The sequence below is a fragment of the Muscardinus avellanarius genome, assembly GCF_963383645.1.
Source record: "Muscardinus avellanarius genome assembly, chromosome: 13".
In the NCBI taxonomy this organism is placed as follows: Eukaryota; Metazoa; Chordata; class Mammalia; order Rodentia; family Gliridae; genus Muscardinus; species Muscardinus avellanarius.
In genome coordinates, this window is record NC_137799.1 from 14,949,558 (window position 1) to 15,061,462 (window position 111,905).

General features: G+C 42.4%; 1 protein-coding gene across 1 annotated transcript; it reads left to right on the forward strand.

The window, feature by feature from the left end:
- Positions 1-578: 578 nt before the first annotated feature.
- On the forward strand, positions 579-90,043 carry C5 (complement C5; the record flags this gene model as incomplete). The annotated part of the gene is made up of 41 exons (XM_080709364.1): positions 579-643; positions 5,420-5,612; positions 8,229-8,391; positions 11,064-11,134; positions 14,531-14,622; positions 18,691-18,773; positions 20,780-20,870; positions 22,186-22,300; positions 24,808-24,934; positions 27,495-27,610; positions 30,030-30,215; positions 31,869-32,072; positions 33,296-33,505; positions 33,629-33,778; positions 35,123-35,252; positions 36,666-36,728; positions 39,762-39,959; positions 44,373-44,463; positions 46,490-46,563; positions 47,311-47,450; positions 50,104-50,331; positions 51,940-52,000; positions 54,538-54,627; positions 55,133-55,345; positions 55,798-55,873; positions 61,091-61,250; positions 62,929-63,024; positions 64,309-64,480; positions 65,701-65,906; positions 68,900-69,052; positions 71,160-71,222; positions 72,509-72,597; positions 74,257-74,301; positions 78,423-78,525; positions 79,087-79,161; positions 79,269-79,374; positions 80,787-80,870; positions 81,891-81,980; positions 84,759-84,842; positions 88,282-88,420; positions 89,905-90,043. 41 exons carry the CDS (start codon positions 579-581, stop codon positions 90,041-90,043), a joined length of 5,034 nt encoding a protein of 1,677 aa, XP_080565490.1.
- Between the last annotated feature and the right edge of the window lie 21,862 nt (positions 90,044-111,905).

Here is a 111,905-nt window from a genome sequence, read left to right on the forward strand (position 1 = left end):
CTTCTCTAGACTGGGGAAGACAAGGAGCTGTTTCTAGGATGCCCTCTAGGGCTGGTTATCCCAAGGATGCTATCACTCAGGTCTTCTCTGTAAGCCAATCACATGGTGTGGTTGCCCCATGTAGTTCAGACGCATTCTAAAATCATCTCAATGGTGCAACTGAAACCAGGTGGGTCTCTGTCAGAATCAGAAACAGGTGGGATTGGCCAGAGGCATGCTGAAAAGTGTTGAAACTCAGAACAAATGTGCTGGTCTAGAAAGGCCAGAGGCAACGCAACATCCTGGTCTCTTTCGACAAGTTGTTCTTCCTGGTACCAAACTCCCATTTTAGTCCTTTTATTTATATTCATACAAATAAGTCCCCTGGGGGAAAATTCCTATAAAATACCTCCTATCTTTATTCCTGAGCATGAAAGGGTGTTTGAGACCTGATTTTAGTTTTCTTACCTAGAGATCCCTCTTTCTACATTAATAATTAACCAGAGAACTAATTTATCCAAATTCTTCAGGTTCAGTTCATTTAAAATGAAACTAGCTTCTTCAAGAAGGTTCTATTGGTTTTTAAACTACCTCTAGCCATGGACCTTTTGGGAATACTTTGCCTTTTAATTTTCCTGGAGAAAATTTTGGGACAAGAACAAACGTAAGTAAAAGAAGCCATCTTCATTTTACAATGTGTCTTAATTGTGATGAGTGAAAAAGTAAATTCAGCAGATTGTGTGTGAACTTAAAAATAACTGTCTTTTTTTTTCTGGAAACCTCCGAATGGAAAAGTCATAGAAGCATTTTGATTTGATGAGTGGCTAGCAACATGACAGCTTTTATGGGACTATTAATTATAAGTGATTATTCAAATTCCTCTCTAAAACAAAGCAAAAAGTAAACTCAATATCATAAACTTTTTGGTATTTATTGCTTACTTACATCTGGTGATTAGTTTTCTTTGTGTTTTTCATGAATTATATACACAATTAAGCCAGAATTACTTGGGGATCAATTCTAATACTGTGATTTGAAATGCTATTGTTGTCATTACTTCTACATGTGTGAGCTGATTCTTCCCAATATTTAGTGTTGCCAAAATCCTGGGCAGTTTCAGCTGTGTCTTAAAAATAGTGATCTCACGGATAGAAATAATGTTTGAGTACTGAAAAGCAACTGGATATTATCTAATCCAACTTACTTATTTTATGTGAGAGTAGGTACAAATAGAAGTAGTGATTGGCCAAAGGTCATGCTGCTGGGGAGAGACAGAAGCAGAACTTTAAAAATCTCCTGTTTACCTATTCAATTTTTCCCATTTTGTCATAAATTATATATATACATATATATGTGTGTGTGTATATATATATATATACACACACACACATACATACATACTTGGGATGTTATAAATGTACAGTACTCTCCTATCTCTAGTCTGAGATTTTATCACAGGGCCACCATTGCTCCACCCTTAGGTAGCTTTTACTCATTTCTTTTTGAAAGACAAGCAGCTAAAGCTCATAGAGACTGAGATTAATTGATTTCACATTAGGGGCAGAACTAGGGCTAGAAGCTAGGGTTCCAAAGTTCTTGTCCAAGGATATTCTGAATTCTTCCTACTACACTACATGGGCTTTTAATAAGAAGTATCTCCTCGTTTGCTCTGAAAAAGTGAGAATGAGCCCTTTACAAGTTGGTAGTCAATCGCTTTGGTTGGTGGATGGAACAAATATCATTTGAGCGTCTGCCCTGTGACAGGCACCAAGAGTGGAGCTGATGGGAGAAGACAATTTCTCGAGCTTGCATTATAGTGGAAGACACAAAGAATGAATGAATGAATGAATGAATGAATGAATGAACGAACCACAGATAATGAATGAATGAACTAGAGCTAGAAGAGGACAGATAATTACCAGTTTGTGAAAAAGAATAAAGAAAAGTAAGATAAAAAATGATGGGGCACTATTTAAAAGCGTGGACAGGATGGGTTTCCTAAGGAGGTGATGCTCAAAGAGGCTTGAACTGAAGGAGCAAGCCATAAATCTTATCTGGGGAACAACACAATCTAGGGAGAGTCCCAAGGAACATTCTTGCCCCTCTGCAAGCTCAGTGGCCAGATCCTCTGTGACTGATAAAAGAAAATAAAAGTCTAAAATTCTTCATATGGATAGATTATGTTACCTGATACAGCCATAAGAATCAAAATTTGTGTAAAAGTGGTTCCAGGTCATCTTCCCCTTCTCACAGCACTGCGCACTGAACCCAAGATACTCAACCACTGAGCTACATCCCTAGCCCTTCTAACTTTTTATTTTGAGGCAAGGACTCATTATAAATTACCCAGGTGGGCCTTGAATGTGCAGTCCTCCTCCCTCAGCCTCTGGGGTCACTGGGATTGCAGGCATACCCCACCACACCCAGCCAAGGTCACTTTTTAAGGGCATCTAAACCCTGCACATTTTATGTTTCACCACCACCACAGAGACAACTCAAAACAATAGAAAACTGGAAAGCATAAAGCTTTTAAGAATACTGAAATTTAAGTAGCTTTTAATCCCTAGATTTTTCTGATTGCAAAATTATTATTTTGTGTGTGTGGTACTGAAGATTGACCCCAAAGGCATCCTACCTCCAGATACACCCCAGCCCTATTTTATTTTTTTTATTTGGAAACAGAGTCTCACTAAGTTGTTAAGAGCCTCACTAAGTTGCTGAGGCTGGCCTCATACCTGCAATCCTCCTTTCTCAGCATCCCAAATACCAGAATTACAGGCAAGTGCCACCATACCTGGCTGAAAAATTCTTAATAAGTTTACTTTAGGACAGCTATCGAAGGCTTTAATTCCAGGTTCAATTCTTCTTTTTTATTATTGACTTTTTTGTGTGTGGGACTAGGGATTGAACCTAGGGCCATTCTACCTTTGAGTTACACCCCCAGCCCTATTTTTTATTCTTTACTACTGAGTTGCAAAGGGCCTCACTAAGTAGCTGAGGCTGTCTTTGAACTGTGATCCTCCTGTCTCAGCCTTCCAAATGCTGGGATTATAAGCTTGTGCTACTATGCCCAGCATTCAATTCTTAATTTTAAATTTATTACCTCTGTGACATGGGCAAGTTAGTAAGCTGTTTGATCATCTTAAAACAGGAGCAATAATAGGACCCACTTCACCAAGTAGTGGTAGCAACACAATAAGTTTTATTTTTACTTATTTTTAATTAATTAATTAATTTGTTGTGGGTCTGGAGATGGAACCCAGGGGCATTCTATCTCTGAGCTATACCCCCTGCCCTATTTTTTATTCTTTATTTTGAAACAGGGTCTCACTGAGTTGCAAAGGGCCTCACTAAGTAGCAGATGCTGTCCACGAACCGCGATCCTCCAGTCTCAGCCTCCAGAATGCTGGGATTAAAGCGTGCACCACCACGCCCGGCAATGATAAGTTTTATATATGAAGTGTTTAGGATAGCGCTTTGAAGACAGCGAGAGTACATGCATCTTATTGCCATTTCTCATTTTTGCCAGTGCCCTATTAAGCAAATGGGCTGAGATGATGGTGGCTGGAGGTCTGTAGATTCTGAGTGACTCCAAATGTGTTTTGTAGGAGACATGCCATAGGCTTTAAAGATTTACTTAACGCTAAATTAATTTCATCATGACTAAACCCTTGCCTATTTTTAAAGACTTTAAAAATGTCATAATGTAGCCAGGTTTAGTGGTACATGCCTGTAATCCCAGTAGTTGGGAGGCTGAGATAGGAGGATCACAGGTTCGCGGACAGCCTCAGCAAGTAGTAAGACTTTCATCAGCCTACCTGTTTCAAAAAAGAAAAATAAAAGCCCTGCATGGTGGTGCGCGTTTGTGATCCCAGCATTTGGGAGGCTGAGACCAGAGGATCACTGTTCAAAGACAGCCTCAGCTACTTAATGAGGCCCTCCGCAACTTAGTGAGACCTTGTTTCAAAATAAAGAATAAAAAATAGGGCAGGTGGTATAGCTGGGCGGTGGACTGCCCCTGGGTTCCATCACCAGAATCCCCCCCCAAAAAAAAAGAAAGGAAGGAAGGAAGAAAGAAAGAAAAGAAAATAGGGTCAGAGGTATAGCTCTCAGGTAGAACACACCTGGGTTCAATCCCCAATAATACACACAAAATGTCGTAATGTTTGTAGGAGCCTGCAACAATTCTGCCCAGTGGGATGTGGGTGCACCCCAAAATTGTTGGGCCACTTGAATTAGTCAATCACTATTGCCCTTTTGGATTGATACACACTTCTTATGCCGTTTTCACAATACAAATTATATGCCTTTTTGATGTTTAATTAGTAATCCAGTTTATATTTGAAAGTTTCCAGTGGAAACTTATATTGAAAAGACAATGCAAAAAGCACACATTTTCCAAGTTGAGTTTCAAAAGCTTGCGTAGGTTCAGTTCCATTCTTGTATAAATTGCATGAAAGATAACATGAAGGCAACAATTTAGGATTTGAACCATGCTTATACCTTGACCTCAATTATACACATAACTAGGAGAGACATGGAAATAAAGACGTGGCTCCTTTACTTCTAAGCACGTGACCTTGGTCAAATTTACCTCTGATCACATGTAAAAGAGGAAGAATAATATTATCTACATCATTGGCTTGTAGAGATTTTATAACTTCCATATAAGTGCCAATATTGCCTCCGGTATATGAAAACTACTTAATTACTATTGCTATATTATTTTTGTCTAAATGTTATTATTATATTATTATCTCCTCAAGGACCCTCATCTCCGCTTCCATTTCCAGACATAGCTCCCTAGCTTACCTGTATTTGACATTTGCCTTTATCTGCTCACAAGCATAACATATTTCTAAGATTACTTCTTTTCAACTAACTTGGTGAAATGGATGAATCTTTTTAATTATTGAGTACTAAGCATGCTGGGTGCTGGGTGCTGGGTGCTGGGTGTTCTTATTTAACCTTTACCACAGCCTGGTACAAAAACATACTTTCACAGATAGAGTACTTTTTGCCGCAGAAAAGCCTAGTGATTTGACGTCAGTCGCTAGGCCAGCAACAGATGGCAGAGCTGAAATTCAACAAGTGGTGGTTCCATTTCTCTTTTCTTCACTGGGGGAATCAAAAGAAGGACCGCCACTCACCGGTGTCCCCGTGACCCCATCATCCTCAGCTGCGGCTGCCCACAGAGGCGCTATTATTTTCTCTCTAAATGTAAACCAAGTCTCCCTCTCTGTTTCTCAGGTCGTAATTTCAAATTCTTTCTTTTTGGAAACGATGCTAAAATGATCATAGATCACAAAATGAAACTGGGCTTCAAAACATCAATTTAGGTGGAACTATGTCTATTTAAAATTGAATCTCTTGAGTGAGCGAAAAAAAATTTTAGAAGTATAACAGGTCATATAAAGATATTTTTTTTCTGTTTCAACAGATACGTCGTTTCGGCACCCAAAGTATTCCGTGTTGGAGCATCTGAAACTATAGTAATTCAAGTGTATGGGTACACCGAAGCATTTGATGCCACCATCTCTATTAAGAGTTATCCTGATAAAAAATTTAGTTACTCTTCAGGCTATGTTAATTTATCCCCAGATAATAAATTCCAAAACTCTGCGATCTTAACGGTATGTATTGATCCTTCCTTTTTCTTTATGTATACGGATTCTATTCGATAGAGGTATATACAAAGTTTGAATTTGGTAACAGAGACTTGGTCATTTGCAATACTCTACCACTGTTTATTAGATAAATATCAGTCACTAACGATAATAGGAATGAAACAGAAAATTCTAAACAGAAAAATTGTGTCTTTGAGCACAATTTGATTTAAACAACGGACATGGATGTTCACATTATTTTTATGTGTATTTGTGTGTGGCAATGGGGATTGCACCCGTGGGTGTTCTTCAACTGAGTTACACCCGCAACCCTTTTTATTTTGAGACAGAGTCTCTAAATTTCCCAGGTTGGCCTCAAATTTGCAATCCTCCTGTCTCAGTCTCCCAAAAACTGAGATTACAGGCATGTTCCACCGTGTCCAGCCTAAATATTCACATTATTATTGGAAAATAAAATCGTGAAAATATTTGGAGATGGTTAAAAATACTTGTCCTTCTGTGAAAAGCATAATTACAAAGAGATATAGAAATATAAATGTGAGTATGGATGTATAGTGCATAGCTCACAAAAATCCATGGATGCTATTCAACATGTGTTTGCTTAACCTTTGATATTCTAAAGTTATAACTTCCCAAATTTATTAATAAAAGTATTGACTAGTAAAGTGAATAGTTCTCACTGACAACTCGCAGTTAATAGAAAGATCAACCTTATCAACTAACTTTTTCTTCTGTTAAGATACTGAAATATAGAGACATGCTTGTGACTCATTTCTTAATAAAAATTCTGATGCCCAATAAAGAATAAGAAAAATTAAAGAATAACAAAGTTGGAAGTGGTTCTGGGATCATTCAGAGCAGTGCTGTTCCAAAGTGAGTTCTTTATAAAGAAACCCCAAATTACAAATTTATAAAGAGCTTCAAATTAGAATTATTTTAATTAAAAAAAACTAAAACTAAAAAAGAATGGTGTTAATTTTTAATATTTTGAATTCATTTTGTAAATTTCTTTTGACTTCTAATTATTTAAAAATCAGAGCTGGGCATGGTGGCACATGCTTGTAATCTCAGTACTTGGGAGACTGAGATAGGAAGATCACAGGCTCGAGGACAGCCTCAGCAAGTAGTGAGACACATTAACCTAGCGAGACCCTGCTTCAGAATAAAAGTAAAATAGGGTTGGGGGTGTAGCTCGGAGGTAGAATGCACCTGAGTTCAATCCCCAGTGCCAAATATAAAAAAGCATAAGATTATGCTTAATATTATGTTTATATGTAAACATAAAGCACATTATACTGCAGATTATTTTTATCATATTATAAATAATAAAATGCCAATGCTGAGTCTTCCCAGTTTTTATCCTTTAAAAGCAATGTATTTGATATTTAGGTTTAAAAAACATTAATGCAAATGAACTCAAGCCAAACAGAGAAATTCTTCCATTAAAAGTTTTGATGGCAAGTACTATCCTCTCTTAACAAATACTTCCACTTATTAGGTTTATTAGGAATTAAAATTTGGAGGGCGTGGTGGCACAAGCTTGTAATCCCAGCATTCAGGAGGCTGAGACCAGAGGATCACGGTTCACAGACAGCCTCAGCTACTTAGTAAGGTCCTTTGCAACTCAGTGAGACCCTGTTTCAAAAATAAAAAGACTGAAAAATAGGGCTGGGAATGTAGCTTGGAGGTACAATGCCCCTGGCTTCCATCCTCAGTAACACACACACACACACACACACACACACACACACACACACACACGAATTAAAATTTATTTCCCAGAGGTATAATTTCAGTAGACACTCTGTTCTAAGATGCAAGGTAACCATTAGCTCTGTGTGGCTGTTTACTGTTAAATCAATCAATGGTATATTGAATAGCCTATAGATGGCCAGTTAAAAAAAGTAGATGAAGGGAAAGTAATCATAAACATTTTATAGATTTTTATTATGTTTTCCAAGCTTATACAATAATCTCACGTTTCTCATTCCATAGCCGTTGGTTTTAGTGATTAATATTCACATCCTATTTTAAATCCTAAATTTACTTAGGAACTCTTTGCCTTTTATTACATATTTTTATGTATTAAATTCACATATCACTGAATGAAAAGGGGACAATTACAATCACAAACACAAGCTGTAAGCATGCCTGTCACCCCGTGGGAGCAGAAGTGTGTGACATAACACAGTGTCCGGCGCATCATGAGGATGTTGTCTCAAGGGTGTGAAAACAGGGATTAATCTAGTGGGCTGATGAAGTAAAGGTTTTCTAGGAGCTTCTAGAGCAATCACTTTATTAAATGAGTATAAAATGAAGGACATATGGAAACCCAAAATACTTTCAGTTCTCAAAGTTAAATGTTGATGAGGCTAGACACTCAAGGGCTGTGGATAAAATTAATCTGCTCCTCTGGCCCCTGGACCACATCATACGTGGTGAGGGACACACTCATTTTTTTTTTTTTTGGTTTTGATGAGATGATGGTTTTTGATAAAAATCAAGATATAATGTAAAATATAAAATTATAAAAATACAATTTTGAATAGGCTTTGATAAAGTCAGCAGGTTTTATAAGCTTAGACTTCTTGTTTTCTTTCCCATCAACATTTTCTTTTACAGATACAACCCAAACAACTGTCTGGAAGACAGAATTCAATTTCCCATGTGTACTTGGAGGTTGTCTCGAAGCATTTCTCAAGATCAAAACAAATGCCAGTAACCTATGACAATGGATTTCTCTTCCTCCATACAGACAAACCTATTTACACTCCCGAGCAGTCAGGTAGAAGACGAGTTGCTTCTTTCTTTGGGGGGACGATGGACACTCAACTGTAGAGCTTTATAACATCAGAAATTGAGTCGAGAGAGGTTTCCAGCTTGCTCAGAAGAGACTCAATTTGTACTGTCTTTATACTTTTAGGTATCATTTTGGTGTTCAATGTACAGATGAATTGCTGAATGAATTGCAAAATTACCTGCTACATTATCTGCTCTATCAGTTCTAAGTAGAAAAACTTTTTCTTTTTTCTTTTTGGTGCAGTACTAGGTATTGAACTCAGGGGCATTCGACCTCTTTCACCTGAGTTACCCCATAGCAATATTGTTTTGTGTGTGTGTGTGCGCGGTACTGGGGATGGAACCCAGGGGCATTTTACCCTTGAGCTACACCCCCAGCCCTATTTTTTATTCTTTATTTTGAAACAGGGTCTCACTGAGTTGCAAAGGTCCTCACTGAGTGGCTGAGGCTGTCCACAAACTATGATCCTCTGTCTCAGCCTCCCAAATGCTGGGATTACAAACATGCACCATCTCTTCCTGCAACAAAGCAATTTTTTTATTTTGAAACAAGGTCTCACTAAGTTTCAGAGGACCTCACTGAGTAGCTGAGGCTGGCTGTGAACTTGCAATCCTCCTGTCTCAACCTCTCAAGTACTGGGATTACAAGCATGTGCCACCACACCTAGCAGAAAAGCTTATTTATTTATATTATTATTATTATTATTATTATTATTATTATTATTATTATTATTACTGGTACTGGGGTTCCTGGAAGCCCTTCTTCCTCTGGGCTACACTCCCAGACCTATTTTTACATTTTTATTTTTGGAAACAGGGACTTCTAAGCCAGCGCGCGCGGCTGGCTTCGAACCTACGCGATCCTCCTGTCTCTGCCTCCCAAGCGCGGGGATTACAAGCGTGTGCCACCACACCCGGCTAAAGCTTTTTTTTTTTTGTAATATTCTAAATTGTTGTGTTTGAACTTATTAAACAAATATAAGACTTAATTGCAAGTACAATGTTGCCAATGGGAAAATAATGTATTATAGAATCATGTTTCTGAAAAATTTCCATTTACTCTGGAGCTAACCCCCATACTGGGAAAACAAATTCAAATTGAGGCCGTTAGCTATTTTAGCAGAGAATAAATTAAATCACAGAAAGGGATAAAACTTCATTGACAAAGAGATTTCACCTGAGAAAATTTCTGTTAAAACACTCTAGGCCCAGATTCTTTTAGATTGAGAAAGACCAGAGTAGCCCTTTTAAAGTCTGTGATGGCAGAAAGTCTGAATTTCTCTCCCAGGAAACCAAAAATAAAACACAGAAAAGTATGGATGCCTCCCAGGACAGCCAGTGCCCTTTCCCCAGGGATGCTCAGCCCTGGACTAGGTGTGTCTGTAAGGCAGGAGGAAAGCTTCAAGGTGGCAGACAGGTGGGGGGAGGAGGCAGAATGGGGGACATTAATTGAGCATCTTCTGTGTATTTTGTGATGTTAGTAAAAGCCATCTTAATGTGGCTTCCTTACAGAGCTTTGCATACTGACCCTGTAAAAGTCATCCGGCTTATGGGACTGGTTTTGTTTTATTATGTAGGCAATTTTTTGGCTATGGAATGATTTGAGCACCAACAAGAGAACTTATATCCCTGGGAGGAACTATATCGCTGTGTATCAAACAGCTATGAGTGAAAGCTAAGCGAGGCTTTTGTTTAAAAAGTAAAGGTTAGCCAGGTGCAGGTGGTGCATGTTCGTAATCCCAGTACTTGGGAGGATGAGACAGGAGGATCACAGGTTAGAGGCCAGCCTTGGCTATTTAGTGAGGCCCTCCAAAACTTAGTGAGATTCTGTTTCAAAATAAAGAATAAAATAATAAAACTGGGGGTGTAGCTTGGAGGTAGAATGCCCACGGTTTCCATCTCCAGTACCATTAAAAAAAATAATAAACCACATAAAACCACAGAATTAGAAGCTGCCTTTTGCATAAGAGCTACTTTGAGGCCTTGTTGGATTTTTTGTGTGTGTGTGGAGGAATATATAATGTATGAATCAAATTCTCAATTTTTTATTAAAACATTTTATCCTAATATAAGACAATATTTTATGCCCCCACATAAGCTTAAGGTAGATGTCACTATTTTACTACTATGAGATACCTGATAAATAATGGTCTAATTGCAGACATACCTAATTGTGTACTATGAATATATCCCCAAACAGCTACATATAAGTTTATTTTAATAAATTGAACCAGACTTCAAACTTACTGGGAGAAATAGTTCTTTAAAGAAATACCAGTAGCTGGGCGCTTGTAATCCCCGTGCTTGGGAGGCGGAAACAGGAGGATGGCGCAGGTTGGAAGACAGCCGAGCTGGCTTAAGAGACCCTGTTTCCAAATAAAAATATAAAAAATAGGTGTCTGGGAGTGTAGCCCGGAGGTAGAAGGGCTTCCAGGAACCCCAGTACTACCAAAAAAAAAAAAAAAAAGAAATACCAGTAGATTCCCTTTAAAATAAAAAATATTTAGTAATCTGTATGTTTGCAGAGTAACCTTTCTTTTAAATATTTGTGTATTGAGCTTTTTCAATGAAATGTATGTCTTCTAAGGATGACTGGTTTTAAAAATCAAAATATCCTTCTATTTAATGGAGTTGTTATTATATTAATTATTTTTACAGTAAAGGTCAGAGTCTATTCACTGAATGATGAATTGAAGCCAGCCAAAAGAGAAACCGTTTTAACTTTCATAGTAAGTACATTTTTTATTTAACGATGCTTTAATGTTTTTAGGACAAAACTTTCATTTCATAACCCTGTTCTGATACCACAGTGCCCCATAATGGTTATATACACCTATGTGGGAAAAGCATTATAGATGACGTATACCTCCACAAAAGGCATATGTGGAAAGCCATAAAAATTAAATCTTAACAAGTTGAAGGATTTTGAACTGAGCCATTTAAGTGATTTTTATTAAAGAGCAACCATTAATCACTAAGAATTAATTGAATATGTATTATTCTATTACATATTTAAAATGTTCTATTATTAAACTATGTATTAAAATCTTGAATGTAATACAAGATTTTTATTTATATAATTTAAGATAAAGAATTAAAATCAATGATGCTTACTTTGAAGGAACTTAGAGTTCAATAATGAGTATATTAATACCTGTGGAAATTTTTGCTAAACCCATGCGGTCAGCAGTTACCAGCCATTTCCGAGACATTCTATACATAACAGATGATATGAAATAAACGGATATGGTCTTACCCAGTTTGTAATAAACTCCCAGAGTTTTGTCCAGTTTTTATACCTGAGACATTTTTTGTGAGGAAATAAAATACAACAATTAGTCATTACTGCCCACCCATTAATGGAAGGTGTGCTAGAAAGGGTCCCTTCCTATAAGCTATGGTGCCTTTTCTGCTACTCAAAACACAACATAAACTTACCAGAATGCCAGTACAAAAGGCTAGATACTAGAGAACAAAATTATACTAGAATATGGACCAGAGAGATTGGGCAGTAGGACAAATGATATAGGAGACAGGAGCTCAAGGGGAAGACAAAATAGGGTGAGAGCAAGGGCTGATGTAGTTCTCTTCTGGAACGCAATGGGTAAAGGAAACCTTGAACTGGGTCTTAATGAAAGAAATGGAATGCTCTCTGCGACTATGCGCGTGCAGGTGAATATAACACTGTTAACCTGGACACTCGGGATGGGAAGGAGGGAAAAGGGGAGGCAGGGGGGCACCAAGTACTGTGTGAGTAGATGCCATTGTCAATATGATGTGCATTATGATGTGAGACTGTAGTGCACCAATACATAAATAAAAATATATAGGGAAAAAAACTGATGGAATTTTGTTTAAAATAATGAAAACCAGCCGGACGTGGTGGCGCACACTTGTAATCCCCGCGCTTGGGAGGCTGAGACAAGAGGATTTCGCTGGTTTGAAGACAGCCTCTGCTGGCTTAAGAGACCCTGTTTCTGGGAGTGTAGCCCGGAGGTAGAAGGCCCCTGGGTTCCATCCCCAGTAGCACCTAAAAAATAAAAACATTCCCATATTAAATAATAGCATGATTTAATCAATGGGAGCACAAAGAATTTAAAAACTGAGATAGCAAATAAACTGGCGGACTGGTAGAAAGCCTGGAACAGAACCGAGCAGAGGCAATATCTTGAAACTTCTCTCTGTCAGAGGATTCCAGGGTGCAGACATAAGGTCTTTACCCTAAGTCTTCACAATGTGTGTGAAGCAGAACCCTGGTACCTGTGCTGAATGGATTTGACAGCCTACATCACAGCTCCCCTAGGGGAGAGTTAGAGCATCAGGCCCCGGGGCCACGGGGAGTCAGTATGTAGGCAGGTGGGAATAAGATAGATACTGAGCTGCTATAAGTGTCCTTCGTCTTTACGATACGCTTTTTTACAATTTTTTTACAATTTATATTTCAAGAGAAAAACTTTCTAGTTGGGCATGGTGGAGCACGCTTGTAATCTCAGCATTCGGGAGGCTGAGACTGGAGGATCACGGTTTGCAAACAGCCTCAGCTACTTAGCGAGGCCCTTCGCAACTCAGTGAGACTCTGTTTCAAAAATAAAAAGACTAGCTGGGCGTGGTGGTGCACGCTTGTAATCCCCGCGCTTGGGAGGCGGAGACAGGAGGATGGCACAGGTTCGAAGCCAGCCTCGCTGGTTTAAGAGACCCTGTTTCCAAATAAAAAATATAAAATAGGTCTGGGAGTGTAGCCTGGAGGTAGAAGGGTTCCATCCCTAGTACAATAAATAAATAAATAAATAAATAAATAAATAAATAAATAAATACACTAAAACATAGATCTAGGAGTGTACCTTGGAGGTAAAGTGCCCCTGGGTTCCATCCCCAATACCGCAAAAAAAAAAAAAAAAAAAAGAAGGAAAGAAAGAGAGAAAGAAAGAATAAAAGTGGTGCTAAGCTAAATTCTTTAAGGCACAACCAGGACCTCCAAGTATAAAGGTCAAAATTTCACCTTAAATTTTTGCTAACCCAAACTCAAATGAAGCATGCAGAGAAACTATGAGAATGTTCAAGCTTATTTAGCCATTTTTAGGGATATATTAGGCTCAGAACTACCTATACTGTACATTTATCAAATGTCTACCTAAAAAATACCATTTTAAGACTGTTTCTGCTTGGCATGGTGACACATGCGTATGATCCCAACATTTGGGAGACTGACACAGGAGGATCACTGTTCACAGCCAGCCTCAGCTACTTAGTGAGGCCCTTTGCAATTCATCAAGACCCTGTTTCAAAATAAAGAATAAAAAATAGGGCGGGGGTGTACCTTAGAGGTAAATGCCCCTGGGTTCCATCCCCAATACTGCAATAAAAATAAAAATAAAAAGGATATTTCCTTGGAAAAGTCAATAAACGTATATAAAAATTATTCTGGTATGTATAAATCCTGCTAAGTTGACATTTGGTTATTTTTGTCATTGTTATTTAGATATTGGTACCCTTCTTAACTGTACTATAGAGAGGGGAGCCTCTTCCAGACGATGAGGATAGATGGGAGAGGACCCAGGAAGAGGCTGGAAATGAACTCTATCTTGCTGTTCATCCTGTGTCATTAAATATTGTCTTTCATATTTAAGCCCCCCAAAGTGATTATTTGTTGGTGAATAGTTCTGTAGGTGAATGATCATAAGATCAGGTATAACTTTTTTTTTTAACGTGTGGTTTCTATGCTCAAAGGGCTACTGTGTTTTGGATATGACCTGGACAGTTCAGGTGTTGACACCTTAATTCCCAATATGGCAGTGTTAGGGGTGGAGTCCAGTAGGTAGTGTTTAGGTCACGAAGGCTCCAGCCTTATGAGGGAATGAAGGCCTTTCTCAAGAGAATAAGTTAATTCTCATGGAATCCCTTTGTCATAAAAGGGAGCTCTCACATGTCTTGCCTGGCCTTCCATTTCTACCTTAAGATGAAATAAGACCTGGTCCCTGGCTGATGCCAACCCCCTCCTTTTTCCCAATCTCCAGAAGTCTGAACCCAAATAAAACTCTATTCTTTTTAAATTACTCAGTCTCAGATATTCTCCTAGAGTAACAGAAAAGTAAAATAAGACATGGTGTTTTTGTTTTTATTCAAAGGATCCCGAAGGATCAGAAGTTGACATCGTAGAAGAAAATGATTATACTGGAATTATCTCTTTTCCTGCCTTCAAGATTCCATCTAATCCTAAGTATATAAAAATATTTGTTAATAAAGTTTTCTCTACAAAGTACACAGAACTTTTGGGTTTGAAACAGATAGTCAGTGAAATGGAGCCCCCTAGTGTTCAGAAAGGGTGTCACAAACGTGGACATGCAAAGTCATTTTTTTAGTTGTCTGAGAAGTTAGTCAGTTCTTAGAGAAAAGAAAGAAAAAAATCCAGTACTAGAGCGGATCCTGGCAAGTTGGTAGTCCGAGCTACTGGAGAGGTGAATCAGAAGGATCACTTAAGCTCAGGAGTTTGGGGTCAGGCCGGGATATACAGTGAAATTCTCCATCTCAAAAAGAAAGGGGAAAAAGTATCCAAGCTAAGATGCACACCTGTAGTCCCAGTACTTGAGAGGCTGAGGCTGGAGGATCACAGGTCCCTCAGCAACTTAGTAAAACCTGTTTCAAAATAAAAAGAAGGTAGGAAAAGACTGGGGATATGGTTTGGAGGTAGAATGCCCCTGGGTTCAATCCTCCCCAGTACTGAAAAAAAGAAGAAAGATGGAAGGAAGGAAAGAAGGAAGGAAGGAAGGAAGGGAGAGAGGAAGGAAGGAAGGAATCTCCATTGTCTTTACATGCAAAAATAAAAATTGGAAGAGGCAAAAATAGTCCCTGGGCTTTTTCATCAGTAATATCACCTCCTGCCTCTGAAGGAATCTAACAGGTTGTCTGTCTAGAAGGCTGGTATGATGCCATTCCTTGTCCTGGGTGCTTCAAAATAGGATCCTCTATGGTTTTTGTTTGTAGGACATTCGAAGGCAGAGTCCATGGCATGATAACTTAGAACCAGGTCTTTCATTTGGCCTCACATGAAAGGATTTTGAAACATGATTAAATAGTATCTGATGTAATACGTACTTAGTGAATATATTTCTGGCATATGTGATTCACAATAGGAATGAGAAGTGCAAAATAGAAGTGAATAATCCACAGTTCCTTCTTTCAAGGAATTTATAACAGAGGAGGATGTATAAGACAAGGGAACATGAAATGGCCATAGTGTAGCTGGGCGTGGTGGCACATGCCTGCAATCCCACCACTTGGGAGGCGGAGACAGGAGGGTTGTAGGTTCAAGGACAGCCTCAGAAACTTAGTGAGGCTGTCAATAACCTAGCAAGACCCTATTTCCAAATAAAAATAGGGCTAGGGGTGTAACTCAGAGGTAGATGCCCCTGGTTCAATCCCCAGTCTCTGTCTGTGTGTCTGTGTGTCTGTGTGTGTATGTGTGTGTGTGTGTGTGTGACACACACACACACACACATACACACACACACACACACTGTGCCTCATTTTACCATTCACATTCCTAGCTACTTCTTATCTTTAGGATGCAGGGAAAATGCTCTTTACAAAGAGGCCATTCATGGACATGGGATTTTTTTATATTAGAAATTTCATAAATGATTATCTTCATATTTACTTGCAAAATACAAACACAAATAGGCCGTACTGATAATTACTGCTCTATCTCAGAATGATCATTAGTTTTAACAGTCAAGGACAAAACTATTTATCGAGTGTCCACTATGTACCAGATGCTTGACCCTTGCTGTCTTTTTTTTTAATCGGTGCACTGTTACTATACATCACAACAAAACTCAGAGTACTAGAGACAGGCATGCACATACCAGCGGTGACCCCCAGCCCCACTCCCTCACCCGCCTGGTGCATAATGTTGACACTGACATCGATGGATTTGTGTATGTACATCATGTCAATGGAAAGGCTTCCTTCATCGAGTCTCTCTCCCCACTCCGCCTCCCCGACTTGGGCTCCCTCTCTCACTCCACTAGGGTTTCTCCTCCTTTGTCTAGACTCCCTCTTATATACCAATGTCTCCCTAGCTTCTGCATCTGAGGGGAAACATCTGGCCTATCACGTTTTATGACAAATCTCACCTAGCATAATATTCTCTGGTTCCAATATATTAAAAAAAAATGTTCAGCCAGGCGTGGTGCCGCACGCTTGTAATCCCCGCGCTTGGGAGGCGGAGACAGGAGGATCACACAGGTTCGAAGCCAGCCTCAGCTACTTAGTGAGGCTCTCAGCAACCTAGTGAGACCCTGTTTCCAAATAAAATATAAAATAGGTCTGGGAGTATAGCCCAGAGGTAGAAAGCCTCTGGGTTCCACCTCCAGTACCACAAAAAATAAATAAATAAATAAATAAATAAATAAATAAAATGTTCAACACCATTAGCAATCAGAGAGATGCAAATCAAAGCTAAACTGAGTTTTCACCTAACCCCAGTTAGAATGGCAATCATTAAAAACACAAATAATAATAAAAGCTGGAGAGGATGTGGGGAAGTAGGACCTCTGATACATTGCTGTGGGATTGCAAATTAGTGCAGCCACTTTGGAGATCAGTGTGTAGGGCCCTGAGGAGAATGGGAATGGACCTACCAGATGACCCAGCTATACCACTCCTGGGTAAAGGAATCAAAATTGGAATGCCAGAGTAATGTAGGCATATCGATGGGTAGACCAGCACAATTTGCAATAGCCAAAATTCTGGAACCAGCCTATGTGTCCATCAACAGATGAAAGGAAGACAAAATTATGGGATATATACACAATGGAATTCTATGTATCCATAAAACAAGAACACAATTAGGTCATTTGTAGGAAAATGTGTGGACATGGTTTAAAGTAGCCCCTCACTTTCTTTTACTCTCTGTCTCTGCATCATGTGAATTTTCTTTGTGAGACTTATCTCAATGTTGTCATTATTTATTTATTAATTCACTGCCATTTAGTCCCTCGCTAGATTATAAATTCCTTGAGAGCAGGAGCCTTGTTGTTATTGTTCATTTTTGGGTCTCAGCACTTAAATATAATAGGTACTTGGAGCCGGGCGTGGTGGCGCACGCTTGTAATCCCTGCGCTTGGGAGGTGGAGACAGGAGGATCGAGCAGGTTCAAAGCCAGCCTCACTGGCTTAAGAGACCCTGTTTCAAAAAAAAAAAAAAAAAAAAAAAATATATATATATATATATATATATATATATATATATATATATATATTGGTGGTACTGGGGTTCCTGGAAGCCCTTCTACCTCTGGACTACACTCCCAGACCTGTTTTTACATTTTTTTTATCTGGAAACAGGGTCTCCTAAGCCAGCGCGCGTGTCTGGCTTTGAACCTGTGCGATCCTCCTGTCTCAAATAAAAATATTTTTAAAAATAGGTCTGGGAGTGTATCCCGGAGGTAGAAGGGCTTCCAGGAACCCCAGCACCACCTAAAAAAAAAAAACCAAAAAACCTATATATATATAATAATAGGTACTTGGTGAACATGTCATTGAATTAATGATAATGATCATGATAAGCATAATAATACTATCATATACCAACTATGTAACTGATCTACAAGTAGGTCCTTTTTTATTTCACAAAGATTAAATAAATTGCTCAAGTCAAACCTTCTAGTAAATGGAAAAGTGAGAATTTGAATTCACATATGGACTATTGACTCTGACGACCAAGAATCTTCTAGCTAGTTCTTTTTTTTATCTCTGTGCTTAATATAACGTTCAGTAAATATTTCTGAATGAAAGTCATCAATAAACGGGTCCCTTTCCTCTTTAAACAAACCGTACCATACTCTCTCCCACCAAGATTTCATTTATGTGAGGTGCAAATTTTGCCATGCAAGTAGGGTTGACCTATTTTATATGTTTCTAGAGAAATTGTGGCTTTTCTACTACATTCTGGATGTTAGAATTATGTTCGCACATTTAAGTTTTAGAATTAAGTAAATCCTCAAGTTGTAATTAGCTCTTGAAAGCTAATGAATCTATATGAGTTTAAAAGACTGGAAAAAATAAAAACATATGAAAGAGCAATTTCTAAAAAAAATTTCATAGTCCTGAAAATTTTCAATTATTTCTGTACGTTGCTTGAGAATCTCTCACAAATAAAACACTTACTTGAACTATGTACATCTAAATGTCTTCCAACTTCTTTAAAATAATTATTGGTTGATTTCCCATGGAAGAATTAAAAACATGTCATAACATCTATAATCTTAAATATTTTGCTTTCACAGATATGGCGTGTGGACAATTCAAGCTAAATATAAAGAGGACTTTTCAACAACTGGAACCACATACTTTGAAGTTAAGGAATACGGTAATGTCTGCCAATTAAAAGTTTACTGATAAAGCATTAGTGTTTTCACAATAACTCTTCATTAATGTGCCTAACACAAAACCATTCTGGGGTGCAGGTGGAGGACCTGCTGGAATGGTTGGAATCTGGTGGGGCGGGGCTGGGGAGCTGCTGCTGGTGGTTTGACTGCCTCAGTTCTAGATCCAGCTGCGCTTGTTACTCTAGAGCCGACCGACTTCTCTGGACTTGTCTTCATTCTAGAGCTGGAAGAGGTCTAGGCCCCTAAAGAGCTTGACTTGTTAAGCTCCTTTCTAGAATCATGACTTTAGGAGAAAGAAATAAGCAATCAGAGATGAGATGAGTGGAACTCAGAAGGACAAATAAATGACTCACTCAGGTCTCATGATGAGCTAGTGACAACAGAAATAGATGAGTTTCGTTAAACCTAGTCCAATGCTGCCATTTTCCTTCTGGCTACCAAATCCTTACCCTGTTATTTTGGAAATTTAAGGTATTCATTCTTATTTGAAATCAATATTGTAGTGGGCTGATAACACATTGAACAGCGTAACCTCTCTATTTCTTAGAGTAGTTTACTAAAATATCTGGGTGCTCTGCTCTGAAAGGTAACTTTCTTCTGCATGAAACCATTTTTTTACTCCCTCCACAGATTCCCATCGATAAGGGAGAAGAATAAACACACAAATTAGAGTAACAAGGAAAAATGACAAAAATGTGTAATAATGAAATGCAACCTTACAGCTTCCAGGCTCCCAGGGACATGTTATTCTGACTGATCTCCATTCTCCCAGGGGTCTTCGTTGCTTCTACGTATATCTAGCATTCATCCTCCACCTGCTGTCTGTAGCCGTCCCAATCAGCTCTTCGCTAGGCTCTCCCCTGACAGCTGCAAAGGCCTTTGCCTCTACCTTAAGCAGCCCTTACCTGCTGTCTCTGCTTCCAAGCTCTCCCCGCCCACCCCAGTATTAACCAAAACATCTTGAGATGCAAACCTCACTATTAAAAAGTCCCCCAAAGCCTGCAAGTAAAATAAAACTTCTTCTAATCATCCAGCTTTCTACTAACGACAGTGCAAGCTATCAGAATTAGAATCCAGGTGGGCACGGTGGTGCACGCTTATAGTCCCAGCATTTGGGAGGCTGAGACAGGAGGGCAGTTTACAGACAGCCTCAGCTACTTAGAGAGGCCCTTTGCAACCTAGTGAGACTCTGTTTCAAAATAAAGAATAAAAAATAGGGCTGGTGGTGTAGCTCGGAAATAGAATGCCCCATGGGTTCCATTCCTAGTACCGCAAAAAAAAAAAAAAAAAAAAAATAGAATCTATAAGTGCTGGCACATAGTCAGAGTTAGTATAAAGAGAAGATAGTGCCATTTCAACAGATTAAATTGTTTTGTTTTGTCTTAGATAATCAAGATACCAAAGAAAAAGGAAAAAAACCTCAGAGCTTTCTTCTTGCACTGTTTTTTTTTTTTTTTTTAATTTGGCATTGACATTCATTCTTACATCCAATTTTAAGTGCTCTCCTTTTTACAACACCATGCTGGTACTTGAAAACTGAATACATTTAATCTAGAGAAAAAAAAGAAAATGCTAAATAAAGCAGAATTTTCTTTGTTTATTTTCAATTTTATAAACACTCATTGAACCTCTACTATTTTTAAGAATCACAAGAAAAGTGAGAGGGAAAATGGAGAATGCTTTTTTGTTTTGTTTTTAAGGAGACCTTACTCTAATGCAAAAAAAAAAAAATAAGCCTATAATAAGTGCTATAATGAAAATTTGATCCTTGTTCTTCCTGCGCATATAGGCTGGGCAGCCTCTGCTGGAGTAGGAAGCTCCCCAGAGGTGGTGGCGGCGTCGATGATGTTGATGATGATGATGATAAGGTGGATGCTGTGTTGCTGATACAGCTTGCCCAACTATCCCAGAAAGCATAGCTGTTTGCTATGCTTTACAGGCCACTCTAACTTAAATTGTAATATTCTCTCTTTGTTTCAATTTCCAGTCTTGCCACATTTTTCTGTTTCAATAGAACCAGAAGGGAATTTCATTGGTTACGAGAACTTTAAGAATTTTGAAATTACTATAAAAGCAAGGTAAGGAGGTTTTGAATTTTTGTTTATTTTTCAGACCAGTCAGCTAAATTGCCAACTCTGGCTGCCGATAGTTATCCAAAGTGAGGTCTGTGACTTATTAGCAAAGTCAGCCATGACTTTGGGCAGGCTGAGTGATGAAACATACTAATAGTTTATTTGCTTATTATGGTTTTAACTGATTCTGATGTTAGTTTCTGATGAAGCCAAACACTACCTTCTACTGCCTAAGTATAAGACTCATTTAGTCCACACCAGTTAAAAGGTTCACTTGAGAGAAACTTATAGAAACTAACCTCTTGTAGTGGAGACAAGGTGTTCAATCCATTATTAAGAAAAGTTAGCTTTTACTGTGGTATTTGCTGTGGAGAAAGTTTACCTTATTCTTACTTTAATTCTATTCTTAAAAGGGAATATGTAGTTCATATTTTCCCCCAAAGAACTAATCTCACCTAACAGTGAGATTGGGTGTGCTCCTTTTAAAGACATAAAAGGTAATCAGGAGCGGCTCCCACTATTGTCAAGAACATCCAGGAAGCAGTAAGGGCTGCGGAGCTAAGTCTTTGGATCTTCCCAAGATCAGCTCTTTCATCTCCCATATAGTAATAAAAATACATACTCTAGCTGTGTGTGTGTATGTGTGTGTGTGTGTGTGTGTGTGTGTGTGTGTGTGTGTTACTGGGAATGGAACCCAGGGGCCTTCTACCTCTGAGCTACGCCCCCTGCCCTACTCTATTTTTTATTTTGAGACCCCTGGCTCAAAACTCATTAAGTTGCTGAGGCTGTTCACAAACCTGCATCCTCCTGTCTCAGCCTCCCAAGTACTGGGATTACAATCACGGGCCACCAGGCCCGACTTTCTTTTGGTGGCTTAATGAAATGCAATAGTGGATGGAAGTATATCAGGTGCTTTATGTGTGTTGGGGAAAATGGAGTCAAAGAGAGCACAGCTTGACAGCAGAAACAGATTTTATTCTGGAATAAAACCTGGGAGGAGGCGACTGATCGGGAGAGAGAGAGTGTCAGGAGCCCCTTCCTTACAGACTAGGGGATTTTTATGGGGGAGCAACACAGTTGTGTATTCCTCTGATTGGTGGGCTTGACCCCAGGCCAAAGAGGTAAATTTATGGGGCTGAGGCCAGGGGCACGGTTAGAGGTGCTTGGTTTCCTGCCATTCCTGGAGTCCTTTGTTCTCAGCCCCTCTGGCCAGGCCTCACAGTCAGACCCCACAGTTCCCACAATGTGATTCCAAACTGTTATCTGACTCATATGATCTTCACCATTATTGCCGATACAATTTTGTGGTATCCTTTGACAGGTATTTTTACAATAAAGTAGTCACTGAAGCTGAAGTGTATGTCTTTTTTGGACTAAAAGATGATATAAAAGACAATCAGAAAGAAATGATGCAAAAAGCAACACAGAGCACCATGGTAAGAGGCTAAGATGTGTTTGCCCACACCTAAAGATGCTGCGAGGGCAGGTGGAGGCTGCAGAACCCTCTTGGTCCTGTCCCTCATCTTACACAGGCATGGAGGTTGAAGCTTAAAGTCCTCCATTGGCTTCGCACTGCCCTTGGGGTAACGGCCGCTTTTCTGGGCATCTGCCTCCCTCGCTGCTGACCTGGAGTCATTTCTTCCCTCCTTCCCCACTTCTAATCGCTCCGAGTCTCAAACTCACCACAGTGCCTCTTGCCCAAAAGTCTTTGCTCTTTTCCTTCACCCCTCCCCCACTTCGTCTTCTTTGCTAACTCCTTCTCATCCTTTCAGTTTTAACTTGACGCCCTTTCTCTGGGAACCGCCCTGGCTCCTCTGAACTAGGTCAGCTGTCCCGGCCTCGCTCTCCCGCAGGCCCCCAGCCTCTTATTAGAGCATGTTTCCCGGTTTCTTACTGTGGCTCCCAACCAGGGATGATTTTTACATGCAGGGTACAATCAGCAATGCCCAGAGTCATTTGTGGCAGTCACAACTGGGGAAGAGGGTGCTGGTGGCGTTTCGAGGGTAGAGGGAGGGACGCTGCTTAATGGCTCCAATGCACAGATCGCCCCCTGCACGCAACAGCGAACGATCCTGTCCAAAATGTCAATAATGCTGAGGCTGAGAATCCCTTTCTTGTTGGAATAGCTTACTTACTTATAGATCATGTTTAACATTAAGCTTTTCTCAAGCCTAAATCGTTCTCCTTATATTCTCAGGGACAGCACATCTTCTGGCAATGAATAGGTGCTCTGTACATATTTGTGACGTTATTTGCTCGTGGTAAAGGGCTGGGACTGAGCTTAGAGTCCTGGTCCCCATTTCCCCTACGCAGTGTTCTTTACCTTATACCACAGAGGATATGGGTTCGTGTCAGTTTTACATTATCAACTATTCAGCCTCTGCTTCTTTAAACAAGAGCCTTATTATTCAAGACAAAAATAAAATGTCTTTTTTTTTTTAAGCGCAAGATTCTGTCCTAGACACTGAGACTGAGATGTGAGCTAAGCAGGGCTGGGGTGACAGTCAGTGCTAGAGCAAGTGCCTAGGATGCGTGAGGTCCTGAGTCAGTCCCCAGAAACGACCACTGAAAATACATCACAAAAAGTAAATGAGCCTAAGCCAGACAAAAATGTCTGGCCTTATGTCAAGCAATTTTAGAATAACAAATTAAGATCTACTTTTTGTGTGTGTGGTACTGGGGTTCCTGGAAACCCTTCTACTTCCAGGCTACACTCCCAGACCTACTTTTTATATTTTTATTTGGAAACAGGCAGGGTCTCTTAAGCCAGCACGGCTGGCTTTGAAACTGCGCTATCCTCCTGTCTCTGCCTCCTAAGCGCGGGGGTTACAAGCGTGCGCCACCATGCCAGGCTAAGATCTATTTTTAATTAAGTAATATGATGAACCTTCTATTCCCGTACTCATAGTATTTAAATTACTGTTTGAGCCAGGTGTGGTGGCGCACACCTGTAATCCCAGTACTTGGGAGGCTGAGATAGGAGGATCACAGGTTTGCCGCCAGCCTCAGCTACTTAGTGAGATCTTGTTTCAAAATAAAGAATAAAAAATCAGGTTGGGGGTGTAGCTCAGAGGTAGGATGCCCTGGGTTCAATCCCCAGTACTGCAAAAAAAAAAAAAAATAGTTTTTAAACTTGGCAAGAGGGAAGTACACATTAACTATAAAACCCAACACACTCTCACGTAAAAGCAGGAACAACACAAGAGTGGCATCTGAAGGCTTTTTGTTTTGTTTTGTTTTGTTTTTTTGGCGGTACTAGGGGTGGAACCCAGGGGCCTTCTACCTCCGGGCTATACTCCCAGACCTTTTTTCTATTTTATTTGGAAACAGGGTCTCACTAAGTTGCTGAGAGCCTCACTAAGTAGCTGAGGCTGGCTTCGAACCCGTGCGATCCTCCTGTCTCAGCCTCCCAAGCGCGGGGATTACAAGGGTGCGCCACCACACCCGGCTGGAAGAAGGCGTTTTTGTCACCTAGAACCCAAAAGACCCTGTGATGGTCAAGACTGGTCCACAACTAATATTCTCTACAAATAAATTAGAAAGCAGCATTCTAGAGCCTGGAGTGGTGGCACATGGCTGTAACCCCAGGGCTTGGGAGGAGGATCACAGGTTGGTTCAAGGATAGACTTAACAAGTAATGAGAGTCAACAAGACCCTGTCTCAAAATAAAATAATAAATAAATAAATAAATAAATAAATAGGGCTAGAGGTGTACCCTTAGGTAAAATGCCCTTGAGTTCAATCCCCAATACCACACACCAAAAAAATAAAAAAGAAATAAAATAGTATATATTTTTTTCAAGTGGACTCAGTCCATCCACTTGACTGGTGACATTAAAACATTTCTATAACTTTTGCCTTCAGTGAGTTAAAGCAGATTTTGTTAAATTTTCCTTGTAAGTTCTGCTCTAAAATAACTTCCCCATTTTCTCCTCTTAAAAAGTTGATCAATGGAATGGCCCGTGTCACATTTGATTCTGAAACAGCAACAAAAGAACTGTCATATAACAGTCTAGACGACTTAAACAACAAGTACCTTCACATTGCTGTAACAGTCATAGAATCCACAGGTAAGTGTGTGTGTGTGTGTGTGTGTGTGTGTGTGTGTGTGTGTGTGTAACTTTCTCTTGGGAAATACGTAGATAGTATAAGAATGATGTAAATGTTTCCTATGGTTTCACTACATTTTATTCTCTTCCAGAGTTAGATTTTACTTTGATACCATTGAAGGTAGGGATTAGAGAAGAGCTCTGCCACTCTGGAGTCACTGCAAAATGGGAAACTGCCGGGCGTGGTGGCGCACGCTTGTAATCCCAGCACTTGGGAGGCTGAGACAGGAGGATGGCACAGGTTCGAAGCCAGCCTCAGCTACTTAGTGAGGCTCTCAGCAACTTAGTGAGACCCTGTTTCCAAATAAAGTATTTTATTTTATTTTATTTTTTATTTATTTATTTTTTTTGGTGGTGCTGGGGTTCCTGGAAGCCCTTCTACCTCAGGGCTACACTCCCAGACCTATTTTATTTTTTGGAAACAGGGTCTCCTAAGCCAGTGAAGCTGGCTTCGAACCTGCGCGATCCTCCTGTCTCCGCCTCCCAAGCACGGGGATTACAAGCGTGCGCCACCACGCCCGGCTAAAGTATTTTAAAAAACAGGTCTGGGAGTATAGCCCGGAGGTAGGAAAGCCCCTGGGTTCCGCCCCCAGGACCACCACAACAACAACAAAAAAAGGGAAACACTGCCCAGTTGGTACCTGAAGTGGCTCTGGGGCTACGTGGCTGGAACCACCCACTAAGATGGTGTCAGGTGTTCTCTCCTGCAGAGAGCAAAATCAAAATGAAGCAATGTATGTAAATACGTTTGCTGAAATAGGGTGTACGTGAAAGTTACTACGATCACCATGTTCTCATCTCCTTCTCTGTGCAATGACAAAGTTGAACTAAATGCTCCCAAAAGCCCTTTCTAGGCATAAAGCTCAGTGATTCTACCCAAAACTAGAGGCAATGGTATGTATGTAAATAGATAGTGATAGTATATACCTCGTAGGGTTATGGTAAGGATCAGAGAGTCAATATGTGCAAAGCACCTAAACAGTACCTGTCAGTAGTGAGGCCACGTGTTAGCCTGCCCCTCCTCCCCTTCCTCGGCCTTCATCCTCCTCTCCCCTGACTTCTCCTCTTTCACAAGAGTGCAGTACTACTTCCTTAACACGTTTAGCACTTTGTCAGTGCTCTCAGCCCCTCCGATGGCTTTTAGTTATGTTACTGCTCCACGTTGACTCAGGTGATTTTGCTTCTAGTATGTATTGATGACTGTTATTCATATCTTCAGGTTTATAATCGAACCACCCACCGTTGATTAGATTATATGCACTTGATTAGATTAAGCATATTACCAAGCTCCAGCAAGTCATTTAACCACACTGAACCCAATTTATTTTTTCTGTAAAATAAATATTAGACCAGGTGATTCCCAAGGCCCTTTCAGCCCTTTAAATGTGTCCTCGTGTGATGGCAGAAATGATGGATTAAGATAATTGTTCACTTATTAAGCACCTCAAATATACCAGGAAGCCAAAAGATGGCAGCAGCGAGCGGTGGTGACTTTAGACTCTCGCTCTGGCCTTCAATATTGCTTTAATGTCTCTTTCCTTTTTGTTCCTCACTTTGTTTTAAACAAGTTCAGCTTAGTAATATCTATGTGATATTGAGAAATGTTGCCAGGCACACAGGTTCACGAATACGAGGGATGTATAATCCCAGCACTCGAGTGGTATACAAACTGACATAGGACAGTAAGCCAAGGATCCTACTGCAAGAGAGAATTCCGTATGTGTTCTAAGCAAAGCACCTGACGCTATTGGTCTTCAGAGGAAGGTGAGCTTCTAAGTGTGTCCAGTAACCAGGAGCAGTGCTGTGAAGATGATCAGTCTTCAAGGAGAAGTAGGGCTTGGTGGACGGGGTGGCACATTCTCCCTCCATTGAGAAGGCGGAATGAGAAGGGTAGAAAGCAAAGTTAAGAGACTGAGAATAGCTGAATATCCAGTCCGGCTCGAATGTCACATATATGCGGGGATTTTAGGGACGGAATCCTGGAACACAGCTTGAGGATACCGGAGCTTCGTAGGTTATCACAGTCTTCAACTCAGAATTTAGCTGGAGAGTAACACAACTGTGTTCTTTCCAGGGGACACTCGGGGTTTTCCCTACATCTCTCTTTCTGTTCTTGTCCATTTCTCTCCATTCCCTGTGCTCTCTGAACACCTGCAAGGCTCAGTCTCTGGCCCGGGCTTTCCCTCTTCCCTCTCCCTTGGATGCATCCATCCGAAACTCGGGCCACTGCTACCACTGGTAAACAACAGTGTCCTCCCTCATCCCCCTCAGTCCAGCGCTCTAGCTTGGCCTCTGCAAGGGCCTCTCATGGGTGAGTCTTCTACATGGGGTGGGGGGTTTTGGAACCTCCTGAGATCTAAATTCTTTTCTGCACTGCCTCTCTGAACCGAGAACCAGTGTTCCTCACTGCTGGGGAAGGAAATGAGTGAGCCAGTCTGCGGAGCCAGAGGCAGCGAGGAGGCTGTCCAGACAGGCCACGAGACTGGTCTAAATGTCAACATGATGCTGGCTGTTTCCTTAGGTGGATTTTATGAAGAGGCAGAAGTCCCCGGCATCAAATACGTCCTCTCTCCCTACACACTGAATTTGGTTGCTACTCCTCTTTTCCTGAAGCCTGGCATTCCGTATTCAGTCAAGGTAGGAGGGGACGGGAACCCTGCCGAATGTGCTTGTCTTTTGTGTATCTGGAAAAGACGGAGGTGGTGAACAGAAGAGAGGGGCTGGGGAGGCAGATCAGACCGAGCTCCTTGGGGGAGGCCGCCCCTCCTGTGGATACACCAGGCGTGGCACACTGCGGCCCGGCTGTGGCAGACGTCACACTGCCGGGGCAAGAGGGCCTTCTGTTAGACTTTCTGAATATGCATTATGTGTAAATACCACCCCATAATTCTGAAATTCAAAAAGTGCTAACATTTCAAACTGGTGGCAGGCTCTTTATGAGACTTGAACTGGAGAGAGCATTCCTGGAAAATAGACCCCTTTCTCTCAGCAGCGTTTGTTTCTGGTGTATCTTCGAGTGCACATTTCTGTGGTTCCCTCTGCCTCTGTCTAGTCTGGGCGCACACCTCTGCCTGGTCTCTTGTCTTTCTCTGCCGCTCTCTGTCCTTTCGTTTCTGACTCTCTGTGTCTGACTTTTCATCTCTTTTGCTTCCTTCCTTCTTCCTCTTTAACTTTTCTCTTCTTCCTCTACTTTTCCATTTTTAAATGCTGAGAATATGGATCGGGAGCATCTATAAGTTTTAGTACACTTATTACTACACTAAAAGTTTTAGTATAAGTGATATTACATATTACATTTCACTATACTTATTACACGTAAATAGCTAGTCTTTGTCCTTAATTTACAAAGCCTAGAGCATAATGTTTTGGGTTTTGTTCTTTGAAAACATATTACTTTTAAGAGTCAACTTGGGTATACAATCAGCCCTCTACATCCATGGTTTCTGTATCTGTAGATTCAATCACCAGCAGTTTATTCTTTTTATTTATTTATTTATTTATTTATTTATTTATTTGGTGGTACTGGGGTTCACGGAAGCCCTTCTACCTCCGGGCTACACTCCCAGACCTATTTTTACATTTTTTATTTGGAAACAGGGTCTCCTAAGCCAGCGCGCGCGGCGTGCTTCGAACCTGCACGATCCTCCTGTCTCCGCCTCCCAAGCGCGGGGTTTACAATCGTGCACCACCACGCCTGGCTACCCGCAGTTTAAACATGCACAGATTTCTTTCTCTTGTCATTATTTTCTAGACAATGCAACATAACAGCCATTCGCATAAGATTTACATCATATGAGGCATTGTGAGTGATCTAGACATTATTTAAAGTACAGGAGAGAATTGTACAGGCTGTGGGCATGATGACATTTTATATTTGAGACTTGAGCATCCTTGGATTTTCATATTTGTAGGGTATCTTGGAACTAATCTCCATAAGATAGTGAGGAGCAATTGTAATTAAAAAGTTTTGTTTATTACGTAAGTGCCACTCCCAAAGCAGGCCTTGAACATATTGTTGCTTCTTATCTACATACCTATATTATATTATTGTATAATATATAATAGAATACATGGACTATAGTTTTACATGATAATAAACTATAATATATTTTATATCACTGATTAAAGGAATACCAAAGTTATATTTGTAAAAACTATGTTCTATATAACTATGTATATATATATATATGTGTGTGTGTGTGTGTGTGTATATATATATATATATATATATATATATATATATATATATACACACACATACATATGCATGGTGGTGGGAAGTAGAAATTAAGGGGAAAATGTCTCCATTTATTGTTCCTCGAATCCATAGAATCATTCCCAGAAGCCATTGTTTTGCTTCTGTCCAGTCCTGAAACAATAAAAAAATACAGAAGTTGAGTCTCAGAGATCTTGTCATATCTTCCCGTCTGATATAATAAAATGAATGATATTTATGTTCTGAGTCTGGTTGAAATATGGGTGGATCCCATCAAGAAGGATTAAACTATAGAGAACTTAAACTGTGTGTGTGTGTGTGTGTGTGTGTGTGTGTGTGTGTGTGTGTGTTACTGGGCATTAAGCCCGGCGGCTTTCTATCTCTGAGCTGCACCCCCAGCCCTTGGGTCCCACTAGATTGCTAAGAGTCTTACTGAGTTGCTGAGTCTGGTCTTAAACTTGTGATCCTCCTGTCTCAGTCTCCAAAATCTACAGGCAAGCAACAGGAAGTGTGCTGATTCTTGTTTTGGAGCATCTTTCTCTCTTCCTTTCACCGGACTTTTCTACCATAGCACATAATCCCGTCATTACTTTTCATAATCTTCGTGAAGCTACTTGCTACCGCAGCTGTATAAACACTGGGATAATTGAGTGTTTTTCTTTAGTATCTGGTATGCCCGATGAATTTCAACTCCTACAAGCTGAGAACACACTTCTCACACTGAGTTAAACATAATTAATTTCTACATTGGTGGGGAGGCAGAAAGGTGACTTAAGAGTTGTTATGCTTTAAATGGCACGATGAGCCGTTGACATAGATTTGAATTGTTCTGACAAACAGGTGCAGGTGAAGGATTCCTTGGACCAGTTGGTGGGCGGGGTCCCCGTAACCCTGACTGCACAAACAATTGATGCAAACCAAGAGACAACTGACTTGGAACCAAAGAAAAGCATGACACATCTCAGTGATGGAGTGGCTTCTTTTGTGGTTAATCTCCCATCTGGAGTGACGACGCTGAAGTTTAACGTGAGCTGAATTCTCCTGCTATATTTTCTAGGGTGTTGTGTACTTTTGACTGTATGTTTTGGCTAGTGTGAAGAACAGATGTGGCAGATTTTACACATGAGTCCAGTGAATGGTTCTACAATTTTTCAAACAAAACAAATCTGCGAATTCACTGAATGGTCTTTGAGGAAGATGCATCAATCAATATTTTGTTTGAGAAAATATATTCTGTTTGTTTTTTCTTACATCAGACTATTAGAACCCAGAAGCTTCAGAAATAAGTATAGCGGTGAACATCAGTGGTAGGCAGACCTTCCTCCTACCCTCCATTGTTGAGCTCTTTTTCAGGGACACAAAAGGGTCAAATATAGAAGCCTCTCATTTTCCAATGCACGAACCACTCTACTTTCAAACTCTATTTGTTTTTTCTCCTATCCAATAATGTGCTTTGTTCCCAATCTCGAATCAGCTCTGAGCAAGTTGCCACAGGCCAACTACTGCAACATGCTAATACTGTCATCTACGCATCTCTTTCTAAGGACTTAGATATTGATCTAAGAGCTTTATCAGAAACACATTTTATACCCATTCAATCAGCATTTAGGATTAGGAGTTAGAGAGGAAGCTGGAGCTTCTAATCACTCATTTTTTGTGGGATTGAACCCACAGGCATTCTACCTCCAAGTTATACCCCTAGTCCTATATTTTCAAATTTGAAACAGAGTCTCACTGAATTGCTGAGAGCCTCACTAAGTTGCTAAGGCTGACCTCTAACCCGACCCTCCTGTCTCAGCCTCCCAAGAACTGGGGTTACAGGTGTGTGTCACGACACCCAGCCTGACATCTCTTTCGATTAAATAACGTATTGAGAATTAATAAATGACAACACAGAGATGTAAACTGAGACATGCCTCACACCAGAACAGGAGCCAGTAGCCTCCTGCTGCCGAAGTCAACTATTCCTGCCATGATATTCCTGCCACCCATGTGTTTTGTTTTGTTTTGTTTTGTTTTTTGTTTTTTGTTTTTTTTTGGTGGTACTGGGGTTCCTGGAAGCCCGTCTATCTCCGGACTACACTCCCAGACCTATTTTATTTTTGGAAACAGGGTCTCCTAAGCCAGCACGGCTGGCTTCGAACCTGCGCGATCCTCCTGTCTCTGCCTCCCAAGCGCAGGGATTACAAGCATGCGCCACCACGCCCGGCCAGCCACCCATGTTTATAAGCACTCATCTGTGTCACTATTTCACAATGAAACTGGGCCAGACATTGTGAGCAGTATTCATTCATAACTCCTGTCTCCCAGTCCTCACCCCCATTCCCTTTGCCTTCCTCTCTATCCTACCATCCCACCCTTTAAGAAGACTAGGCCCCATCTTACCATGAAATTTCAGGAGGGGTGCTAATACTAATACTTGTTTTAGAGCACCTTTCTTTCTTCCTTTTGCTGGACTTTTCTACCTTTGCACATATCCCATCATTATTTTCCATAATCTTTGTGAAGTTACTTGATAATCACAGCTGTATAAACACTGGGATAGCTGAGTGTTTTTTTTTTTCTTTAGTATTGGGTATTGTGACATTTAGAAATTTGTAAAGCAGATGATTTAAGGGTTATGTTTCACAGAGAGTGTGACTTCCAATCCACATGTCTTTCTGAAATTTTTCCTTTCAGGTCAAAACGGATACCCCAAATCTTCCAGAAGAAAACCAGGCCAGCAAAGACTATGAAGCAATAGCATACTCATCCCTCAGTCACAGTTATCTTTATATTGATTGGACTGGAAATTTTAAGCCTTTGCTTGTGGGAGAATATCTAGATATTATTGTTACTCCCCAAAGTCCGTATATTGACAAAATAGCTCACTATAATTACTTGGTAAGTACAAGAGTGACAGATTCGTCTTATTCCCCAGCCTAGAACATTTTCTTTACTTATATGTAGAGCAGCTTTAGAATGATCACTCATACTTTTGTTACAAAGCACTTTTAAGAACATCAGCTAATTTGAATATCATTTTTTCAAAAGCCTTTGAGACAGAGCATGGTTTCCATGACCGTGTCACAGATGGGGAAACTGAGAGGCAGAGAGGTTGCATGACTCTGCCTGATCATTTAGAGGCAAGGATTTTTATTTGAACCAAGGACCTCTGGCTCCTGAGCTGAACCCTCTTTTCACCAAAAAGATTCCTGATGAAATCGCACCATCTCTGCTCTATTTCATGGCCAAACATTATATGCCTACACTGTGTTCAAAAATGCGCATATCACTGGCATAAAAACGAGCGAGCCAAGTCCTGCTCTGGAGCGTTGAGTCAGTCGTACCTGTTCTAGTTCTGCAGCCAGCAACTTTGTTCTTGCATCACCTACATTAAGCAGGAGGCGGATCAATCCAGCCTGGTGGTAAAACTTGTGAAAGGACAAGCCAAACTGCCAAAGTCTGTAGGCGGGGCCAAAGGAGCAGAATGGTTTTCTCCAGTGGCGGGACCAAACCAGCAGTGATGGGATTTTCAACATTTTTGAAGGAACAGGAAAAAAAAAAAAAATAATGAGTACCATAAAAAAATAGTGACTGATGAAGAATTAGGAAAAATGATCACAGACTACATGCCAAAACTATGTATTTGGCCACGCTCTAGACAATTTAAGGGAATTTTGAAGACATTTTAGGTTCATGTAACATTTTTTAACCTTAGTCTCCAATTTAGAATAAAATCCATGGATTTGAAACCTATCCCCAAAATAAGATGCATTTGATCTACTTCCTATTTTTTTAATCAACAAAACAGGGGAGGGTTTTGTGACTGTGGGTTTCTTAAATCTGCATCAAATTTTGGCTCTAATTTTCTAATTATGTCAGTATGACTTTAGTTAGTTCCTGAGCCTCAGTTTCTACAATGTGGTAAATATTCCTATACCCAAGGTATATTGTAAGAATTCAAAGAATTAAATAAATGTGGATGTTCCTGGCACATAGGTGGGAATATACATAGACGTTAGTTTTATTTTTCTTTAGCGTACTTTTCACTCTGGCTCCAAGCTCCATCCTGAAGCACAGGTTTTGTCTTTGTACTTATTGTTTCCGCTGCTATTTATTTTTAGATTTTATCCCGGGGCAAAATTGTACACTTTGGCACAAGGGAGAAAGTTCTAGGTTCGTCATTCCAAAGTATAAACATCCCAGTGACACAGAACATGGTTCCTTCAGCCTGGCTCCTGGTCTATTACATCGTCACGGGGGAGCAGACAGCAGAATTAGTGTCTGACTCCGTCTGGCTAAATATTGAAGAGAAGTGTGGCAACCAGCTCCAGGTGAGACTCGCTTACATATCACCACTGAATTTTCTTCCGAGCAAAAGGGGCGTGAGAGCAGCCGCCTCTGGACAGTTCTGTCCCATACAAAAACAATCTTGTCTTTTCCAAATGACCTTGTAGGTTCAGCTATCTCCAGATGCTGATGCGTATTCTCCAGGCCAAACCGTGTCTCTTAATATGGCAGCTGAGTCTGATTCGTGGGTGGCTTTAACAGCAGTGGACAGCGCTGTGTACGGGGTCCAAGGAGGAGCCAAAAAGCCTGTGGAGCGGGTGAAGTGGTGCAGTCCCGTGGCTACCAGGGGGTGGGGTGGGTGGCTCAGAGCAGCGCTTCGCCACGTGTGGTTACCAGGAAGGCTGTGGGGAGGAGGTAAGGGAACACTGGCTGCTCTCCTACAGCCCACTCCGCACGGTGGCTCTCAAGTTTGCTACTGAGAACCGTAATGGTGACCGGAGAACGGTAACGGTCCTATAGTGCTTACCACTGAGCTTCTCAGGTAAGCTACGCCCATGTTGGTTTCCCAAGCCCAGGACAATTATTTTTTCTTGTTGTTCTAAATGTAGATCTAAGCACTTTAAAATAATAGGATCAATGTGGCAATTATATTTCTGAGGCCAAAGTGCCATCATTTAGGAGAGTTTGAGGATTAGGGCAGGGCGATGGTGGTGATGCTAGAAGCAGCACAGAGAAGCTTGGGCAGAAAGTTTGTTTGTTTGTTTGATTGTTTGTTTGAGTGATTACTCAAATCTGTGATGCAGAAGAATTTGAAGACTACTTAATTCTCCAGTTCCTGTTTATTTATTTAGTTTACTACATTCAGCTATTATTTTAGAGGTTTAGGTTTCTGTGAACAAGGAAGAAAGACTTGGAAAAGTCGTAAAGTGGAAAACATTCAGAGAGGAAGGAACATTTGGGATCAATTCTGCCCACACAACTATTCCCCCCATTTAGAGCCTGGAGCCCTCCCCTACAAACAGAAGAGATTATACTCCTTATTTATTTATTTACTTATTTATTTTTGTGGTACTAGGGCATTCTCCCCAGGGGCATTCTACCTCTGAGCTACCTCCCCCCCAGCCCTATCTTATTTTTTATTTTGAAACAGAGTCTTACTGAGTTAAGGAGGGCCTCACTAAGTTGTTGAGGCTGATCTCGAACCTGCGATCCTCCTATCTCAGCCTCCCAAGTGTTGGGATGACATGTGTGCTCCATTACGCCTGGATTCCTTTTTTATTTAATGATTTAAATATTACTTGGTTAATTCACTCCATCACATTTTCATCTATTTGTTTATTTATCCACTTATTTTAAACTTTTTATCAATTGCAAGTTGTATTCCGTATATAAGATACCATAAGTCAGTTTCTAAAAATCTTCTCAGCGAGGGTATTTTCTTAAGACTTAAGTCTTTAGTTTCATGTTGGATATGTATACGTTTATAAATACAAAAGGACCAGCTAAAGGAATAAATTTGGAAAGTCTGGTCTTTGGTCAATGAATACAGGAGTGCGCTGTGTACATCACAGGACTGATGTTACCACGTAATGACTAGTATCTTTAACTCTTGGTGGAGTGGTTTACACATCTGAAGAAGCTCTACACTGTCCTCTGCACAGGTGTTTCAGGCTGTAGAGAAGAGTGACCTGGGCTGTGGGGCAGGTGGTGGCCGTAACAACGCAGATGTGTTCCATCTAGCCGGACTCACTTTTCTTACCAATGCAAATGCAGATGACTCCCCAGAAAATGGTAAAACACTCAGCATTTTTACTACTGAAATTTACTTTGATCATTTGCCTCCTCCTTTACTTATGGAGGGGCCTACTTCCCCCGTTAGTAGCCTGGAAAAGGTACTTTAAAAACCATCTCCTCTGCAAGGCCTCTTCCCCATCCTATTTTAATAGGGAGGATGTAGGACCAGATCTCTTCATAAGCCATGTTATAGCAGCGTGTCATTGCACATTCTGACGATTATAGATCTTGTGTGATCCCTGGAACTAAGAGCTCTTCAAGGGCAGGGATCACCTCACAATCGCTTTCTTTTCTGTGATTTTAATATTTTTTTGTAATTATACTTGATACCATAGTATTCATGTTTATATTTGTATTAACACAGCTCAAAGAGCAAATAAGAAAAATAGATTACCCAACAAAAGCTTTGCTCACTCTCAATGCTTAAGTATTTCTCTGTAATCAATGGATCAAGAAGGGTCCAGGATTCTAAACCAAATTCAAGTGAAACTAAGTATATGACCATGTTTGTAGCAGCACAAGTCACAAGAGCCAAATTATGGAATCAACCTGGGTGTCTGTCAACAGCTGAATAGATAAGGAAAATATATGTTCACATATATATTATATATTTAATACATATATATGCAATGTAATTTTATTCAGCCATAAAAAAGAACAAAATGTCATTTTCAAGAAAATGGGTGCAACTAAAGAATATTATTATAAGAGATCAATCAGTCTCAGAAGGTTAAGGAGAATGTTTTCTCTCAAATGTGGAAGTTAGAAAGAAAATAGAAATGAGAAGAGATTGTGAATAATCGAGAAAGAAACCAGTAGAATAGTGAAAGGGGTTGGGGGAGGAGGCAAGGAGGGGAAAGGAAAGCTGATGAATTAAACAGTTCAAATTATGGCCAGGCATGGTGGCGCACACTTGTAATCCCAGCATTCAGGAGGCAGAGACCAGAGGATCGCGGTTCACGGACAGCTACCTGTTTCAAAAATAAAAAAAAAGACCAAAAAAAATAGGGCTGGAGATGTATCTTGGAGGTAGAATGCCCCTGGGTTCCATCCCTGGTACAAAAAAAAAAAAAAATTGCTGTGGCCATGTATAAAGATATCATTTCGATCTTACTGTGGTGTACTAGGAGGGGTCAATATAGGGGCAGGACCCATGTACAGGTTTGTTCATGAAACTCTGAACCTTACTATGATGTCTAATTAAATGCACCAATAAAAGTATAAAAACCCTGAGGTGTATGACACTGTATCATGCTCCCCACTATGATAAAAACAAGTCATACTATGATGTGTGGTACACAATGCTTAATTCAAAGCAAGCTCTCTTTCAAATGAGCTTAATTTCATGGGGTGTGTGTGTGTGTGTGTGTGTGTGTGTGTGTGTGTGTCTTTTTTTTTCTGTCCTAACAGATGAACCTTGTAAAGAAATTCTTCGGCCAAGAAGAAATCTGGATCAGATAATAAGAGAACAAGGTACTATAAAATCTTCACCTGACTATAAAGAGGTTATGATCATATCATTCAAAAGCTGGAGACAGCTGGGTGTGGTGGCACACGTTTGTAATCCCAATATTTGGGAGGCTTAGACAGGGGAATCTGGATTCATGGACAGCCTCAGCTACTTAGTGAGGCCCTTTGCAACTCAGTGAGACCCTGTTTCAAAAGAAAAAAAAATAGGGCTGGAGATGTAACGTGGAGGTAGAATGCCCCTGGGTTCCAATTCCAGTACTGAAAAAAATCTGGACACAGTAATCCTAGTATTTAGAGGCTGAGATAGAAGGATTGCCAGTTCAAGGCCTCAGCAACTTAGTGAGACCCTCAACAATCTAGTGAGACGCTGTTTCCTAAAAAGGAAGGGGGCTGGACGTGGAGTTTGGAGATAGAATGCCTCTGGTTTCAATTCCTAAAAAAAAAGCTGGAGACAATGAAACATTATATAATTTTCCCTAGTTCAGACGGAATGAGTGAAAAGAAAAACATACACTGAGGTCTAGCTTACCTCCCTCAGAGTGATTAATCCAAATAAACCCAGTAATTCATTTGACAAAGCCTTAATCTGAGCTCTTTATCATTTCCATCTCTAAAATATATGATATTAACTTTCATCTGTCTGTAAATATCATCTAACAATTAAAATCGTATTCTTCCACTTTACTCAAACAAAAATAACATGATTTGGTTAACTCTGTGGCATACCTATAAGTCTATTTCCACTGTTTCCCATATTTAATAGCTAATCACATTTTGGATTATTCTTTGGAAAGTAAGTCTAATGGGAATTATTTAAATGGCAATATAAAATTGTCCATCTTATGGTAGAAAGAACATTGGTCTGGGAGTCCATAACCAGAGTTCAGCTGATAATTCTGTGTATAGTAATGAAATAACTTCTTCCTTTGCATATGAGTTATTATAACTGTCCTTCATTTTCTGTTCTTATGATATGAAAAGGGAGAGTTTGAATAATATGAGCTCTGACAGTGTAGAATGATGTCTCTAGTGAATGTCTGCACATCATATGACATAATGTTTTTTAGAACCAATTAAAAATTCAGCAAAGTGTCTGGATACGAAGTTAATCTGAAGAATCAGAATCTTTTCTATATGCCAACCATAAATCCACTGCAAAAGAAATCCAGAAAACATTTTCATTCACAATAACCTTAAAAACAATAAAATACTTAGGAATAAATCTAACGAAGGGCTGGGCATGGTGGCACACGCTTGCAATCCCAGCATTTGGGAGGCTGAGACCGGAGGATCACGGTTCTCAGACAGCCTCAGCTACTTAGTGAGGCCTTTGCAACTCAGTGAGACCCTGTTTCAAAATAAGGAATAAAAAATAGGGCTGGGGTGTCACTTGGAGGTAGAATTTCCCAGTACCAAAAAAAAAAAAAAAAAAAAGGAATCTAATGGAGGTAAAAGACCTCTACAATGAAAATTATAAAACACTAAAGAACGAAATTGAAGATCTTAGAAGACTGAAAGATTTTCCATGTTCATGGACAGGCAGAATACATATCATCAAAATGGCCATCTTTCCAAAAGTGGTCTACAGATTCAATGCAATCCCTATTAAAATACTATGACCATTCTTCACAGATAGAGAAAAATCAGTCCTTAAATTCATTTAAAACAAAAAAAAAAAGACTCATAATAGCCAAAATAGTTCTCAGCAATAAGAACCATTCAGGGAGCAGCACAATACTTGGTTCCAAACTATACTATAGAGCTATAGTATAAAAGCAGCATGGTATTGGCACAAAAGCAGACACATAGACCAATGGAGCAGAATAGAAGACTCAGAAACAAATCCACACCCAGCCAATTGATTTTTGATAAAAGGGCCAAAAGCATACATGGAAAAAAAGATAACCTTTTCAACAAATGGTGTTGGCAGAAAAAAATGGAAATAAATCCAACTTTCTCATCCTGCTCAAGAATCAATTCAAGATGGATCAAAGACCTGAAAATTACACCAGAGACTTTGCAGTTACCTGAATGGGGAATAGGACCAACACTCCACATGTAGGCATGGGTAAAAACTTTCTCAACAAGACCCCAAAGGCACAAGAATCAAGGGTCAACATGTGAGACTGCATTAAACTGAAGAGCTTCTGTGCAGCAAAGGAAACTATCAAGAACCTCAGGAGAGAGCCAACAGAATGGGAGAATATCTTTGCCAGCTACTCCATCAATAGAGGACTAATATCTAGAATATACAAAGAACTCTAGAAACAAATAACCCAACTTTAAAAATGGGCAAGTGAGCCGGGCGTGGTGGCGCACACTTGTAATCCCCGCACTTAGGAGACTGAGGCAAGAGGATCGCTCAGGTTCGAAGCCAGCCTCAGCTACTTAATGAGGCTCTCAGCAACTTAGTGAGACCGTTTCCAAAGAAAATATAAAAATAGACCTGGGAGTATATCCTGGAGGTAGAAAGCCTCTGGGTTCCACCCTCAATACCACCACCAAAAAAAAAGGGGGGGGCAAGTGAACTAAATAGACCCTTTACAAAAGAAGAAACAAAAAATGGCCAGTAAATATAGGGAAAAAATGTTCAACATCATTAGCAGAGAGATGAAAATCAAAATTAGCCTGAGATTTCACCTCACCCCAGCTGGAATGTTGGAAATAGTGAGATATGTAGCTTACAGAAGGAAATTCCTGTGCAGTAATGAGAGTTATCTTTAAATATGTAAAGGCTGATACTTAACATTTCAAAGAAGGCTGAACCCAAAGTGCCAGTTTCAGAAGTTTGTATTTAAGTTGGTTGCAGGAAGCCCTACAACCATTTATTGGAATTGGATTGGACGACCTGCTAGGGTCACATTCTCCCCATCCCTAGGGTAGTTCCAAGGACAGGCTAGGTAGTCAACAAACTATGGCTATGGTGGGTAAGAGGGTCATTTGATAGTAGAAACCAAGTATCTCTTGCGATTCCTTCTAAGCCTGAGATGTTCTGACTCTATATAACCAAGGGCAAATGTATTATTAACTTTTCAGCTGCTAAGTATCAACATCAAAGGCCAAAGAAATGTTGTTACGCTGGAGCCCATCATAATCCCGATGAAACCTGCGCACAGCGAGTTGCACGAATCACTTTAGGCCCACATTGCATCAGAGCTTTCAATGAATGTTGTATCATCGCAAACAAGTTCCGAGCTGAAAGCCCTCATAAACATATCCAGTTGGGAAGAGTCCGTAAGTAGGATATTTGCTCTCACAATTCTGCCCGAGATGGGACAGTTTGTACAATTTGCTGCTACAAAAGGCAGTTTGCTTGCTCCAGTTAAAACTGATAATTAGAAAAGATAACTTGTAAATTCCCAAAAGAAAAAAAAATCTATTATTTTGAAGAGGTATAGTACAGAGCAAAGTACACTAGTCCCAGTAGAAACCCAAAGCCAACTCATTCTGTAAACATTAATGATGATTTATCCTCTCTGACCTTCAAACTTGAACCAGAGATGTCTACTACACTTTTGAGTTCTAACACTCTGTGGTTCTATTATTACAACCATTAAAATTATTTTTATACATATACCAACCAAGCATAGCAAAAAGTTTCTAGATCTAGCATAAAAGATTAAGGGTAGTTACTATAAAAGTTGAATATAACTATTATATTATATATATATTATATATTTATATAAAAGTTGAATAACTATTCTAGTTATTCAGACAATATATGTTCTGCAAATTTATAGAAATCTCATTAACATGTTTTCAGAACTTTTAGGACTTTTCTTTCACTTACATATCATCGTTAAGAAAGCAAACAGAAGTAGACAGTCTTTAAGAAAACATAAACTGAGACAGGAGGACCGCAGGTTTGAGACCAGCCTCAGCAACTTGGCGAGGCCCTCAACAACTTAGTGAGAACATGTTTCAAAATTAAAAAAAATAATCGGATTGGGAGTGTAGCTCAAAAATAGAATGCCCTGTTCAATCAGAAAGAAAGAAAGAAAGAAAGAAAGAAAGAAAGAAAGAAAGAAAGAAAGAAGAAAGAAACCTTTGATTTTTATTATGATTGTTTAAGTGATTGTGTTTCTTAATAATTAATTTTTTATTGGTGCATTGTAGTCATACATCTTAATGAGATAAAAGATGGTGGAGACATACATGCACACATCACCCATTTAGCCCTTAACCAATCCCCACCCTTTCCCTCCCCTCCCTCCTTCCCATGCTTGGCTTAGTGATTGACTTTGATACATTTAAGTACATCATATGCTTTAGTTTCCCTCTTCCCCTCTCCCATCCCCTCAGTTAGGTCGCCTTATTTGCTCCTCTATAGAATCTCCTTCTTCACCTAGAGTTCCCCCTGTTACCCATTTCTCCCTAGCTTTCACATATTAGGGAAAGCATCCGATTTCTTATTTTTTGTGACTGACTAATCTCACTTAGCATAATGTCCTCCAGTTCTATCCATTTCCCTGTAAATGATATAATTGTGTTTTTTTTATGGCTGAGTTAAATTCCATTGTGTACATATCCCACAGTTTTGTAATCCATTCATCTGTTGATGGACATCTTGGCTGGTTCCATAGTTCGGCTATGGTGAATTGTGCAGCTATGAACATAGATACACATGCATTAGTTTGGTAGTTTGGTTTCCTATCTTTTGGATAGATACCCAGAAGTGGCATTGCTGGATCAAATGGTAGATTTGTTCCCATTCTTCTGAGGATTCTCCATACTGTTTTCCAAAGTGGTTTCCCTAATTTGCAATCTCACCAACAATGTCTTAGAGTTCCCACTCCTCCACATCCTCACCAGCATCTGTTGTTGTTTGTGTTTTGAATAATTGCATTCTAGTTGGAGTTAGGTGGAATTTCAGGGTAGTTTTGATTTGCATCTTCCTGAATGCTAATGATGTTGAGCATTTTTTCATGCATTTAGTGGTCATTTGAATTTCTTCTTTCATGAAGTGTCTATTTAATTCACTTGCCTATTTTTTGATTGGGTTATTTCTTTTCTTAGTGCTGAGTTTCTTGAGTTCTCTGTATATTCTAGATATTAGTACTCTATTGAAGGTGTAGGTGGCAAAAATCTTCTCCCATTCTGTTGGCTCCCGTTTGAGGTTCTTAACAGTTTACTTTGCTGTACAGAGCTCTTCAGTTTCATGCAATCCCACATATTGATTCACCTTTTAATTTCTTGTGCCTTTGGGGTCTTGTTGAGAAAGTTTTTATCTGTGCCTATGTGTTGCAGTGGTGGACTTATTCCTCTTAAAGGAGCCTCAAGGTCTCTGGTCCAATTTCCAAGGCTTTGATCCATCTTGAATTGACTCTTGTGAAGGGTGAGAAAGTGGGATTTATTTACATTTTTCTGCAAATGGTTAACCAGTTTTGCCAACACCATTTGTTGAACAGGCTATCTTTTTTTCAGTGTATGTTTTTGGCCCCTTTGTCAAAAATCAATTGGCGGTAAGTGTGGATTTGTTTCTGAGTCTTCTATTTTGCTCCATTGGTCTATGTATCTGTTTTTGTGCCAGTAGCGTGCTGTTTTTTTTATTACAGTGGCTTTGTGGTATAGTTTAAAATCAGGTATTGTGATTCCTCCTAATGTTTTTTGTTGCTGAGAACTACTTTGGCTATTCTGGATATTTTGTTGTTCTAATTACTTTAAGGACTGATTTTTCTATGTCTGTAAGGAATGATCTTGGTAATTTAATGGGTATTACATTGAATCTGTAGATCACTCTTGGAAGTATGGCCATTTTGATGGTATTTATTCTGCCTATCCATGAACATGGAAGATCTTTCCATCTTCTAAGATGTTCGATTTCTTTTTTCAGTGTTTTATAATTTTCTTTGTAAAAGTCTTTTACCTCCTTGGTTAAGATTATTCCTAAGCATTTTTTTTGTAGGAAATCCTGAGTGGAAGTGTATCCTAGATTTCTTTTTCAGTGGATTTATGGTTGGTATACAGAAAAGCTTCTGATTTTTTAAAATTGATTTTGTATCCAGACACTTTTGCTGAATTTGTTGATTAGTTCTATAAGCATTTTGGTTGAGTTGGGTCTTCTAAGTATAGTATCATGTCATCTGCAAATAGTGAAATTTTGAGTTCTTCTTTTTCTATTTGTACTCCTTTGATTTTTTTTTTCTTGTCTTGTTGCTCTGGCTAGAGTCTCAAGTACTATATTGAAGAGAAGAGGTGATAATGGACACCCTTGTCTTGTTCCTGTTTTTAGGGAGAATTCTTGAAGTTTTTCCCCATTTTATATGATGTTGGCTGTGGGCTTATTGTAGATTGCTACTTCTATTCCGATTCTCTGCAGTGCTTTTATTATAAATGGATGTTGGATTTTATCAAATGCTTTTTCAGCATCTATCGAAATGATCATGTGATTTTTGTCTTTGGTTCTGTTTATATGATGAATTACATGGATTGATTTTCATATATTGAATTGTGTTTCTTAAATACTGTCCATGTCAATAAATGGACACATTTCTACAAATAAAAATGTAATGGCCATTTTCAAAACCATATCATTATAAATATTTCACATTTTCACATTTTTACATTTTTGTTTACTACAGGAATCATATTAATGGATAATCTAGTGCTTATATGTCTATATATACATATACAGTTGTTTTTTTTTTTTTGCAGCACTGGGGATAGAAGCCAGGGGCATTCTACCTTCAAAATACACCCTTAGCCCTATTTTTTATTCTTTATTTTGAAACAGAGTCTCACTAAGTTGCAGAGGGCCTCATTTAGTAGCAGAGGCTGGCCTCGAACCATGATCCATGATCCTCCTTTTTCAGCCTCCCAAGTACTGGGATTACAAGTGTGCACCACCACGCCTGGCTATGCTTACATTTTTTCACTGCCCATTTTTTGCCTCTAATGTGTTGGTTGGCTTCAACTGCATGGAGCGCCTCTCTGCACCTCCTCTTCACTGGCCACTCTGCCTCTCATTCTAGACAGCCTGGCCTCCCCAGCCTCCTATCTGTGCTTTCTTAAGTCAGACTCTGCATCTGTGTGGCCTCCTTTACCTGACAGAGTCTATAAACTCCCTTTAGGCTGCAACCTGGGACAATTCTAGGGCTGCAGTCTCTCAGTGATGGTAGTCCTGTGCTGTTTATTTTTATGTCTTAATGTCTGACAACTGTTGTTCTCTGCATCATGTCTAGGCTCCTAGGTTTTTAGGCTGAGGGATAACTTCAGTCCATATCAATGCATCTTAGATGAAAGCAGATGTTCTGTCCATTTTTATTAAAGTAAATATAGGTAAATCATTGCGTTAGGACATGGAATCACATAAACTTCCCTTTTTTCTAATATAAATAGAATTGTTAAAATTATAGAAGCAAAACTAACTTTATAAACTGACCAGTTTCTTGCATTATCTCAGGAAAACTAAATATTTAGCACTTTGAGAAACAAATAATTAAAGATACTTTTTATGCTTTGTTTTGTCACGGCTATTTGTGGATAAATCTTAAGACCTTAATCGTTCTGTTTTTAAATCACTAAACAAAATGTTTTATTGACTTTTTAGGAAAAAAACCTTGAGTTTAGATTAATAGCCATATTTTTAAATTTATCTATAAGTAGAATTAACGCTTCTTTATATAATTGAATACCCCCCCACCCCAGATATAAGGGCCCTGTTACCAGTAACTCAACCACAAATCCGGAGCTACTTTCCAGAAAGCTGGCTGTGGGAAGTCCATCGTGTTCCAAAAAGGTATTTATTCTACTTCTCTGATGTCCCTGGGGGTGGGGGATGTGAAAAACACAAATGTGATGGCCACAAATCAAGGCCCTGCTCAGTTTTCCAAAGTTTACTTAAGAGTTAAGATGATCCTGCTATTTGGTCAAGTTTTGTTCTGTTTTGCTTCACTGTTTAGGATGTACTTTGCTCTGGTAATTAGATCTGGGTGACGTTAATTGTTGGTAAAAAAAAAAATGATGTATTCTGTGTCATTTCATTTCTCTTTACTATGCATTCACTGCTAGGGTTATATATACTAAACAGCATACCAAGCATCCGTTTTCATCCTGAAAACATCTGTACTATAAAACAAACATCGATGAACAAGAAGAAAGGTTTTCTTTTCTTTTCTTTTCTTTTCTTTCTCTTTCTTTCTTTCTTTATTTAGTGGTACTGGGGGTGGAACCCAGGGGCTTTTTACCTCTGGGCTCTACTCCCAGACCTATTATATACTTTATTTGGAAACAGGGTCTCACTAAGTTGCTGAGAGCCTCACTGAGTAGCTGAGGCTGGCTTCGAACCTGTGCGATCCTCCTGTCTCAACCTCCCAAGCGCGGGATTACAGGCGTGTGCCACCACGCCCAGCTTTTAAAAAATTTTTTATTGGTACACTGTAGTCATACATCTTGATGGGATAAAAGAGGTGGAGACATACACACACACATCACCAATTAGCCCTTCTCCAATTCCCGCCCATTCCTTCCCCCTCCCTCCTTCCCATGCTTGGCTTAGTGATTGACTTTGATATGTTTATTTAATTACATCATGTGCTTTAGAGAGTTTCCCTCTTTCCCCCTCCCATTCTCTCAGTTAGGCCGCCTTATTGTTTTCTTGTTGGAGTCTTTTATTTGAGACATTTCAGTGAAATGCCTGCTCAGAATCAGATACTAAAAACAGTGATGTACAGTATTGAGTCTCCAAGCCTCTCTGCCTCTAGTGGGCTCAGACCACTGGCTTTCCAATGAGAATTATTAAGTCTGTTTACTTGCCCGTCTTTCTCATTAAAATACAAATACCTCAAGGGAAAAACTAAGTTCAGATTACTTCTTTATATCCAGGATCTAGCCTAAGATCTACCCATACAGTCATGAAAATAAATGTGTTGAATAAATATACGTTGCCCCCGAACTCTTTTAATGCTTTATCATTATAGGTATTACACTGAAATGTATTTTATCTATTTAGCTACTTTTGCCACAAGATTGCAAACTATATGAGAGCAGGACTCTAAGTTATCAGTGCTGTATACTCAGTACTTATCACTCTGCCTGACACAAAGATGCTGGAAAACAGCTGTGAATAAATACACAGGCTCACCAGGCATGGTGGCGCACGCTTGTAATCCCCGCGCTTGGGAGGCTGAGGTAGGAGGATCGCACCGGTTCGAAGCCAGCCTTAGCTACTTAGTGAGGCTCTCAGCAACTTAGTGAGACCCTGTTTCCAAATAAAGTATAAGATAGTAGAGCCCAGAGGTAGAAAGAATAGAGCCTGGAGGTAGAAAGCCCCTGGGTTCCACCTCCAGTACCACCAAAAATAGATAGATAGATAGATAGATAGATAGATAGATAGATAGACAAGTGTAACCATTGTCAGAAATCTTTAGTTTTATCAGTGGTTATGCGCAATTTTCAGATGCATTGTGTTGCTCCCCTATTTTAGAACATACAATGGACATAATTTTTCTTTGTTTTATAAACTTTGGCTTTGCAATGTTTCAGAGGCATCCTTCTGAACTTGAATGTGTACCGTACACATACAGTATCTAAAAACACAGAATGGGATGAATATATATATATATATATATATATATATATATATACACACACACACACACACACACATATAGGCTTAATATATTTTTGTTGATGAGTTTTTCCTTAATGCCTGACATGACTTTGTCTTTTGATCTATATCTTTCTTCTAAAGTAGTATAAAGCAAAAATTCTGTTGAGTTAATCAGAGTTTTGCTGTATTTTAATATCACCATTTTAATTTCCAGAAAACAGTTGCAGTTTGTGCTGCCTGATTCCCTAACTACCTGGGAAATTCAAGGTGTTGGCATTTCAAATAGTGGTAAGAAAGCTTAAATTAAACTCACGTAAGAAGTGATTTGACTGCCGGGCGTGGTGGCGGACCCTTGTAATCCCCGCGCTTGGGAGGCTGAGACAGGAGGATTGCACAGGTTTGAAGCCAGCATCAGCTACTTAGTGAGGCTCTCAGCAACTTAGTGTAAATAAATAAATAAATAAATAAATAAATAAATAAATAAATAAATAAATGACTTGACTAGCAAGATATAGTTATTATTACTGTGTATTTAGTTTAGCCTGGACTTAGGTAGTATATCATTTTAAAAAAATATTCTTTAAGGTTAGTGTGGTAGGACACGCCTGTAATCCCAGTACTTGAGAGGTTAAAATGGGAGGATTGCAGGTTCGAGGCCTGCCTCAACAACTTAGTGATACCCTGTTTCAAAATAAATTAATTAACTTAAAATCTTAGTTTCTACAACTGTAATTTTATACTCACTGATGAAGCTGATAACGAATATCTAAAAAGATTTGGTGCTTCAGTCGATCAGCATTTTTGTGCCGTAAGTAAAGTATCTGTTGAAAAATGAAGTTTTCTGTTACTAACAATAGTTATTAAAATAAATAAAGGAGCAGAAAAGACAAAGGCACAGGGCGATAGTACAGAGAAAAACACGACCGAATCTTCTCTCTTCCTTGAAGTACAGCAAAAGCGAGACATTTCAGTCCTAATAAAGCATAGTAGGAATTCCCTAACAGGCTCCTGCTGTGCTTTTCCTTTGGGCTGAAGGGATCTGTGTTGCTGACACTCTCAAGGCAAAGGTGTTTAAGGACGTCTTCCTGGAAATGAAAATTCCGTACTCTGTTGTCCGAGGGGAGCAAATCCAATTGAAAGGAACTGTTTACAACTACCGGACTGTAGGGATGACGGTAAGCAGGTGTTGACGATCTGTTGGAGCAAACGGGAAGGGAACACTCTGGATTTCTGAGCATGTCGCGCACGTAATTGTACAAAGGAAAATAAAAATCAGCTTAGCTCAGCCACATAAGCCAAGCGTTTGACACATGAGCGGATGCAGGAGGAGGAGCAAAGGTGCAGAAGGTGCCCCTGTGACTCCAGTCTGAAGCAGAATGAAGTGCGCACGACCACCAGTGTGCTGTGGAAGGTTCAGAGTAGGAGGAGTTCATCTTCTGTTTCTTTAACTCCTGAGAGTTCCTTGATTTCCATGACTCTGGCAACCCTTTCTTTTCCCCCGTTTTAGCTAGTCATATGCACCTTCACTTTGCAGATGTTGTCATCTTCTTTGAAATCTTGATTTCAGATATCTCCCCATCCTCCTTTTTAGCCTTGAAACTCCTTAGCCCTTCCACAGCCACAGCCCTGCAGCACCACTGAGACCTCCAATTCACCGGCTCCGTCACCTGCCTCTCATCCACTGGCCCACTCCTGTTTTGACTTTAGTCCCTGTGCAGGTTAGAATTCATGAACCCTCCTTATAACCACCCCGATTCAACTCATGTTAGCGCCCTCAAATCTCTCACGCTCCGGGGTACAATCCACGAAAAACTTCAACCATGATGGGACCCATCATTTGTCTTCTCTTTATCAGCACGCCTCTAGAGAGAATTATATGGCAGCCAGGCTGGTTTCACTTAAAAATGACAGCCGCAAAGCCAGGCATGGTGGCGCACGCCTGTAATCCCCGCGCTTGGGAGGCGGAGACAGGAGGAACGCGCGGGTTCAAAGCCAGCCGCACTGGTTTAAGAGACTCTGTTTCCAAATTAAAAAATATATATAAAATATGTCTAGGAGTGTAGCCTGGAGGCAGAAGAGTTTCCAGGAACCCCAGTAACACCAAAAATAAATAAATAAATAAATAAATAAATAAATAAATAATAGAACTGGGGGTATTGATAAGAGGTAGAATGCCCCTGGGTTTAATCCCCAGTGCTGGAAAGAAAATGACAGCCACAAAACTATATGGAAACCCAATGTGGTCCATAAATCGAACTAGTTTTAAATCTCTAATTTTATTATAAGTTTTTATAATGAAATTATGTTGGATTTGAGGCTGGGCGTGGTAGCGCACCATTGTAATCCCCGCGCTTGGGGAGGCGGAGACAGGAGGATCGAGCAGGTTCGAAGCCAGCCTTGCTGGCTTAAGAGACCCTGTTTCCAAATAAAAATATAAAAAATAGGTCTGGGACTGTAGCCTGGAGGTACAAGTGTTTCCAGAAACCCCAGTACCACCAAAGACAGAGAGAGAGAGAGAGAGAGAGAGAGAGAGAGAGAGAGAGAGAGAGAGAGAAATTATGTTGGACTTTATGATTCTTCTGTATCTATTCTTCCTACCCTAACCAAAACAGGTTGGGGAAATCATTGATCTCCAGTGACCCACACTTGTCTACTTAGCTACTGTCCCACCCACCTGGGCTGCCATGGTCCCATGAAGGTGGTCAAGAGGGAGAAGGAACTTTATATTTTTAAGACATTCTTCAAAATTAGTTGTTGACTATTGACCTTCTTTCTTGTTGAGCTGCTTGATTTATTCTGGATTTTATTAGTTCTTAATTCTATCCAACAGATTTTGGAGAAAAGATTAAAAATATTCACTATTTGAGCCAGAAGCCATTAAGTCCTATTACTATCCCTAGTAATAGATGAGCACACAGAAAATTAGAGGGGCCACGCAACCTATAATACAGTTAATAAGAGAAAAACCACGATTCAAATCTAGGTCCTTCTAGAGCCAGAGTTTAGTTGAAAAATGAGGTAAAAAATGGGGAGTTAATAAAATTGGAATGGTAAGTTGGGGATATACTGGGCAGTGCTTCAAATGGGTCAAGGTATGTAGCTTTCAGTCTTTCATCAAACTAGCATCTATTGGCCATGAGAGGCTGGGCTAAAAGATATAACATAAGTTCTAGAGCACAGGAGCCTGAGGCTCCTACTGTCTAAAAAACAAACATGGCCGGGCGTGGTGGCGCACGCTTGTAATCCCCACGCTTGGGAGGCTGAGACAGGAGGATCGCACGGGTTCGAAGCCAGCCTCAGCTACTTACTGAGGCTCTCAGCAATTTAGTGAGACCCTGTTTCCAAATAAAATATAAAATGGGTCTAGGAGTATAGCCCAGAGGTAGAAAGCCTCTGGGTTCCACCGCTAGTACCACCAAAAAAATAAATAAAAATAAAAACATGTAAAGAGGCAATGTAAGTGTTCTCACAGCCTGGACAAAGAACTCCGGTAGCTTCACACTTGATGTAGAAGGTAACAATCTGAGAAGGTAAGACATCTCTGATCTGGTGCGGAGTTTCCAGGCATCCCTTCCATTACGAAGCTTCATAGCAGTTTGTGTGTACGTGTTGGAAAATTAGAAAGTCAGGAACAAGTTTTCTTCCATTCCTTAGACGCTAAAGAGTTAACTCTGGCATTGCTAAAGTACCAGGAGAGAGTTTGTCTCTAGATCAGCAAATTCGGAGTAAACTTTCCTAGAGATAAAGTATTTTTAATTTTTTTTGTCTAAAATACATGACTCAAATGATAAAGTATTTATCATTTATCATTCTCTGGTGACGTTTTAGTTCTGTGTGAAAATGTCTACCGTGGAGGGGATCTGTACATCGGGAAGCCCCAGCACTGACCATCAAGGGACAAAGTTTTCCAGGTGTGCACGCCAGAGAGTTGAAGGTTCCTCCAGCCACATGGTGACCTTCAGCCTGCTTCCTCTGGAAATCGGCCTCCACAACATCAACTTCTCACTAGAGACTTCATTTGGAAGCGAAATCCTAGTAAAAACATTACGTGTAGTGGTAAGAAGAACATGATTTTTTTTTTATCTGAGCCAGGTACAGTGGTACACACTGGTAATCCCAGTGTTTGGGAGGCTGAGACAGGAGGATCACAGATTGGAAGACAGCCTTGGCAATTTAGTGAGACCCTGTTTCAAAATTTAAAAAATGAAATAGGGCAGGAGGCCTACCTAAGGATAGAATGTCTCTAGGTTTAATCCCCAGCACCACAAAAGGCAAAAAACTTAAGTACCTTTTTCTGAAAGAAAAAAAAAAAAGTTTACCAATATCTTATGTTTACATGATTCAGGTGGGGGAGGGAGAGAGATAAAGAGTGTAAATGTAACAAAATATTAACAATTGAGGAATCTGGATGGAGGTTATTCCAGATTTTTTTTTGTCCTCATCTTGCAACTTTTCTATAAATCTGAAATTATGCTTCAATTTTTAAATAAAACAGTAACACTTGCTTATTTAAAAGATATGAATACCGAAAAAACACAGAGGAAAAAAAAATCACAATAATCCTTATACCCAGAGATTCCCAACTTTAACAGTTTGCTATAAGGTCTTCCAGATGTCCCCCACCCCCACTTGGACAAATTCAGAAAGTGTATGTTCACCAGGCTTGGTGGCGCACACTTGTAATCCCAGTACTTGGGAAGCTGAGACAGGTGATCGCAGGTTCAAAGCCAGCCTTGGCAATCAGTGAGGCCCTCCGCATCTTAGTGAGACCCTGTTTCCAAACAAGAAATAAAATCGGACTGGGATGTAGCTCAGAGGTAGAATACCCCTGGGTTCAATCCCCGGTACCACAAAAAAGAAAAAAAAGAAAATGTATCTTGAAATATATGTGCCAGGAATCATGTTAGATGCTAAAGACAAAGCAATAAAAAAGACATGGACCTTGCATGTAAAGAACTTACAGTCTATAAATGAAAACAAAAATGTGTTAAGTCCCACTGACCCCGCAGCCTATTGATAGGTCATCAAGTTAAGATTTTTATGCAATTGTGATTTTGCAATTGAAAAATGATATTAATTTAACGCATGGTAAGATACTTTGCGAGAGTGACATGGCCGATCAGTGGTAGGGCCTTCCTAAGTCTTCCTTCCCTGAGTCCTGTTTTCAGCTATAGATTCATTTCATGCGTTGATTGACTTCGTGCAAGGCACAGTCCTGAGCGTCCTTACATCGTGACTTCATGCAGAGACTCTGGACCTAGCTGCGTGGCTTTGAATCCTGGCCCCACACTTCCTAGCTGTATGACACTGAAGACATTACTTGACCTCTGTGTGCTTTGGTTTCCTCCTCTGTCAAATGGGAATCATTATAGTACTTTCAAATTTGTTTTAGAGGTTAACGAGCTAATAGATACAAAGCTCTTGGATCAATTACCTAGCCTATAACAACTTCTATTTGAGTGTTTACTGACCAATAGGCAAATAGCCAGAAACTCTAACTATTGTGTATACGCATATAAATATTTATACATTGTTCGCCCTTTCAAGAAAAAAAAAGATTTTTTTTTTAATTGGGAAAGTGGTCCATAAAAAGTTGATCCGAGGAATTTTGGTCATAGAAATTTAATTATGTTGTTAACTGAATGTTTTCTGCCTTTGCTGTAGCCAGAAGGAGTCAAAAGGGAAAGTTATGCTGGCGTCACTCTGGACCCTAAGGGAATTTATGGTAGGAAAATGATTTTTAATTTTATATGTTGCCTTTCTGCTCTGGAAATTAAAGTGTATATGTAACTTAAAATATTATTTTTCAAGCTAATAAATATGCAGACTTAGAAGCCGGGTACGGTGGTACGCGTTTGTAATCCCAGCATTTGGGAAGCTGAGATGAGCGGATCGTGGTTCTAGGACAGACTCAGGTACTATTTAGCGAGGCCCTTTGCAACTCAGTGAAACCCTGTTTCAAAATAAAAAGAAAAAAATAGGGCTGGGGGTGTAGCTCGGAGTAGAATGCCTTGGGTCCCATCCCCAGTTCTGCAAAAAAAAAAAAAAAAGAAAAAGAAAGAAAAAGGAAAAGAAAAAATATATATACATACATATATATATATATGTGTAGACTCAGAAATATCCACTTCTTAAATCGCTGCCCTTCTTAGCATGTGCTGCACTATATTTGGATAATTGAGACCAAAGATAATTTTATTTTTTTAAATAAGTGTTTATTGGTGTATTGTAGTCATACATCTTTTTTTTTTTTTTTTTTTTTTTTTTGGTGGTCCTGGGGTTCCTGGAAACCCTTTTACCTCCGGGCTACACTCCTATTTTTATATTTTTATTTGGAAACAGGGTCTCTTAAGCCAGCGAGGCTGGCTTCGAACCTGCGCGATCTTCCTGTCTCTGCCTCCCAAGCGCGGGGATTACAAGCGTGCGCCACCACGCCCGGCTAGTCATACATCTTAATGGGATAAAAAACTTGTGGAGATATACATGCACACATCTCGCAGTTTGCTCTAACCCAATCCCCATCCCATTCCCTTCCCCTCCCTCCTTCTCATGCTTGGTTTGGTGATAGTCTTTTTTTTTTTTTTTTTGCGGGTCTGGGGATGGAACCCAGGGACATTTGACCTCCTAGCTATACCCCCTGCCCTATTTTTTATTCTTTATTTTGAAACCGGGTCTCACTGAGTTGCAGAGGGCCTCACTAAGTAGCTGAGGCTGTCCGCGAACCGCGATCCTCTGGTCTCGGGAATGCTAAGATTATAGGCGTGTGCCACCATGCCCGGCCTGGTGATTGACTTTGATATGTGTTGTAGAACCATCAGTCCAAAGAAAAAGTCATTTACATAATTATTTAACATGCATTATTTGAAAATACAATAATGCTAGTTAATTGCCTAACAAACCCATTCCTCATTGCTCCTGACCCTTTTCCTTCAGCTGAGGTACAGTAAATCTTGAAGCTAGAATATCGCAAGCATTTGAGTATTAAATCAAGGCCTAAATTCATATATTTATATATTTCTGAAATTTAGAGTGTGCTTTGTTGACAATTCTTTTATTTTCCACAAGAGAGGACAGACTATCGTAGCTCTTATTAGAAGGTTCCAACCTATCATACGGTCATATCAAGTCATTCTTATTTTCTTTCAATGAACTCGCAGTAGAGGAGGAAGTGCGTACTTACAAATGAAGACCACTCTGCTCAGAGCGCCACTTCCTCCCAGCGAGCAGAGCATTTCTACTCTTTACATTTCAACCAGCTGGGCATCACAAACTGAATCTGAAGGACGTTAGTAAGCCTGGCACGGTGACACATGCTTGTAATCCTAATACGTGGGAAGCCGAGACAGAGGATTGCAGGTTCGAAGCCAGCCTCAGCAACTTAGTGAGAGCCTGTCTCAAAATAAAAAATAAAATAAATGGGACAGGAATTATAGCTCAGAGGTAGAATGCCCTTGGGTTTAATCCTTAGTACCACTCTAGTAAACACACACACACACACACACACACACACACACACACACACACACACACTGATTTCAGTAGAGTAATAAAAAGAAAAGAAAACAGCATCCTCTGTGCATATATCCACACGCCAATTCTCTAATTTTACCTTTGCGCAGACCTCCCACAGACCACCCGTCCCGGAGGACTGTGAGGAGAAGCCCTGCGTGTTCTGAGGTTGTGGCCTCAGGCAGTTATGTTGAGTCTCAGAGTCACTGGGTCTTTGGCGTATCTTCGAGTGAGCGATCATAAGAGAAAACTTCTCTCATGCCAGTGTGCTTAAATTGTTGAGAGCAAAGAGGAAGAAAAAATAAAAAGATGTTGAAATGAGACTGGGAGAGGAAGGTGGAAAAAAATTCAAGACATGTTTTCCAACTGAGCTAGTGTCCAAATAACCTTGACTAGAAAATTACATGTTAGTTATTTTTAGATTTCAGTTCCAGGAACAATTTTCTTTCTTTCGAAAAAGTGGCATGCCATCTTTTACTGGTAGAGAAAATTGATATACCCTATTTATTTTATATCTTGGAATGACCAGGATACTTCAAGCCAAATTTAATGTTTTATTTAAAGAGATTACATTAAACCTAAGGGTTTTTTTTTTAAATCCTGGGTGATTTTTCTTTCTTTTCAAATTTCAAGTGCTATTATAAAAGTCTTTTATGTTAACAGTTGCTTGGCGGTAGACACATTATAAATAACCTGCAAATAAACCTCTTCCCCTAAGAACTCTGTGTAAATCTCATAATTCTGAAATTACAGGTGTCATTAGCAGGCGAAAGGAGTTCCCATACAGGGTACCATTAGATTTGGTGCCCAAAACAAACGTCAAAAGGATTTTGAGTGTAAAAGGTAAATTTAAAAATCCAATTTTTGTTATTTATTTTACTTTGTACCTCAAACAGAGAATCAAACACGTTCATGATTAGCGTCTATTTCTATGCTTCCCTGAATACACGGATCCACCTTTGCGGGCACCCTAACCCTTGCTACTTCTACCAACACATGCCCTTCCAGCACTCTGGGACTTTTCCAATTACCTTCTTCCGCTGTACTGATTTAAATGGACATTAACTCTCCCACAGTGGAGAGTTGGGGGGGCTCCTCTAAAATGAGGGTGTAGCTGCCTATGACATCACCAACCACAACGCTAGAGTGATATTTCCAACTTTTCTTTTCAGTTTCTTTTCAATTCATGTTTCTAATTCTATCTTTCTTCTCACCCCCCCCCTTTTTTAAAGAAACAGTTAAACTACTTAGATAAAAACTTTAGCAAAGCGTAGAGATGCTTGATCTTTTCTCTTTCGAAGACACTGTTAGAAGTTGCCAGAAAGTGGCCGATTTCTGTTCGTTTCAGGGCTGCTTATAGGGGAAGTCCTGTCCACAGTCCTGAGTCCCGATGGCGTCGACATCCTGACCCACCTCCCCAAGGGGAGCGCGGAGGCGGAGCTGATGAGCATCGTCCCGGTATTCTACATTTTCCACTACCTGGAAGCAGGCAACAATTGGAACATTTTTCATCCTAATTCATTAACAAAAAAACTGAACCTGCAGAAAAAAATAAAGGAAGGTAAAAAAAAACTATTTTACATGATAATCTGTTGGTTTTAAAACAAATGATTTAGCTAATATTCGAGTTGTTTATGATTTATATACAAGTTAAATTTTAAAAACAAACTTAGCCTCCCCCAAATCATGAGGTGGACTCTATAAATACAGAGAATTTCTGTAGCCTTTTGGCTTACCTTACCAAAGTGCCTGGAGGAGAGACAAGACACCTGCGTTCCTAATCCTGCAAGAACACTTCCTTCCTCTTTGAATGCGATCACAATGTTCTGCTTGATAATTCCCCATCCAAGCAACTCAGTCCTTCCTTTGAGAAGCACCACACTGGCCACAGAGCGTATGTTCTCTGGCCCACACCAAAGCGGGAAAGGAAGTTGACCGCCCCGGGGCTGACAGCACACTCTGGTAGAAAAGGAAGTCGGTGACGCCCTGTGTTTTTCTTCTGGTACCTCTTAGGGATGGTGAGCATCATGTCCTACAGAAACGCTGACCACTCTTACAGCATGTGGAGGGGTGGAAGTGCTAGCACTTGGTAAGTAGGCTCTGATTTCTATTTTCTATAGTCATTGATTAAATAAAGACTAACATCTGGGTGTGGTAGCACATGCCTGGAATCCCAGTACTTGGGAGGCTGTGACAGGAGGTCTGAGGCCAGCCTCAGCAATGTGGCGAGACTCTCAGAAACTTAGCAAGATTCTGTTTCAATATAAAAATAGGAGTGGATGTAGAAGGACCCTGGGTTCAATCCCCACTACTGCAAATAAGAAGGAGAAAACGTGCTAACAACCATAATGGACACTCCAGCCTTCCAGTTGCTCAGGTGAAAAACTCAGCATCTTCATTCTTCTCTTTCTCTTATAACCCATATCTGATTCAGAAAATACGATCTTCTGTACCTTCAAAATATCGCCTGAATTTGACTACTTCTTATCAGTTCTACTACACCATCCTGGTCCAACTCAGTTTCCTTCTTAGATCATTTCACTAGCTTCTCCTAGTCTTCTGAATTCAGATATATATTTTTTCTTTTTGGTAGTGAGTATTGAACCCGAGGACATTTTACCTCCAAGCTACATCTCCAGCCCTCTTTTATTTTTTTTATTTTGAAACAGGGTCTTGCTAGGTTGGTGAAAGTCTCACTACTTGGTGAAGCTGTCCTCGAACCTACGAGCCTCCTGTCACAGCCTCTCAAGCACTGCGATTACAAGCGTGCACCACCACACCCGGCTTGAATTCAGACTTTGATTCTCTTTGGTCTGTGCTCAACACAACAGCTGGTGTGACTATAAATTAAGTCACACCACTCAAAATCATCCAGAAGCTACAGTCTGATGCAGGGCAAAATCCCAACGTTTTTACTGAGATTCAGAAAGCTCTGTGACCTGGCTCCGCCTCACCTCCCTACGCTCCAGGCCCACACTTCTGGGTGTCTGTAGCCAGAGCCCTTCAAATATAATCTGTGCCAGATTCCTTTGCTTTCTCAAACATGCTTCTCCTCTGTCTTCTCCCTTAATCAGTGTACAGAAATGCCCTGCCTTTTGTTCCCCACTGACCAAGTCAGTCGTCGGCTGGCTTTGACACCTCCCAGCCCTTCTTGCCTGTCTCATTGGCCACCACGTGCCACAGATTATACCTTAAACGTGGTCTCATCATGTGTGGGTGGAGCTTTGTAAAAGACACACGGGTCCCTGGAGCATGCCCATCAGAGGGGAATCACCAGAATGCAGGGGTGGGGTCAGTGCAGACTGAAAACTGCCCCAAGAAGAACTGGGGAATCAATGCCAGAGAGCAGAAATCCCCACGGGAAGATGGTGACCTCTCTGTAAACACTCAGGGCTCTTCAAGAGCTCGGGACAAGACCAAGTAGATAGCGTTTAGCCAGAAACACAGAACACGTGAGTACTGAGTACTGCTCTTGACCCATTTCCATAAGTTCCTTCAATGAAATGATAGATACCAAAGGGAAAGTCCAGCACCTTTGTACTCTTTGGGTTTTTCTTGAGAGAAAAAAAAAGGAAGATACCAAAAAAAGTGCAACCAACATTCATATTAAGCAAATCCAAAATGAATGATTATGAGCCTTTTTTGTAATAGTTTTTTCAAAGAAAACATTTACAGATATAGATCAGATTTAACCCAAAGCCTCCATCTTATCCCTACCTAGCTTCCCCCGGGGTCATTAATCCTCGTACGTTTGTGCCTCCCGCCAGGCCATTCTGAATCTTTTGCATACATATCCATGAATGAACATGGAGTGCCTTTTTAATGCTTTTAAATGATCATAACTGGTGTCTGGCTATCAGCTATCATTCTGCAACTTACCTTCTTCCTTCAATATTTAGTTTTTTAAATCGAGCAATGTAGGGAGATCTAGTTCATTCCTTTCTGTTACCATGCAGTATTACATTTTACAAATATATCACATATCGCCGGGCGTGGTGGCGCACGCTTGTAATCCCCGTGCTTGGGAGACGGAGACAGGAGGATCGCGCAGGTTTGAAGCCAGCCTCTCTGGCTTAACAGGCCCTGTTTCCAAATAAAATATAAAATAGTTCTGGGAGTATAGCCTGGAGGTAGAAGGGGTCCATCCCCAGTACCACCAAAAAAAAAAACCCCAAAATTATATCACATATCATCTGTTCTTTATCCATTTCCATTTGACAGATCATAATTTCCAGTGGTTTTGTTAGAATCAATGCTATAAAGGAGCACCTTCATGTGTCTTCTTGAGCACATGTCTAGGGTGCCATCCTACAGATGGAGCTGCTGAAATCTAGGCAGGCACATTTTCAGTGTTATCCCATTTTGTCAGATTTGTTTTCAAGTTGACTTTTAAAATTCTTACAACAAACTTTTCATACCAGACCCTATCACAAAGCCTGAGGTGCTAAGCCAGACCACCAGAGGAACCAGTAGGGGTAGCCTAGGGTCTAGAACAAAAGCAAGTCAGTAGCCTACTCTGCCTCTTTCAATTTTGAATTTCGGGCCCATCTACAAGAGACAGGTCAGGAAGAAGAGGACACGGAAAACCTAAGCCAGCTGTATTGGCTTCAGTGCTAGAGCGGAGCTATGCAGACACCCACGCCTTGAGGGCTCTAGGGCTGAGGCACCCAGGCACCAAGCGCGGGAGAGACAAGCACGTACACACCTTGGGCACTGGAAGCCAGAACATCTTAGATGTGTTTGTATTGTTAACCTCTGTCACAAAGCGCAGGAGCGAGAGTCTTGTTTCCTTTTATTGCCTTTGCCTTTTTTAAAAATGAAACTGCAACACAAGGAGGGTACAAACTGGCCAGATAGCTGAGAAATGGAGAGGCATCCTGACAGCCCGGCTGACCCTAAGATCCCTCCAGCCTGCTAACCGAAAAGGCATCTCCAAAGGCGAAATCCCAAGACAGCCCTTGGGTAAAATAAGGACCAGTGAGTGTTCTGGAATAGGGCCAATCCATGGAAATATTCCTTCTCCTTGGGACCACACTATTAGAGGGTAGGGTCTCCCAACTCTTTCCTCTAAAAGACAACAGGATAGAAAATGAGGAAGATAAGGAAAATGAACCTTGTCGTGAAGTCCCAATTAATACCAAAAATTAATTTTTAGAAATAAGTCATTACAGCAATGATTAAGAACAACCTAAAGGTCCATAAATATTTACAAAAATATAAGAGTTTGTACATCTGTGCCAAAATACTGTGTGTGTGTGTGTGTGTGTGTGTGTGTGTGTGTGTGTGTTACTAGGGATGTAACTAAGGGACTTTCTACCACGGGGCTCCACCCCCAGCCCTTTTTAGTTTTTATTTAGAAACAAGGTCTCTCTAAGTTATTGAGGCTACCTTCATACCTGCGAGCCTCCTATCTCAGCCTCCCAAGTACTGGGATTACAGGCATGTGCCAATGTGCCCAGCTAAAATACTGTACTTTAATGTCTAAAATTATCCGTGAAAAAATGAGAAAACTTTATGTGTTAATATTGACCTACCAGGTATATTATTAAATGAAAAAAAAAAAAACAAGTACAGGACAAGGCTGCATTGGTATGGTTGAGATGAAGAGGTAGAGAGGAAGCATGCATTTCTGTATTTACTATTTGAAAGGCTCTACTAGAAACAGCAATAGCTGCCCATTGGGAGGTAGAAAGAGTCAGGCAGGAAGGAGATGTCTTCTCATTTATCTTTTTATGCTTAAACATAAAAAGGTTCTCCCTCCTAAAAAAATTTACCATATATATATATATATATATATATATATATATATATATATATCCCCAGTTCAATCCCCAGTACTGCAAATATATATATATATATATGCGGGGCATCTGGAGATGGAACCCAGGGCCATTCGACCTCCAAGCTACACCCCCTGCCCTATTTTTTTTTTCTTTATTTTGAAACAGGGTCTCACTAAGTTGCGGAGGGCCTCACTGAGTAGCTGAGGCTGTCCACAAACTGTGATCCTTTGGTCTCAGCCTCCCAAATCTTGGGATTACAAGCGTGTCCAATCACGCCCAGCACCTTAAATATATTTTAAAAAGCAAATGACAGAGGGCGTGGTGGCGCACGCTTGTAATCCCAGCATTCGGGAGGCCGAGACCAGATGATCGTGGTTTGCGGACAGCCTCAGCTACTCAGTGAGGCCCTCCACAACTTAGTGAGACCCTGCTTCAAAATAAATAATAAAAAATAGGGCAGGGGGTGTAGCTCGGAGGTCGAACGCCCCTGGGTTCCTTTTCCAGACCCTCAAAAAAAAAAAAAAAAAAGGCAAATGAAAACAAACACCCACCCCTACCTAGAATTTTAAAATGTGGGGGAGTCAAGTGATCTGAGTCTGGGACATCTAAGATGCTGAGAGTAGGGGCTCTTGGGCAGCTAGAGAGGGAAGAGGTGTTGGAGGGTCTTGAATTCCACCCTCTCTCATACCCTGTGACAGATGTTAGTAGACATGTTAGTAGTGTTGCTTTCTGCCTAAGTAATCCTGATGTTAAAGCTTCCTTAGGAGGTGGCAAGTTTTGTGGCAGTGGCCAGAGCTCAAGTGGCAGGAAGGAAATAAATACTCCCAGAGCTGGTGAGAAGGGGAATTCAGGCCCAAAATAACGATGAAGAGGCCACAGTTGGTGCACATTTTACAACCTAGAAATCAGTGATTTTACTCTTTCGTGCCTTGTGTTTAGGGATTGGTGCCTTGACTCAAAACTGTGTGCTTCACCTTTGTTACCTGTAACTTCGCAGAGATGTTTTGTTTTGGTTTTTGCTTTGTCTTGTTGTCGGGAATCACATTTTGGCCTGTGCACTCGCTAACAACACTGTCATCAAGGGAGATGGCGTCCATGTTTGTTGATCAAATGCTTTAGAGATCGTCCAAACATCTTCCCTCGTCACCTTGTAAAATAGTGACTTCCTTTATGAAATTATGTGTTTTAAAACCTCATTTTCTGCTGGGTATAGTGGTGCCTGCTTGTAATTCCAGTACTTGGGAGGCTGGAGGATCCGGGTTCGTGGCCAGCCTAGCTATTTAGTGAGATCCTCTGCAACTTAGTAAGACCCTGTTTCAAAATGAGAAGAATAAAAAAAATAGGGCTGGGGGTATATCTCAGGGGTGGACTTCCCCTGAGTTCAATCCCCAGTACTGCAAATAAATAAATAGATAAATAAATAAATAAATAAATAAATAAATAATTATCTGAATGAAACACCGTGTAAATCTAAAGCCAAAGGATTCAGTGTTCTAAGTATTTACTTGACTTTTGTCTTATAGGTTTACAGCTTTTGCCTTAAGAGTACTTGGACAAGTACATAAATATGTAGAGCAGAACCAAAACTCAATTTGTAATTCTTTATTGTGGCTGGTTGAGAAATGTCAATTGGAAAATGGCTCTTTCAAGGAAGATTCCCAGTATCAACCAATAAAATTACAGGTAAGAACGTCAGATGGACGAATTAGCAGCTCTTTTATTTACAAATTTGAGTTCCATGCTCATCCTCTTACGGGAAGATGAAGAAGAGGAAAAAGGAAAAATATATATTATCTGTCAAGAAACTCTTTTGGTGAACGGGCAAAGAATACAAAAGGCCTTCCCACAATCTCTGAAGAGGAGGAACTGCAGTTTGCTGGGATCAGATAAGGGAAATCTAAGCCATCCAGCGCAACAGGCATTTGTGGCTCAGGATGGGTGAATTCTAGAGGTCTCAGAACAAGTAAGATGTACTAATTTGTCTGCCTACCCCAGGTGTGGAATCTGTAACTGCAGTTCAACACCTTCTTACAGGTTGCGTGTTGTTTTCATGAAAAAAACGGGGCCCTATTTATATCCTGTTAGCAAGAGAGATTGGGGTCTATTTACCAAAAACTGCAATACAATCTATTTATAAACTAGGATTACAAAGTAATTATACCATCCTTCCAAGAGATTTCTGAAATATCTTGTACTCCTTCAAATGTTTAAGATTGAAGAGTTGAATACTATGATGCTTGTTTTTCTTATGATATCTACCCATCCATCTATCCATTCATCTATCCATCCATCCATCCATCTATCCATCCATCTATCCACCAACACTCATGAAAAAACCATTCCTTGAGAGCTCCTGATGCATATAAGAACCTATTCGGGGTGGGGTGGGGCAGAGGGATGATAAGGATGGACCCCAGAGAGGATCCCTGCTACAGAGGAGCTTACATCCTGGTTGAGAAGGTGGGCTGCAGATGCTAGTATAAATGGTAGCACCTCTAACCAACATGTATATGTGTATGACCACTAATTTATCTAATAAATATCTGTGGAATACATATTAAGCACTGGATGAAAGGGACGGAACATTGAACAACACAAGGATGGTCATTGAAGCCGTAGAATTTAGGCTGTAGCACAGAAGTTAGACATTAAGGAATTTAAGTGTGTGATACATGCTAAAAAAGAAAGGGAAGCCAGGTGTGGTGGTACAGGTTTATAATCCCAGTACTTGGGAGGCTGAGACAGGAGGATCATGGGTTTGCAATCAGCCTCCACAAATTGGTGAGGCCCTCTGCAACTTAGTGAGGCCCCATTTCAAAATAAAGAATAAAATAGAGTTGTATTCCTTGAAATCAAGGAATCTAATCCAGATTGGGAGAATTGAAAAAGGAGTTGAATGGCTCCTGGAAGAAGTAGAAGGGGCACAGAAAGAACCTTCCAGGGAGAGCCAATAGCAAGCTTTTTAAAAGAATTAATACATGTGTTTAACTGAATATATTTATGGTATGAAACATGATATTTTGATTTGTGTATATGTTGCAGGATGGCTCAACTGAGATAATTAGCATATGTATTACCCCACATGCATATTCCTTTGTGGACAGAATCTTAAAATCTACTCTTAGCAATTTTTCTAGTACTATGCAATATGTTGTTATTGATACTGTGTTGTACAATTGGTCTCCTGTACTTGTTTTCTCCTGGTCTAAGTGAAACTGCATATCTTTTGTCTAACATCTTCCCTACCCCCTAACTCTTGGCCCCTGGTTACTACTGCTCCCGTGTGTTTAATGGTTTAGATTCACCATTTTCTTTCACTTTCTCCATTTTACTCTCCTTTTAAATCATCGTTTATTTGTAGGGCACCTTGCCTGTTGAAGCTCAAGAGAACACCTTATATCTTACAGCCTTCACTGTGATTGGAATTAGAAAGGCTTTTGACGTATGCCCCCTGATGGTGAGTAAGAGTTCTTTCTCTACCTGGAGAGGCCACCAATCAGAAAACATTTAGTAGCAAAAGCTTCTTTTGCCATTCCTTGCAAACAACTTTAACTCCAGAATCAAAGGGTATCAGAACTATGGTAGCGATTAGAGATCACCTGGACCCACCTACTTGATAGGTAAATAAGGGGAATCTAGTTGTTGGTGTCACAGTCTACTAAGTTATAAGGGACAGTAACTGGGTCTGTGATAAGAGAATGACCCATGTTCCAGCTTCCCTGTCTCATCTCTGCTAAGTCTTACTATGTGTTTATTGTTATAGTTAGTAATTGAGGCCCTTTGTATTGTACAAGTGCTGAGGACACACACATTCCCAAGGTTGTTCCTTTGCACTGGACTACTTCATTTACTTGGAAACTGAGGGGCATAAAGCCAGGATCCACCTCAGGTGACCAGTGGAGATGATACCCTGGTGTGGGGAGAGCGAGACCTCTGAGCTGAGGCTCAGCATCCTTCCCTGCAAGGCACATTTCAAGTAGACATGTCCTTCAAACCAGGATACTGACCTGAGATGGGAAAACCCAAAGGGATTGGTAGGATCTGAACCACAAAGCAAAAACAGCATTGGTATTTACCCTTAAAAAAAAATCAATGCAAACCGTTGTAGAGGACCAGTTGGCACAAGTGGCCACGGGGATGGGAAACACGGGTGGAGCCGGGGGAGAAGCAGCCAGGCGCGACATTAGCAGCACGCTTTGGGCTTCTGCTGACGTGCTCATCCTCAGTAACTCTTCCAGAGGTCTCAGCATGAAGTGATAGGACCTCTTCTCCCAAGAATTCATGGGATCAGAAAGTACTTTGGCAGCTGGACTCTTTTTTTTCCCCCAGTTTTTTATGGCTTTATTTCATTTTTGTATAATTCGTTGTGAACATATGAGCCTGTCACAGCTAGGCCAAGAAGGAAGGATGGAAGTCGTGTCTGTTCTCGGTGCTTCTTCTCCCCAGAGGCTGGGCCTAGTGTTGGACTAAAAAACTTAAGAGAAAAAACCTCCAAAAAGAAAGAGGGAATTCAGAGGCAAAAAAGCATATCCTGATCAGGACAGCCACGTGGTTTCTTCCAAAGTTAGGCCGGGCCCCTTCTCTTAGAGGGGTTTGCCTTGCTGAGACACCATCCGGTTCCATTTGGTGGTCCTCTCTCCACCCCTCACCTCCCTCACCCCGCGACGGTGTCAAGCTGAGAGTTGTGCCCATCAGCTGACTGACAGATGCAAACGTGGGTATTTACTGCTCTTGTTTCCAGAAAATCAGCACAGCTGTAACAAAAGCTGACACCTTCCTGCTTGAAAATGCCCTCCCATCCCAGAGCACATTTACCCTGGCCATTGTGGCCTATGCCCTTTCCCTGGGAGATAAAACGCACCCACGGTTTCGCTCCATTGTTTCAGCCCTGAAGAGAGAAGCTGTGGTTAAAGGTATGGCTTATTCCACGCATTCACCCAGTAAGTGTTTACCAAGCACACGGAGTCTGCTAATTCTGAGGAAGGGATAGCCTTTAAGCCCTAGAAGTTAAGAACAACTTAACGAGACCCTGTGATCTCGTAATTTCCAAGGACGTGAACTTTTTTCCTTTCAGGGAGAAAGGTTCCCCATCTTGTAGTGTCACTAATAACCATCATCCTTTACATGTGTCTGCTGCTTTCTGGCTCACAGATACTTTTCCACTTAGTATATCATTTGAGTTTCACTGCATGGAAGAGAAGTATTATCTACCTGAAGTAGTAGGAGACGGAGTCCCACAAAACTGAAGGAACCACCCGACTTGACAGTTAGTTAGTAGCAGAGGAGAGACCAGAACTGCCCCCACTCAAGCCCAGTTTGTTGCACTTCCCATAGTGTCCCCCCTCTGCCTAGCACGTGTGGCCTTCCCATGTTGGCCTTTATGAATAAAGACAGGTAGCACTCTGCTAAGGTGTCTTGTTTTATGATGATCACCTTGAGGAAGTTCTTTATTTCTTTCATTGTGGATTCGTTGTTGGCATATAGAAAAGTCACTTATTTCTTTAGGTTGATTTTGTATCCTGCAACTTTGCTGAATTGGTTAATCAGCTCCAGTAGTCTTTTGGTTGAGTTCTTTGGGGGAACTTAGTGAGACGCTGTTTCAAAATAAAACATAAAAAGGGTTGGGAGTATAATTCAAAGGTAGAATGTCATTGGAAAAAAGGTATTCAAGATAGTCTTTGTTTTCTAGATAAAGCATCATGTCATCTCCAAATAAGGATAGTTTTAATTCCTCTCTTCTTATTTGAATTCCTTTGATTTCCTTCTCTTGTCTTATTACTGTGGCAAGAGTCTCGAGGACTATACTGAAAAGGAGTGGTGATAGTGGGCATCCTTGTCTTGTTCCTGATTTTAGAGGAAATTCTTGCAGTTTTTCCCCATTCATTATGATGTTGGATTTGGGTTTATTTTATATTGCCTTAATGATGTTGAAATATGTTCCTTCTACTCCAATTTTCTGCAGTGTTTTTAACATGAATGGGTGTTAGATTTTGTCAAATGCTTGAGGAAGTTCTTACCAAAAAAAAAAAAAAAACCTAACTTCTTGAAACCAGAAGGCCGTAAAATACCCACTAGAATTATGTCAAATTCTCATTTGAATCACATTAATGAATGTGATGTGTGTTGACCTCAGGGAATCCACCCATTTACCGTTTTTGGAAAGACAATCTCCAGCATACAGACAGTTCTGTCCCCAACACTGGTACGGCAGGGATGGTGGAAACCACGGCCTATGCTCTGCTCACCTGCCTGAGCTTGAAAGAGATGAATTATGTCAACCCCATCATCAGATGGCTGGCAGAAGAGCAGAGGTATGGAGGCGGCTTCTACTCAACCCAGGTAACATTTCTGTGGCTTGTTTTCATCCTTGTTTCGCCCATTTTTGTGGCATATTCACAGTCAGCCCTCACTCTGCTCTCTGTGCCTTTAGCCACCAAATGAGTGAATGTCTAGAATTAGAGAATCCCTCCAGCTTATCTGCACGGGTAGCCTCTTAATATCAAGGGGGGATTAAGCCCAGGGAGGTTCATTCAGGGATTAGTTAGTGGCAGAGCCAAAGTCAGGACTCACATCTCCTGACAAAGCCCAGCGCCCTTCATGATTCTTAGTGACCACAAAAGGCTGGTAAGGTTATTAGCACTATGTCACACCCTAAACCACGAATAGTGGTCACCGTGTAAACAAAGTGCTGATGTGCCCTCCACTCCAAAGTGAATAAAAAGTGAAATGCTGATCCTTAGCTGTTTACCTGCCAGTCATCTGAGCGTGTATATTGTATGTAACAACTATCATGCAGCTGTATCATATACAGTCACATGCCACATAACAGCACTGGTCAATGACAGACCGCATATATCATGATGGTCCCATAAGATTGTAATGGAGGGACACATTCCTACTGCCTAGTGACACCGTAGCAATTATAATGTCATAATGTAACGTGTTACTCACATACTTGTGGGGTCTCTCTCTCTCTCTCTCTCTCTCTCTCTCTGTGTGTGTGTGTGTGTGTGTGTGTTGAAGATTGGATCCAGGACCTCAAGCATACTAAGAACATGCTATGCTCTTACCTTTACCTCCAACCCATATTGTACTACTTTTTTTTGTGTGTGGTACTAGGGATGGAACCCAGAGGCATTCTACCCCTGAGCTACAACCCCAGCTCTATTTTTTATTTATTTATTTATTTATTTATTTATTTATTTATTTATTTGGTGGTACTGGGGTTCCTGGAAGCCCTTCTACCTCGGGGCTACACTCCCAGACCTATTTTTACATTTTCATTTTGGAAACAGGGTCTCCTAAGCCGGCGCTCGGCTGGCTTCGAACCTGCGCGACCCTCCTGTCTCCGCCTTCCAAGCGCGGGGATTACAAGCGTGCGCCACCATGCCCGGCTATTTTTTATTATTTTGAAACAGGGTCTCACTGAGTTGCAGAGGCCCTCACTAAGTAGCTGATACTGTCCACGACTAGCGATCCTCCTGTCTCAGCCTCCCAAATGCTGGGATTACAAGCGTGAGCCACCATGCCCGGCTCCATACTGTACTTTTTATTTTTACTTCAGAGTGTACAAATTCTTCTTAGGAAAAGAAAAAGTTTAGTGCAAAACAGTATACCATGTTTCACCAGCAACAGCCTCATGCGTCTCGTGTTCCTGCATCTCTTCATTGTGCCAAGAGGCCAGGCTGTGTGATTGGTTATCTAGCTTTGGGCCAGTACTTACGCTCTACATTTGTACAATGACAGAATTGCCTAACAATATATATCCATGACATATCTCTGTTGTTAAGTGGCACATGACTGTACATTTATACTCAAAGTTTAGCTCAAAAGCCAACGTTGTTCCTGTACCCTGGATGTTTAAATAATGACGGAGTATGTAGAGCTCTCTATAAATCTTAGAGGAACAGAGGTCTCTCAGGATTAACTTAGTGATCGTCTAAGGGATTTTATCTTGAAGACAATTGCAGGCTGAGGGGTGGGGGTGAGCTGTTGATTAGCAGCAGTGGCTTCCATGGGCAGAGGCAGAAGGAGCAGTGTGTCTTCCACATCTCAGATCCAGTCACATTTCCTCATTTTCTAGATGAGAAAGATGAAGTCCAAAGTAATAAAATGTGCTTGTTCCTTCAACAAATACTTTTTTAGTTACCAAATGTACTTATTAATTCAACGGACACTGTCTCCATCAGTTTGGGGGTTGTTTGTTTCTTTGGCTGCTATAACAGAATACCACAGGTTAGACAACTTATAGTGAATAGAAATGTATTAGCTCAGAGTTCTGGAGGCTGAGAAGCACAAGATCGAGGGGCCAGCATCCAGCAAGGGCCTTTCTGCTGCATCATCTGATGAAAGCAGAGGAAAGAGAAGGAGAGAAGGAGAGAGGGAAGGAGGGAGAGAGGAGAGAGAGAGAGAACCTCCCACAGGAAAGGGGGTCAAAATCATTATCCCATTATTTTATAAGGAACCTACTCCCATATTAATGGGATTAATCCATTTGTGAGGGCAGCGTCTCTGTGACCCAGACACTTCCCATTCGACTCCATCTGCCAACACCGCCACATCGGGGATTAAGTTTCCAACACATGAACTTGGAAAACAAATTCAAACCATAGCAGACAGTAAGAAAGATTTACCGTTGATTTGCGCTCTGAAGCTTTACATTACAGTGGGGAGGCTAATAATGAACTAACTATAAATAAAAGTATTCTAAATCAAGAAGGGTACTATAAAAGGAAGAAAAGGAACTTTGAAGCAGCACTACCGGAAAGCGCAAGTTTAAACCCTCACCGTGGATTTAAGCTGAGACTGAAAAATGAGGAGGCCCTAGACCAGGATGGTGGCACATGCCTACAAGCCCGGTACTTGGGAGGATGAAACATGGTGGTTGAAGACCAGCCTCGGCGACTTAGAGAGACCGTCAGTAACTTAGCAAGATGCTGTTTCAAAATAAAAAATAAAATAAGGCTGGGGTGTAGCTCAGAGATAGAGTGCCCTTGGGTTCAATACCCACTATGAAAGAGACAGACAGACAGACAGGCATAGACATAAACATGCTGAGTCAGGACATCCTGTAGAGGAACTTGCCTGAGGCTACCTGTATGGAATACGTAGAGGCCGCACTCTCTGTCCCAGCCAGCAGCAACATCCTTATGAAGGAGGGAAAGACCTTTCTTCCGCCCCTCCCCTGGGGCCCTTAGTGGTTTCGTTCAGTCCACTAGAGTTCCATCTCTAGCTGAGACAATGTCGTTTACCCTCTCATAAGAGAGGGCATTTGTAAATGAGGTGTCCAGAAAAGAGATAAACATGCTTTGTGCCTTGCTGATTGTTGACAGGATACAATTAATGCCATCGAGGGCCTCACAGAATATTCGCTCCTGGTTAAGCAACTACAATTGAATATGGATATCAATGTCTCCTACAAGCACAAAGGTGAATTCTACCATTATAAGGTGACAGAGAAGAATTTTCTTGGGAAGCCGATAGAGGTAAGTAAAGAAGTTTTCCTAATACTCCCCCACTGGAGGGGACATCAGAATCATCCCTCCACTCTTTATTTTACAAATATGTTTATTTACAATTAAATATTTTGAGTATCTGTTACATCCTAAGCAAAAGTGCCTGTTATTTATGTCTTGAGCACTGGGGATTCCGAAGTAAAACCCCACACACTGGGGAGATGGTCACTTACACAGATGGTGAAAAACAAGAGGCTTGGTAGGTCATGGAACCAGGAAGGGGAGCCCTTGGCCCACGCTGAAAGGTGGTGGGCAGGGGAAGTTAGCAAGACCCTGTTTCAAAATAAATAAAAAAATTAAAAGGATAGGAAGGGTATATAATTCAGAGATAGAATGCCCCTAGGTTCGATCTTCAGTACAAAAAAAAATAAGCCAAACAAGTAATTTCATACAGGGTTCTCTTGTTCTTTAATGCGTATGTGAGTACAAAGGTGTGGGTCAAATCTGGAAGAATCAGGGAGGTGAAGAAAAGGAATGCACATCCCAGACAGGTAGCATCGCACACGGAGGCACACTCAGAGAGCAGGAGAGAAGACACGTCTGGGCGCTCTGCTGGTGGCTTCTTTTGGCCTTGGTCATATACACAGATTAGAGACAGGTTGGAATTGGCCTTAGGATTCCCCGATGCCTTGCTACCGCTGGATTTATTAAAGCAAATACTTCAGTGGATTGTGAAAATGTCCCAAAGAAAAAGATGCTTTGGAAAAAGTAGGCTCTATCATAGGATATCAGCTGCCAGTATATAGACGCTAATATACATACCTGTGTGTTTCTAATTATCATGTCTACATTATTAAGTATAATAAAATATAAAATATATTAAGTTTATAATATAGAGCATATTAATACTTTAATATAATATATTGTTAAGTATAATATAAAGATATAAATAACTGGAACATAAGCCAGATGTGGAGGCACATGCCTGTAGTCCCAGCATGTAGGAGGCTGAAATAGAGGATCACAGGTTTGAAGATCACCTCAGCAACCTAGCAAGACTGTTTCAAAAAAAAAAAAAAAAAGTAAAAAGGACTGGGGGTATAATTCAGAGATAGAATGTCCCTGGGTTCAATCCTCAGTACCAAAAAAAAAAGAAAAGAAAAACTTAAGCCCAACAGATTATTTCATACAGGATTCTCCTGATCTTGATGTGTATGTGAGTGTGGTGACTGTAACAAGAAGAGGAATGGGGCTGGAGTACAGTGCACCGCGTTTCCCAACCTTATTTGCCTTAGAAAAATTTTCTCAGAAGCATCTCAAAGCACTCACTCCCCATTACATGAAAGAACAGAAAAAATTTTCTCTTTTCTTAGGTTTACTAACACTTGAAGGAGGGGTGGACAAGCTTTAATGCACACTGAATCCCCGTTGCAGTGGCATGCTAAGCAAGAGGAGAAGCTGCAGCTGTGTGTGGGGGGCAGCCCTTCAGGCCCGCACTCAAAGTGACCTCTCCCATCCGTTCTGCACATCTGGGAGTGCCCAGAAGAGCACGTTTCTCTGGCGAGAATTGCTTAGCATAGCTCAGGCCTTCCCTCTCCTCCTAGCAGAGTTGGAGGAAGAAGAACAGCAGTGATGCGTTTAGAAACTCGAGTGGAGTGCCAGGGGCTTGGAGTGGGGTGCCAGGGGTACCCACTGACAAACGGGGAAGATGAACCATCACGAGGTGGAAGTGGGGCACAAAGGTTTCCAAAGGTAGAAGAGGGCCAGAGGGGATTTGCACCCACTTCAGTCAAGAGTCTCCGACAGCACATTGGATGCGGATTCCCGATCAGGAGAGTAATCTATGCAGAACCAGCTTTACCGTAGCCATAACCAGAGCCAGGGTGACTTCTGGCATGTTGGTTTCGTTGGCTTACTCAGGAGATCTCAGACATCTTATTTATATGTGGAGGGAAAGGGAGAGTTCCAGCCTCTTTCAGTGCCGACTGTGGGCACAGGGGTTTCAGTGTCTTATCCATTTAATCTCACAAGAGCTCCGAGAGAGAGACCGGCAGTTCAGCCAGCTCTTTTTGTTGTTCTAGTCTCTCTCCCTATGGCATGATAAATGAAAGCCCGGCTTCTCTATCCATCTTTCCAGGTGCCTCTCAATGATGACCTGGTCATCAGTACAGGACATAGCAATGGTCTGGCTACGGTGCACGTAAGTGTTTAACTGAAAGCTAATAGGGAATTGTGTGTCTGTTTTTACTAGGAAGCTTAGGTTGAGGACTTGCTACAAAGTCACAGAAATCTGAGCTTGGTTAACCAGGACTAAAGTAAAATTTAGATGATTCTTTCTAGCTATCTTGACAGCTCTCTCCATTTATATTTGGTATTGACTATGTTAATCCTTGTGTGTATACCTTCTATATATTTGTGAAAATTATATATATACAATTGAATATATAAATATATATCAATATATAATTACATATAGTCATGCACTGCATAATAACATTGCTGTCAAAGATGGGTCAAATACAGGATAGTGGTCCCTTAAGATTATATCACCTGGTGACATAGCAGCTTCTTAGTTTTTGTAACAAGACTCTGTGATGTTCAAACAACATTGAAATTGCCTAATGACCCATGTCCCCAGGGGTATGTGGAGTGACTGCACATAGATATATAATTTTAGGTCGCGGCATGCATATGATGCCATAGGGGTGTGTGTGTGTGTGTGTGTGTGTGTGTGTGTGTGTGATGTGTGTGTGAGATGTCCGCATGTTTTCTATGGTTAGTCACATAGTCATCTAATTTACCAGCATCTCTGGCGATTGATGTATGTATGATACAGAAATGCTTAAATTTTCTTTATTTTAGCCATTTAGCAGTTTCAAGTTTTTCTGCTCTCTTTATGTATGTCGTTGCAGCCTTGAACTGTGTGTTCTGAACAGAAATTAATATTCTATTGCTGATTTTTGTTACTCTTTTCCTCTCTAGTACATTTATCCCTTCAAGGGCTATTTATGGGGGAGGAAGATTTGTCCACTTTTCTGTCATTTCCGGTTATTCTCAATATTCTTGCTTCTAGAAACACTTTCACTCTGATTTGTTCTTTGCCTTGATGGTGTGTGGGCTGGGATAAAACCACACTTCTCGCCTTTGAGCATTATATGTAAAATTAACATATACAGGCTCAGGGGAAAGAACCATGGGGAGATTCCTGTAGAATAAAGTGCTCAGATTTGACTGCAAGGGATTTGGAACAAGATTCCCCCTGGCCAGGATTCACTTTCTGCTTGCTGTAGGCTTTTCGGCTATGTTTTCAATTGAAGAGTTTGCCGAAGATTCCGTTGTTGGGAAACAAGCAGTTAAAGTATGCCATGCACGCTGGATTCTGAAGGGGATGCTTCAGACATCCCATCGCGGACACGGTACGGCCGTCAAATCTTTCTCTTTGTCCCATTTTAAATAGAATCTTCTTGTTTCCCTGTCCTCATGCAGGTCAAAACCATAGTGCACAAAACCAGTACCTCTGAGGAAGTCTGCAGTTTTTATTTGAAAATCGATACCCAGGACTTTGAAGGTAAACAGTATGGCTTACACCATCATGTTGACCAACCGTAAAGAATGTCAAAGAGAGAGAGAAGCGAGAACTTCCCTGATTAGGAAAAATGTGTTTGCTAAAAAAAAAAAAAAAATCTTAACCCAATCCTTAGGCTAGGCAGGTTGAGATTCAAGTAAACATTTATTATACCTCATGTAACTTCAACCATTGAAAACTAATATTAAATAGTTTAATAACTAATCTAAATGTATGTACTATTGATGAAGGCATTGTTTAGATTATGTTGCTTTTAAGAAATGTGACTAGTGATAAAGCTGCAGAAGGTCTAATTTCTTTGAATTTCTATTGCTTTGTGTCAGCATTCCATTCCAGAGCCTTGAATTTTCTTATAACCCTGTTGAGTTTCCATCCATAGCCTGTCTGTCCTTCAAGGGATCCAGCAAATGCACATTTCTCTACTTCTGCCTTTATCCTGGTCTCTCCAGCTCTTGTTGTGGTACTAAAGATTAAACCCAGGGCTTTCTACCACTGAACTACACCCCTAACCCCCTTTATATTTTTTTATTTTGAAACAGGATTCACTAAGTTACCACATATTGGCCTTGTACCTGCAATCCTCCTGTCTTGACCTTCCAAGAACTGAGATTAAAAGTGTGTGCAACCACAGCTGGCTTTTTTTTTTTTTTTTTTTTTTTTTTTACGGATCTGGTGATGGATCCCAGGAGCATTCGACCTCTGAGCTACACCCCCTGCCCTATTTTTTATTCTTTATTTTGAAACAGGGTCTCACTAAGTTGCAGAGGGCCTCACTAAGTAGCTGAGGCTGTCTGCAAACTGTGATCCCCTGGTCTCAGCCTCCTGAATGCTGGAATTACAAGAGAGCACCACCACGCCCGGACTTTTTCTTTTTTATGTGCTTTGAAGTATTTTTGTTTTTTTTTTTTGTTTGTTTCCTTTTGTTTTGTTTTAACTTGTGGTCTCCCCAAGCCTTTGCTGGTTGGTCTCACTATCCTGTCCAAAAGCAAGTCCCCTTGTACACTCCAGCCTCTTTCTCTGACCTTTGCCCCAGGGACAGGGTGCACACTGCTGCCTCTGGCCTGACAGCTTCCATCTGTGGCTCAGAGCCTGTTCCTGTGGGAAACTTCCAACCATCAGCAGGGCATGGTGGCGCACATCTGTGATCCCAGCATTTGGGAAGCTGAGGCAGGAGGATCGCAGTTTGTGGACAACCTCAGCTACTTAGCGAGGCCCTTTGCAACTCAGTGAGACCCTGTTTCAAAATAAAAAATAGGGCTATGGGTGTAGCTCAATGCTCCTGGGTTACATCCCCAGTACCCCCAGGGGAAAAAAAAAAAAAAACTTCCAACCATCAGCAAATCCAGAGACTCAAGCTTCCTCCCCTCAAACCCCAGTACCTAGTTTTCTTAAGTGACTTCTTTCTTAAATGAGAAGTTCTCTGAGAGCAGAGAATCATTCTAATTACTCAGAAGTTTCCTGGTATGTCAGAAGCCATGCATTTCCATTAAAATCACAAAAGTACCGACTTTCAGATTACAAGCTCGTGTTTAAGTGTGTTCAGAGAACTGCTCACCAATTCTATTCTATTCAAACAGCTGAAAAGAGCTGACCTCACCTTGGTCTATTTGTCTGCTTGTTTTTCCTGTGTGTTAGCATCCAGCTACAGCGGCTACGGGAATCTGGGACACAAGCGTATCATAGCATGTGCCAGGTGAGCCGGTTTCCAGACTGGGGTGGGGGGTGAGGTGCAGAGTTTGAGGTCTCACTTTTACCATAAAACTATTTCTTTTAAATCTTTTAAAATGTTAAGATGTCCGGAAGATACAAAATTGTTCAATTTTTTAAAAATGCAGAATATAAAATACAAAATGCAGACTTAACAGTTGTTCTTAAATAGCTATTTATTATAAAGAACAGCTTTGGTTTTGCTCGTGGTTGATTTTCTCTCTCATTTTTGTCTCGGTCTGATTCTAGCAATGTGAATGATAACTTTTTCAGTCTTTCATAAGGGCAGAGCTGTGATATAAATGTTAGGAAAAGAAAATACAAAATATTTTCCCACAAGAAGCTCCTACTCACTAGAAAAATTACATTCACTCAGCAAAATCTCTGGCTATTATCAGCCCAGGGTTCTCAGAGGAGGCTGTACATTGAAATCAAAACTTTCAGAAATGTCCAAAGCTCAGACTCCACCCCTAGAGGGTGGAGCCATAATTGAGCCATAATTGAGAGCCACTGATTCGTTGAACCATTTGCCAACTAAATACAGAGCCCTGAATTTACTTCTATATTATTTTCCTTTTGCCACCAGGTAACTTAAACAAGACAATGTAGATTTATTTTCTTACAATTTATTTTCTTACAATTCTAAAATCAGGATACTGGTAGTGCTGTGTTTCTGCTGGAGGCTCTAGAAGACAAACCATTTCTTAGCCCTTTCCAGAATCTAGAAACTGCCTGTGTTCCTTAGCTTGCGGCCTCTTCCTCTGTCTTCGGTCCCAGCACCGCAGCATTTTCCAGTCTCTCTAACAATTCTGGCCCAGCTTTCCTCGTTACATCCTCCTCTGACTCTCCTGAGCCTTTTCATTATGATAGCCGTTGGATTCCATCATTCTCTCATGCCTGCCCAGGTGATCCATGACAAGCTCCCCGACCTCGGATCCTTAGCTCAATCACATCTTTAAAGCCCCCTTTGCCAAGAAGCTAACATATTCACAGGTTCAGGGAATTAGGACATGAACATCCCTGGGGACCATTAGTCTGCTTACCCTAACCACCATCCTAAAATGTTTGTGGAAGTGAGCACTGGTTTTGAAAATATACATGTATGTTTGGCTTTAGTGACCACAGAGACGGAACCCATTGGTGGTGGGGCCAGGACTAGAGTGTCGGCTCCCCCCCCTTCTCCCCCAGCATCCTGCCCCGCTCTGTCTCCATAACTCTCTGTATTGTCAGTAACCGTGATATCTGTCCATGATCTTTTGCTGTTTTTATTTACAATCACACATGTTACAAAACACTCAGTAGAAATGACTTGGAGATCCAATCGGGTTTTGTAAAATATGAGGACTTTAGGAATGATATAAAAATCCCCTTCTTTTAGAAATAAAGAAACAGAGACCCCAAGAGGGAAAGTAGCCTGCTAAGTTCTCATAGTGGTAGAGGAGGAGCCAGGGGCCCTGGTACCAACCCAGTATCTAAACCAACTCTTCCGACGATTGTATCTGAGACCTTTGATCCCAGGAAATAGCAAATGCCCTTCACTGTTTCTCTCCCAGCTGTTTCCCAGCCTTGTTTGTGTCCCGTGCCCATCACTCTCCTAAGGATTCCTTCACTACCTAGCCCTTTCTGACGCAGACCCCTGCATTCCTCCTCACATCCCGCTTCCTGCCTGGGCAGCCTTAACTGCTCTCCCTCGCAAACAGCTTTCTTCATTCCCTAAACCCTTTTCACTAGAGTCACCTTTTCCCAAGCAGCTTCCTGCCCCCCCCCCACTGCCATTTCTATTCTTGGGTTCCTATTACCTGGGGAGAGACTTGATCATAATTATCTTTAAGTTGTCACAGAGAGGTCTGAGCTAGCATCAATGCATGGGGCCCTATAAGGGGTGGGGGATCTGGCATTGGCATGAAGAAGGGTTTTCTGGTGATGAAGTGGCACCCCTGTGGGTGTCCCTGCCAGGAACTGACCTCCAGTTAATCTCTGGCTTACTTCTCTGGACTTTTCCTCTAAAGCAAAGATATCGGACAATTTTCTCTCAACGTTTCTGCCAGGTCTAAATGTCCACCCTTCTGCTAGACATAGAAAGGCTCTTATCAAAAACTCATTCATTGGACTTCATTGACAGGAGGACTAAAAAGAAAGCAAGTAAAAATGTAATATTGAATATTATTTTGGCTTTCACAAATTGGAAACCAAGTGTGTGTGTGTGTGTGTGTGTGTGTGTGTGTGTGTGTGAGAGAGAGAGAGAGAGAGAGAGAGACAGAGAGAGAGACAGAGAGAGAGAGAGAGAAAGAGAGAGAGAGAGAGAGAGAGAGAGAGAGAGAGAGAGAGAGAGTGTCTGTGATACAGAAGTTAGATTGGGTAAATTCCAAAAGTAACTGTTCAGTCCTTATTCATGGAAGAACTTCTTTGCCTTCAAATAATCTCTCTCCTGATTAAAAAATGCCAGCACACAGTTTCTGTGTTCAGAGGGTCTCTTTCGTGCATTTAGCTTTTTACAACCTCTCTGGTGTATTCATAAGAAAAGGAGGGGGACATGGGAGGATTTCATTTCTCCCACAACAAAATAAATGCCTTGGGGAAGTTTGCTGGTTTTGGCAGCGGGCAAAGGGCTTCTTGAAAGGAGGATTTCTGCTCCGTGGCTGAAGCTGTCTCCATAGCAACCAGTCATCAAGTTTCCAGCAACCTTTTCATAGGCACTCTCCCCCCCCCCGGAGGCCCTTTTCCATCCAGTTTGTGGAGTATTTGCATGTGTGAGTGCGGGTCCTCTGCCTCTGCCCATCCAATTAGGGAGATGCTCAGCTGCCCCCAGACACTCAAAGGCCTCTTAGATTCTGTTCCAAAGGGTTCATCTGGTGGAGAACGGGGCTACATTTTTTATGAGTCAGAGATTTTCGAGTATTTTTTATTATTGGACTCCTTCATGTATGCTCTATAAAGGGTGGCTGAGGCAAAGATGTGCCCTGACATCTCACTAACTTGCGTTAGGTCTCCTATTTTGCTAAGACCCATTCCTTCAAGTGAAATCAGCTCATCCCTCCCCCCCCCCCCCTTATGAAGCTGTCTCCTCTTGGTTTCTTCGTTTTATCCTGACTGCTTTTTCAGGCTCCAGCCTCGAGCATCCCGTGGTGAGACCGGACCCTGGGAAGCTTGTGTACAACCTCGCTCCCTGCCCCTGCCCCACCTCTGCCCCAAACCAGTGCCTCTTTTCAGCCCTCTAACACTGCTTCATGGAGCGCCAAGCCTCTGCCAACCACAGCCAAAGCCTTAGGATCATAAAGATCAACTTAAGCCATGAGTTTATACTTCGGAACAGCTAACTGTATGAATAAAATGAGATCAGAAAGGGGAAGTGACTTGTGGAAATTTCTCAGAAGAATTGGAATGAAACCCAAGTTTCCCAATTTCTCCTTTTAGTATCCTTTTCTCTCTACCCAAAAGAAAATCAAGCAAAAACAAAACAAAAAACACCTCTGATTTTCCTCTGCCTTTCTTCTTCCCACTAGCATAATTCCTAGACAAGGGATGGTCCTTGAGATATTCTCTTTAAAATAATGTATCTATTGTGGAAATTTTTAAAAATAGAGAAAGGCATGGGAAAGAAAAGAGATAATTCAAGTATAAGCTCGCCATCCAGAGGAAGTAGCAGCTAACATTTAAGTGTGGTTTCTTCAGGCCTGCTCCTAGACACGTTTATTGAGTCTCTTTTTAAAATGCATCTAATTTCAACTCCAAATGTACTCCATCAGAAAAATAAATAGAGTGGAAATCAGGAACCCTAGATTTTTATGCAGCTCTGCAGGAACTAGCCATATGACCTTGACTGAGTACTTTTTCCTCATCCTCAGGTTCCCCAGCTAGTTTGCTCGGCCTGGGTGGCTTCTATGCTCTCTAAATAACAGCCCATCAAGAATACTGGTCAAGTCAAGGCAAGAGAACAGACAACTCCAAGATCTGTTGCAACTCTAAAATTCAGAGAATCTAACCCATTATTGGAAAAATTAAGTAAAATCCACATTCAAAAATAAAAAGCTTGCTAGAGAAGAGGACTTTTCTCAAAGAATCTCATCCATCTATTTATTGCATTTCCTACTCTCTTATTTGTTCTAGCTACAAGCCCAGCAGGGAGGAGTCATCCTCAGGGTCCTCCCATGCAGTGATGGATATCGCCTTGCCTACTGGAATCAGCCCCAACGAAGACGACTTACGAGCTGCAAGTGTTTTCTTTTCCACGTGGCTAAGAATGCTTGGCTTTCTTTTCTGCATTATCTTATGAACAAGTTTTTATCCTTTCATTTTAATATGTCACTTTCACGCAATCACCCAAACTATTCTTTCCAAAACAGCAATCGACCTAAGTTTTTGTTTTTTGTTTTTTGTTTTTGTTTTTGTTTTTTTGTGGTTGGGGTTCCTGGAAGCCCTTCTACCTCCGGGCTACACTCCCAGACCTATTTTTACATTTTTATTTGGAAACAGTGTCTCCTAAACCAGCGCGCGCGGCTGGCTTCGAACCTGCGCGATCCTCCTGTCTCTGCCTCCCAAGCGCGGGGATTACAAGCGTGTGCCACCACGCCCGGCTCGGCCTAAGTTTTTGGTTTACCAAAGTGAAGCTGGAGCATATGCTTGTATTGTCAAAAAAAAAATTGTGTACTGACACGTTCAGACATGCTCAAGCAGAGACCTAGCCTGTGGATTAATATCCCGCCCTCAGGTGAATGCAACTAAACACAAAGGTGACAAAGGGATGTTCATGATTTGCTCTTTCCTCCCTCAGCTTGTGGAAGAGGTAGACCAACTCTTAACTGATTACCAAATCAAAGATGGACATGTGATCGTGCAACTGAACTCGGTAAGCATCATTTCCTTTTACCGTCTCTGTTCAAAGTGTATAGACTGAAATTATTGTCAATATCTTCTCTCCCATAATTTCTTTAAATCCTTGAATTTGTCTACCAGATTCCCTCCAATGAATTCCTATGTGTCCGATTCCGGGTATTTGAACTTTTTCAAGTTGGGTTTCTGAATCCTGCTACTTTCACGGTCTATGAATATCACAGACCAGGTAATCAACTCTACTCTAAAATTCCTTCAGAAGACTATTCTATATTCTTTGCATAGCCTTTAGAGAGCTACTAGAGGTGTGTACATTTATATATTACCTCTCCTAAGCCACTTCACAAAAGTCCCAATCTGAACATACAAACCATTGCATGCAAGTTTTTTTTTTATTAAACTTCTGTATTCAAACCCCTTCATGACCCTGAGCAAGTCGTTTTACATCTCAGTCCTCAGCCTCTTCATTTTTTAAAGTAACTGTGTTATATCCCTCCCGACTCTTGGCCTCAAATTTATCTATGGTGTCCACTGGCAATATTCATGGCATCTCCCCCCTTTTGAGAGAAGCCCATACTCCTCCTTTATCTTCAGTCCTCCCAGAACGACTCCTGCCCTCTCTGCAGTCTCACTACAGTTTGCAGATGGTTCTATTGGGGCTGCTGCCACATTGCCATGAAATAGTTTGTAAATCTTTCTCACCAATCTCCAAGTGTTTTTATCTTTTGTCTCTAGTCTCTAACCAGTGTCAGGTACATAGTGTGTACTCAATAAATGTTTGTTAAGTGAATGGTCCCATGTGTGACCACTCGTTCACTTTGGGGGATGTTAAGTGGCTGGAGAGCAAACTGGTTCACAAAACAGATGATTCTACCATGGGCAGTCTTATTCATTAGGAAATTCTTAAAGTGAACCAGGCTTACAACTCATTTATTCTAGTTTTAGCTTCTGAAATTACATAGAGTATATCTAGTCCCTCTTCCCCTTGATATATATATATATATATATATATATATATATATATATGCACATATATATATTTATACATATACACATATATATGTACATGGGTATATATCTAGTCCCTCTTCCTCTTAATATATATGTACATGTGTATATTTACATATACTAGATTATATATATAATATATATATATAATTGCAATTTTACTAGATCCTCATGTAAATTAATTTACTTTCTTCTCATTTACAGGAGCACAGATGCTTTTTATTCTAAAAGATAAATAACAAACAGTAAAAATTCAAGCACAGGCCGGGCGTGATGGCACATGCATGTAATCCCAGTACTTGGGAGGCTGAGACAGTAGCATCACAGGTTCACAGCCAGTCTCAGCTATTCAGTGAGACCTTGTTTCAAAATAAAAAGAATAAAAAATAGGCCTGGGAGTGTAGCTCAGAGGTAAATTCAGGCACAGAACTAAACCTACTAGGCGAGATCTTTTTGAGGATACAGGGGGCTCTTCCCTACAAGTCAATTCATAACTTAACGTCTCTGACCTTTACCCAGAAAAAAAATGCTTTGACCTAGGCGATCTCTGCAGCCCTTGGTCAGAGACTCGATCTGTACGTGTGTTACACATCAGTCAAACCGCTGCTCATCAACACTCTTCTGTTGCCACAGATAAACAGTGCACCATGTTTTACAGCACTTCTGACACCAAGCTTCAGAAAGTCTGCGAAGGAGCCACGTGCAAATGCGTAGAAGGTAAATGTCGCTTCCCATGTCTGGGCTCAGGGCTTGTTCAGAGCAGCCATTTAGCTGAATGATTCTGGGGGAAGCTGTTCGGCAGACTACCTTTTCTCAGAAGTAAAAGTATAATCTCAGTTGATTGAAAGCTAGCGATTCCTTACATTGTAAAGCTAGGGCCGGGACGTAGCTCAGTGGCAAAGCACCTGCTTTGCAGGTGTGACACTCTGAGATTGATCCCCAGTTCCAAAAAGACAAAAAAAAAAAAACTTTAAAAAATAAACTAAAAGCACTGTAAAGCTGCTTCACAACTCCTAAATGACCCAGTGGAATACCGTGGAAGAACCGAGACTCACCATCCAGATGGTTGGTGAGTACCATAGGGGTAACGTGATGCGAATATTTCACTTTGACCTGATCTTGTTAATATAGGATCCCAACGAAAGGGAGCAGAGACTCGGGGCTAAGCCACTAGCTCCTCTCTTTATCCCGCCCAGCTCAGAAAATGCTGTTTATTATCTAGTTCTGTTCAGTCTGTTGTAGATCTGAGACAGCCTGCTTGGCCAAGGAGATCTAGAACTCGTTAGTAATCAACCACTGGCTCCACGTGGGTCTGGGTTGGTTTTGGTTTGTTTTTCTTCCCAAATCCCTAATATCTACTTTATTTCCTAGTTTTTATCACACCATCTTGTAGCTAAAAAAAAAAAGTCATCATTTTATATCCTTCTAGGGATTTTGATTATATTCAAATTCCCCCTTTCTTCAAGGGAAGCACATACATTTCTAAAGAGCTAGATGTGGAATAAACTTATTCTGAGTATGTCTCATGTTCAAAAATTTGTTTTTGTTTGTGGGGGGTTTTTTGCTTCATATAATGTTTCACTCTATGAAAGAGATGAAAATAGACAGGTGTTAGGAATCTAGCATTTGTGAGATGACATCAGATTGTCTCGGGGCTCGTGAGAAACCATGTTTGCTCCCAAAGCACACCTGCACCTTCATCTGAACTGACCTGTGACCATTTTTCACACAATCCAGCTGACTGTGGACAAATGAAGGAAGAACTGGATCTGACCATCTCGGCAGATACTAGAAAAAAAACAGCATGTAAACCAGAGATTGCCTATGGTAAGTTCAAAAGTTCTGTAGAGTATCTTTAAAGGGGATAGGGTCTTTATTTTTTATTTATTTATTTATTTATTTTATTATTTTTTTTTTTTTTTTTTTTTTGTGTGTGTGTGTGTGTGTGTGTTTGGACTGGGGATCGAACCCAGGGCGGTGCACTTGCCAGGCAGGCGCTTTACCACTGAGCTACATCCCAGCCCCCGTAGAGTATCTTTAAACATGAAATTTCATGAACTCATCATCAATGAGAAAGTTGAAAAGCTTGATACAGTGATTACATGGATACAACATTCCATCTGTTCCCCGAAAGGAAAACATCGTCAGTTTTCAGGACCGACAGAGAGAGTCGTTTATTGTTCAGCAAAGAAATTTGAGTTTCATTATAAATAATGGAAGTGACAGGCATACCCAGTTAAGACATTTTAATAGGTCCTTTGGAATGACAAGGCACTAAAACCTATTCAAAGGGAACTTTTGGGATGCCACCGAGGTGTAAGGTTTCAGTTCTGGGTTCCAGTTGATTGCACAAAGGCACAGAGGCAAGAGTAGTTTTGAAGGCTTGGTTCTTTAAATTTTCCTCCAAGGTAAAAATAAAACTCCAATAATTTTAATATGTGCAGAATTGCAATCCATGTTTCCTAGAACTCAGAGCTAAATCAACGCCCAAGTACAGCTTGTCTGTGGTTTCTGATAGAATTTTCTCCTTTGTCTTCGATTCAAACTTTCCCGTGTTTATTTCTGGCAATTTTTGCTTCTTTTTCTTTTCTGAGAACGAGATAATATGATACACTATTTCAAATCTCTCTCTTTTTTTTTTTTTTTAGGTACAGCTGCTTTGGCACTTTGTACTTACCAACTACTTCCATAAAAGGTTTCTCACTGGAGTTCAGTGAGAACCCTTTGAGAAGCCAAGCATGGAAGACACGATTGTAATCCCAGTGATTTGGGAGGCTGAGGCAGGAGGATTGCAGCCTCAGCTACTTAGCAAGACCCTTGTCAAATGAAAAAAGGAAAAGATCTGGAAATCAGTGGTGTGGCTGAGCACTTGCCTATCATGTCCACAGAGCCCTGGGTTTAATCTCCAACAGAGCAAAACACAAAAACAAGCAAAAAAAAAAAAAAACCCTTTTGAGGCAACAGAGCATTATCACTATTTTACTAATAAATTTTACTGGGGCTTAGTTAGAAGGATTAAATAATTTGCTCAAGGCCATGCAGGAAGTAAGGTGAAGAACTAGAATGCATCCAGCATTATCACCATCAGAGTTTACTGAATTCTAATGGAAGAAAATGCAGCCACCAGAATAAATTTTATAGGATTTCGGGCATTTTTTCCCTTTGAATTCATCTTAATTTTAAAAAGAAAAAAAATATATAAAGCTGTCTGACTCAACCAAGAGCGGCTGCAGTTTTTAAAGGCCTTAAGACTTGAAGATACTATTGTATGGTTTTAGCAAACAAAAATGTCATTGAATTTTTGCTTCCCTTTATTTCAGAACTATTTTAAACTGGGAGTTATCAGGGACCTATTTTAATATAGAGAATAAATGCAATCTGGATTTATTGTATTGCTTCCAAGAAAAGACCTTAGCTGGCTTTTTCTGGAAACCACAGGCAGTTACTGGAATAAGACAATGGAAACCAAATAAAATAGTCACAGTCCCCTCTTTGACCTATATATTACATGCATTGCCTGTGTCTTGCAAAAACACTTATAATTCTGAAAACTGGGATATTGCTCATACATTTGAAGCCACCAATTGATAAAGCCTTTGATTCTGCCACATGAAGCTCACTATCGATCCTTTATCTATCCCTGAGAGAGACCAATAGACCGGCAGGATCTCAAATGTAGACAAAAGTTTTAGTTGTTTTTTTTTTTCCAACCCCATCCCCATCAAAACCAAAAAATAGCAAAAAGAGGTCCTGTGTAGGTGTGTGTGGTACTGGGGATTGAGCCCAGGGGTGTTCTATCTCTGAGCTACATCCTCAACCCTGTTTTATTTTTTTATTGTGAAGCAGAATCTCACTAAGTTGTCGAGAGAAAAAAGATACACCATGAGTCAAACGTTAATGCCTACATCTTTGAAAATAGGATTAAGGTGGCTCATGTCAGATAGTCACCAACCCAAGAAAGGATGAATAAGAAATCAGAATCCTATTAAGGACCAAACATCAAAGCCAGGGGAATTCAACAAGGAAGACAGGCAAGGAAACACCAGGGCCCACACGGTAACCAGTAGAAGGAATGGAAGAAATGTTCCAAAATGTGCCCGGGGGCAAAAATCCATAGTTTTTTTTTTTTTTTTTTTTTTTTTTTTTGGTGGTACTGGGGTTCCTGGAAACCCTTCTACATCCGGGCTACACTCCCAGACCTATTTTTATATTTTTATTTGGAAACAGGGTCTCTTAAGCCAGCGCGTCTGGCTTCGAACCTGCGCGATCCTTCTGTCTCCGCCTCCCAAGAGCGGGGATTACAAGCGTGCGCCACCACGCCCGGCTAACAAATCCACAATTTTAAAGGGCTCACAACTGACTTGTACATCTAACATCAATTCATCTTTGTTTTATGTGCTTCTGTTACCAAAAAGGGTATGGCTCTTATCCTAGTTAAAAAGGGACTGGGGAAGGCTCCTTGGGAGAAGTAAGCTCTACCGTAGGGTGCCCCTCCTAGCTCGCCATCCTTCATTTTTCATTAGTTTGGCAAATTCTGGTTTATATTGGGCATGGCATATTCAGCCTGAATTATTTCATTTTCATCCTGTTCTGTTTCATTACCAGCTTATAAAGTTAGCATCAAAGCCATCACTGAAGAAAATGTTTTTATCAAGTACACTGCGACTCTTCTGGACATCTTCAAAACAGGTGAGAATTCACCTTGTCTTTCTTTCATTCAATAGACATTTAGTACATCCTGTGTGCCATGCATTCTTTTATTTTTATTTTTTATTTTTTATTTTTGCAGTACGGGGGATGGAACCTGGGGCATTCTACCTTCGAGCTATACCCCCAGCCCTATTTTTATTCTTTATTTTGAAACAGGGTCTCGCTGCGTTGCAGAGGGCCTCACTAAGTAGCTGAGGCTGTCTGCAAACCTCGATCCTCCTGTCTCAGCCTCCCAAATGCTGGAATTACAAGCATGTGCCACCATCCCCGGCTCCGTACATTCTTCTAGACACAGAGGATACAACTAGTACAAGCCAGCTAGCTTCCTGCCCTTGTAAAGTTTTACATTGTTTTTAGGGAGCTGCATTTTTTTAAAGGTGCTCATGCAAAAATCTCTCTCGGTGAATCCTTTTTTCTCCAACCTTAACACAAGAGTTTGATATGTTGTTCGGTTCTTCTAGTACTGTGAGATCAACAAAAGCCAGGCGCTATCTTTAAAGTTCCAACTTTTCATTACAAGTTACTTGAGACACATGTATGTATGTATCTGTGTATGTATATATTTATTTATTTTTGTGGTACTGGAGATTGAATTCAGGGGCATTCTACCTCTGAACTATACTCCCGGCCCTTTTTTATTTTTTGTTGTGAAACAGGGTCTCACTAGGTTGCTGAGTGTCTCACTACATTGCTGAGGCTATCCTTGAACTTGCAATCCTCTTGTCTCAGCCACCCAAATACTGGGATTTATAGGCATGCCTGGCTACTTGAAACACGTCTTAAGTGAAACAATTGCTTTATTCAGTGTGATTAAAATTTATCTTACTGCCTTATTTATATCTTCCAAAAAGCTAATCTTTTCAGTTCAGCAGCAGTAGAAGTATAAGTCTATATTACAACAACGTATTTATATCAGTTTTTCTTGTTTGAAATTCTATTAAGTCTTTTTAAGTCTGAAAACCTTTGGCTATTTTTAATCCTACTTTAGATAGGGTAAAAATTCTTATAATACTTTCCAAATACTTATTTGCTGCAATAACATTGCAAAAAAGTTTTCCTACTTTTTATTATTTTATTTAATTTTATTTATTTTGTGGTACCAGGGTTGGAACCCAGGGGCATTGTCCCTCTGAGCTACACCCCTAGCCCTATTTTTTAGTTTAGTTTTGTTTTGGGGGGGTTTTTTGTTTTGTTTTGTTTTGTTTTTTTGGTGGTACTGGGGTTCCTGGAAACCCTTCTAACTCCAGGCTACATTCCTAGACCTATTTTTTTATATTTTTTATTTGGAAACAGGGTCTCTTAAGCCAGCAAGGCTGGCTTCGAACCTGCGAGATCTTCCTGTCTCCGCCTCCGAAGTGTGGGGATTACAAGCGTGCGCAACCACGCCTGGCGTATTTTTAATTTTTTGAAACAGGATCTCACTGAGTTGTGAAGGCCCTCACTAAGTAGCTGAGGCTGTCTGCGAACCTTGATCCTCCGTCTCCGCCTCCCGAATGCTGGGATTACAAGCGTGCGTGCACCACTATACCCAGCCTTTTTATTATTTTAAACAGTTCACTGTATAAAACTGACTTGTAATGTTATTTCACTTTTTCCTCATTGGTGGTCACAGATTTTTCTAATTTGAACCTGATTGCCATTCTGATGAAATAGGTGTTCTGAACTACGATCTTTCCATCATCCAACTCCCCCTCCTCCTCCCCCTCCTCCTCCCCCTCCTCCTCCCCCTCCTCCCCCTCCTCCCCCTCCTCCTCCTCCTCCTCCTCCTTTTCTTCCTGCTCCTTCTTTGTTGTACCCTTGCCATGATTTATTTTTGTTTTGAAACAGTCTCACTGAGTTGCTGAGAATCTCAGTCCTTTCTCAGGCTGTCCTCAAACCTGCAGTCCTCCTGTTTCAGTCTCCCTAGTCCTGGGATGTATAGACGGGCCCCACCTCATCCAGCTTCACCAACCAACTTTCCAGCACCACTGGCATCCAACGTTCACATCACCAGCAATAATAAGCCATTCCTTTCAATAAGGTGCTTTTCACTTAGGAAATAAAAGTTGTTTTATTTTGTACCAATTCCTGCATGGTATCAAAAAACATTTCAGACTGTTCTGAATTTTAGCAATATCAGATTATTCCAAGTTGCAGTCCTGCATTCGTGTCATTTCTTTAGAAATTAAATTTTATGACACTTAAAGAGAAATGTTAAACAATATTGGCATAGTGTATCTCTTTGTTCTGGGTGTTTCTTTTTTGTTTACCTGTTATACTTTTTTTTTTTTTTTTGGTGGTACTGGGGTTCCTGGAAACCCTTCTACCTCCGGGCTACACTCCCAGACCTATTTTATACTTTTTATTTGTGCCGACTCCGGGTTTGTTTTCCAGAGGTACTCTGGGCGAAGGACAGTCAGCTGAGTCCGAGATATTAATGTAGGGGAAAGCCTTAATGGCTCCCCACAACCTACGAAAACCAGCTGGAACTAAGGCATGTACGCTACAATTTATGTTACTAAGGAAAGCTTATCATCAGGTACACAGCTGCTAAATACTACATGCAGACAGGTTCAAAAATGTTTCAGGATTGAACCATTAGAATGACTCTGGCGGAGTTTAATGGTTGAATATCAGCCCTGAGTTCAACACACTCCCTGCCTCAAGAAGTATAGTCTAGCTGAAGAGACAGACTTGTGGGGCTAGAAGTCCAGGTATCAAAGAAGTAGGGGAGGGCTGGGTGTCGCTCAGCAGGCCCTGGGTTTGATCCCCGCTACTCTTAGGACAAAGAGAAAACAGAGAAGGTTTATTGGATACCGTGAGGATTGAAGATGAGTTTAAATATGGGTAAAATTCAACAGACGAACATGGGAATACATTCCAGAGAGGGGACCAGCTTCTAGGCTGGTCTGAGTCCTTGGGGAATCCTGTAGATACTCTCCTCAAAATCTCCCAAGTTTTCATGTCTTATACTTTCCACAAAGCTGGCCGTTACCAACTACCAAATACTTTTTTTTTTTTTTTTTTGCTATGAAACATGCGGAGATTATCGTTCAGCCACAGAATAATCATTCTGGGTCTACAAGAACAGTATTAATAAATGCTTATGTGAGTCTTGCTACGTTCTAAGCGTTTCTCCTGTATTAACCTACTTAATCCCACAACTGATCTGCAAAGTAGGCCGTATGATCATGCCCATTTTTCAGATGAGAGGACTGAGCCCTAATATAGAAAGCACAAATTATTTGCCCGGAGCCACACAGCCAGGAAATGGCACACTTGGGGTTTAACGCACATAGTCTGGCTCGGGAATCTGAAGTCTTGCCGGTCTCCAGTACCCTCACCCTCTTGGTAGCCGTGAGGACCTGGACAACTCCAGAGAATTTGCAGCTGTGATAATAAAACACGAATGTGGTCATCTCCCTTGTGCATCTCTCAGGAGAAGCTGCTGCTGAGAAAGACTCTGAAATCACCTTCATCAGAAAGACCACGTGTGCCAACGCTGACCTGGTCAAAGGACGGCAGTATTTAATCATGGGTAAAGAAGCCCTGCAGATAAAACACAACTTCAGCTTCAAGTAAGTCACGTCGTGTGGGGCCTCCAATCTTCCCCCCAAAACTAAATGCAATTTATTCTTAACTACACTACATCTTTCTTTCTTTCCTTTTATTTTTTTTTTGGGGGGGGGTTGAAACTAAGGGCATTCTACATCTGAGCTACACCGCTAGCCCTATTTTTTTTTGGTGGTGGTGGTACTGGGGTTCTGGAAACCCTTCTACCTCTGGGATATACTCCCAGACCTATTTTTATATTTTTATTTGGAAACAGGGTCTCTTAAGCCAGCACAGCTGGCTTCGAACCAGTGCGATCCTCCTGTCTCCGCCTCCCAAGCGCAGGGATTACAAGCGTGCGCCACCACACCAGGCGTGTACTAGCCCTATTTTTAATTCTTTATTTTTGAAACAGCATCTCACTAAGTTGCAGAGGGCCTCACCAAGTAGCTGAGGCGGTTGCAAACCTGCGATCCTCCTAACACAGCCTCCCAAGTACTAGGATCACAAGCGTGCGCTACCATGCCCAGTTTACACGACATATTTCTTACATAGCCTGCTGTTAACCAACAAACCATTACAAACATAAACAAAATCATGAGCTTCCAAGGAAGAGCTGTTGAAACCCATCATGGCAGCTGAGAACTTGGCTGTGTGAGAAGCCACCTGTATGACTGAACCTCATGATGAATCTGAGAGCTGATCCAGCCTCCACTCAATATGTCCTCAGACCATCCTGTTTGCAAAGAGGCTCATGTTTAAAAATATGCACCAACACACACTTATAATCCCAGGCTGAGACCGGAGGATCATGGTTTGCGGACAACCTCAGGTACTTAGTGAGGCCCTCTGCAACTCAGTGAGACCTGGTTTCAAAAATAAAGGATAAAAAATAGGGCAGTGGGTATAGCTCAGAGGTTGAATGCCCTTGGGTTCCATCCCCAGACCCACAATAAATAAATAAATAAATAAATAAATAAATAAACAAACAAACAAACACACCAAGCCAACATGGGGCACACAGTTGTGATCCTAGTACTTGGGAGGATGAGAAAAGAGGATCACAGGTTGGAGACCAGCCTCAGCAACTTAGAAAGACCCTGTGTCCAAATAAAAAAATAAAATAAGGCCAGGGGTATGGCTTGAAGGTAGAAAACCCCTAGGGTCAATTCCCAGTACCTCAATATATATATTACATATGCACCTTAATCCCCAGTACCTCAACACACACACACACACACACACACACACACACACACATATAATTCATATGCACCTTATTGTCTGTTTATAAAGAACAGAACTTGACATGTCATTCCCACCTTTGTCCATGGGAGCCCCAAGCAGCTCCACATCCTTCAAGGATTTGTGACTCTTCCCCAGGCTGATCCAGAAGAGTCTGGCTGACAGCCTGGGCCCTGGGGACCTGTCCACAGCTGGGCTCTTGCCAAGGAAATCAATAGGCCCTTTCCTCTCTGTGTGGGCATCACCGTGAACTCTTTGTTCGCAGGTACATCTACCCATTGGACTCCTCCACCTGGATTGAATCCTGGCCTACAAGCCCAGCATGCCCATCGTGTCAAGAATTCCTAGCTAATTTAGATGAGTTTGCTGAAGACATCTTTTTAAATGGCTGCGCAAATGTCTGAAGAAGCCTGCGGGTCGTTTTCACTTATGGACTCCTGCTGTCAAAGTTCCTCTTTTTCTCCTTTTTTTTTTTTTAACTGTCACAGCTGGTCTTATTTGGAAAGCTCACTTTCTTTAGAATCAGTGGCACTTGCTTTTATCAGAGAACAACTGTAAGAGCTGTAACTTTCTGAAATTACATGGCCGTAAGGAGGGGGCACGAAGACAGATCCTCCCAGTTTCCTGAACACCAGATACCATGAACGGACATCTCCTAAAACCTACCTCTCAGGAATGTTTCCTGGGGCCAAAAGGATACCCCTACTGAAATGGAATATCTTACAAAAACATGGCCCTCGCGTGAAATAAAATACCGAGGAACAGAAAACCGTTTGTGGAAGCTCCATTTTGCTTTCAAGATGTACTCAAAAGCATGTTGTTTCATGTGTCCACCACACGGAGATGGGCAGTTTGAGAGAGGGAAAGAAAGGTAAGACTAGAGAGACCCCTGACCCAGAGAAGGCCTCAGCTCAGAGCCCTGGCAGCGGCCCACCCAGAAGGTAGAGTTTGGCTGTGCCCCCTCCCCGTCAGCCCTCTCCACACCCCTGGCTGGCGGGCCATCTACCCTCCTCTCTTTCTTCCCCTCCCAGCACATATTCATTTCCCCAGGAACTTGCTCTTGCCAATAATTGCTCTAGCAGAAGGCAGGCCCCCAGCACAGTGACCTGAAAAGAAAGAGCGGGAAGCAGGAGACCTTTGTTCTAGCTCCAACCAGGTCCGCCTGCCTCTCTCCCTCCCTCTCCCTCTCTCTCTGTATGAGCTTTACAAAGAGGATTTATAAGGAGGTTAATTAATTAATTAATTTATTTATTTTGCGGGTCTGGGGATGGAACCCAGAGGCATTCGATCTCCAAGCTACACCCCCTGCCCTATTTTTTATTCTTTATTTTGAAACCGGGTCTCACTGAGTTGCAGAGGACCTCACTAAGTAGCTGAGGCTGTCCACGAACCACGATCCTCCAGGTCTCAGCCTCCAGAATGCTGGGATTACAAGTGTGCGCCACCACGCCCGGCTTCTAATTTTTATTTTTAAAGAGCGATAATATGCCACTTTTATTTAGTACTCTCAACATTCCAGACACAGCGTATCACGTTTTAATTTTAAACATTTAATAACTATAAATAAAGTATATAATATTATGGCTATTTTACACAGTAGAAAACCAAGGTAAAGAAGAGAACATAACTTCCAGATTCATGCAACTAATACTTGCAAATAAAGCTTTATACCTAGTCTAACTATAGAGTCAATCAACCAAATTGCTCAAAATTTGTTATGGCCTTGAAAGTAATCAACTAATGTGAAGAGAAATTTTTAAAAAAATAAAATCCTTTACTCAGAAATTAAAGTAGAAGCACTTTAGATCTCATCAAAGGGTTCTCACACATATTCACACTTAATATCTTGAGAATTTCACCAGATCCAGGAATTATTACCATCCCCCATGGTAGAGATACAGACATCGAGGCTCAGAAACGCCAGACAGTTTTCCCAGCCAAGTAAGAGGCAAAACTCGGAGATCACACCCCAGGAGATCACACCCCAGGAGATCACACCCCAGGAGATCACACCCCAGGAGGTCACACCCCAGGAGGTCACACCCAAGGAGGTCACACCCCAGGAGATCACACCCAAGGAGGTCACACCCAAGGAGGTCACACCCCAGGAGATCACACCCAAGGAGGTCACACCCCAGGAGATCACACCCAAGGAGATCACACCCCAGGAGATCACACCCAAGGAGGTCACACCCAAGGAGATCACACCCAAGGAGATCACACCCAAGGAGGTCACACCCCAGGAGATCACACCCAAGGAGGTCACACCCCAGGAGATCACACCCCAGGAGATCACACCCCAGGAGGTCACACCCCAGGAGATCACACCCCAGGAGGTCACACCCCAGGAGGTCACACCAAAGGAGGTCACACCCCAGGAGATCACACCCAAGGAGGTCACACCCCAGGAGATCACACCCAAGGAGATCACACCCCAGGAGATCACACCCAAGGAGGTCACACCCCAGGAGATCACACCCAAGGAGGTCACACCCCAGGAGGTCACACCCAAGGAGGTCACACCCAAGGAGATCACACCCCAGGAGATCACACCCAAGGAGGTCACACCCCAGGAGATCACACCCAAGGCGTCTCTCAGTCTAAACACAATCCCTGTGCCATATCACCACACATCACACTGCTTGGCAGGTTTCATTTTCTAGGAGGAAGGCAGGATGTGCTTGGAGTTTCTTTGACAGAGGTGAAACAGTCCTACTAAACTATCACAAGGAAATGCACAGATAAGCTCCAGATACCGTGGTCACAGACGAAAACGCAACCCTTGCTGAAGAACCTGCATTTTACCAGTTAAGCAAAATTGCCCGAGGATTTGCGGTGTGACGTGGTGTAAAAGTGTTCCACTTCCAAGAAGTAAAGACTTTGTGTGTGTGGTGCTGGAGATCGAACCCAAGGGCGTTCTGCCTCCGAGCTGCAACCCCAGCCCCGATTTTTTATTCTTTATTTTTTATTTATTTTATATGCCATTTTATTTAATTTTGGTGGTACTGGGGGTGGATCCCAGGGGATTTTCTACCTCCGGGCTATACTCCCAGACCTATTTTATAATTTACTTGGAAACAGGGTCTCACTAAGTTGCTGAGAGCCTCACTCAGTAGCTGAGGCTGGCTTCGAACCTGTGCGATCCTCCTGTCTCAGCCTCCCAAGCGCAGGGATTACAAGTGTGCACCACCACGCCCAGCCTTATTCTTTATTTTTGATACAGGGTCTCACTAAGTTGCAGAGGGCCTAAGTCGCGGAGGCCAGCCTCAGCAATTTAGCAAGGCTCTCAGCAATTTTAGGGAGACGCTGTTTCAAAATTTAAAAAATAAATAAATAAAAGGACCGGGAATGTAGCTTGGAGGTAGAATGATACTAGGTACAACAGAAGAAGAAAAAAAGAAGTTTCCCACAAAAGGAAGCAAAGAAATAAGTTGGGGACGTAGAGTGAAGAGGAAAAGGATAGGAAGGAAAAAATAACACATTTGTGCGTGAAGGGAATGATTCAGAAAAGAGTAAACAGGAGGGAGAAGGGAACCTGCTAGAAGTTTCCTCAGAGAGATTAGAACCTGGAGCCCAAGAGGAGCGCTGACTTTAAGAAAGTGCATTCCCCGCTAGCTCTTCCGGGCCAGGGGTCAGTAAACTTCTTCCATAATGGGCCCTGCTTTAAATGTCCTAAGCATGTTAGGCTCAGCTCTCTCATTGTAACACAAATGCAGCTGCAGATGCTGCACTGAGCAGGTGCGGCAGGTGCGAGCTGGTCGGCTCGGGCCGCAGTGTGCCCATCCCTGCAGCAATAGGCAGGGAGCAAGGGAGAGGGCGGGGCAGACCCTGGCAGGTGGGTGGGAGCACTGAAGAGCCTGTGGAAGCTCCTTCTGCAGGGGGGTGAGATGTGCAAGGGAGGAGGAGCAATCGGATAAGGAGACTGAATGGACAAAGGACTTGTGATGCCATCGCCTCTCAGGTGTGGGGGTCTGCTTGAGGTTGCTAGATAAGAATCTCAAGTGGGCCTGGGCAGCGTGGGTTGTGGGGTTTTCCTCCGGTCCCATGCAGATCTTTTCCAGAATCTAATGCAAGTTCTAGACTTATCAGATCCCCGCAGCCAAGAAAACCCGGAACAAGGCTACATTTATTAATGGCAGCAAAGGAGAACCAGAAGGGGTCTCGACTGCAGGGTGTTAGAAAAGACTGCTTGTAGGATTTGGTGGTAGATCATTTGGGAGAAGCTTCAAGGACGTGAGCTTTGCCCTGGCTGTCAGGACATGGGGCAAGCCTGTTAGGAAGCATCCCTGATTCTTCACTAGCTGAGGGAGGGAAGTGGCGTTCACACTGACTGGGAAAGGGAGTCGCGTGATCATTTTTGTGGTTTGGACAACGCTGTTTTTTTTTTTCCTCTGCTCACACATGATGATGATGGAGCGCATACCTCCTGATGCTCTCGCTCTGTGACAGGAGGAACAGAGAACACCACAGCCCCGCTGAGGGCCAGGCCAGCTCCCAAGACACCGGGCTGCCTCCCTGCCCAGGGCTGCTCTTCTCTCCCTCAAAACCCCCCTCCCGGAAAAATGCACGTTCAAATGCAAAACACACCTGTGCATGCTGTTTCCAAGACCCCCAGAAGTCCACACGGGGACTCATGACTGCAAAGCCCAGTCTCCAGAGCCAGGAATTTGGCAGCCAAATCTGTAAGTTCTCAGAGACACAGAACAACTCTGGATTGTGCTTCTGCGGGTTTCTCCCAACTCCCAAAAAGAGATTGGTTCTATGTTTAATGTGATAAGAGAAATGCAGATCTTTAACCTCAACTGGGAGATTTAAATGTTTCTTTATGCCTCTGAATCAGAAACAAAAAAGGGAGGGAGGGAGGGAGGGAGGGAGAAAGGAAAGAATGAGTGAGAGGAGGAGAAAGGAGGGGAAAGAAGAGGGAGAACAGGGAGGGATTTGGTGTTAAGAGGAGAGCTCCGTTTCTAAGAACCTTCTGGATTCTTCTCAGCTGGCAAGCTCGTCACCCTCACAGACATGTTGGCAGACACGGATTCGTTCCTTGGAACGTGGTGTTCACTCCGTCACTGTTTCCATCATTATAATCACATGTGTGCATGCTGCCTACACAGTCCTGAGTCACATAATCCAGACCGGAAGGACATGTGCTCATGTCATCCACACCCTTCATTTCACCTGGGGAAACTGAGGCCCAAAGGAGCCACTAGCCTGCGGTTGTGGTCCTGCTGAGCAGAAGGGCTGGGACACAGGCTCAAGCCTCTCTCAGCCCAGCAGCCTTCCTACTGCCACAGATAAGCAGAAGTAGAGAAAAGGATTTGGGCAACCAATGAAGAAGCATTTTCTTATTGTCAGAACTGTTCAAAGATAGAGTAGGGCGCAGGAGGAGGACCAAGTTCCCCAGCGGAACTGGGGGACAGCCAAGCAGAATCCAGATGTCCTCTTCCGGAAACATGGTAGGAGCGACTCAAGCGCGGAACTGACCCTGGTAGCGGTCTATGTGAGAGTACATAACATTTGAAAAACACCTCCTTTACTTCTTTAAGCCTCAGATATCACATCTGAAAACTGGAAGTACTAAGAAGTCCCAAGTCAGAGGATTTCTCTAAGACATAAGGGATGGCACAGATAAAGCGGTAAGAACATGACCCCCGCATGTAGGGGATGAATTCCCGAGGATTGCAGGTTCGCGGCCAGCCTCGGCAACTTAGTGAGATGCTGTTTGAAAATAAAGAAATAAAATAAAATAGGCCTGAGGGGTGTAGCTCACAGGTAGAATAACCCTTGGTTCAATTCCCAGTACCCCCCCCCCCAAAAAAAATCAGGTCCTTGAGTTCCTAGAGGCTTATATACAGGGGCACCTTAATGTTAATGTTCACCTAGAATGATGAACATCCTGGGTAAAGACACCTAGAGCTCTCACCACACAGTCTTCTGATGGCTCATTCGTGTCCCCTCATCCCTCTGTGAGCCCCTCCAGGACAGGGACTGTATCTTATTCCTTTCTGTATCCTAATGAATATTAAGTGTCATTTAATGTTCAGACTCTATGTCCTAGGCAGGGTAGCTCCAATCGAGAAGAGCCTCTGCAAATGGGGCCTCAATTTGCACCTTCTCCTGTCTTCCTTAGTGGTATAAATCTGCAGTAACTTGAGCTATGGATCCATGTATAATCCTTGACTTCTGCTTTCAGAACCCCCAGGCCAGTTTCTTCAGCAAATCCTGCAGCCCCAGCTCCAAAGTTATCCTCAGCCCATCCATTTCTCTTCATCTCCAGAATGCTGAGCAGATAAATCTTTCTTCCTCTAAGTTGTGGTGGTCAGGTGTTTTGGGTCATAGCAGTGAGGCTGCTGACTGAAATAATAAAGTAATACACTGTACTTTAAGTGATGTTTTAAAATATGACATATAAAGTGATATTCTACAAGGAAGAAATAAATAAGTGATGGAACAAAGATCCCAAGAAATATGCCACCTCTTAAAAAAAAAAAACCTTTACAAAGACAGTAGTTGTGACTATATAATCACTGTATGATGAATGAGAAGCAATTATCAAATTGTTTGGGTTCCAATCACAATTCCAACTCTTCTGCCTTCTAAGAATTATGTGTCAGCATCCTGCAGGTTATATTTGTTCCATAGATTTGCAGCAGGCAGGTAAATGGGCAGAAGGCTGAGATGCAAAGTGCTGAGATTGGCAGAATCAAGAAGCTGTCAGAGCAGAAACAGAGTTAAGCAAGGAAGACTTTATGAAATTGCTGAGCTTTACAAAAGAAGTGCATGGCCTGAGGTAGGTCCACCAGACTCTGTGGTGGACTCTGAGAAGAGACTCAGTAAAGGCTCAGAAAAGCATTCTAGGTGAACACACCTAGAGCTCTCGCCACACAGTCTTCTGATGGCGTATTTGTGTCCCCTCATCCCTCTGTGAGCCTCTCCAAGACAGGGATTGTATCTTATTCCTTTCTGTATCCTAAGCACAAAGCAAGGTACAGGTATAAACTACAGACAGTGACATTTACATGGACATCAAAATCAGAATGTGATTGTCATATAAGAGCTTATCACAAAGGCACATTGATACCCAGTTCCTCACCCTGAGGACATGAGGATCTACAGAAGGCAGGAATTGGAAGCCTGAGGTACCAATGAACTTTCTGGTGGTGGTTCAGTGGCCTTATCTGAGGTGAGCACAATGCCCTAATTACATGGGAGAAGTGATAGAAACAATCCGTACTGAAAAAATATAAGGAAAAATAAGATCCCATTTTACAATAGCAAATATAATTTTACATCAAGTAAATAAGACTCACTGTGTGTACTCATAAATGAACTTTATTTTCTTCTCTAACTCCCTACAAAAATTTTTTCAGAGGAAAGGGAAAGAAATCATGTTTCTGGCCTTTACTAAAAACTCATCCATCATATAGCCGTTCTAATCTCCCTTACGAAGCAAAATGTCCTAGGATCACGTGAGTCACCAAACAACTCTATTCATAAATTAAATTTTCAGTCCCATTCAAAAGTAAAATCCCAACCCTGGTTTAGAATTCAGTCCTCTCACCTTTCCCAACCAGGGTTTGCTGCAGGCAGGACTCCTGTAGCTGAGAAAGGGACCAGCTACTCCTCTCCCTAGACCTCTTTCCTTTCTTTTCTAACTGTACCTTCTTCTTTATTTTTTTTAATTGTGGAAATCAATGAAAACAAATAACATAAAATTTACCATCTTAGCCACTTCCAAGTGTACCGGTCAGTAGTGTTAAGTACATTCACATTATTGTGCAAGCTAACAGTGACTTCTGTCCTGTCGAGGGAGAGAGGGACGGGGTAGGGGAAGATGTGAAGCAATCGGAACAGGAGAGCTCTTACTTGACCAAAACTATTATAGGATGGCTACAAAAGACTTCTTAAAGTTTTCTTATACTTTTATTGGTACTTGATAGTGCCTTGCATCATAATGTAAATCAGAGTGACAGTGGCATGCATGCACACTGCACTTGCCGGACTCTCCCCGGCTCCCTCTGCACTCCCTCGTCCCCACACAGGAGACTGAGGTTGACATTGGCATTCTCACATGGGTACCTAACGTCAATGGACGTGATTCCTTCATTGATCCTCCTTCCCCAGGCCACCTCCCTGGCTCCACTGAGGTTTCTCCTCCATTATCTGAAGTCTTCTGGTATCTCAATTATGTCCTAGCTTCCGCATATGAGAGGAAGCAAATGACCCTTCATTGCTGTGACTGGCTGATCTCCCTTACCATGATGTCCTCCGGGCCCACCCACTTTCTGGCAAATGACATCATTTCGTTCTTCTCTCTTGCTGTGCTAAGTAGAATTGTATTGTATGTCTATCCCATAATTTTAGAATCCATTTATCTGTTGGTGGACACCTAGGTTGGTTCCATAATTTGGCTATTGTGAATTGTGCTGCTACAAACATGGATGCTTCTATTACTATAGTATTCTGATTTCAGTCAGAGAACTTTAAAACTGATTCCTGTTGGACATGTCGGTAGCTTTTTAGGCATCCCTTGCCCATTACTAAAGATCTCTCATCTTGATGTGAGCATCACACTCCCATATATCCCACTGCTCATTTCTTCAGAATCCCTAGGAGTCCACTGGTGCCTTCAGTTTATCCCCCATTGAAGAGGCCTAAGAGGCCCTCTCCTTGGCTCTCCTTGTGCAGGACTGCTTCCAGTTCTCAGGATCAGCATTCTTTGCCCAAACCAAGTTTGGAAGTCCAGGCTGATCGCATCAGAACCCGCGTTCCCCTATCTTGTTTGTCTGTGATGGTGCCTATCTCCCATCCTTTAGATTTCTCAAGCGGCATCAGATGCTACTGCGAAACAGAATCCACCCTGTCTCTGCTCCTTAAGCTCCATTGGCATGTATTAAGTAAGCTCCATGAAGCCCCTCTTCTTAATTCAAGAAGGAAGAGAGAAACACGCCTTATCACCAGCCCTCTCCACCAAAATCTTCATTCAGCTCTAGTCTTATAATGACAGAGCGAAGGATCTCCAGGATTTTTTTCTTCCTTTGGTGGTACTGGGGTTCCTGGAAACCCTTCTACCTCCGGGCTACACTCCCAGACATCTACTTTTATATATTTTTATTTGGAAACAGAGTCTCTTAAGCCAGTGTGGCTGGCTTCGAACCTACGCGATCCTCCTGTCTCAGGCTCCCAAGCGCGGGGATTACAAGCGTGCGCCACCACGCCCGGCTCCAGGCTCTTTAAACACCCTGTATATAGGAGGTCAAAGATGAATCCAGCAATTTCTCAAGAGATTCAATCTATCAGTATAACTAGAACACGCACTGGTGAGATGAATGCACGGCAGAATAGTTCCTCCTAGGAGCGAGGGAGAAAGCTTCACGGAGAAAATAACCCCTGAGGTGGGTCTTAAAGAATGGCCAAGCCAGGCGCAGTGTCACACGCCTATAATCCCAGTACTTGGGAGGCTGAGATAGGAGGATCACAGGTCTGAAGACAGCCTTGGCAATCCAGCGAGACTCTCAACAACCTAGCAAGACCCTGTTTCAAAACAAAGTAAATAAATAAATAAATAAATAAATAAAAGAGGGCTACGGGTGTAGCTTGGAGGTAGCACATCCCTGGTTTTAATCTCTGGTATCACTAAAGAAAAAAAGTAGATTCTAAGATTCGGATACACTGAAATGAAACCATTTCAGAGAGAGGAAATTGATAAGTAAAATAAAAAATTAAATGCGAGTAAAATAAAAATAAGTGAGTACGGCGGAGTGTGAAAAACACGAGAGAGGTCCGGTACACATGGCATGTAAAGTTTTAATGGCACGGCTCTCCCGGGGATCAGGGCGAGGCACCGTGGGGCCCGCGCGCCTGTCCGAATCTAGAGGACGCGGGCTCTCCTTTTCAAGGCATGCGTCTCGCGAGATGGGGGTTTACTCGTGGGAATGCCCAATTCTCGCGGGGGTTTCAGCCCCTCCCTTGCCCTGCAGAGGTCATGTGACACAAAGTCACATGAGTGCAGGACCCAACTTAACAGAAATGACATGAGCAAAGCCCAGGGATGGGAATGAAGTTAGGTATGGACAGTCTTTAGGATATTTGTTTAAATGTGACAAGTGGAAGAGGAGGCCAAGCAGGACCAATAACAAGAGGTGTGGGTCCCTCCTCCTCCTCCTCCTCCTCCTCCTCCTCCTCCTCCTCCTCCTCCTCCTCCTCCTCCTCAGTGAGAAGTTCTGAGCATTTTCAAAAAGGAGCAGGATGGAGATAGGATAGGAGAGGCAGGGATTAACTCTTAGTGAAACCTGTTCATTTCCTCCAGTCATTAACTGGGGTTCTATTAAGAAGGAAAACACAACAAAAGCCTACCCACACCTGCTTTCTTTCCCAGAAAAACTCCTGCCCCGCAGAGCCTCTCGGTTTATACGGCTTCGGTTTATAAAGACCTGCGATCCTCCTGTCCCTGTGCTGAGGGGCCTTGGCGCCCAGAGCCCAGGGATGAGCTCCCAGCTCGGAGGCCCCTCGCTCCAGAGCCATATGGGGCTGCGGCTCCAGGGTGTGAACAGGGTCCCTGGAGAGTCCGCAGGGAGGGGCTTCTCTTTCTGAGCAGCGGGACAGGGAAGCCCAGGGTCTCCTGCCACGGACTCTGTCCTGGGTCATGCTGAATTCAGACCTGAAGCCAAGGGCCAAAAGTCCAGGAGGCGGCAAAGCCAAGAAAACAGGAGGATTAAATTCAAATCCCAACTCTTCTCCCTTCCCTTTCTGCCTTAATCTGTGAGACAAAAGCAAAAGCGCCCCCCCCCCAAGAAGGTTGCTTTTCAAGATAAAGACGTGCAGCTGTCGCTAGAAAAGATAAAGATGTGCGCGCATAGCTAGCGTGCAGCAGATACTCAGTAAAGATTCCTCCTGCCCCTTCCCCCAATATCTGTCTGCTACAAGGTGTGGAATCAAGGATAAAACCGAATCAGGTGCTGTCTCCAAATCGCTGTCATCGGCCCTGCGCAGGGACCCTGGGAACTATTTCTTCAATTATTTTCAATAATGAAAAAAAATCACAAAACACCACATACATTGTCACACACTCGGAATGAACCTATATCCCCTAGGATCCCCGTACTCTCAACCTCCCTCTGACTCGGTTTCCCCATCCCTAAAGCAGCCCGAAGGAGGTCTTCCCCTCTGCAAATGCCCGAGAGGTTGGGAGGATGGCGCCCAGCAGAGGGCGCTCCAAGTGCAACTTCCTGGCCAAGGCCCCGGGGGGAAAGGCGATGGGCCAAGGAAAATTCTAGTGGAAAAAATGAAGAAAGGATTCCAGGTTCATGAGGCCCAGGCTTTGAAAAACAAAACTGCTGAGTTGTCTCTTGAGTTAGGGGAAAAGAACACCACAGCTGCCTGGAGATTTCCAGGAAACTATTTTGAAGGCTTTGAGCAAGGTTGGCAGGGCGCTGGGGCTGGGAGGAGGGGAACTGGGGGCGGCGGTGGCGATGGCGAGGCCGCGGGCCTGCAGGAGCGTGGGTGTGCGCAGGTGCTCCGGCACTGTGCGGTTACATACGCATCATGCCTGTGCCTGTGTTTGTGCGCACCCGAGGGGACAATCCACCACTTTATTCAACAGTTTCTATTTTCTACAGGGCACAGTGGATTAATGATGGAGCCCCAATAACAAATAAGACATAGTTTTCCGACTTAGCTAGTGAGGAATGCAGAATAGCAGGCAGTTTTCATTCAGAGCGGGGCGGGGGTGCCTCTGTGTCCTGTGTCTTCTGGAGACCTGTGTCCTGGTTTAGAACTTTGGCTTCGTGTTACAGCAACCTGGGAGTCTGGTCCAACCACCCCCTAGCTACATGACCTGGGAGATCTGTCTGACATTCAGTCCCTGTCAGTGGGTAATGCAAACACCATATCCTACCTGGGCATCGGTTTTGCCCACATCTGGATGAACGCACGTGGGACGTGTGCAGTCGGGTTCCACGCGGGCACATTCACACGTCTGCTTGTGGTGTGCTATGGAACACCAAGTTCTACCAGAGATCGCGAATCCTGGCCCACAGACGTGGTTTGTGGAGAACATCTCATGTGGTTTGGGTTTCTTTTTTCGGCTCGGGGAATGCTCTAAAAATCAAAAGACTTCACGTAAGAATCCAGATTTCCACTTTCTCTTGAAACCTTCGAAGATCCAGCCACCCTGCCAATGTGCATGTGAATGCCTGCCTGCCACCATCCCTGCTTCCTGAGAGATGCGCCCTTCCCGGCCACCCTCCCTCCTGGCCAGTCTCCAGAGCTATACTTGGAGGGCTTCCAAGGCGGCTCAGAAGAGCTTGTGTGCAGACATGTTCTGTATGAAAGAAAAAGCAGGACGGGGCAGGAGCTGGTGCCAGGCCTCCCCCCACCAAAGCAGCTCTGGTTTCAGCCATCAGAGGGGCCAGAGGGAGCCGCAGGCCCCACCCAAGGTTCTCTGGCTCTCAGCAGCTGGACACTGGTTACAGATGGGGATGACTGAGGATGGCAATTAGAACAAATATAGATATAGATATATTACTGCTAAGATACTGTTCTAATACTGATACTCAAAAAATAATACCAATACTGATAAAATACTGTTCTAATACTGATAAAAGTATATATAGTTTTATCAGTATAATGTAATCATACAGACTAGTGAGATTCAGAGTTTTACAATCATACATTCATACATCATCTAATGCACTTTCCTCTGTACACCAGCCCTCAATTCATCCTCCTCCTCCGCCGCCCATACCTGTGAGTGAGATTGGTAGTGAGACCTTCGTGTATGGACATTACAGTACTTGAATCATTCCTTTCCTCAGCCTCGGCTTTCCCCTCCCACCTCCCTTCTCCAGTCCCCTTCCCCTAACTCTGCTGGTTTCTCTTTTCATTTGACTGAATTCTCTTTCACTTCCTATTTTGAGAAATATTCCAGCTTCCACATATGAGGAAAATATTCCACTCCTGACTCTGAGACTGGCTGATCTCACTTAACATCACATTCTCTATTTCCATCCATTTCCTGCAAATGACATGTTTTTTTCTTTTTGTTCTTCTTTATGGCTGAATAAAACTCTATCAGGTGCATATTACACATTTTCTTTTTTTTATGGTGGTACTGATTACATATATATATATATATATATATATATATATTTTTTTTTTTTTTTTTAAACAGGGTCTCTTAAGCCAGAGAAGCTGGTTTCAAACCAGTGCGATCCTCCTGTCTTCGCCTCCCAAGCGCGGGGATTACAAGCGTGCGCCACCACGCCCGGCCATGTTACACATTTTCATTCACCATCCTTCATGGATACCTAGGTTGGTTCCATAATTTGGCTATCACTTTTTTTTTTTTTTTTTTTTTTTTTGCTGTACTGGGCATTCAGCCTCTGAGCTACACCCCCAGCCCTATTTTTTTTTTTATCCTTTATTTTGAAACGGGGTTTCACTGAGTTGCAAAGGGCCTCACTAAGTAGCTGAAGCTGTCTGCAAATCCAGATCTCCCTGTCTCAGCCTCTCAAATGCTAGTGAATTCTTGTCTACTCGATTTTACATTTAAAAGATGTTTTAAATATAGATCTGACGTGAATAAGACAATGATCTCCCCCAGAAAGTGTTGCTATAGGTTTATGCAAGGGTTCCTTTAAAAATGAGCAAAAGGGCTTATGGCAGAAGCTAAAAATATTTTTGTCAAATCTATTTTGGGAACTCACAAGTATGAAAGGTTAGACTGGCATTCTCCTAGTATCACTGGGTCCTCTTAGGATAGCAGGTCTATCCTCTTCATAAATATTGACTGGGCCTCCCTGTGTGCAGGACGTAGACTGGGCCTCGCGGGGGCTGGGGGGTCCTGCAAAGACCTACGTGCCTGCTCCTTGGCCCTCAGGAAGCTCAGCGAGGTGGGGGATACTCAAGGGGATATTAACAGCAACCAAAGGACAGGGTATTGCTGAGACATTTGGGGACAGAGGGCAGCAGGATAGAGAGGAAGGCGCTTCTGGCCCTCTGTGAAGGCTGGTTTTCCTCTCTGGGTTCCTATTTCCCTGTCTTGTAGAATAAGGAGGTTGGAGGGATGAGCAACAGTGAGCCCACTTTCACAACCCTGGCCCCAGCTCGGGAGGTCTTTGAGGATCAAGAGCTGCAGTCCTGGTTCTTAGCATCTCTTTCCCACCCCGCATTCCTGCTCCCAAGTCTTGGCTTGTACTGGTAATTTCTCTGGCTTGAACTCTGAAAGAAATCTGTCAGAGGCAGTTTTTCACACAGCTCCCTTTAAAAAGAAGTCTGGAGTCCAAACAGACCAGGAAGCCTCCGGCATCTCTAACTGGGGTTCCTGGTGCTACCCCAAATCCAGATGAGAAAAGCAGACGGAAGAGTATAAGACCCTTCCCCACCACCAGAGTTTGAATGATCAAAGTTTAAAGGACGAGAGGATTTATGATCCAAGATTCCTCTAAGGTCATTCTCCCACTTGGCAGGTGAGAAAAATACAGCCCAAGGAGGGAAGAGACTTTTCCCCACAGCCCCATAGCTGACACCGAAACAGAGCCTCTGATTTCTGAGTCAGAGCTCTCCTGCTTCCTTGGTTTTTTCCTTTCTTAGGCTGGGTCCTCGAGATGGAGTGGCATGAGGATCACCAGGCTGCATCGCTCTTCAACCAGATGTTGACTGCTGTTGATTTCGAGCACATGTGTTCTCATTCCGCACTAGTCAACAGCCAGGGAAATCGAGCCTCACAAAGGTAAACGTAAAGGAGGAGCAGGAATTCCCAGCCCAGGAGAAGGCCCTGGTCCGGCATGCTCACCCTCGGAACAGCCTCTGCTTCCACTTTCCATGAAAGAGGAAACTGACGCAGTGGCAAACCAGACGCTTAGAACAGGACGCATGGAGGCCAGAGATGGTCAGACGTGAGCTAGTCCTAAAGCCTTCTGCATCATGGTCATCTTGGAGCTTGGCCTTATCGAAGGGTCCATCTGCCAAGCCTTCCCTCTGGACCACATCCTTTAGGCCTGAGTGTCAGTGGCTTCCCCTCTGTGAGCTGAAACCCCTGCTGCCTCATTAAAAGTAGCCTGTCCCACAGGCTATTGGGAAAACCCCAGGGACAACTTAGCACCTATAAGTCAAAGAACTTCAGAGATTTTTTTCCCCCCTTAAAATCTGTTGAGATAGGGAAACTTAGCACGCATAGAAACTCCCTTCAACAAATAATCCCAGATTTCTCTTCAAAAGTTCACTAGAATGGTGTGTGTGTGTGTGTGTGTGTGTGTGTGTGTGTGTGTGTGTTACTAGAGACTGAACTCAGGAACATTCTACCTCCAAGCTATACCGCCCCAGCCCTATTTTATTCTTTATTTTGCAACAGAGTCTCACTAAGTTGTGGAGGGCCTCAGAAGTTGCTGAGGCTGGCCACAAACCTGCAATCCTCCTGTCTCAGCCTCCCAGGTACTGGGATTATAAACTTTGACCACCACGCCTGGCTTAGAATGCTATTTCTAATTTCACAACATCCAGAAAAGAGAACAAGTCGAAGAGATACTTAATAAATATTTCCTGATATTGGTAAAATCATCCTTGGTTATTATTACCTGAAGCAAAAAATTTTTATGAATATTAGCCATTCATGGAACACATGTTTATTTAATGTCTCCTAGGCGCTAAGCCAAGGGACAGCTTTACCTCAGCCCAGCCCCTCGCCCCTCATGGACCAGTCTCTTGATAAATGTTGAGCATCAGGAGGCTGGGGGGCTGCTGTGCCGGACTGGGGTAGGGAATCGGGTGGCCCCAGTGCTCCTAGCCGGACCATGCTCCCCACACACCTCCCCAGGATTTTGTATATACAATGTGTATTTTTATTTATGCAATAAAAGCAGATATATACTTTTATTGGTGTGTTGTAATTATACATCATAATGAGGTTCAGAGAAGTAGAAACATCCCATGAACACAGCCCTGACCACATTACTTAACTCTGAATTCAAGCCTTAGTTTTCCCACCTGGTAAAGAAAAATTGTTTCCTCACCATTTCTTGGTGGTGTTATTAAAGACTAAATAAAGCGATGTGTGTCGTGTACTGGAACAGCGTGTGACATTTCATTTCTTTTCTACAGCCGGGTATGGTGGCGCATGCCTGTGATCTCAGTACTTGGGAGGCTGAGACAGAAGGATCACAGGTTGGAGGACCGCCTTGGCAACTTTGTGAGACCCTGTTTTAAATTAAAAAAAAAAATAGGGTTGGGGGTAAAGCTCAAGGATAGAATGCCTCTGAGTTCAATCCTCAGTAACACACACACACACACACACACACACACACACACACACACACAACAGTAGTCACTGTTGTTATTGTTGTTGCTATTATTTTCACAACCAGAGACCCTGATTGTCCAGATGACTGGGTTCAGGTGGAGGGCTGATGACCCGGGCCAGTGTCATGTCTCCCTTCTCTCATGACTTTGGCTACCAGAGTTCTGAGCTGTGAGACAAGCGTGCCATGGAGACGGTCCCAGTTTCTACACGTGAGACCTGAGAACATAAAACGTGGATGCGAAATGTTTGCATCATGTGGTTCTGTGGGGACCTAGGACCCAGAGAGGAGGGAAGCCAGCGCACAGGTGCCCCACCCCCTGTGGGCTCATCAGAGCCTCCCTGCTTCTGTCTGGCCTGTGTCTTCCAGGTCCATGGGAGACAGTGGTTGAAGACGAGGTCTTGCACATCACACAGAGTTTGGAAAATCCAGTGCAAACCAGGCATGGTGGTACATGCCTGCAGTCCCTGCAAGTTGGGCAGCTAAGTCAGAAGGATTGTAAGATGGAGACCAGCCAGGCAACTTAGTGAGACCCATAAAAGGGGCTGGGGATGCAGCTCAGTGGTAGAGAACCTTGGAGTTCAATCCCCAGTATCTAAAGAACCCCATTAAAAAAAAATTCTATGAAGCCAGGCGTGGTAGCGCACTCTTGTAATCCCCGCACTTGGGAGGCAGAGACAGGAGGATCGCGCAGGTTCGAAGCCAGCCTCACTGGCTTAAGAGACCCTGTTTCCAAATAAAATATAAAATAGGTCTGGGAGTGTAGGCCAGAGATAGAAGGGTTCCATCCCCAGTACCACCAAAATAAATAAATAAATAATAATTCTATGATCTTTAAGGTCACCTTCTCCTAAATAAATACAATCTATGGACTATTACATTTTTATTTATTTATTTTTATTGGTACACCCCCCAGACTTTTTATTTTATATTTTGTAACAGGGTCTCGCTAAGTTGCTGAGGCTGACCTCTAACCTATGATCCTCTTGTCTCAGCCTCCCTAGTACTGGGATTACATGCATGTGCCCCAAGGTACTGTCTTTGCTGTACTATTTCTACATCATGGCCCCATGTTCAGACCACCAGTTCGGAGGCCTTAGCCAGAGGGACTATTTCTCTTTTTAAACTTATTTTTAGAAAAAAAAAATTCTACTGGGTAGAGATGAGTGGTCTCCAAAAAGTTTTATTTCCTTTCTGAATCAGGCTCTGCCTCCTGGGGTTCCTGCAGCCTCACTGCTCCAAGGGCTGAGTACCCCGATGTCCTCCGGTGGCGCCCCCTCTATATCAAGAGCCCCCAAATGAAGCCGAGTGGCTACAAATAAGTTTTTGGTACTTTCCAAAATTAAACTATTTCCCTTGGTAAATTTCCAGCGAATGAGCTCACTCATCTGAAAACAGGATGTGGCACCTGAAGGCCGGCCGGCCGGCTGCCCCCTCCACGCACAGTGGCTGGCTCAGGGCAGAGGGGAACAGCGGGGAGAGGCAGGACCGGGGCTTGGTCCTTATACACACCAGGTCCCTGAGAAACTTTGCTTTATGCATTAGACTAAGACTTAATAATTTTGTGAGCCGGGCGCAGTGGGCACGCTTGTAATCCCAGCATTCGGGAGGCTGAGACCTGGAGGATCGCGGTTCGCGGACAGCCTCAGCTACTTAGTGAGGCCCCCTGCAACTCAGTGAGACCCGGTTTCAAAATAAAGAAAAAGATAGGGCAGGGGGTGTAGCTCGGAGGTCAAATGCCCCTGGATTCCATCCCCAGACCCGCAAAAAAAAAAAAAAAAAAAAAAAATAATGTGTACTGGGGATTGAATCCAGCGACATTCTACCTCTGAGCTACACATCCTGCCCTGTTCTTTTTTCTTTTCTTTTTTTTTTTTTTTAAACAGGGACTTACTAAATTGAACCTGTTGGCCTTGAACCTGTAATCCTCCTGTCTAAGCTTCCTGAGTACTGGGATTACAGGTGTGTGGCTCCACACCCTGCTGAATCAATGAATTTTTAAATCAGAGATGTAAAGAACTCTTTTAATTCTTTGCTCTAGGAAAAGGCCACTTCTGGTCAATCCCCTACAGATTGCAAGATGGGGGTCTCTTTTGGAACCTCCTCAACCCCGTTTGTCCCTTCCAGGTACGAGTTTGTTTGTTTGTGGTACTGGGGCTGGAACCAAGGGGCTTTTCTACTCCGGACTACACTCCCAGACCTATTTTATACTCTATTTGGAAACAGGGGCTCACTAAGTTGCTGAGAGCCTCACTGAGTAGCTGAGGCTGGCTTTGAACCTGTGATATCCTCCTGTCTCAGCCTCCCAAGTGCTGGGATTACAAACCTGCACCACCAGGTCTGTCTCCTTCCAGGTAGGACTTTGAGGTCCTCCTTTCACCAGAGTCTCTCTGCCTCTCTGATTGATGGCTCACAAAAATGTAAGTTGTTTTACCTTTTAGACTATAATTTCCCTCCAACACTAAGTTTCATAACTGTTTTGTTTCTTTTTTAGTACTGGGAATTGAATCCGGATCAAAGCTACCCCCCCCCCGGCTTATTTATTTTGAAACAGGGTCTCCTTATGTTGCTGAGAGTTTCACTAAGTTCCTGAGGCTGGCTTCCAACCTGAGAGCCTCCTGTCTCAGCCTCCCAAGTACTAGGATTACAGGCATGCACCAGGCAGGAAGCTTTCCATAACTCTTTTAATTAATATATACAACATTGGACTGATATACACAAATTCATGAGACTATATATGAGAGCACATGCAGTGTTTAGATTAAAAAGCAAAAAACTGTTTCACAAAACACCCAGCACCCTGGCGTCGGAGCTCACTCGGGGACCCGGCTGCGTGCTGGGCTCTGCAGGAGCCCACTGGGTAGGGCCCCACTGTGCGGGATTTCCAGCAGGCGGGACCCGAGGGGGTTCAGATGCGTGGTGTCTATTCCAGCAGCTTTGTACAGAGAACTGAGTGCGCCCGCGGAAGTTGCGCTGGGTCCAGGCACGACTCTGGGGGAGGAGATTTGCAAGCCTAGCAGCTGATGACCCGAGCACAGTGCTTGGGCGCGGGAGACCCAGCCCCTGGCCTCAGTTTCCCCACCTGGGCCGTACTCGCTCCGCCCCCGGGGCAGCTTCGGGAGCAAGCCCGGGCTGCGAGGACCGGCCCCCGGCCTTCTCGGCTTCCGCCGGGCCTGCCACGTCCTCGCTCCCCGCCGGAAGCGCCCTGCGGGCGGCGGCGCAGAGGTCTGTAGCCCCGCGCCCCCGCCCCCGGCCGGGGGGTGGCCCCCCCGCGCCCCCGCCGCGCAGCCCCGGCTCGCACTGCGGGACCCCCAAGTGCCGCCCCGGGACCCGTACCCACGGCCGGGGGGCCGGCCCGCGACGCTCTGCCCCCCCAGGCATCCCTGGGGCTCATTCGTCCTCACGCAGGGTCGAGATGCGCCGCCATTCGCGCACCTGGAGAGGTGGCTGTGGCGACATCTGCCCTGGCCCGCGCGGGCAAGGCCATCCTACGGCACCGAAAGCCGGGCGCCCAACCCCATCTCCAGGGTGGCCCGCCGAGACCCCCCCCCCCAAGGGAAGTGGATCTGGTCCCCGTTCCGCCCGGAGCCGGGAAGATAGGGCCCGCAGAGGTTCAAAAAAAGAGAGGGATCAGAGAGAGAGAGACAGACCCGGGGTCCAGAATCAGGCTGGCAGGGGCTGGGAGGAGAGAGGCTAGGACACGCCCGGGCATCTGGCAAGCTGGACTCCGGTAACTCCGGAAAGATGGTCTCTGGGGATGCAGGCACCTGTGCAATCGTTTCTAGAAGTTCTGCCGAGGAAGGACCGCTCGCTGATGTGGGAGGGGACATTGGAATGAGAGTGGAGAGCAGTTTGAAAGCTGAGATGAGCGCACAGGCATCCCCCAGACCCCGAGCGAGGCTTTCAACCTCCCTGCCTCAGTTCCCGCGTCTGTTAGTAAAGTGAGGGGGATTGTGGCAATATCTGCCTTCAGGGGATCATGTTAAAGTTAGATGAGATGCTGTCTGTAAAAGTACTTAACAAAAAAGCCGGACTTGGTGGCCTATGCTTGTAATCCCAGCATTCCGGAGGCTGAGACAGGAGGATCGCAGTTCACCGCCAGCCTCTGCTACTTAGTGAGGTCCTTTGCAACTCGGTGAGACCCTGTTTCAAAACAGAGAATAAAAAAATAAGGCAGGGGGTGTAGCTCGAAGGTAGAATGCCCCTGGGTTCTATCCCCAGTGCCGGGGGGGGGGGGGAGTACTTAACACAGCACTAAAAAGTAATGCTTATTATTTTTTTTTTTATTAGAGCAGCTTGGGCATATTTTAGTGTTACTAGGAGGGAGCTGATAGAGGATATCAATGAAGACAGACGTGAGAAAAAGAGAACTAGAGAAAAATATCTGGATGGGGAGATGAGTCTTGGGGGCCTCCCTTTCCCCAGTCCAGGGCAGGGAGGGAATAGCTGAGGATGCAGGGAGGGCGCCTGTTGAGGTACGCATGCAGCTGCATTTCTGGTAGTCTTAAAGTGGGCCTCCCTGTGGTTTGCTGAGAGGGCCGAGCAGGCGCAGGCCGGGGTGGAGGCCCTGGTTTATGCCGCCATAGGAGGCAGTGACCTCTTTGCCAACAGCCCTGGAAGCCCTGGGATGGTTCCAGGGAAGGTAGGCAGCTGAGTTTATCCAGGGTCACATGGCAACATCCAACCTGCTCTGCTCTCTTAGGAGGCTCAGATTAGGTTTATAGGTGTGAAAACACTTTGCAAATGTAATTTGATATTATAATTCTCTTCCCTGGTTTTGAGGAGCCGCGGGCTGTAGCCATCATCTGAGTAAGATGTCGAGTCACTCGGGCCATGAACCACGCCCCAGTTTCACCCTACATTCTCATTTGGTCATCGCAGAGGTTGAGTGATACAGGAGCTGAGGTTCGGAGACGTTAAGGACCTTGTCCCAGGACCTTTATCCCCAGAATCCCAACTCAGATCTATCTGACCTCAAAGCCCAAGATTTGAAACCACTGTCTGCAAAGCCCCTGTTGCAACTCAGCTGGGTAAAGATGTGCACGGGTCAGGAGACGAGCTGAATGTTCTCACCTTCCCGGGCTCCCAAGCTCCACCAAACTGCCTTGTCAACAACAGTTTCCTCTGTGGTTGATGGGAGAACACAGAACCCGGCACCCCGAGGCCCTGCCTATGGCCCACGTTGCCACCTCTCCACTTCAGAGCACGACTCTTGCTTCTCTGCGCCTGTGTATGGCCGCGGATCCCAGCAGCTCACTGGGAAGACTGGAGGGAAAGTTGCCCACTCAGTACCCAGGCGCCTGGCCAGGAGCCCTGGTTCCCACAGTTCCCCCGTCCCCCGTGTGGCTCTCCGTCCCACTGGGCTGCTGAGCCCAGCTCCCCCGGGCGGTCTTGTGTGTGTGCAGTGCTTTGTTCTCAGGCAGGGAAGTGGTGGCGCCCGACCCAGTCGTGTCGCCATCTATGACTTCCTGAGTGGTGCTGTGGAGAGGGGGCCCCGCTTGGGCTTCAAGGGGGGGGGGGGCTGCATGTGTCACCTTCATGACTAATGCGGAATGCCGCAGGCAGGGTGGGGTCACTGGGCCCCTTCCTGCCACCTCCGGTCGCCTCTGTCATAGGGTTCCAGAATTGCAGGGCCCAGAGACTGACCACCTGTTGCCACTCGCTTTTCTACAGATGGGGTAACCAAGTCCCTTTTACCTGAACTCACCCAGCCATTTTGGACAGGGAGGAGCTCACGGACTTAGAACTTGAATTTTTGGACCAGCTTCTGGGACCCTGGGGATTTCCACCAGAAGGTGAGCACCCCCCCCCCTCTCTGCTGAGGATGCACTGCTCTGAGGTCCCAGGGGATGCCCCCAGGGGCCAGCTGTGGCTGCTACCGATGCACCTCCCACCCCGGACAGGAGGAGGTGGAAGCGGGGAGTAGCCTGTGTTTCTCGGATGGGAACTCTGCCTGTGACACACTGCTTTTTCT